The sequence below is a fragment of the Onychostoma macrolepis genome, chromosome 15 (assembly GCF_012432095.1).
Source record: "Onychostoma macrolepis isolate SWU-2019 chromosome 15, ASM1243209v1, whole genome shotgun sequence".
NCBI lineage: Eukaryota > Metazoa > Chordata > Actinopteri > Cypriniformes > Cyprinidae > Onychostoma > Onychostoma macrolepis.
The window spans coordinates 1,151,861-1,296,039 of NC_081169.1; the positions used below are offsets into that span (position 1 = coordinate 1,151,861).

Consider the following 144,179-nt stretch of genomic DNA (forward strand, 5'->3'; position numbering starts at 1 on the left):
TGTTTGCATCATGGCAAATTGTTGGATTGTTATTGGGAAGTGCATGGCCCAGATCAGTCCTGTGATTGATTGATTTTATTAATTTATTTTTTGAAGGACACCTATACATATACTTTCAATTTCATGTCCTTAGTTGAAAATATGACTTTGAAATACATTTACCTTCTGAAGTAAAACATGGAGGTTCACTTAATTTTTCCACTGTGAATGATTACTCAATCTTCTTCTTGATGGTGTAAACCAGGGTTCCTCAAACCTTTCCCTGGAGGACCAATCTGCTGCAGAGTTTAGCTCCAACCCTGATCAAACTCACCTACCTGTGATTTTCTAATGATCTTAAAGACTCTGGTTAGCATGCTCAGGTGTGTTTGATTAAGTTTAGAGCTAAACTCTGCAGGAGTGCCAGATTTGAGGATGCCTGGTGTAAACTATGTCACCTGATCACTCTTGTTTATGGTTTCTTTTATAACATTTTTTTTCTTTTATTAACAAAAGTTTTCATAAACACTGTTATAAAGACCACAAACTTAACATAAGATCCAAGAGTCAAAATGCCCAATTAAACACTAATCACCACAATGGTAACCAACTATTTTCAATAAAGCAACATCTAAACCTGTTAATTCTCAGAACTGTAGACTAATGAGAGAAATAAAGTCAGTCTGGTTTGTAATAAGAGAGATTTCAAGTCTTTTCAGTTGATTTCATCTAAGGCTGTGGCTGGAAGTCACAAAAACTTCTACCACAAAAGACTGCTTTATAAATAATCTTCCTGACTTATCTCAGTTCCTCAGCATATCCAATAGCTCAGAACAACTTGATGATGTAACAGGAACTATGGACTCTCTCTTTTCTAGCACTTTAGATATGGTTGCTCCTTTACGCTTAAGGAAGATTAAGGATAAGAGTCCAACACCGTGGTATAATGAGCACACTCACGCCCTAAAGAGAGCAGCCCGGAAAATGGAGCGCAGCTGGAGGAAAACTAAATTAGAGGTATTTTGTATAGCTTGGCGGGAAAGTACCCTATCCTACAGAAAAGCATTAAAAACTGCTAGATCTGATTACTTTTAGTTTCTTTTAGAAGAAAACAAACATAACCCCAGGTATTTATTCAATACAGTAACTAAATTAACGAAAAATAAAGTATCAACAGGTGTTGGCATTTCCCAAGAGCATAGCAGTAATGACTTTATGAACTACTTCACTTCCAAGATCGATACTATCAGAGATAAAATTGTATCCTTGCAGCCGTCAGCTACAGTATCGCATCAGATAGCGCACTATAGATCCCCTGAGGAACAATTCCATTCATTCTCTACTGTAGGAGAGGAAGAATTGTATAAACTTGTTAAATCATCTAAACCAACATCATGTATGTTAGACCCGATTCCATCTAAACTACTAAAAGAGTAGCTTTAGATGGAAAGCTTCCAGAAGTCATAGATCCTCTTTTGGCTATTATTAATTCATCATTGTCTTTAGGATATGTCCCCAAAACCTTCAAATTGGCTGTTATTAAGCCTCTCATTAAAAAACACAACTTGACCCCAAAGATCTAGTTAATTACAGACCGATCTCAAATCTCCTTTTCTGTCAAAGATACTAGAAAGGTAGTATCCTCACAATTATATTCCTTCTTAGAGAAAAATGATATCTGTGAGGAATTCCAGTGAGGATTTAGATCGTATCATAGTACTGAGACTGCTCTCATTAGAGTTACAAATGACCTGCTTCTATCATCTGATTGTGGTTGTATCTCTTTATTAGTTCTACTGGATCTTAGCGCTGCGTTCGACACTATCGACCACAACATTCTTTTGAATAGACTAGAAAACTTTGTTGGCATTAGTGGAAGTGCCTTAGCATGGTTCAAATCATACTTATCTGACCGCCATCAGTTCGTAGCAGTGAATGAAGAGGTATCATATCGATCACAAGTGCAGTATGGAGTACCTCAAGGCTCAGTACTAGGGCCGTTACTTTTCACGCTTTACATGTTACCCTTGGGAGATATTATCAGGAGACATGGTGTTAGCTTTCACTGTTATGCTGATGATACTCAGCTCTATATTTCTTCGCGGCCCGGTGAAACACACCAAATTGAGAAACTAACGGAATGCATAGTCGATATAAAAAACTGGATGATGAGTAATTTTTTACTGCTAAATTCTGAAAAAACAGAGGTGTTAATTATCGGACCTAAAAACCCCACATGTAATAACCTAGAACATTATCTAACACTTGATGACTGCTCTGTCGATTCTTTGTCATGAGTTAGGAAACTAGGTGTGCTATTTGATAGCAATCTTTCCTTTGACAGCCACGTTTCTAGCATTTGTAAAACTGCAGTTTTCCATCTTAAAAATATATCTAAATTGAGGCCTATGCTCTCAAAGTCAAATGCAGAAATCTTAATTTCAAAGTTAGATTATTGTAATGCTTTACTGGACAGAGAAACACTCTGTCAGTTTAAATCTAGATTAAAGACACATCTCTTTAACCTGGCTTACACATAATACACTAATACACTTCTAATATTCAAATCCGTTAAAGGATTGTTAGGCTGCATTAATTAGGTCAACCAGAACCGGGAACACTTCCCATAACACCGATGTACTTGTTACATCATAAGAAGAATGGCATCTACGCTAATATTAGTCTGTTTCTTTCTTATTCCAAGATCACTGTTGCCGCCGGATCCAGTCCGTATCCAGAACAAATGGTGGATCAGCAACTAGAGACGACCTCTACAGCCCTGAACATCAGCGCAGTTCAGGACACCGAGATGAACCCCAGAGACAGATCCCCAGTGAAGACCTCGTCACCTAGACGGCCATCGGGACAAGACCTCGGGAACCAGATGAGTCCTCTGCACAATCTGACTTTGCTGCAGTTGGAATTGAACTGCGGGTTTCGTCTGGTCAGAGGAGAACTGACCCCCGACTGAGTCTGGTTTCTCCCAAGGTTTTTTCCTCCATTCTGTCACAGAGGAGTTTTGGTTCCTTGCTGCTGTCGCCTCTGGCTTGCTCAGTTGGGGACACTTAATTTCCAGCGATATCGTCGATTTGATTGCACAGATACTATTTAAACTGAACTGAGCTGGACGATGACATCATTCAATTCAGTAATGAAATGCCTTTAACTGAAAATTGAGTGTTTAATCTTGTCATTTTACATTATTGACACACTATTTTCCCATTTTGATATTGGAAAGTTGCTTTGACACAATCTGTATTGTTAAAAGCGCTTGACTTCTTGTGTTTCTCTTTCATTCAGTGATTCTGCTTGTTATCATCAGGTGCCTTCAATAGTCAAGCAATCATCACTTAAATGTGACCCTGGATGACAAAACCAGTCTTAAGTGTCAATTTTTCGACTGAATATTGTGACATTTATGGTAGGAGCAGTTTGTAGACTGAATATGATCCTGCTGTAAAGAAAATTACTGTAAATAAGGGAATGTTGCTCATCATTCATATGTGTCCCTGGACCACAAAGCCAGTCATAAGGGTCATTTTTTAAAATTGAGATTTATCCATCATCTGAAAGCTGAATAAATAGCTTTCCATTGATGTATGGTTTGGACAATTTTTGTCTGAGATACAACTATTTGAAAATCTGGAATCTGAGGGTGCAAAAAAATCTAAATAATGAGAAAATCACCTTTAAAGTTGTTCAAATGAAGTTCTTAGCAATGCATATTACTAATCAAAAATTAAGTTTTGATATATTTACGGTAGGAAATTTACAAAATATCTTCATGGAACTTGATCTTTACTTAATATCCTAATGATTTTTGGCATAAAAGAAAAATGGATCATTTTGACCCATACAATGTATTTTTAGCTATTGCTACAAATATACCCCAGCGACTTAAGACTGGTTTTGTGCTCCAGGGTCACAAATAACCACTTAAGTACCTAATTAACTCTAACACTGTTTCTGTGTTACTTTTAACACCCTGCTGGTGGTTCTCATATGTACACCGAGTGGTGTTGATTTAACACCGGGACGTTTACTGTGGGTAATTCTGAAGGATTCACAAACTTTTGCTACGAAATGGCACTGTTTGGATGGAGCTAGTGTTCTCTATAACATCTGCGTTACATTCATGAATGCAGGACACTGGTCATTCCATGTTCTTTGATGTTTGAATTGGAAAACTGAATATACAATCACAGGAGGAAACAATGTAGAAGAAGTATAGAAGTTATATGTTTAAATGGCATTTGATGATGTGGTTCTATCATATTAACATTTTTAGGTATCATTTGATTTAGTAATAATAAATTACACATAATAAGAATTTTGGGTCTCGTAGATTTAAGATTAGGAACGTTTGTCCAAAATCACTTAGGTAACACTTTACAATAAAGTTCAATTTGTTAACATTCCAACATTTACCAGTACATTATTCAATTCACAAGTTGTATTGATAAATGTAGTTAATGGACTTGAGCTAAAATGAACTAACAATGAACAGCTGTATTAACTAACGTTAACTAAGATGAATAAATATTGTAACAAATGCATTGCTCAGTGTTAATGTTAATGTTAATGTTGTTAATGCATTAAACATAGTTAACTAACGGAACCTTATTGTAAAGTGTTACCATCACTTTCAAAAAACGCTAGGCCTATCCATTAGATTTGTTTTCTTTCCGTGTGAGTCTCTCTGTATCTCAAACACGTGGACAGAGGCCGTTACTGATAGTGAGTTTTGTGTGTTTGAAAGCGGGGTGATTGACCGCAGGGACAGATAGCTGTGTGTCAGATGTGCTCACGCTAACATTACCTCTCATCACTTCACAGCTCATCGCCAACCCTCGCTAACTACCAGCCTCGACAGAAACTAGAAGAACCGTCTTTCTCTCGTCCACACTGAAGTCAGCGAGTAGAAGTAAGTGGAACAGCAGAACTCAGGTCAAAAGTTGTGACATTTATGGTAGGAGCAGTTTGTAGACTGAATATGATCCTGCTGTAAAGAAAATTACTGTAAATAAGGGAATGTTGCTCATCATTCATATGTGACCCTGGATCACAAAGCCAGTCATAAGGGTAAAATTGTTTAAATTGAGATTTATCCATCATCTGAAAGCTGAATAAATAATCTTTCCATTGATGTATGGTTTGGACAATATTTGTCTGAGATACAACTATTTGTAAATCTGGAATCTGAGGGTGCAAAAAAATCTAAATATTGAGAAAATCACCTTTAAAGTTGTCCAAATGAAGTTCTTAGCAATGCATATTACTAATCAAAAATTTAGTTTTGATATATTTACGGTAGGAAATTTACAAAATATCTTCATGGAACATGATCTTTACTTAATATCCTAATGATTTTTGGCATAAAAGAAAAATGGATCATTTTGACCCAAACAATGTATTGTTGGCTATTGCTACAAATATAGCTGTGCTGCTTATGACTGCTTTTGTGCTGCAGGGACTCATATATTACATAACTGATTCATGATTCATGACTGGCTCATGATTTCAATGCAAGACACGTCTCTTTCACAGGTTAAGTGAGAATCTAAATCAGGTCATCATGTGTACGGGTAAATGTGCTAAATGCACCGCAGACCTTCTCTTCCCGCTCGGTCTCTTAGCCGTGGTTGGAAACATCCTGCTGTTTTTTCCCAACGGTGAGGTGTGGAGGACCGAGGAGGTCACTGAGAAGATCTGGTTCTTCCCCGGGGTGATCGGAGCAGGACTGCTGGTGAGTCTGAGAGTGTGTGAAGGACGGACGAGCGAGCGAGCGAGTGACTGTGTTTGTGTGATTTCTGCAGGCGTTTCTGCCAGCGTCGATCATGAGGGCCGCGGGGCTGGAGGGCAGCTGCTGTGCAAACAGATGCGGGGTGAGAAGCTGACTTCATCTCTCAACAGATAACGCATGCACTTTATATCTGTGTCTGCAGGAATTTATTCTGCATCCTCTTTCTTCAAAAATGTATAGCTTCTTCTATAGTGCTCTTTTCAAACTTCACTTGCAATAAATGAGTGTCAGAAAGTTATAAGACCAAACCTGTCACACATGCAGTCAGTCATATAACATAATAACTAACAGAAATCATTAACAAATGAATGAGTGAAGTATTGATTGGAGTTGGACAGCAGAGGAACACAAGCACAGAGATGCAGGAAAGATACGTTTGCTGGGTAAGAATTCATTTATACAGCACTAGACAAGAGTTCATTATTTGGATTGACCTGTCAGAATCAAGTATTTTGTGTAATAAAATGTAAAAAGCTTTGTTAACAGAAATAATTAGTGACATTTTGGGCTGAAATAAGTGAACGTAATAGGATAATATAGGGGAAGATGCCCCTCTTAAGAACACTGTGCATTTACTGTAATATTTTTAGATATACGTTTAAATAAGATAAAAGTGCATCTGCAGGATGATGATGATGATGATGATGATGATGATGATGATGCATCAGCCAGTGTGTTATTATAGTAAATAGAAATGTTAATTTTGTTATTATAGCAAAAAATGTAAAATCAAAGAGAACATCACTACTGTGGTAAACATATAAATGACTTTTAATGTAATTCTAAAAATGTCATTAATGTAAAATACTACAGCTATTCTATTTAAAATGTAATTAGTTCATTTATTTAGTTGAATAACCAGTGACAGAGAAAGCAGAATCCCAGTAAAAGGGGTTCATATAAAATATACATCTATTCTATGACTTATAGAATATATATATATATATATATATATATATATATATATATATATATATATAGAAGCTTTTAACTTCAAAATAAAAACTATAAGTTTTACTCCACAGATCTAAAAACACAGATGTGTCCACAAATACAATTCATTAACAAATAGACATAAAAAGCGTTGATATTCAGCATAATACAGTGTCATAGATGACTATTTTCCAGAGACACAAAATGAGATCAATTAACCTCAAATCTATTTCTTAATCTAAATATAAATTAAAAATAGCATAGCCATCCATCAGAAGTGTTGAGAAAATCCTCTTTTCTGAATCAGACTTTATTTCTTATTTTAATTTATCTCAACAAGTTCTGGAAGTATCTTCAGATGCAGAAGGGCTGCCATTTATTACATTTGTGAACAGTAACTTCATCTGAATCAGCAACAAAATCACACACACACACACACGTGCAAACATAACAACACACACACACACACACTTTTCAAGTAGGCTGCACTTGACCCTGGCAAAGAAGCAACCCAGTTGACTGAAGTGTGTGTGTGTGTGTGTGTGTGTGTGTGTGTGTGTGTGTGTGTGTGTGTGTGCGTGCGTGTGTGTGTGTGTGTGCGTGCGTGCTGCAGATGATGCTGTCCATGCTGATGTCTGTGTTGGGTGTTGCTGGAGCTCTGTACTGTATGATCATCTCCGCCGTCGGCCTGCAGGACGGCCCTCTGTGTGACACAGGAGACGGGATCTTCATCTACCCCTTCCTAAACAGCACTACAGAGTAACAGCACACACATTCACCTCTTTGTTTGTACACTACACAGTTTATATAACGTACATCTGTGTGATGCAGGGGAAACAAGATCTCATTCTCAGAAATGCACAAGACTCTCTGGCAGAACTTGATTGTGAAAACCCTAAACTGTGCGGATTGCTTATAACATGGAACATACTCTGTTTTCACTTCATTTTCACATTGACACTTTCACATCTTTGCTTTCCTCCATTCAGAGAGAGTTACCTGTTCAACCAGACGTCATGGGCGGTGTGTGTGCGGCCGCAGAATGTGGCGATGTGGAACGTGGTCCTGTTTTCCATTCTCTTGATCATCGGGACTCTGGAGGCTGTGCTTCTGCTGGCGCAGGTAGTCAACGGACTGATCGGATGTCTCTGTGGGACCTGCATGAACAAGAACCAGGTATGCTTGCTCTCCATGTTTATTTTAATTGCTTAAACTATTGCTTTCAAAAGTGTGTAATACCAGCCTCACAAAAGATGTGTTATTGCTTTTGCTTCAGCACACACAGATGGAATGAAAACCCAAGAACACACTCCAGTATGTGGGACCTGTGCAGATATTACATCCACACGGAGCTACAGAAACACACATATGATGAATATCATGTCTAGTTTTTGTGAATTATGTCCTTGTCTTCTATAAATGAAGCCTTTGACAGGTAATGAATCTATAGAAGGTCAGAGCAGCTCATGGCAATTCATAGATGATTTTAAATTTCAGTGAATTGGTGGCTAATTCATGAATTCATCCGATCCTATTGACGGTTATGTCTGGGGGTGGGTTTTCATGTTTACCTTTTAACTAAAAAAAATAATACATTGAATTCATTCAATATCGCCTCCTCATAAAATCACTAAGTTTTCTCATGAGATCAGGTTGCAATATTTCAGACACGTGATGTTTATGCTATAACCCTGTCATATTCAACTATCAAATACAATAAACATATTTTCCAAGTTTTGTAAAGCTGCTTACATTTATCCATTTTGTTAAAGTATGTAAAGATGAGTTAAACATCCATTAGTGTAAAACCTAATAAATCTCCTTACTAACTCTTGTTAGTTGACTTAAAGTGGAACAGTTTGTGCATTAGTTGCACAGAAAGATGCATGTTAAGATAAATTAATTAATCAGTTCCGATATCAGCCTGTGATACCAAATACCAATAAGATACCAAACTGTGACAATGCCTTGCAAATGCACCTTGATTATTCTTGTGTAGACACACATTACACGTCACAAACAGAAGAGGAGACAATAATATGCAGATACTGGAGTTTGAAATACAGGGAATGTGCAGGTAAGTAGAAGCAGTCAGTATTAATCTCATTCACTACTTAGTTTGGCTGTAGAAATCTGTATAGAAATCTGTTTCAAGTGAACAGTGAGAGAAGTGCAAGGGATGATGAAGACTGAAGAAGGTAAGTATCCAAAATCCAGGTAAGCAGTCTGTGAGCAGTAAAAGATGACACCAGATAATGAGGTGGTGAACTGAGTGAGCTTTTGCACCGAAGCGAACCTTTCATAGTTCCTAGAATTATTGGTGGAAGTTCCCACTTTCTGGCGTGTTCGCACCGCAGGAACTAGGAACAGTTTAGAAACTCCGTTTGGGGGAATTAAATTAGCTCCTACTTCAGAGTAGCATCTAAAACAGTTCTAAAGGAACCATCAGCGACATAAGTGTACACTGATTGGTCAAATGCATACAAAACACCGGCTACCCAGCTGTGGTGAGGGGGACGTGAGCGAGGTCTGCAGCGGGAGAGAGAGACAGGAGACGAGCGGTGCGTAACTGGGTCAAGTGCAAATGACAAACACCTGTGTCTTGTTTCAGTAATTGGCATGGAGAGACCGGATAAATGCCACTGGAAAAGGAGGCCGGCGAGAGAGAGAGACTGACTGGGAACTCGTACCAAGCTGGGAGACTGACTGCTGGAGCGGAAGTTTATATTCAGAACGTATGCTGAATGTTTAAAGCACATTGAGCGCTAGTGTTTTGTTTTGTGTTGTTTTGGAAAAGTCAAATACAATACGAGTCCCAGTCACGCCGACCCTGTCTTCTTCCTTCCACTCCCTGAACCTTGTTACACCAGCATTTTTAAAAAGCCATGTAAAAATATTTACTCCACGCCGCAAACGGACCACTCTCTTCTGATGGTTGTGCTAGTGGCAGTCTGCTTGCAGGCAGCAGACGATCTCCTGGATCTTGAGCTCATTTGACTGAGGATGATAACTGGAGGATATCATCACCCCTAGAAGTAGAAAAGAAAGACTTCCAGACTCTGGAGACAAAATTGAGGACCCCAGTCTGAGATGTTGTCCTCAGGTAGATCGTAGTTCTGCTACGAGGATGCAGGTATAGGTATCCAATGGAGGGAGGTCAGTGACAAGTCTATTCTGAGATGGGACCAGGGTCTCTGAGGTATGGGCAGAAGCAGAAGCAGAAGCTTTGCCTCAGGGAGTTGTCATAGCATCTTGGAGATGGCACAGGTGGAACAGCCCTTGACATAGTGTTTAACATCCTGGATCATACTGGGCCAGGAACGAGAGGGTTTGTTGGCTTCCTGGATGCCCAAATCCTAGAGAGATGTGACCTAAGTCCACGAGGGCTGGTATGTATGTGAGCCCCTCAGGACCTCCTGACGGAGCTGGTTCAGTACAGGTAGCTTCTGCAATTTGGTTGTCTATGAGGATCATTGAATGGACTAACGATGGCTGGAGAGAGTATAGGTATAAACTTTACTCCTGGGCAAGGTGGCTCCAGGCAGTAGGTCGATTGCGCAGTCCCATGGCCGGTGAAGGTAGTAATTTGGTTGCCAACTGCATGCTGAACACATCCTGGAATGCCTGACACTCACAGGGGCTCTCAATGGTGGTAGACTTCATGGATATCCATCTTCCGCCGCACCCGTATATGTCGCTGTTTGGGCCAGGGGCTGTTGTAGACATCATAGTCACTGACAGAGACTGCATTCCAGTCCATTTTTTATGCCCTTCACTCGCTAACTTCTCTCTGTCTCGTTTACTCGGATGTATGTCATTGATTACATTGCATGAGTGTCCACTACCGGCGGAACCCTTGGAACGTCCTGAGCGCTTGATCACTTAGAATCCGTTATGGAGTTGGTTTATTGTTTATATATTTCCCCTTACAAATTTGTTTGGTGCAGTATTCTATGTGTATATAGGTATGCTTGGGCTGTTATAAATGTAAAAAAAAAATTACAAAAATACAATGATATGCAGATCCTGGAGTTTGAAATACAGCGAATGTGCAGGTAAGCAGAAGCAGTCAATATAAATCTCAGTCACCACTTAGCTTGGCTATAGAAGTCTGCAGGTGAAGAGTGAGAGAAGTGCAAGGAATGATGAAGGCAAGTATCCAAAATCCAGGTAAGCAGACAAGTCCCAACACTGAGCAGTGAAAGACGAGACGATGAGGTGGTGAACTGGGTGAGCGTTTAACTGATTCCTTAATGAGTGTGAGCGGGTGCAGCTGGTTAGAATATGAGTGGGCCAAGCTGTACGATCTGGCACTGATGTTGTGGCTGATTCTGGGAACAACACAGCACTGCAACGTTAAAAATCTAAGATCATAAGCCTTTGAAAATGATAAAATAGACTGCTATACTGACAACTATCACACATATGGACCGTTTTGTTGTGTTTTCTCCCTCATGTGCCTGTGACCTAGTTTTCCTCGTGTCTGATTGTGTCATTCTGTTCACCTGGGGTGTATTCCCGAACAAACTCAACAAACTCTGAGTGAAAACTTGAACTCTGGGTTAACAAACCCCAAAATAGGAAACTCTGAGTTACGGTTTCAGAACAGCTGAACAGAGTTAGTTCAATCCACTCGGAGTATGTTGACTCTGTTAGCACGCGTGCACAACGACTTTGAAAAGCCATGATCAATGGAGCTCCAAAATTACGATTCACCATGGCAACAGCACCCGACAAATAGACTTCTGAATACTACCAAATACATAACTTTAAGTCTTAATCACTGTAATAATATCAGAGATGAAAACTGGCAGAACGGTAAGTTATTGAAGTAATTTTAATTTTTATGGTAGCCCACAGGCAAAAAAAAAAAAAAGTGGCAGCAGAAAAAATTAAACACAAAAACATAATTAAATCAGGTAATGCTTCAAGTGTAAAAGGTTCATGGTGTAGGCTACATGACTTTACAAACATTTGACATATTCAATAAATATCAGTGTCTATTTCAATGTGCAGCGGTCTTTTCCACATAGTCTAATGATCTTTTCACATAATGAAATGTTTTCTAATCCAACATACATTGGACTCGTAAAGCGGGAGGAGAACCTGCACCAGCACCACTGACAGATGAAGAGGAGATGGCCACGATACCAATATTACAATCCAACTGGGAAAAGAATAAGTGTTGCTTTTGCATTTGTAGGAAATAAAGATGACCACATTAATTGTGAATAATATGTGTTTATTTAACAGCTGTGGTGGTGGTTACGGCATATATCTCGCACTACCCTTTCATCTGGCATCCTTCCATTCCATACTGTTTCATGTTCAGAAGGTGCGATGATAGGAACATGCGTGTCATCAATGCATCCAACACACTGGAAATCCTGAAGGAAATTCTAATTATTAGGTTGCTTCCAGAGGTCGCAGCAAGATGTTATCAAGTGAACTTCATTTAAAAGTGGTACCGCTCAAATAAATATGCATGTGGATATGGCAAAATAAAATAGAATCCTCTCCTGATGTAAATGTAACTCCCCACGAATTAATGCAGCCTCCTCATCCACAGGAAAATATATAAATATCATATTTTATTTTATTTTATATAGAAACTGCATCTTGATTTAAGAATTTTTAGATTTTTGTCCTTGAAATAAGGCAAAAATCTCAGCAATAAAAGCATTTTTGCAGCATTAATGAATGAATGAGGTATTTAAACATCGCTTACGCTTTAAAAAGGGAGACCCAAAGAAACTCTGGTTTTACAGAAGAAAACCTGCTCCCGACCAGGTTGGGTTCACAGAGTAAGTTACTATGGTAGAGGTTTAGTCTTTTATTGGAACCGAAAACCCTGAGTTTCCCTTTTCTGGGGTTAACAAACTCTGAGTTTCCAACAAAACCCGCTTTCTGGAATACACCCCTGTGTTGTGTTAATGACCTTCATTTGCCTCCCTATTTAAGTTCTAGTTTGTTCAGTCTGTCTTTGTCCGGTATTGTAGATGTCATGTGTGAATGTTCCCGATGTGTGTCTCCTGCCTGAATTCTGTGAATTACCCTCTTGTGGATTAATAAATGACTATTTACCTTCCTCTTCTTCGTGCGAGTTTATCTTAGACACCCGTCCGTGACAACAACAGAAAATTAAATTGCCAAATAAATCAAGAAAATACTAATCAATGTCCTGCATAAATAAATACTAGTAAAATTTATAGTGAAATAAAACCAAAAGAGAAATCATCATTTTTATTATTAAACCTGCAATCCTGAAACATTGTAACATTTGTAACATTTTGAGAACAAACAACAGAGTACACTTGTATTAAGGATACATGATTTGTCAACATAAACAAATCATAATATTGTAAACAGGGCTTCTTATCAAGTAAACTGATGATGATATTTTAGCTGGATGTTAAATCAGAGAGGCGCGTGCCGCTGTGTTTATGATGGTCATGTGTGTTTATTCAGGGAATAGGAATGTGATCCAAATAAGGATGAGTTTTGCATGTATTAAATATACACCTATTGTGTAGAAGGAATCAGACCGTAAACCAATTCTTTCATTATTAAAGATTCTTCATTAAGATATTTTTGCTCCAGATTTTCCATGCTTTTTTACACTGATTCATGATGTCTGTGTGTGTCTGAATGTTAATGCGATACTAAAGATTTTGTGCATAAGAGGTTTTTAACATTTTTCAGTAGCAGTTTGTCATCTCATCAGGGTCATATAGCTATTGCTAACACAAAACTAACAATAAAAAATAAATAAAGCTACACCATGTCTTTAAAGACCAGCATCTGAATGAGATCAGTGAATCAGGCCACTAGATAATGATTCTATCATTATCAATAGTCAATCAAAACCACTCAGTCACAAATTTTCTTGGCTTTTCTTGCTATAACAAATACACTTTACAAACACAGTTACAACAGCCAGAAAAAAGCTCAAATTAAAACAATGGTGAGGTCAAACGAAACGTTTTCAATAAAACAACCAAACTTCTGTTAATTCTCAAATTATTTTTATAGACATATGACAGAAATAAAGTCAAATTGTAATGTGTGAAGCTGGTAATGCTGTTTGTGGAGTTGTTTAATCAGATCTTGAGAGATTTAATGATGTCTTGTATTTCAGTTGAGTTCATCTAAGGCTGTGGCTGAAGTCAGTTGTAGTTCTTGTTTCTCTTTCATTCAGTGATTCTGCTTGTTAACAGCAGGTGTTATCTATAAGGAGAGTAAATATTTAACTGAACTGTATTATTTTGCACAAGAGAGATCTGTTAGTTTAATTTAGTTTTGTGGGTCACCATTGCGGTGGAGAGTAGAGCCTGTGCTTCAGTCAATGATGAGCCACAAACACTGATGTTCTGCTGCTTTATTTAAAGACAGTAACTGTAGAGTTGCTGATACAGTGATGATCTGTTTGTTAAGGGCTTTATCACATGCATGTGTGCTATAGCTGATGATAAACTGCAACGATTCGAGTTAAAGTCATGTTTTTAGTAACTTTACTATTACAAATGAAGTGTTTGCAGTTCTATACACAGAAATATTCCTTCTCAGTGGACTCAAATGAAATAAGTTTACCAAATGTTTATACACCATCACAACAATTTTACAGCATGCAAGAGGTTGTTGTATTTTTACAGTACAATTGTAATTATTGATTTACACAACTTTTGTAAATTTACAGTCTTGCTGGCAACCAAAATTGCCAGTAAGTTTCTGTAGATTTTACAGCAGTTTTTTACAGTGTGGATAAACTGACAGCTAGAATGCCAAGGATCTGCAAAGCTGTCATTGCTGCACGCGGAGGATTTTTTGATGAGAACCCTTTGAAGTAGTTCTTTTTTTTTTTTTATTGTAATAGTAATGTTTCACATTATTAATTTCCTGACAATACATTGTGATAAGTTGAATGCCACTTTGGTGAATAAAAGTACCAATTTCTTTCCATAAGAGCAAAATCTGTAAATTATCCCAATCTTTTGTCCGCCAGTGTATATATTTATATATAGATACAGTATATACAGTGTAAAAAATGTCCATGATTTTAACGGTAAAAAACTGTGGAAAAGCTACGGTAAAAACCTGTTAAATGGTTAATGGTAAGTTCCCCTAATATGTACGGTGAAAAACTGTAATAGACATTTCAGACAATTTTACGGTGAAATACCGCTTTTGGAAGTGAAAAAGAATGTAAAACGTACAGGGAAAACACGGATATTGACGTTCCCAGAATTCTCTGCATTGCATTTCAAATTTTGTTTGAATTGGATGTTTTTTCTTTGAAATAACTAGGTTTCTTCTTAGTTTTTTCTTATCAGTTGTGTTTATTAGGGTTGTATGTTACATCTGATGTTGTTAAATGAATGTTTATTGCATATTTCAGTTTAATGAGTCTCACCATGATGGTGTTTAGTGTTTGTGTGAGTGACACTGTGCACCTTCTCTATATGCTATTATTTAAAAGCTGCTTGTGATGGGCTTTGCTTCATCATGTGACTCTCATCACCTGCTTTTGGTGGATATCAGTGTATTTCAAAGGTACAAAACAGATTTCAGTACTTCAATAGGTTGGTATAGTAACATTATATCAGTTAATGAAATTATGGTATTTAACTGTACATTTAAGGTAAAACCGTAAAACCTAAAACGTTGCTACCGTATATTTTTTTACGGAATGTTTTTTACAGTGTATACATCGGGAGTTCCACTCTCCCACAGGATCGTTGTCCTGTGTTGGATAACAAATTTATTAATTGATAAATCTAGGTTCCAATGTAATAGTATATAAACTGAAAAAGTTATGTACATTTTGTGTTTTACATTTTGAGGTAAAAGATGATGACAATCTAAGAAGATCAAGTCAGGCGGCCCAGGTGTCTGAGACAAGAGCCTTTTGTCTTTATGCAATTCCTGACCATCGGGCATGGTCCTAAGTTAAAGGTGAATGCTCTCATCAATGATATTGTGAAGGTATGGGCGATACTGTCAGGCTGATTGGATTAGCATTTGAAAGACACTGAAATTCCTGTAACGGGCTGATTCCTGTACTGCATTTGCATGCTTTTTTTAGATTGTCTCCACCTCTATGTATCCCTCCCACTTGAAAGGTATGAACTCTACTGTGCTGAGCTATAGTCAGACTTGGATGACTGCAGCAACACACAGCGAGTTCTCAATAAAGAGTAACTTCTGCTTGAAAGATATCCCAACGTCTCCTGGTCTCTGCTTCGACGAGGAAAAAAGTTTCCAACACCTGCCTACAAGGCATTTCATTTCCTGGTTTTTGAGGTAATTTTGTTAAATTGCACTCTTTCACATTTCCATTGGTTAGCTGTAATCACGTTTGGTACAAAGCTTTTTTTACATACAGAAAATAAACACATTAATATAAAAGAGTCCTTAATTGCTAAACAGTTGTTTGAAATGTCTTTTATGTTGTTGTAGCTTATTAGAGTTGAATAATGATCTGTAAGTTGTACATGAACTCGTAAGGTTTCACAAGCAGATGCTTTTAGTTCTCTGTTAGCTACATACAGTATTGAAGCTGATTTTGTTGATTATTGCACACACTGACTGCCAGTCACCTGTTGAACCAACTGTTAATATGAAACATTTGTCTCCTGAACTGAATATACAACAGTTCTTTTCTCTTATCTCTCCAGTAAGTATTTATTTGATATCCTTGATTATTGTAATGAGGAATCAAAGGCGAGCGGATCCATTTGCAGTTTTTATTAGTTCAAGGTCACCAAAACAATCAATCACCAGCGTCAGGGATAACACAGCTAATCCAGAGACATAGACGTATTCCAGGCAGAGGTCAAGGCAGGCAGCAATCAGCATAAACAAGAGCAAAGGTCAAAGGGGCAGGCGGCAGGGAATCACAAGGAGTACAAACAGTCCAAGATAATACACGGCAGGAACAAACACAAGGAAACCGCTCATGAATGTCAGACTGTGCTAAACAAGACTTTGCACCGAACTGAAGGTGTGAGTGGCTTATATGCAAGTCTGTAAATGAGGTGCAGGTGTGATTGCTGATGGGAAGCAGCTGTGACTGTGAGATCAGGTGATCGTGTAATGCAGTGACTGATGGGAAGTGTAGTCCGTGTGATGCAACAGTCTGTGTAGTGCTCGTGTCCAAATAATGAAAGGGTGATGGGTGAATGATCCTGATCATGACAATTATAGAGCTAGTGATATTTTATACTGTATGTGAAAGCAGCATAATGGACTGTTTCTTTATATTTTCTCTTTACTTTTACATCTTTACACCTTTAAGATACCATCACAGATGAACTAAAATTGCAAAATTGCTTCTATACCTGATGCTTAGTTGGTTGGGTTTGTCAATTATAATGGTGCCCGTATTTAAAAATGTAAATTGCCAGAAGATGATCTGATGTTATAACAAATTATATGCTCTCCTCTGAACCAATCACAGGCCAGAATTCCCAAGCACTAATTCATATAGACAAATATCTATTATGTAGAGTGCTAGTCCTGCCACAGAATGACAAAAAAGTACCAAGATTGAGAAGATTTGAATGAAAACAACCTTTTGGTGTTCTGCATACCTGTAAATATTACATTGTTTCTCTCTTTAAAAATTCAGATCTTCCCAGCTCCCATTTAAAAACATGGGGAATGGGACTTCATGCTCAAATACCCACGTGGCCAACGCAACCGGGAAGCATCTTCGGATTTTCTATGGAGTGGATACAATGAGGCTGGAAGAAATGGTGGTAAATGCGGGGGGAGAGATAGGAGGTACAGCATCAAAAACTGAAACATCAGCATCAGGGAAGATTTCCACCGACGTGAAGACGGTTTTTAAACCAGACTCCCGGATCCGTTACCTTCGCCTGCCGAAGTACGAGACATGTAACTTTGCCGGGGAAGGCGCCATCTATGCCTCTGTCCTTGTGGAAGATGAAAACAACAACAAAAACTGCACTGATGTCATCTGCCTCAATTACCATGTCCCCAGCGACCGGTCTTTCATCATGACTGCCAATCATAACATCAAATTGCAGAAGTATGGTGAAAGCATTTGGGTTGACGAAGACGGCAATCACCATCATCCTTAACTTTCCTCTTCATCCTCCTCCATTATCATGTTGAGTTCTAATTTTGATAAGCAGATAAGATGACCATTTTGGCGAGGTTAATTGGAATATTAATAGTTTAGATCAGTGGTTCTCAGCCTTTTTGACTCCAAGGCCCCCCCACTGTCCAAGACGATATCTGAAAGCCTCCTCGCCCGAAACTAGACGTGTCTGATTAAAAGAATTAATCATGGATAATTTTTGATTCTAGAAATTCAGAAAGATATACATCTTAAAGTATTTATTAGCATTTTAATTAAGTAGAATTATTTTAATATTTCTTATTTTAAATTAATTTTATGTCATCTTGAGGCCACCTTGGAAGTGTGCTGAGGTCCCCTGGTGGGTTCTAGCGCCCTGTTTGAGAACCACTGGTTTAGATGACAAAATCTTTGTTTGACAACAATGTATGTAAAAAAAAAAAAAAAAATTTTTTTTTTAATAATGTTAAAATATTTCATTTTATATATGTGCTCTGAAATATAAAAAGCAATGGGGACCTTTAAAATGTTAGCTGTAAACACTTTATTTCATCATTGTTAGAAACATATCGTGAATATTTCTTCTAATGGAAACATCTTGTTCGCAAAACTCTGGAAATTAAATCTATGAAACATAAACTTAAAGCTACCACATTTCTGATGCATTTCTGGGACGCATCATTATTAAGAAATAAACTAATTTTTGCAAGGATTTATATTTCAATAAAAGCAATACAAAATTCAAAGCTCCTAACAATCAGGTTATTGGTTAATGGAGTGATGAGCTGTAAAATGACAGAGCGTAATCGTATGGAAACAAAGAAACCTCACCACAATGTGTATCATCAATAAAAACATTAATTTCATTACAGTGCTTTACAAATTTGCATTGTGATAAATGCAGAAGAGAATATTTATTGAGCTTATACCGTTAATGAAATAATCATGACATAAACAAGATGCATCAAACCTGATATTTTTTTATATTATACAGTGGCACTGCGAATAAAAAGATATGAAAAAAGTATAGTAAAAAGACAAATATCTTCAACATTTAAAACAAACTACCAACCAAATATTAAAAGAACTCAGAAGCTGTTCCTTAATGAATACCCAGCGTGCTGCTCCAAGTCCCCTCCCACTAATAACCAGAAAACTGTCTCCTCTTAGACTGTGTGAACAGACAGACAATCTCCAAACCAGCACCCAGTCTGCATGCTAAATCATTTCAAACCAATATCTGACCTTCCCTTTCTATACAAAATACTTCAACAGCTAACTGCTTTCCTAGAAGGCAACGGGTGGATCTAAAAATGTTTTCATGGGGTGGCATGCAGTCTATGAGAGATGGCAACACCCCAAAGCAAGTGCCCATGCACAGTTCTTATGGATCAAGATACCAAGCTTCATGGCAAAAAGTACTAGTTCATTAACTGGAGTCGGTATCAAATTATAAATATCCATGAATTTGCAATACAACTGCATTTCCACAGGAACCACACATAGTAACCATTTTGCTACTGATTTGCCAACATAAAAAATAAATAAAATTAAAAATCTCCAGAGGACCAAGACATTGTCTGTTAAACACATCAACAAATGTTCCATAGCTTGACATAAAACTAGCAATCTGAAATAAACTTCACATTTTGAAAGCCAATTTTTTATATTGTTATGTGTACCCATTGATGGAGAGTGCATGCATACCCAATGATATTCTGCTAATAAATTCCTGTATGCCTATCAACTTTGTAACAGCTGAAATAAATAAAAAGTCTAGTAAAACTACTTTGGGTGACGGTGCTGCAAAACTCATGAATATTATTTTATGCACAATAAAATATTCTTTTAAATCTCCTTTTTTGATAAAGGGTCATTTTAAAAAGACTGATTAAGGGACTCAAATATTTCGCATAATATGGTAATTCAATCTCTATATCTGCCACTATCAGTCTTCACAGTCATGCTCTACATACACACAAACAATACGTCCGAGAAGGCTGTCACATTGGGGGACATATTTTGCTCTTCTATTTCCTGGAAAAGAGCGTTAGCTGCAGAATAAACTGCGGACACTAAACAACACTGATAACAACCACAATGAACAGTTATCATAAAATTCAGAATAACACATTCCAGCGCTGCGTCGCCAATCAACACATACACAGATCAGTGGAAGTAGAAACTCCAACTCAAGAACTGGAGATGTTTCATCCAGTGTTGCTGCAAAAGTTTTTCAAATCAAATTTAAGACTTAAGACTTTTTTCAAGACCGGTGGCCTGTACCATGAAGCTGGTTTTGGTGGCTAGCCAGGTAAGTTATAGTTTAGTTTGCCTCAACCCCAGGTTTTAGGCACCATGAAAGTTGGTTGGCTTTTAGCGGTGTTCATCGACGTGGCAATTTACGATACATGGCTAACCTGCTCCATAGCAGGTTTTGTTCTGGATTACAGATCGCTACCAGATGCTGAACCAATCAGCTGTGAGTAAACTGACATCTCTGCTATCAAGTCAGTCCCCGTGTCTCTTAAAGCAAACTTTAAAAATAAAGCTTTTCCTCAAAGCTCTTCAGCAAATGTCTGCTCTCGTCTTGAATCCACTCTTCCATTCGTTTGCGTCCCATTCTGAAATCCCTGAGTGTGGTGAGAGTGAAGCGCCTCAGCTGACGCCAGCGATCTCCATTACTGATGGCCAAACCTGCAAACATGAAATGTAAGCTAAACTACATTAAACTGACTATCTGTAAACAGAAGTAAACAGAAACATTACCGCATACCTTTCTGCCTTGCTAGAAAAACTAAAAAGAAAAACTTAAATCAAAAAATCGTAACCTATAAATGTAAAAAATGTCAGTCTTATGGCTTGTTGTTACAGGGGTGTGGACCTAACGAGTGATAAACGTGTCCAGTTTGAGTGCTCTCTCTTTTAAAAAAAGAAGGAAAATTACAGCTGTGTATCTATGGATATTTAAAAATATAAATATTAAAATTTGGAGATTTTTTTCCTGATCAGATCTAGTATCCCATTTATATAGTAACCTGTTTCTGTATAAAAATAGTATAAACCGTTTTAAAAGCATAATTGTGACTCTATATCTGACAATCATGACTTTATTTATCATGATTGTTTATAGCACACTCTTCTGGCTTTATATCATGCCATGTAACAGTCACAATCTGCACAGAGCAAGGAGACGAGGAGCACAATCAAAACTTCTTTTAATGAAGACTCCAAGGAGTACACATGTGGCACATGAGAGACAAACAATACCGGACATCAGACACGGGGAAAACCAAGGCTTAAGAATACAGGAGAACTGAAACAGGTGAGGAGAAATCAAACACAGACAGAGACTAATGAACTAATAATAAAGACAGGAACAGGAAGGACCAAATATGGGCATGGGGAACAAGACACGTGACAGTAACTTTAAATCTGTACATTTCTGCGTTAAAATTAGCTGCTCAAAATTGATTGCCCTCATTTGCAAAGACAGGCCTGAGTTCTAACATGCTTATATACAGAAAATTCAGACACATAGTCCTCTTACCTGCATAAAGCTTTTAAAGGGTGCACGCTTGTCCATTATTAATAAGTTTCCAATCAGTGGCAGTGCCAGTGGCCCTTGGGTCTGCTCTGTGTAGGGTTTTATAAAACTGCATTATAAAAAAAAAAGTCTGTACAACTACACTGAACAAAATTATAAACGCAACACTTTTGTTTTTGCCCCCATTTTTCATGAGCTGAACTCAAAGATCTAACACTTTTTCTATGTACACAAAAGGCCTATTTCTCTCAAGTATTGTTCACAAATCTGTCTAAATCTGTTTTAGTGAGCACTTCTCCTTTGCCGAGATGCTCCATCCACTTCACAGGTGTGGCATATTAAGATGCTGGAAGCTTCCAGGAATTGTGTACAGACCCTTGCAACATGGGGCCATGCATTATCATGCTGCAACATGAGGTGATGGTCGTGGATGAATGGCACAACAATGGGCCTCAGGATCTCGTCACGGTATCTCTGTGCATTCAGAATGCCATCAATAAAATGCACCTGTGTTCGTTGTCCATAACATACGCCTGCACGTACCATAACCCCACCGCCACCATGGGCCACTCGATCCACAACGCTGACATCAGCAAACCGCTCACCCACACAACGTCATATACACTGTCTGCCATCTGCCCTGTACAGTGAAAACCGGGATTCATCCGTGAAGAGAACACCTCTCCAAAGTGCCAGATGCCATCAAATGTGAGCATTTGCCCACTCACGGCTTATGGTAGAGAAATGAACATTCAATTCACGAGCAACAGCTCTGGTGGACATTCCTGCAGTCAGCATGCCAATTGCACACTCCCTCAAAACTTGCGACATCTGTGGCATTGTGCTGTGTGATAAAACTGCACATTTTAGAGCGGCCTTTTATTGTGGTCAGCCTAAGGCACACCTGTGCAATAATCATGCTGTCTAATCAGCATCTTGATATGCCACACCTGTGAGGTGGATGGAGTATCTCGGCAAAGGAGAAGTGCTCACTAACACAGATTTAGACAGATTTGTGAATAATATTTGAGAGAAATAGGCCTTTTGTGTACATAGATCAAAGTCTTAGATCTTTGAGTTCAGCTCATGAAAAATGGGAGCAAAAACAAAAGTGTTGCGTTTATAATTTTGTTCAGTGTATATTTAATACACTTTAGTTCTGTGAACAGCACTTTGCAAGTTCATCCATTAAAACTTTGCAATATAAATTTGAGTTAAGTCAATCTCATGTATGCAAATATTTCAAGTAACAGAGAAACTGCACTCCCATATAAGAGAAAATCAAACTCATGTAGTTTCAAAAATGTAATCTTTTGTTTAAAGGAAAGGACGTGACGTGTGGCCAAGTATATGCTGTCCCATACTCAGAATTTGTGCTCTGCATTTCACACAGACACAGACACACACCTACCAACATGATCTCACAGAATTCCGTGTAATGTTCACGGACTTAATTAACCCCGAATCTGTGGTGGCATCACGGAATCACCGAAAATTCCGTGCTGTTCTCACAGAAGGCATCAGCCGTGGTCCATGCACGGATTCACTGGTTCAACACCAGCGCTGCATCGGACCACGTAAAAAGAGTGACTCCGATGCAGTTATACTTTCACTGGAGTACCTGACCCCACCCCTACCCTAAACCCACCCAGTCCTGAACAATAATGATGACGATACATTTCCCAGTAGCCTCCTCATCCACAGGATCCCATGTAAAAAGACGTGCTATATTTGACACATTTACAGTGTCTGCATGATGAAAATGAAAGTGGTGCAGTGAGAAAAATAATCTTGTTTCCATTTGCATTGAAGATTATTTTTCTAACCCACTGGCAGATCATTTTACTTGTTTGCCCCAGGAAAATATATAAATATCATATTTTATTTTATTTTATTTTTATATAGAAACTGCATCTTGATTTAAGAATTTTTAGATTTTTGTCCTTGAAATAAGGCAAAAATCTCAGCAATAATAGCCAAAAATACATTGTATGGTTCAAAATTATAGATTTTTCTTTTATGCCAAAAATCATTAGTATATTAAGTAAAGATCATATTCCATAAAGATATTTTGTAAATTTACTACTGTAAATATATCAAAATGTCGTTTTTGATTAGTAATATGCATTGCTAAGAACTTCATTTGAACAACTTTAAAGGAGATTTTCTCAATATTTAGATTTTTTTGCACCCTCAGATTCCAGATTTTCAAATAGTTGTATCTCAGACAAATATCGTCCGATCCTAACAAACTTATTTATTAGCTTTCAGATGATGTATAAATCTCAATTTCGAAAAATTGGTTTTGTGGTCCAGGGTCACATATATGACATATGACAAAGGTGAATTACCTATACAAAATGCCAGCAGGGGTCAGTCATACTTCAGTAATTAATAAGCAGTTCATTTTGATGTTATACAAAATATATGGAACTGTTTGACAATTCATTAATAATTTAAATGCAGAAAGTTTCCTGTGAGGGGTAGGTTTAGGTGTAGGGTTGGTGTAGGGTGATAGAAAATAGAAAAACAATTATGCCAATGGAATGTCCCCATAAAACATGGAAACAACGTGTGCGCATGCGTGTGTGTGTGTGTGTGTGTGTGTGTGTGTGTGTGTGTGTGTGTGCTTCACCAGCTGCTAAACCGGTCTGACCAGTATCATAGTTCAGTCCTGAAAGTGAATACGTCTTGTTGAATGAGTAGATCGGACAGACAGGAAAAAGAGCAAAAGGGAGCAAATACTGAAAGGGAAAGAGAAAACAACAGCAGAGAAGATAAACTGAGATGAAGATAAAGAGCAGCATAAGGAAGCATGCGGATTGGATAGCAGAGCAGGACAGGGTGAAAGTCTAGAGTTATGACTGAGCTATAAACACTATCACATGTTACTTGCATATAGATATATGGAGGAATCAGTCTAATGAGGCCTGCATGGATTCGTTTGTCTCAGAACACACAGATACTCTACCTTCTCTTCTGTCTCTGCCATTACAGTGAGTATGTGTGTGTGTGTGTGTGTGTGTTTATAAGTTTACAAAGATATGCTTTGGGACAAGACAAAAGTATGTTTTAGGGGTTAGGATTTGGGTTAGTCTGTAATCATTATAAATAGAAAACAACAGACGTTAATGTTATGTCTAGCTAGATAAACATTTGTGCACAGGTGTTATGATTAAAGAAAAAGTAATCACATGAATGCATATTAAGAACGATAATATTGTGATTGCAATGCTTGTGTTTGAACTGTTCAGGTATTTGTTTATGCATCCTTTCAAACTAAACTTTCTAACATTAAACACAGAATATCTCTATAATTACTATAATAAGGTTATAATCCTGTGTGAAGTTGGTGCTGCAGTATTTGGCATTTTAATGTAATATCACACTGTATAACAGTGGCATAATACTGTTTTAATGCTTTCTTAATCCCTGAACATAATATCACTTCAACATGTTAGCATTTATAAATCTGCCACGTATGTGACTTACAGCTGAAGTAAATACTGAAGGATTCTGGCGCGGAGACTGAATGAGTCAGGCCAGCCAAACCTGTTTCTGCCTCACTTTTCACTTTCCTGTCACTTGGTATTCTTTGCTAAGTTATTTGTATTAAAAACACTGTTTCAGAGCAGAGCTTTATTTGGAAAGGAGCAGGAGCAGGAATGGGGAGTGTCGAAGCGATATTTGCTAAGCTGGGATTGGTCAGCGGTGTTTTAAGGCAGGGCTTAGCCATCATCAGTAATAAGAAAAACATTCCTGCAATGCTTTTGTTTATTTTATCATTGGTATTTAACTCCACCAACTTGTTCCTGGGTTAAAGAGGGGTAATCATTTACTTACTGAGAGAGGACAGACACTGAGTGGACATCTGCTGGATGTTCTTACTCTAAAGAATCTTATCGAGAGTTCACTCCATCTAGTGTGAGGGACAAATCTACACACCTTGATCATGTGGGGGCAAATGATGCAGAAACATGTTTGATGGGAATTTGTTTTGTAACACATCAAAACAGTGCAAAAGAAATGGAGAAAGATTGTTGTGGTTCTTGATTGATGATGGCAGTTTCAGTTTAGGTTGGAAGCTTAAGGGTGTGGAAAGTGAATTTGTGCCTCGTTGTGGAGGAAAATCCACACGTTGCCTGTTCAATGACTGTAGCTGGAGGGAGGGAGCATACGAGTGTAGTAGTGCATTGAGGAGTAGTTCCGGCGGCAGTGCTAAAAGCCATCATCAAAACCTTAAATTTGATTCTCGGAGCCAGTGGAGTGAGATCAGGAGGAGTGAGACGTGGGTTCACTTTGGCTGATTAAAGACCAGATGTACTGCTACATTCTGGATCATCTGCAGAGGTTTAGTTACATTGACTGGAAGGCCTGCTGTAGAGCGTTACAGCAGTCCGGACTTGAGATAACAAGGGCTTGGACAAGGAGCTGTGATGTGTCTTCTGACAGGAAGGGTCTGATTTTCCTGATGCTGTAAAGCACAAACCTTCATGACCGGGCCGTTGTTGAAATGTGAGTGGAAAAGCTCAGCTAGTCTTCAAACAAAACCCCCACATTCCTTGCTGTCCTGTTTGGTGTTAGTGTTGTAGACACTAGTTGAGCAGTGATGTAAGTGGTAAGAGAAGCCATGTGCATCTATGATCGTGTAAATGGAGAAAAAAAGAGGAGTGAGAACTGAACCTTGAGGAACACCAGTGATTAGCTGTTGTTACAGACACCCCTCCTCTCCGTGACACCTTAAAAAATCTGCTTGTGAGGCAGGACTGAAGCCACAAAAGTACTGTAACAATGATGCCCAAGTCAGAAAGTCAGCATCTCGACAGAAGATGGTGTGAACAGCGTCTGAATGCGCTCGCTTGCTTGACTGAGACTTTGTGATGACGAAATGTAGGAGGTTGTCGCTCTGTGTCATGCAACTGAGAGATCAGTTTGTGAACGCCCTGATTATTTCTTTCAGTCTCTAACTCAAATTAGAGGGGGCATTTGTGGCGTAATGGTTTGAGAGGGGGGCTTGTAACCTGAAGCTTGTGGGTGTGATTCTCAGTACCGGCAGGAACTGTAGGTGGAGGAGTGAATGAACAGCACTCACGTCACCTACATTCTTCCCTGCATTATTCAGCCTCACAGCACTGCTCCTGGAGGGCACAGAGATTAGCTTCAGACTTAATTAAACCCGTCACAGCACTTAGCTCTTTTAAAAAATGTGTGATTATAAAACGGTTGTGCTCATAATGGTTGTTGGCCCTCCATACAACTGATGATTCTGTGAGCACATTATAGTAATATGTTGGTGTTACCATTTCCAATTCCAAATATTAACAAGTTTCCCAAAAACCTGTCTAGCATCAGCAAAACATCTTCTGTCCCAAAATTCTCATCATACAAACAGAGCAATGTTTTGAAAGCATTAGAGTCACAGTGTTGATAGCTACTCTTTCTAACTTTGTTTGAGGTCAGCCAACAATGGTTAAGAATACTCCATAAATGCTGCTTTTGCATATAATCAGATGAAGTATTTTAACATCCACTAAATCTCTCCTCTGTCTGCTCTCTCTAAAGCTCAGGCCATTACCATTCTGGTGCCGAGGAGCACTATCACGGCACCGGTTCAGGGAAGCGCTCTTTTCTCCGTGGACATCACATGCACCGGGACTCCAGCAATCAGATGGATGTTCAGTTCTGTAAGCAGACAGCAAAGCATCGCAGCCTGGATGCTCGGTGGCTCTGCAAACATCACGCAAATGTACGAAGGAAGAGCGCAAACTCATCCCAACGGCTCTCTAACCATAACCGACCTACGTCTACAAGACTCTGGCTATTACACCATCACTGTGACCGAACCGTCTGGAAACAGCAAGGACATGTGCATGGTGTTGAGTGTAACTGGTGAGCATGTAGATTTTGATATAGAGACACAAATACCCACTGAACATAACGCTTTATTCCATCTATCCTGTGTTTGAACTGTATGTTTCAGAGGTGCTGTATGAGGACATTCAGTACTTTATCGTGTTCATCATTGTGTTGGGGACGCTGGCTGCATTACTGATGCTGTGTATGTGGCTCTTGAATAAACTACACAACTTCATAAAGGCCTGGAGACAACAGAGATGCTTACCAGGTATCAAACTACACTGACTGTCATTTACAGTTGTTGCAATGCACAGACGTTGCCGCACAGCTGTGTACACTCTTAAAAATAAAGGTGCTGAAAAGGTTCTTCACAACGATGCCACAGAAGAACCATTCAGTCAAAGGTTTTTTACAGAACCATCTTTTTCTTACCTTTTTATAATCTGAAGAACCTTCTTTTGCCACAAAGAAACAGAAAGGTTCTTCAGATGTTAAAGGTTCTTTATGGAACCATTTAGACAAAAAAGGTTCTTCTATGGCATTGTGAAGCACCTTTATTTTTAAGAGTGTACGTTAGATGTCCTGAACTTGCATGCTAAGTGTCTAAATGAGACAAGAGCTTATAATTAATGCTCATTAATGCAGATCACACACTCACTGAGAAGAGGAAATGCTCTGGGCTGCGTTTCCCAAAAGCATCGTAAGCCTAAGCTGATCGTAGCTCCATTGGTGACAAAGGGTCTACGACGTATTTAGGCTTATGATGCTTTTGGGAAACACAGCCCAGGCCATTTGATCCATCAGAGAGTGTTTGGCAGAATATGAATGTATGAGATAAGATGTAATATTACTTTTCATTTGCAATTGAACCTCTATTTGTATTCTGCACAGAGCACAATGAGACTGAACTACAGCCACTGTGACAGAAACAAACAGCTTATAGACAGCAAACGGCCTCTCTGTTTCTGATTAGTGATTGACCAGATGAGTGATGAACGCCACACCTGCCACGAGCGCTTCCCTGTACATCCTCAGACGAGTGAAGATCAACATGTTCAATCAGACAGACATCACCACCAACTCTCTGAACGCTGTTCCTCGACATACTGCAGTGAAGAAGAGCGGACCGGCAACAGGATCATCACATACTTACATGTTATTATACATTTACATTTAGCAGACGCTTTTGTCCAAAGCGACTTACAAATGAGGACAATAGAAGCAATCAAAACCAACAAAAGAGCAATGATATGCAAGTGCTATGACAAGTCTCGGTTAGTCTAACGCAGTACACGTAGCAAGTTTGTTTTTATTAATGTATATACACACATACACATCCATATATATATACATAATTATAAATGGTCAAATGACATCCTCTCAGGTACCAGATGGTGGAAAATTTATGAATGTTCTTTGTGTGTTATTTTTAATGGATGAATGCTTTTAAAAATCATTGGATATTGCAGGGGCAAATTTCCATTTGTGGTTCAGATACCAATCCTATCAAAATTCCTCAGCTATATTATTTAGTGTACAAATGTCTGTCTCTTATAAGACAAAAAGATTTGAATGTGGCTCAGTGTCATGATTGATAAATAGTAATAACTAACAAACAGCATATTTAGACAAACATACATATTTAATAGGTTTTTTTTTCCAGATTTTTGGGTAAGACAGGTTTGACCTTTTTGATTGTAAAGGTTCAAAATAAATCTTTGCATAATGATGATTACCTGCACTGGTTGTTCTCATTAAATGTAGTTTGTCTTTAGATTTTCCAGTGTATAGAAGGATTGCTTTTTTTCTGTTTCTACAAATGTGTCCCTGCAGCACAAAAGCAGTCATAAGCAGCACAGGTATATTTGTAGCAATAGCCAACAATACATTGTCAAAATTATCAATTTTTCTTTTATGCCAAAAATCATTTGCCTATTAAAGGGGTCATATGACGTTCCTAAAAAGAACATTACTTTGTGTATTTGGTGTAATGCAATGTGTTTATTCGGTTTAAGGTTCAAAAATCACATTATTTTCCACATACTGTACATTATTGTTGCTCCTCTATGCCCCACCTTTCTGAAACACTCCGATTTTTACAAAGCTCATCGTTCTGAGAAGTGAGGTGTGCTCTGATTGGCCAGCTATCCAGACGGAAAAATGTTACGACTGTGTGAGACAGAAATGTTACGGCCCTTAGCGTATTGTGATACCATGTCCCGGCGCGATGAAACAAAAACAATAAGACCCATTATAAAAGAGGCATTTGTTGCATCCAGTGGGGACATAATTACTGATTATAATGACTTATACTGTCTTTTTACATGTCGCACCACGTAAACATTACCATGTCTGCATTTGTGATCGGAGAAACGACAAACAACAAGCACTACTCTACACAGCTCAAAACTTGCGTTTGAGTAGTCAGTGGCCAATTCTTTAAATATGAAAACATACTTACAGGCTGAGAGTCAGAAGTGCCAGACTGTCCTTGCCAAGTTTGAATCGCCCCACTTTATAGAAACAGGCTTTGAGCAGCTGGCAGCTACTCTCAGGTTCAGGAAATAGTCCTCTGTAAAATGCGCTGCACACACTCCAATATTTGGGTTGAACTGTTCTGGAACAGTGTTGTAAATACAACTTAACCACTGATTTCTAGTTGTGTCCTCTTTTGGAAGCCCAAACAAAGTAGTTTTGCTTTCACAATGAAACACAGCGTCTCCAGGACATGGCACCGGCGGCAGCAACAGTACTACAGCGAGAATCATAGTTACACCTTCTTTCATTGCGTATACATTTGGGGCGGTGTTTTGCAAATCTTCCCACACAGTGAGGTAGACATGTGGGGGCGTGTTTGAATGAGCCGTTTTAGGGGGCGTGGTCGAGTCTTAACTTTGATAAAGAATATCTCTTTGGGTTTGAGACTTCAGGGATCTTATCTATGCACAAACAGCTTGTAACACTCCAAAGAGAAAGGAAAACTTGAAATTGCATCATATGACCCATAAAGATATTTTGTAAATTTCCTAGCGTAAATATATCAAAACTTAATTTTTGATTAGTAATATGCATTGCTAAGAGCTTCATTTGGACAACTTTAAAGGCCATTTTCTCAATATTTTGATTTTTTTTACACCCTCAGATTCAGATTTTCAAATAGTTGCATATCAGCCAAATATTGTCCGATCCTAACAAACCATACATCAATGGAAAGCATTTATGCATATGATGCATAAATCTCAATTTCAATAAACTGACCCTTATGACTAGTTTTGAGGTCCAGGGACACGTGCTTTCACAACAAAGGAAGAATGCAGAGCTGGACGTACAAATGTTTTATTTCCAACAAGTGTTTTGGCCATCGCTGGCCTTTTCTTAGAAAAATGACAGAGCACGAGCAAACGATAAAGAGATGCATCAAATTAATGTGAGACCCCGGCGGCTCTAGGGACACAGGGTCAGGGCCGCCATCAGCAGCTCCATTTTGTAAACAAAGTTTCTTCCTTCCATTCGGCCCCAGTGCACCTCCTTGTAAGGACCCCTCAGGTGCGTCCATTTGCCCTCCTGCACCATGTCGCTCTTGGGCAGCTCTTTGGCTTGACTGCGCGGGAACTGAACCAGCACCTTGCAGCCGCTCTCTGGACCGTTGCGCACTGCAGACAGACACACACACACCAGCTCTATGTACTGTCCTTTAGGCTCATCGTGCATTATTGTTTATGGATCTCCATGACCTGCCGTGAGGTCAGATCACCGCTGTGATAAAGCATGTTTAGCGCTGGCTCAGACTCACCTGAGATGGCGTATTCTCCGTTAGAAGACGCGACCGTGATGGCGGAGGCATTCCCAATGCTCTCGATTGGGCCGAGGCCCACGTGATTACCGAAACTCAACACGTGCCAGCCCATGACTTTAGCCAGCTGCTGCACAGCGTGAACCTGATGCTGCGACATCTGCACACACACACACCATCATGACATTATGACAGCCAGAGTTCAGACAAAAATAAAAATTAGCTTGAAACGTGCTCATCAGAGATCAGGATGAGTGTGTTTCTTCATCAGATTTGTAGACATGTGTCACTGCATCAGTGTCTCAGCAATGGATGCTCTGCAGTCAAGAGTATTAATTATTATATTGATTTAAACAATTATCATCAATAAATTATTACATAAATTAGGGGTGTGCGATATTGACAAAAAAAATTATATCTTGATATTTTCTGGGATTTTATCGATAACGATAATTAGATGACATTTTGCTGAGTGTGTTATTGTGCTGGTATCTTAAAGATTACCGTGGACAGCTGACTCCTGAATTTTTTTTATTTTTTATATTCTTCATATTCTGTGTGGTCAGTTCACAGCAGTGCTAGAAATTAATCTTTTCCAATAAGTTTTATAGGCATTTGTACCTTTAAGCCATTTTTTTCTAAAAGTGTGCATCATCTTTTGAGTCAAATTCTTGCATTTGGGCTGTTACCAAGGAAACTAAATCAGTATTAACAGAATTCATCTTTGCAATGAGGAGGAAACACAGAAGCTGCATCTGAATGGCATTTAGATGTATTTACACACTGTTTAATGCAACTCAGAGAGACACAGAATGCTTTAACCTGCAGTTTCAAATGCATAAATAATGTTTTGATATTTGAAACATAAAACGTTGAAAACTGATGTTTGAAATTATTTTTTAAAAATTAAGACACCTTAAATGTGAAATTAAAACCGCCAGCAGGTGGCATCAATTCACTGTTAACAAGCGATTCATTGCGATTGAACCAAATCATTTAAACAGTTGATCAATTCATCTTTAATATTCATCTTTGTTGTCCGGATAGGCCCCTAGTTCAGGATTTTCTATCGGTGTTGGACGTGTTTAACCTTACTCAGTCAGTAGTCGGTTCTACTCACGTACAAGGCCATACACCAGAACTTGGTTTTATCTTGGGGTATTCCAGTGTGTGAGCTGGCAGTAGAAAACGTTGGGATCTCAGATCATTACTTTAAATATGTTTTTTTCTATGATAACTCGAGGCAGTGAGTCAGCAGGTCGTAGTGTAAGGCCCATTAATGCTTTGACAGCCTCCGAGTTTTCAGAGGCTTTTAAATCCCAACCGCATTTGCGTGACACAGTCTTGTCCCCATTACGCTCTGAATTAGATATTCTGGTTGATAGTTTTAATTCAGAGTGTAGTGGTATTCTGGACTCCATAGCCCCTTTTAAAAAGGTGAAATCAAAAATGGCTTCACAGCCCTGGCTCAATGCAGAGAGCCGCTTAGGCAGAAATGGAGACAGGCAGAGAGGAGATGGAAAAGAGACAAGCTTCAAGTCTCCTATGAGATACTCAGGGACTGTTTGCATACCTACCAACAGTTTGTTAAATCTGCCAAGGCACATTATTTTTCTGCTCTAATCTCACAGAATCATCATTGTCCGAGAGTGCCATTTCGCACAATAAATACAGCTCTGAATACTGTAGGTTCAGTTGCTTTTGACAGCTCTGAAAAAGCCTGTGAAAGTTTTGCACACTTTTTTTGTGGATAAGATCAGTACTATTAGAGCCAATATTTCAATCTCTGCTTCAAATCCTGATGGACTCATATCTCGGCCTGACTCCTGTATTTCTGCTCATTTTTCTATGTTTGAGCCCGTTTCGTATCTTATTGTTCATTAGACGTTATTCCACCTCGTTTATTAACTCAGATTTGGGATGTGGTGGGTTTTATGATCCTGTCCATAATAAATCAGAGTCTTTCAAGGGGTGTTGTTCCATCATATTTTAAACATGCTTTGGTGCAGCCTCTTTTGAAAAAACCCACTTCAGATTCCTCAGTGCTAAATAATTACAGACCGATTTCAAAACTGCCTTTTCTGGCTAAGTTATTGGAGAAGGTGGTTCTTAAATCAACTTTCTACTTTTCTAAATGGAAACAAAATTTTTGAATTACCGACCCGAGTCCGTCTTTTTCCCCCCTTCTCCCAAAACAGCTTATACTACTGTTTCAGCTATTAAAATAGTTCAGTTTTGTGTTTAGTTTTTTTATTAAGTGAATTTAGAAAAATGTTTGGAGCATTTTTTGTTCGTTATAGGCCTAAGTTTTTGTTTTTTAAAGTAACAATCAAGCAGCCAGCGGCATACAGTTGATCATAGTCTATGTTTGATCAATTTAGCCTTCTCAAATCATCACAACTTGCCTAAAATAAAATCTATAGATATAAACAGTTCAAGCATATAACAATGTTTAAACGTTAAACCTAGATAAATGTGCGCTGCATCCAATAGTTTGTGTGGAGAGTGGAAGCTAAAGCACGCTTTACAGGACATGGAGACGCAAGCACAATCACTTGCATTTTTTTCAGTCGATACACTGTCATTTTGCTCATAAAAGGTAAGAGTAATACATTATTCGGAACTGTAAGGGTCTACTTTAATTTGTGTGCAACAAAGGTTGTGCTTTTATATAATAAAGAAAACAAACATGATGCGCTTTCTGCCGTCTCGGTCTTGAACAGGAGCGCTTCACAAAAATTAACCGTAACTCAGCGAATACATGCCTCACAGACATAATAAATATACCTATAGAAAGCTTTAAATTACGACTTAAAATAAAAAAGGGTTCATACACCTTTTCTAAAGTAAAATTCAAGCACTTTTCAAGCACTTTCATGGTGCATTTTCAAGGTTTTCCAGCACTTCAAACTGTGGTAAATTACATTTTTACATACATAGAGTTCTCCACTTTAAATCAGATGTTATTGTGCTATTAAAAACCACCTGTCTGGATTGCATATAACATTGGCTAATATTACATAGCCAACATACAGTATATAAATTATGAAATGGAAAAAAATTAAAGAATTTACAGGGTTATTATCTGCTTTTAAACCCTGCACAAATAAAATGAATACTGTATGAGCGGGATAGGGCAATGTCTATGGTAACATATTAATGACTGGTACCATAAAAAGACTGTTAAAAAAACATGAAGCAGTTCAAAAACAGGTTTTTCACAAATAAATAATGTTTTATATAGTGATAAAAATAGTTTAAAGGCTGAAATGTGAGGTTTAAGTAGCTATAAGTTATTAATCACCCACACACAAAAGTATAAATTCTTTATGTTAAAGTGCCCCTATTATGTATTTCTGAAGATGATCTTTCATGCAGTGTGTAATACAGCTCTAAGTGAATGAAAACATCCTACAAAGTTTTAAATCTGAAAGTGCACCGTGTATAAAGTTAGTCTTTCAAAAGAAAGAGTCGACTCTGAATCACTGAAACGAGTCGTTTTTAAAACGAATCCCAAGCAGGTTCGTGTTGATGTCAGCATGAAACATTAGCATATTGCCGCCCACTTGTTGGTCTTTTCATGTTGGTCTGAATGAAAATGCAAATTCATTCTTTGCCACTAGATGCCGCTTTTAGAGCAGTAAAAATAGCGGTTTCCCCGGTAACGCTGTACACAAAGCAGCACTGCCTCACAAACACTGCTTTAAATGATATCGACCAATCACTGCAGATTAACGTCACGCAGAGGAGGGGTTTGGAAAAATGAATCGTTGAGCGAATCGTTTGGGAGTCGATGAGCAAGTAAGGTAAAAATAAATGCATATTATAAGACGATGAAAGTGTTGTTTGACCTTGCATGCATGTCAACCATAGACTGTATAAAAACAGTGTCAGCCTGTTGTTGGACTCCCAAAACCAAAATATGAACCTTTCATTACCCATAATAGGAGCACTTCAAAAATCCAAACAATTAACAAAGATGTGTGTGTGTTTTAAAGGCACATTAGCAAGTCCGCATTTTTCTGAACAAAAACAGCAAATTGCCAGAAGGTGGCGCATTTGTAACAGTACAAAACGGTTTCCCGGTAACGCCTGTACATACTGTAAAGCAGCACTGCTACGTTATAAGACATTATAGCCTACGTATGCATGATGAAATGATAATGCCATCAAAACTTTTCTGATGGCAGACGGTTTCCTTCAGAGACATTTTCATATCAAAACATCCTCGTTTTGACATCGTTTGAAGCGGCAACCTCTCGGCATGTTTTTATCTCCCGCTCTGCTCCATCAGAGACAGACAGATCACACTACAGACTCGAGCGCAGCTGTTAGGATTATTTTAAGTTAAGAAATGATGAACTATTCAGTAAGAAAGCTAATTATTATGAAACCAATGCAACTGCATTTTCAAGCACTTTTCAAACCTTGAAAACGGTACATTAAAAGTCAAGCATTTTCAAGGAGTTCAAGCACCCGTACGAACCCTGATAAAATTAATCAAAAACAAAAACTCTTTCATTATAATCATTTTCCATAAAGATGCATATCTCTCTAAAGGCACGTCTAATGAGGAGACGGCGAGTCAGGATCAGTATCTTCATCCTTGCGAAACGGACTCAGAAAACACTAGTTTACTAGTGAATTATTCAAATATCTCCTTACTATTCCCCGATGTCTTCTCCAGATGTTAACTGATGGACTGGAGTGCTGTGGATTATTGTGATGTTTTATCAGCTGTTTGGACTCTCATTCTGACGGCACCCATTCACTGCAGAGCATCCATTGCTGAGACACTGATGCAGAGACACATTTCTACAAACCTGATGAAGACACACACTCATCCTGATCTCAGATGATCTGAGGGTGAGCACGTTTCCATCAGATTGCTGTGTGCGTGTGAATATCTGGTGAAGCGCTGTCTCTGTGCACCTGTGACAGCAGGAAGTCCTGCAGCTCCTGCTCCTGGTGTGAGAGCGTGATGACGCGTCCGTCTCGATGCACAACCCTGATCTGCTCCACACCGATGTTCAGCTGCAGCTGGATCGACCTGAGCAGGAGAATCACTGTTAACGGTGAGTTGAATCGAAACAATAGATCGCTATGGGGCTATTCACACCAGGTGCGAAAAAGCAAGGATTGATTTATTTTTTCATGTTGTGTGTCGATTTTTCCCCCCGTCGCTCCTCGATGAAACGGGCCGTCCAATCAGATTTGAGCTAAGATCACGTTCGTGGAGCAGCTGCTGTTGCACAAAAGGGTGAGAATAGTGGCGCCGTTTCCAAAACCAGTGTAAACAAACACAGAAGAAGAGTGTTCCGAGAGAGAAGAGGATGCGTTCTTGTTATCATTGGTATCTGAGTACAGATTTATTATTATTATCGGAGTCAGAGCGAGTTCACTCTAGCTCTGTCAATCATGAATAATATCTCCTGCCTTTATGCATGAAAAAATTTGAAACATTTTTCTGTGCATGAAATATGAAAGTAAATAGAAATTATGACGATATATTTTCTGTATGTGTATGCAGCTCATGATATTTTTATAACAATAAAGGATGTTTATGACAAATGATAAGCCGTGTCGCGTTCAACCCATTATAAACCAAAGAGTGCTTGTCTGCCTATTATAGAAAAAAAAATCCACTTTAGATCTCAATCGGACGTTATTACAAGCGCTGTTTAAAGTGGGTTTTAAGCAAAAACATTAATAATCACATACATTTTCAAATGTAGCTTGATGCTAATTGTACCTCTATTTATATTTTAAGATGTATTCTACACATTATATATAGTTTGTGTTTCATGCAGAACTGTGTGATGGCCGTTTCACGAGTGTGTGTTTCTGTTCTCAGGTCATACTTGCAGATCTGCTCGTATCCCTGCGAGGTGATGAGCACTTTGACGCTGGACTCATACACATCGTTGATGTTGGACCAGTGAGCCTGGATCTGAGGGTCCTCGACACGACTGGCCAGACTGTCAATGGTTCGCGCCGTCCTGAAAGAAAGAGACTTTATTCATCTTTGGTCAGTATATACTGCAATATACACACCTGACGGAAACTACTGATCTACTGAAATTATAAACACACACACACATTACTATACATTATTACTGTTTTGTCTGCACTACATCTTTAAGTGTCACTTTTTTGTTTTTCAGACTGCAGTGCATAGACGGATACACTGATTTCATCTGACTTTGTGTCTTATTATTCTAATTGAATTTTCTGATTAAATGTAAGAATTGGAAAGAAAAGATGATGCATACATCTAATAAGGAAAAACACCCTTATAAGAGTTAAAAAGCCCCTGAAAATCATCACTCATTTCTTTACCCAGCTGCAGCCTTCCATAACTACACTGTGTTCATATACGATTACTAGATAATCTTCACTAGTGGAGAGATCTCGAGCAGACACACACAGATGCGTGAGATGCTCACCTGCTCCTCAGGAAGATGTGTTTGGCCTGTTTGATGATCTTCTCCAGGAGTCCCTCGTTCTGCTGCAGGGAGCTGATCTCTGCTTTGTCGTAGGCCATGGGTCCCGCCAGCCGCAAGCGCTTGTGTCCGAACGGAGCGCTGGCAGGATGGGGCATCACCACCGAGCTCAGCGTCTGCTTGTGGAACTACACACACACACACACACACACACACACAGATGAGGAGGAGGAGGAGGAGGAGGAGGAGGAGCAGCAGAGCGCTCTGGGGACGAGCCTGTACCTCTCGTATCAGCTGGTGGAGGTTGTGTTCTAACACATACAGATGGTCGTCTGGCTTGCTCTTCTCTGGAGACGCTCTCTGGCTTTTCTTCTCTCCAGTGGAGTGGCAGAGAGAGATGGACAGCTGCAGACCTGAACACACACAGAATACATTAATACTTGACTTTAATGAACAGAATCGCAGTGTTCATATGACAAGTGTGTGCATTGCTAGCGGCTTTGTATAAAAGCGTCTGCTGAATGAACGAATGAGTGCAAGTACCAGGAAAGGGTTGCGAGATGATCTGGTTCTTGACGACGATGTGAGGAATCTGTGATTTGATCTGAACAGCTTCACGTGAGAGCTGAGCAAAGATCTCCTTACACAGCAGCACATTCTGAGCCGCCTCCAGCTTTAAATGCCACATCTGAGAAGCTGAGAGACGAACACAGAAAACAGACACTTACCGCTCGTGCAACAGACCACAAAACACTTCAGACACCAAACGTCCATGAATATTTGAGCAGAAAAGCTGAACAACTTTGATCCGCACTTATAAATCTCATACAGCTGTGTCTTTCTTTTATAAATATGATAAAACTTAAGACTCTCTGGAGATATGAAGGATGCAGTACTCTATAGGTACTCGAGATTAACATGAGATCGGCAGAAACTGTGTCATGTCCCCTTTAATAGTTATTTAAAAGGAGCATTAAAGTCTTTCCGATACTCATAGTCATACATATCTATTTTAAAGTGAAAATACAGGGATTCTACTAATATTACAGCCATAAGTCTTAGATCTACGAAGGTAAGTATTGTTTGAAAGCAGCATTTCTCATCAGGCTTTACCGGGTTTGGCTTTAAGCTGTCTTCTGAAGAGATTGACTGTGCCGAGGTCTCCGATATCAGGAGACTGCTTCTGAATGGACACCTGGAGAAACACACACACACACACACACACACACGGTTCATCTGGTGAACAACAACACGTGATGCGTGTGCTGACAGGAGAGCTCGTCTATAACCGAGTGTTACCTTAATATACGCCGATCCCTCCAGGTCGCTGGGGATCTGCACGCTGAGCGGACAGTAATCATCTGGGACCTTCTTATCCAGGTCGAGGTCTGTGTTCTTGATGACCTCGAACGTGCCGTGATGGGGGAACAGAGACCCTGCAGAGCACCAAACACACATGAACACCGCAGTACTGTAGCGCCAGAGACGTCAGCGCGAGAGAGTCGCTGCATTACCGGCGCTGCGGTAGCTCAGGTCGCCCAGGATCTTGTCCCCGAGCTTGCGCAGCTTCCACTGCGAGCGCAGACGCAGCAGCTCCGAGTTGAAGTCCCGCTGTCTGCGCTGCTCCTGGTTCTCAGCCAGAGACTTGGTGAGTTTCTCTGCTCCTTTCAGCAGCAGCTGCGCCGCCGTGGCCAGAGACTTCTTCTTACTGATCAGCTGGAACACCTGCGGGGTCTGAACACCAGCGCTGCGTTATACATATGACCAATACTCCAATACGCTTTTGTATACATTTAATATATTGAAGTATTCACACAAACATAATCTGTGATATCTTCAGTGAACGTTTGGGGAAAAGCATCGGATGCGTAACATTACATCAGATCCGTGCAGTACAGTAGGTCTTAATATACAGGCCGTCTGTCGCATTCCTGTTAATCTAACAATAAAAGAAAAGAGCGACTCACTCGCTGCTTGATTGAACTGCTTTTGTAGTTCTAATAATCTAAACACACTGAAGTGATTTTTACATTTTATTATTTGTTTTTCTTACTTGAATGCTTAGGTTTAGATGTAAAATTAAAAAATGTAAAAAAAGTAGGTAATACACTTGTGTCTTATATTTGTTTATGTTTTTGCATCGGTTCTTATTTATAACAACAAAGATAAAATAAAAAATAGCAATATTGATGATTAAGAATAGAAGCGAGGGAAGATGTAATGTTGCTGGTGGTTTGGCACCGTCAGAAAACTTTAAATCAGTTTTTCTCTTAATGTACTTTACTGACTCCGTCATTTCTCATCTGATTCCAGCAGATCGTTCTGAAGGTCTTTTAACGGAGAATGTAAAAATGTAATGTAAAAAATCACATGTAGTCTAATTATTGTTATGGAAAACATCCCAGAAAATATCAAGATATCATTTTTTGTGAATAAGGCACAGCCCTAGTCAGGAGGAGACCCCGTCGCCGCACCTTGGTCACGCTGGGGTCCTGGGACACGGGGTCGAGCGCCATGTACTTCTTATCCTTGAGCACGCTGAGCACGTCGTGCAGCACACACATCTCGGTCAGAGAGCTGCGCAGGTTATTACGCACCGAGTCCCACGGCCACAGCGACGGCTGGAACTTCACCGCACCTGCGAGCAGAGAGCAGCGCTTGAGTCACGAGCGCACACACACACACACACACACACACACACACACACACACACACACACACACCCTCGTCCTCCTCCGGCTCCGGCTTGCTCCACGGCTCCCGGCTCTCCCGCTCCGGCCCGTCCTGCTCCGAGTCCGAGCTCTGGTCGAAGTCGATCCGCTGCGCCAGCTTGGCCAGGTTCTGAGACATGGAGAGCGGCGGGACGTACGTCTCCAGACCGTCCAGAGACACCTCCTGCACCTGACGCTCACACTGAGACTCGATGCTGACGCGCACCGCCGGACCCCCAGACATCATGCTGACCGCTGAAGCTCTGCACACACTGAGAGAGACAGAGATCACACACTGAGACAGACACACACACAGAGAGAGAGAGAGAGAGAGAGAGACCTCTCACACACACACACACACACACACACACAGAGAGAGAGAGAGAGAGAGATCGATCACACACTGAGACAGACACACACACACAGAGAGAGAGAGAGAGAGAGAGACCTCTCTCACACACACACACACACACACACAGAGAGAGAGAGATCACACACTGAGACAGAGACACACACACACACAGAGAGAGAGAGAGAGAGAGAGACCTCTCACACACACACACACACACACACAGAGAGAGAGAGAGAGAGATCACACACTGAGACAGACACACACACACACACAGAGAGAGAGAGAGCTCACACACACACACACACACACACAGAGAGAGAGAGAGAGAGAGAGAGAGAGAGAGCTCACACACACACACACACACACACACACACACACACACACACACACACAGAGAGAGAGAGAGAGAGAGAGAGAGAGATCACACACACACACACACACACACACACGCGCACGCACGCACGCACACAGAGAGAGAGAGAGAGAGAGAGAGAGATCACACACACACACACACTCATCTAGAATATGGAAATAACTTCTGATCTCACTGCAGTAAAGCAATGTTCTTAAATATTATTGTCAGTGCAAATGTGAATTTTCCAGAAAAAACTAGGCTTCATATTTTATTTTGCATGTCAACATCTTGATTTAAGGATGTTTAGATATCTATATTACAAGACAAACATGTCAGTGCATGCAACATTTAATACCATGACTTTATGAATTTAAGACCTTCTGCTTTGATTTAAGGCCTTAATTTGCGAAAGGGAGATTTAAGATGTTAAAAACCTTTGTAAGACCCGCAGAGATGTGATCTAAGGAGCAAAATAAATAGATAAATACTGTATAGAGTCAGAACTGATGGAGGAAACACACTAGGGTTCGAGACACAGCCATTGACACGCGCTTCGTACACACAGAACGATATGAGCTGACAGATTTACTCATGTCAGAGATTAAATATTCTGCCACATACTTACATCTATGAAGTGCCTCGGTTTTCTGCTTGTCTTTGTGTGTTTGCGTTGTAGTTCTCAAGCTGTGCGACGCTGCGCGAACGAGAGCTTCTGCTCAAATCTCGCGAGGCTTGGCAGGGGTCAAAGTTGAAACGAGCTTTACGGAATTATTATTATTTTTTAAATCTATTTTGTATGTACAAGTGTTCTATTCATATCTGATTATTTGAATATAAATGACAATAATTAATCACCGACATTTTTTGTTTTGTTTTGTTTTTCGTAATTTAAACATCACGACTGTTAAAAAAAAAGAATGCTTTCTGTTATTTTAATTTACATTTGTAAGAATAGTTGCACTTTATCTCCCTCGTACGTGAGAATTTTTGCTGTATGTTTCGCGAACAAATAAATAATTCAAGCCAACAACGCGCGCCGTTCCGCGGGTGTTTTAAATAGCGGAAGTGACGCAGCCGCCGCGCTGAAGGAGCCGTTGGAGTTTGTTGACATGGAGCCGCGTCTCGTCTCGTCGTCTGCTGTGCGCTCGCAGTGAAGCCCGTCGGTGAAGCATGATGCTAATCGACAGAAAGTCTGTGAAATGAGGGGTAAAGTGCTGAGGCTCAGCCCGAATGAGGAGGCGCAGCTGCTGAGAGAGGAGCAGGACCGGAGGAGGAGACTGCGCCTGCAGCAGGTCAGAGATGAGGCCTAACACTGCTGGAGCCACACTTGCCTTTGTTCTGCACGCTAGAGAGCTCGAGATTGTGTTATGACTTGAAGAACTTATTTCAAATAAACTCCTCAGCTCTCAGAATACGATTATAAGGCATACTAACGTTACTACTATTACTGTTTGTGAAGTATGATGTGTACACTAACGTTACCAGTCAAAAGCTTTTTACATTTTTATTTTTATTTTTATAAATGTCTTTATAACTTTTGATCAATTTAAAGCATCCTTACTAAATAAAAGTATTAATTTCTAAAATGCAGCTGAGCATCACAGAAATAAATTAGTTTAAAATGTATATTAAAAAAAAAAGTTGAGTAGTCAAAAAAAATCACTATTACTGTTTTGCTATACTGTATTTTGGATCAAATAAATGCAGGCTTGGTGAGCAGAAGAGACTCCTTTTAAAAAAATAAAATATTACAAATCTTACTGTTCAAAAACCTTTGAGTGGTAGAGTACTGTACACTGCTTGATCTACGCTCTGTAGAAGACTCGTGCTGTGTCTGTTGCAGGTGCGTGAGCAGGAGCGCTTCATCGCGCGGCAGCTGCGCAGACAGGTGCAGGAGCGCAGACAGCAGCAGCTGCAGACGCTCGCAGACTCCCTGCAGCTCGAGTGGCAGCAGCAGCAGACGCTCAAACTACAGGCCTTATCCACACACTACGAGCACAGCCTGAGGTCTGTGGGACACGGACAGCGCAGCGCTCAGGAGAATGTGAGTGAGATGCACCTGAAGAGTCTGTCTGTTTTAGTTCCTTTAGTTTACTCAAAATTTAAAAATTAGCTGAAAATGTGCTCATCCTCAGTTCATCTGAGATCAGGGTGAGTGTGTGTCTTCATCAGGTTTGTAGAAATGTGTCTCTGCATCAGTGTCTCAGCAATGGATGCTCTGCAGTGAATGGGTGCCGTCAGAATGAGAGTCCAAACAGCTGATAAAAACATCACAATAATCCACAGCACTCCAGTCCATCAGTTAACATCTGGAGAAGACAAAAGCTGAAACATCCCGCATTAAGACGTTTTTAACTCAAATCCATAACTCATCCTCCAGTGAAAAAGTGTTCTGGTGTGAAATCAGGAGAGAAATCTGCAGATCAAGCAGCGTTTACAAATATGTGGCTGGATTTTGATGAGAGACGACGGCAGATGCAGTTTTTCACTGGAGGAAGCGTTATTATGGATTATGGACTCGTATTTTAGTTAGAAACGTCTTAATGCTGGATTTGTTTCAGCTTTTGTCTTCTCCGGATGTTAACTGATGGACTGGAGTGCTGTGGGTTATTGTGATGTTTTTATCAGCTGTTTGGACTCTCGTTCTGACGGCACCCATTCACTGCAGATGACCGGTTTTGGGGTGCACTGTTCTTCAAGCGGTGTTTGTGTGTAGGAGCCGGATCTGGAGGCGCTGGCTCAGAGGAGTGTGGAGAGGCAGGAGCGAGCGGAGGAGAGGCATCGGGAGGCTCTGAGAGAGCTCGGCGTCCGCAGACACGAGGAGGAGCAGCAGCAGCGCCGGTCCGCACGCATTTCTATACATGCTCTGGGTTTGCACCTGTAGCTTGTGTAAAAATCAATGTCTGAAAGTGATCCAGTTAGAATTTCCTTAGTTGCATGCTATGTGATGATCTTGTGTAAGCTGTAATTGATCGTGGTAACAGGCACATTGAAGCGCGGAGGAAAGCTCTGCTGGAGGAGAAGAGGAGAGCCGAGAGAGTGTCCAGTCTGCCGCCGCCGCCTCCAGACCCGCTGGAGGTACAGCCTGCTCTCCGCTCGATCAGCTGCTACAGAGCTGTCAGCATGTGTCATGACTGTGGTGTGTCCTCTCTCAGAGCATCGGGGAGAAGACGCCTCGTCCGCTGAGGGCAGCAGCAGCAGAGCGCTTCTCTCTCACTCACCGTCACGTGACACAGACCGCTGTGGACCGAGAGAGCGACACCGAGCAGCAGGTACAGCATGAAAAACACACACGGATGGGAGGTTATGACATGAAAGAAAAATACGCTTGTGGTTTTGAGCTTTTATATTCAGTATATTTCTCAATTTAGTTAAGCATTACCTCTGATTGAGGGGAAGTACGTTTCAGAGTAATCATCTTTCTTTATCAAACAGCCATTAATGCAAGGATTAAACTGCAGTGAAATCTGGTTAAATCTAATCCGCACTCTTTGATGCCTAGTGAATGCAAGGAAGATATATTCATTTATGTGCCCCAAAAAATGCCTTTTTTTTTTTTTTTTGTTACAATAGGGAAATTAGTTTGGCTGTACTGTTCAGACAACTTGCAAAATAGTAAAACTAGCATGTTCGATTTGATTGAGTTTGATGTCACCATGTGTCTCATTCTCAATATTACAGCACCTGGCTACATTTTCATATTAATTTTATATAATTTGTCTTGTGCATTTTTTTTTTTTTATTACATAGGCAGGCTACTTTATAATTTACACATTAATAATAAATCAAAACAACTTCAGAATTGAACCAACTAAATATAGCTTTAAAACATACAAGCAAATATAAAGTAGTAAAGGGGGGGGAAACAATTACAAGTGTTAAAGTAATTTCAGTATCTGAAAGCTTACAGAGAATCATAGTTACGGGTTTCCTCAGCATTATTGCTGTTTGATTATTAGGCTACTGATGAGATCATAGACAGCGGCAGCTTTAATAGGCTTCATTCACACTAACGCACAGATCTACTTCCACATATCAGATGTTTTGTCCTGTTCTGAAAACCATTTACATCAATTCAGTATTATAAAATTATTCAGAGATGCAAGTGCATTTAACTGGTGTGTTTTGTGTGTCAGCGGAGCGCTCAGCAGGCCGCAGCGCTGGAGGTGCAGCGTGTGGAGGAGCTGCAGCAGGAGGAGGCTCGTGACCGGCAGCAGCGGCTGGAGAGAGCACGGCTGAGAGGAAGCCACGCGCTGCGGAGAGAGCAGCACACACAGGTAGAGCTCTGACTGATTCACGGTGCAGTCGTGAGCGCTCGGACTCTGATGCGTGTCTCGCTGCGTCTGCAGGACCGAGCGCGGCTGCTCTGTGAGCTGGAGCGTCTGCAGCAGGCCGATCTGATGCGCCGCAGACACACGGTGAGCAGCGTCCCGCCGCAGATCTTCCAGCCGCTCTGCAGACAGCAGGAGCTCCGAGACGAGCAGCAGCGGGAGCTCGAGATCGCCTTCCAGGACGTCTACACGGAGGAGCGCAGTATGTGCTCTCGCGCCACCTCACCAACACACCTGTGCCCCAGAACCACAGCGCTGGCCAGAATGATTAAACACTAGTATCTTCAGCAGCTAAAAATGGTTTCAAGTCAGTTATTTGTATCTTTTGCTGGGGTGTGTCAGTAGGAAATATCAGTTTACGTTTCCAAACATTCATTTTGCCATTAACAGACTAAATCCAGAAGAACTGCGTCTCAAGACGCTTCAAGAAACCTCCTGCGACGCTCCTGAGAAACTCTGCTCGAGTGCAGCGAGGACAAAAGCTGCTTTAAACACAAAGGATGCTCACAACAAATGTTGACTTAGTTTAGTTCATAGAAGTTAATTGATCTAAGTATTCATGACATTATTTTTGACAGCATTTTTACACAAGTGCCTAAAACTTCTAACAGTACTGTAGCTTCGCAGGAGGTTTCTTGAAGCGACTTGAGACGCAGTTCTTCTGGATTTAGTCTGTTAATGGCAAAATGAATGTTTGGAAACGTAAACTGATATTTCCTACTGACACACCCCAGCAAAAGATACAAATAACTGACTTGAAACCATTTTTAGCTGCTGATAATACTAGTTTTGGCCTAAAGATACTACTGATATGATTTGACCAGTAACACATTAAATGTTAGAGTGAGTTGTCCTGCAGCTTTTGTGTTCAAGACATTTGTTTTTTCAACTGTCTCGATTGTGATCTTCTCTAGAGGTCAAAGGTGACTTGGTGCTGCAGCTGGTACCTGAACCTCTTCCTCTGTCTGCTGCTAGTCATGATGAGGAGCTGGATGTGACCCTTGACCCTGAATGTGTACCTGAAGGGGAGGAGCCGGAGACCCCGGTCGCTGAAACTCCAGGTGGGCAGCCAATCAGACAGTGCCATGTCACCTGATGGGACGACAGTCAAAATCATAACTTCAGTGATATAGTCTCTGTTTCGGCAGCATCTCCTCCGGCTGAGCCGGGCAGACGGGCTCTGAGCAGACTGCTGGAGCGCATCAGGAGGCAGAGAGACCGGAGGACCAGTCAGCAGACCGCTGACACGCCAGGGACGTCACATGATGCAGACGCACAGGAGGAAGCCTTGAGTGTTGAGACGGGATCTTTAAGCAGCCAGGAAAAAGCATCAGGAGGCAGTTTAGAGGAGCAGACGCCCAGCTCAACACACACCGAGGACGGTAAACATTCAACTTTCACTGCTCCTTTACACACGTAGGGAGGAGCGATTACCGGTTTGACGATAAATCATGATAAAATTCCCCACGGTTAATATCACCGCTTCATATTTTAATTATCATTAAAACCGTATTTGATTACCGCGATTTGAACAACTCAGAATAAATAAATGCTATCCAGCGTAAAGCAGAGTCTCCAGTAACAGCGGAGCACAGAGTCGTGCAGTTTTGTGTGAAAACATGGCGGAAAGCTGCAAGGTTTTAAACGAGTGCAAAGGGAATTATGCTAATTAATATAAGAATGAATTAATTATATGAATGCACCTCTGAGGGTTGTCTTCAGAAAAGATTCGAAGGTATTCGCTCCGTGTAATACCTAATAAAGTAGTGTTCTTTACGAGAAACAGCTGTAGTTCTGCTGCTCCATCAGCGCCACCTGCTGTCAGAGACTGGATTTACAGAGACTCACATTCACATTCAGTCTGTGTGCGGTTTCTGTCTGGACTAAACACAGACCGGATCTGCCTGCCCTGCTGTAATTTATGACCGGTTGATGAAAAACAAGCTGATGTGGATTCTACACATTTAAACAATAATAAGCGATCTAGAATTATTTATGGAGCAGATAAAATACTGATAATCGTTATTAATCAAATATCATTTATACTTAACCCTTTTCTTTATTTAAAAGCTGAAATGTGAGGTTTACCATTTTATGAAACTTTTTCAAAGCTTTATTTGAACATTTCGTACGTTATTAGATAAACTGTTGTCAGTCATGTCGTCATTTAAAATCCGGACATCATTGGTTAATGTTAATGTAGTCCTATACAGATACTTTTATTTTTGGTACTCGCCAATACAGATACATGTATTTTCACAGCATTTGTAATTATTTTTAAATATTGGGTATAGAAACAATAATAATAATAATAATTATAATAATAATAATAATAATTAGCACATAAAATAAAAACATGAATCATGTTTCCTTGAGTTATTTTCACACGTAATTATACCTGTTAAAATGTATTGTACAAGCTTTTGTTACTTTCACTGTTCATTTCATCCTTAATTTAATGGCGCATTACAGCGGTTTCACTGCAGTGGCTCAATACTGTAATCACAAGACGTTTTCCTAAAGTAATGCAAGGACCACTCGTTATACATTACACGAGTACGCGCATACTATTTTGGAGACTAAATTTGTGTCACGCTCTGTGATGCGGATGCTTGTGTACGAGTAAAAACCAAAGTGAACTTTGGCCTTTAAGGCAAGCAAAACATGCACATCGCGCGCACACATTTGTATTGGTGCAGAATGAGAGCCTAGCGCGTTTCACACAGGCTGCTAGTTTCACTTTCGCTTTAAATAAAATTGTGTATGCTTGACTTAGCGAAATGTAGCGAACAGCAGTCATCATGCACCAGAAATGCTCTCTCTCGCTCTCCTTACTGTCAAATAACTTTAGTTACTTGAGAATTGTTTACTACTTTGCTTTTGACACATCCGAATGTGTGGTATCAGAGCATTCTTATGAGTACAGGAGCGCAGTATCGGTACCGGTGCATCCCTGTCTTTTATAATCCAACTGCCTTGCATAGTTGTGTAGGGACTCTTAAGATGATCTGTCTGGTCTGGTTCCTCAGCTCCTGATGTAAGAGATGAAGCCGTGGTGGCAGGAACGCTGCTGCCGCCGGAGGAGCGGCTCCATCTGATGGCAGAGAGCGAGAGGAGCGCGCGCACGGACCAGCCGACCCATGTGAGTCAGGACATCATACGGCCCTGTCCTCATGCAAACTCACTGAGCTGTGATGACTCTACTGTTCCTGAAGTGCTTGTGAAACACATGCGCTCTGTGAAGGCATCTACACTTGAACTGAGCTCAGACAGCACAGACTAGGGCTGAACGATTTTGGAAAATCTAATTGTGATTTTATTTATTTTTTAAAGCTCTTTAAGTCATTGTATTTTATGACCAACACAATATTTGCAGTTGAAAAATCGCTTTTTCATATCGCGATATTTTCGCAAATGCAATTAATCGTTCAGCCCTAGCACAGACCTCATGAGGACGCCAGCATGCTCTGAAGTCACACTTGTTATATAACTCTCTGGACTTCTCTGCAGGTGGAGGCTCTGTTGAGACGGCAGCAGGAGCAGCTGGCTCTGCTGGAGGAGCTGGAGGAGAAGCGCCGTGAGCTCGAGCAGCGCTGGAGAGACGCTCAACAGACCAGCAGGAGTCTTCCCGAGCCGTCTGCAGAGGTGCCTTCATTCAGACCAAACCAGTCCTGAACTAGGGGTGTCCCCGACTAAGGGTTTTCAGTCGAATCTAAATTTTCAAATCTTGCCGATAGTCGACTGACAGTCGAATCATATGTTTGGGGTCGGAGGGCAGAATACATTACCAAGAGTCAAGTAGTCAGACGGTGTAAATAAGAGATTCGTTGCTCAGTGTAGAGAGCTGCGTTGACTTTAATACAACTTGGTGAGATCGCGATGAGCTGAAGTGAGTGACAGCTTTTAAAGATTAAGGGAGTTTGCAAATGTGATATTAATACAACAGTTCAATAAATAGTAAGTTAATATTAAGTGACGTACATTATGACTTAGAGCAAAATCAGACAACATTGTTTGAAATTGTTTTCGTTGAAACAAAGTCACAGCTGAGCTGCTGCGCATCTGCAAGCAAACGAAGCGGTGTTTCGTTCCTGAATGAATCAGCGTTCAAACGAATCAACTGAATGAATGATTCAGTGACTTGCTGCCACCTGCTGGCAGTTTTTCTTTTTAAAGTGTCATTTCAGTTATTTAAATCATTTCAATCAAACCATAGTTCTATATTCAACATTTTATATTCAAAACATTAATCTCACAACATCATGAATTTAAAACATCCACGCCACCTCTGAGCCTCTGTAAATGCCACATGTGTGTTCTTCTGTGCCACCTTTGTAGTGGAAACTAATTTTGTTAATATTGATTATCCTTATTCTACCTGTTCTTGTTCTCTTTTTTTTTTAATTGGAAATTTTGGAAAAGCTTATAAATATAGATTTTTGAATTTGACATGACATGTATTTTTAAATAAAATTAGAAAAAATTCCATTACAAAAAATGTAAATCACTTTGAGTCAAATATTGCCTTGTAAATGTAAAGGCTAATTTTTGTTATTGATCAGAAGGTGCTCCTGAATTTAGATTAGGAGCACAAGCGCTCCTAAAAAGAAGAGCAAGCCACAAGCGTAGAGCCCTGCAAGTGGAGCGAAACGGGTCAAATCCATGAAATGAGATAATTATTTTTGTGCCTTTTGATGTCGGAATCGGAATGCAAATCATTTTTATAGAATACTTTCATCAAAGACGCCGTTTGAAGCTAAACGCAGACGTTTAAATGGACATACGAAGGATGAAAACTGCTATGATTACTCTAATTTTAAAGCATAAATCTGATTTAAACAATAGGTCTCCATAATATTCACACATGCAGTTCATAGAGGACGTATTGTGTTAGCCCTACAGTTACAGCATGAAATATTATTTAAACCTAGCATTAACATTTTACATAATTGTGATCTCACAATTGAGCTATCGGTAAGCCCCTCCCCTCGAACGCAGACTAGCCAATAGCAGTGGAGTATCAGTTGCACGGGAAGCGGAACTCGGACATCTTTAGGTTTCAGCGCCACAGAGAAACACTGGAAGATCCGAAGCGCATCGGTTTCACGGGGTTTATGCTTCAAATGTAAAAACGATGTGTCTGGGTTACTCGTAGCACTGACTCCAGGTATCCTGAGAGGATGGGCGATATCATTTATTTCATTACATTTCCTGAATCCAAACAAAACAGAGCGAAATGTCCCTAAGTATTCACCCCAACACAAATGAAGACATAAACGTTCATTTTCTGGTTGTCATACACTCATTAAGTTAGTTTTCATCTGCTCAAGCAGAAGGTTAATGTTATCTTGTGCTTCAGCAAGGTATCTCTGGCTAAAACTAGCTAACGTTGAAGTTAGTGAGTTAGTGAGACTGTTCTCGCGTCTTGTACAGTGTAGGTCAAAAACACATCAACGAAGGTCTACACTTCAGTGCCTCTCCATATTAAACTGGTTAAATGTGCATTAATTTAATCGTACCCTGCGATACATGAACAGTGTTGATCCGCGATCGTGATGACCGGCCGTAATATGAGACTTCCCCCGCTTACATCGTGATCTGTAAACCCTCCTTCGAGTTACCACCGTATTTATTTTTTAAATATTTTATAAATCCCTCCATGGAATATTTAATTCCCATTTGGTGGCCTTCTGTGTCCAAGATTGTGCAAAAACATCGTGGGACAAGGTCTTCACGCTGCAGCTGTCAGTGTAAGACAGTGAGCAACTCCCTTTGTTTGTCCGAGGGAGCAACAGTAACTAAGGGGGGCGGGGCTTACCGATAGCGCAATTCTGACCTTTTTTCTTTTTTTTTTCTCACAAATGCAAGTTTATATCTTTTAATTCGGACTTTATAACTTGATTTGTCTAAAAAATAGTTTGTCCGTTCTGAGGGAAAAAAGGCAGAAGTGTGGGATATAAACTCATATTGTGAGCCGAGGGGAAGAGAGAGAATGACGAGTTGTTTTCCCCATCAGAACCGTGAGAGAGCGCCAGATAGGCTCCGCCCACAAAGTCATCACTTTTTGCAAACACTGGATTGGTCTATAGATCAGTGATTTTTCTCAGTGTGCAGCAGTAAATTAACCTTTAAAAAACATTAAGTTGATTTTATTAATGCTCACCTTTCTGTAAAAAAGTGTGTTTTCCTGTAAATTTTGAAAATATTGTAAAATGTCCCGTTCTTTGAAAGGAGTAGTGAGTAAATGATGACAGGAATGATCGCTTTGGGTGTCTTTTTAGCTAAACGTGTGTGTGTGTGTGTGTGCGCAGGTTAGGCCGGATGTCACGCACACGCAGAGACTCCATCAGTACCAGCAGAGACTCCTGGAGCAGAACAGGTCCGTCTGAAGCGCACTGCAGCAGTAATGCACCTGGTGTATCGTGTGTGACGTCTGCTCATCTCCACAGGCTTCATAAGAGGTGTGTGGAGGAAGCTCGTCGACGGCTGGAGGAATACCAGCACACTCTGAAGTTACGACACGCCGTCGGCAGCACATCTGTTCCTCTCGCTCTCAGCCCCGATCCTCAGGCCCTTCATGCACCTGCTGGTCTGCTTGCATCTCGCCCCGCTCCGGCACAGGTTAGTGGAGCAAAAATCATAATCACCGTTATTTTGGGCAGTATTGTAATCACGATTAATTAACCCGATTATGAGTGGGCCATATGACCAAAACGTTATATGATTGATATTAAATATATATTTCCTGTAAATAAGGTTGCTATAACATCTACATTTTAGTGACCAGCGAAATTTCACAATTCTCAACACCACAGCAGAGTATTAGAGTAACTGATATTAGTAATAAACAAGTCCTCAGAATTATTGAAAATAATGAAAAACCAAAGGACAAATACAATAGAATAAAAAGATGCATATTAAACAAACTGTGGGGGTTTTAAGGGCTTTTTTTAAGTGAAAGTCTCTTCATTTCTGCAGGCCGTTATCTGGAAATTTTAATCAAATGTAAAGCAACAGCATAGTCTTCACTGTAAGAATGAAACTTTATTTGTTTCTTGAAGCTTCAAACGTCCTTCAGTCGAGAGCAGTGAGTGACTGTCTTTTGTTGTTTGATTAATATTAAGCACACAGTACTGTCATCCATACTTGCGTTGTTTTATCTCCGTATACTTCAGTGTTAATGATTAATTAGAAGCTGCTGCTTGATATTTTTCTTCACTGAACGATGTGGCCGTCGCGTGTGAGATCCGTGCAATCCGTGGCGGCGAGAGCGAACGCTAGGAAGTGTGGGCTCACGTTACAAAACTAAGCCACAGCAGTATATGCAGTAGTGTTATAGTGAACGAAGGAGGCAACACCAGTAATATAATGAAACATTTACTAACAAAACCCAGCATCTACCTCAAGCAGTGCGCTGTATTTACTGTCTCCGGCTCCGGCTCCAACCGCACCTCACGAGACATTCACATCAGTGTTAACTCAGCGGTAGAGTTACTCACCAGACCCTGCACTTATTCCCAATCACACAAGTACATTATTTGCATGTGCTTTAGTTTAAAGCCTTGCCGGTTAAACGTTTAATTTGCGTGCTGCTCTGACGTGCGCTTATTCAGAGCGTGTACACTAAAAGACCGGTCAAACAGCACATGATTACTTGGTGATCTTCGTTATCGTCTGATTGCGCTAATACTGTCAAAAACACACAAGGTTTACATATAAACACAGCTATGTCTAAAGTGAAAGTAAACAGTTGAGAGAGAAACGGATGCGTGCTCTTAAAGGGACAGAACTAAACATGCTGCCGATTGTCATTAAAGGGATAGTTCACCCAAAAATTAATATTCTGTCATTATTTACTCTGTCACGTTGTCCCAAACCTGTATTAATTTATTTCTTGTGCTGAACACAAGACATTTTGAAGAATGTGGGAAACCAAACAGTTGCTGGTCCTTTGATGGCAGAAAAAAAAATAATAGGGAAGTCAGTGTCGACCAGCAACTGTTTGGTTTCTCACATTCTTCAAAATAACTTTCGTTCAGCAGAAGAAAGAAACTCATTCAGGTTTTAAACAACTTGAGAGTGAGTAAATGATGACACGGTTTTCATTTATGGGCGAACTATTCCTTTAATGTTAATAAAATGAAGCACAAAGAGAGAAATAACTCCCTGCTCTTGACTGAAGAACTTCAATACAGTTGCTAAAGTTCAGCATTAATAAAATAGCTTGAAATTTTCAACAACTTTTTCACATCATACCTTTTTGCACCAAATAGTATCGATGAGCAGTTTCTGTATCCATATCGATAAAATGTAAATCACTAAGCGCCACATTGACATTTTTTGCGTGTACTCGACCGTCTAGGTGCACACTTGAGCTAAAAGTTGATATTACATGTCCGTGTTCTGTTTCTGAGCAAATATCTTCCTGAGGAGCAGCGCAAGCTCTTTCACAAACATGAATAAATCTAATCAGCTTTAATAAATCAAGCACGTCCCATTTTGCAAAAGTCACGTTCCATGATTTTTCTGATTTGCACATGAAAATGGGCTTTTATGGAGAAGGGGGAAGAATGGGGCGCAATAATCATTTTATCTTGATTACTGTATCTTCATAATCGTTGGAGGCCGGAATCTAAACCGTGTTTAGATGAATTGCACAGCCCTACAGGTAGTGCACCGTCCTCGTCACGTGCAAACCTCAGTGTTTGCTTTCCTCCGCAGCCTCTCGTCAGCCCACCAAACACCTCTGGGTCTGATTGGAGCCGCCCCTCAAGAGGCTCCCCGCAGGAAGACCGGGACCGGCTTCCTCTTCCTGCCCCCGCTGTGGTTCTGGAGCTCCTGCGCAGCCGCAAGGATCACGCGGAGACCGGCGGGTCAGTGCTTGGGAGTGAGACGGAGTCTGTGAGGAGACAGAGAGACGCCCTGCAGGCTCTGATCACTGCAGACAGACAGGTAAACCTCACCTGACTCACTCGTGCTTTCAGATGCTGGCTGTTTCTGCCGTGTTTTCCCCAAGCGCCACACAAACAGAGTTCACTAGTAAATGAGTTTGAAACAAAAACTATACAATAGTCTTTAACTTTTCTTAAAGAAATAATTTACACAATCACTTTATGGTCTTTTGACCTATTATTCAACCATTTTATGTTTTTAATGTCACACAAGTATTCACTGTGCATCATCGTGTCATTGACTCCTGCTGTAAAGAGCTGTTCTTCTGGCAGGGTCCAGCGTCGAGCTCTAGCGACGTTCAGACACAGCGGATGATTTTGAACACTTTGCTGAATGCCATTGAGGAAGCTAACGGCCACACCGAGCCCTCGACAGCACCCGGCCAACGGGACGGTGCCACGCTCACCACAACGGTCTCAGACGGTAAACTGAGTGCACACACCACAACAGTCCTCTCAGATGGCAAAGTCAGTGCTCAGAGTCACGCTCACTCACTCTCTCTCTCTCTCTCACACACACTCTCTCTCTCTCTCTCTCTCTCTCTCTCTCTCTCTCTCTCTCTCTCACTCACACACACACACACACACACACACACACACACACACACACACAGAGCTGGGTAATTACACACGACACAATCAATTTGATTCCGATTCATGAGTTCTTGTTTAATTTTGTTAGTGTCAAGTCACCTTTATTTATATAGTGCTTTTAACAATACAGATCGTGTCAAAGCACTTAACAGTATCAAATTGGAAGATGGTGTCAGTAATTTATGAGATTAAACACTCAATTTTTAGTTAAAGGCATTTCATTTTGAATTCAGAGTTCAACACATGTCAGTTTTTCTCTGTAAAACTGTGAACTATTCAGGGAACCTTATCAGTAGTATGTTAGTTTACTATTAAATTAGTTTACTATTTATGTATATAATAAAAACAATAGACCCTTTTATATAGCAAGGATGCTTTAAATTGATCAAGTGGTGATAGACATGCATAGTTACAAAAGATTTCTATTTCAGATAAATGCTGTTCTTAACTTTCTATTCATCAAAGAAACCTCAAATTCTACTCTGCTGTTTTCAACATAATAATGATGATAAATGTTTTTTGGCAGCAAATCGGAATATTAGACTGTTTTCTGAAGGATCATGTGACTGGAGTAATGAGAGAATTCAGAAATCACAGGAATAAATTACATTTTAAAATATGGTCAAATAGAAAAGTTATTTTAAACAGTAAAAATATTTCAAAATTGTACTGTTTTTGCTGTACTTTGTATCCAATAAATGCAGGCTTGATGTTCGGCGCGGATGATCTGGTAATGTGAGGCGTTCACAGATCGAATCCTGCACCTCCTGATCTGCTCAAACACGTATGCAACAAATGATGTCAGAAAAGCATCATAATCGGTTACGGTCTATTACTGAACCGATACGGAATCGTCCTCGTCTGCATCGCGATGCACCGTAGAAACTAGTCATTTCGACACCGCTATAATAAATGCTTTGTTCATGTTAGTTAATACATTACAATAAAGTGTCATTTGTTAACATTAAAGTTTCCGAAATAAAGTTTAGTGACGTTTTGTTTAGGCATCAACAAAAATCAGTACAGACTAAGATTTTGAATTAAGAATTGATATTGGTTAATGAAAATGAAGATGGACTAAAATTGATTTAAAAAAAACACTAGCCAACACTCACACTAATGGTGCTGGATGTGTCTCGTAGACTGCGTACATGATCCAGCCCCAGTGCATCGTGGGAGAGTAAAGCCACCCGTGTCTCGTCCTCCCGCCCGTTTGGCCTTCTTACAGCAGATGGAGCAGCATGAACTCAGTGCTATACAGGAAGTGGACACTCCGGTCAACATCAGTCTGGACACAGGTACACCAGCTCCGCTCATGTCCTCATTCAGTGTGCCTGACCTCATGTGACCAGTCTGTGCTCTGTGATTGGCTCCTGCAGAGCTGCAGTCTGCTGACGTGAGCGAGTCCAGCAGCGCGTCCCTGCCCGCCGTCTCCTCTGAAGACGGTCACAGCGCGAGTCAAAGGTCACAGGTCACGGGCAGAATCAGCCGCATGTCCTGGAGAGAGATGCTCCTGCGTGACTCCACAGCCTCAGCGAGTAAGAAACCGCACGTTCACTGCTCCTCTGGGTCAGAGCCCATGCATTCATCTGCTGCTGCTGGTTTGTGCTGAATGGAGCTACAGGCTCAGTGAGGCTCTCAGAACTAAACGGTGTTTGTTAGAGAAGTGTGTATCCTCTGTAGCGTGGCCTGCTTTCCTTAGTTACCATAGCTAAGGCTGTCAGATGTTACTACTACTTGCTTCTAATAGTTTTGCTGTTAGGACAGACTCGGTAATTTCAGGAATGACTAAAGATCTGGTTTTACAGTGTATTTGTATTAGTTATCCAGCACTGATTCTCAGTGGCACGCGGGCTCCCTCTAGTGGTACACAGAGGAATCACTGAATTAACTTAAATCTGTACTGTACTTGATCTTTTTTTTTTTTAACTTGGGTACAGTACATTTTAATTTAATCTTAAGTTTTTTATTTATCTGTATGTAAGCACAGTGCAGTGTTAATGTTCAAACTGTATTTACAATGTTTAAAGTGGCCAACAATAATGAATATTCTTATTGGGAATAAAAGGTTCTTGAACTGTGCAGAGCTGTATCTGAATAATTAGGCCTACTACGCTACTGTATTTTAATGTTGCTCATTATGGTGGTACTTGGAGAGCCATATATTTTTTGAGGTGGTACTTGGTATAAAAAGCTTGAGAACCACTGATCTACAGTCATCAAGGGCTCCTGGGTGCGTTCAGAAGAGATACAGGAGCTGTGTGATGGAGGAGTCGCATACACTGTTAAAACACATGCTGAACTTCTCTCTGAGTTCTCTCCCAGTTACACTGAAATACATTTTATGATGTCCACATGACTGTTCAGAAAACCTTTTAAATGTGCGATAGGCTGGTGGATCTCAACCACAGCGTCACTTAATGTAGACTTGATCGGTTATTTAAAATGCTTAAAGTACGAATCAAATTGTGAACTCAAAGCTTATCGTTAAACCCTCTCAAATAACTGTTTTATTGAAAAACATACAGAATCAGAATCTAGAATCCTTTTAGAATCATAAAAATAGATCATGTTTGATTATTTTAATACACATATTGATAGAGTTTGGAAACGAGCAGTGTTGTGATTACAGCAGAGATGTCTCGTACACCAGTGTGTTGGACAGGGAGGAGCCTCCTTTCACTCTGCACGTCTGAAGACGGTGGTTTTTACTAGTTTTGAATCCCTTTTCCTTTAAGCAATTGTATCTTGATCTATACTATAGTAAAGTCCAAGTGTGTTTGATGGATTCACCTGCCCGTTTCTCTGGTTGTTATTTCTGCTAAAACTCTTCTCGTCCTGCTCTCTTCTTAGGTCCGTCCAGCATAGGTCACCAGCGAGAGGTAAGACTGTGGTCAGTGTCTCACTGACAGTAATCTGATCATGTGACGCGCATGACCTCACTGACGGCTCATCTGAGGTCCGCAGGTGTGTGGATCAGTGATGAAAACTAGCCAAATCTGAGCATGCCGCCACACCAGTGATTATGCTAGAGAAGCTGTGTGTGTGTGTGTGTGTGTGTGAGAGAGAGAGAGTGTGTGTGTGTGTGTGTGTGTGAGCGTGAGAGAGAGAGTGTGTGAGAGAGAGTGTGTGTGTGTGTGAGAGAGAGTGTGTGTGTGAGAGTGTGTTGATGTCTGAGCAATGATGACAGTGTTTTGCACCTGAAGTACATGTGAGTAACGCGTGTACGGTAATGAAGGTCTCTACACTTGAACTGAGCTCAGCAAATGAGGTGTTTCAGTGTGTGTTTGTACAGTCACTGTGTAAAACCACTCTCCGCTCTCTCTGTTTGTTTACTAGCGCTTTGGTGCTGTTGACCCAGACTATCTCTCGTCCACTACGATCTCCACAGGAAGCTACTCCAGTAGTGACCATGAGCCCAGTTACGCTGTGTCAGGTGTGTTTGATCATTCAGAGTTTGTTCTGGAAGATGAATCCGGATCCGTCTGTTTCTGGAGCAGAGCTCATGTCTGCATCTCTTTCTCAGATGCGTCTCATCTCTGCTTCGAGCCTGACGTGTGCGGCCCGTCACCCGGACCCGGGACCGGTCACATGACCGCTGACCAGGCACAGGAAATGAGAGGGACTGTGCAGCAGATCATAGACAAATACAGCAAAGAGCTGAGCGCTTCCCTGAGACATGCAGGAGGGACTGCAGGTAAGTGCCTCGTTGGTTTATTTTAGGGCTGGACCATATGGCAAAATTTAAATTATTATTTTTTTTTTCAGAACATTTCACCGATTTTTTTTATTTATTTTTCTATTTCTATCTATTTTTAACTAGCCAACTTGAAAATATAACAACATGATTCAAGTAACTCATTCTTTATTAACCCTCTAATTAAAGAAAATTCTATTCCAAGTGTAGCACATGTTGTCAACATGTAAATGTTAAAGGTGCCATAGAATGGAAACTGTTTACCTTGGCGTAGCTGAATAATACAGAAGCAGTTCTGTACATGGAAATGACATACCGTGAGCCTCAAACACCATTGTTTCCTCGTGAATAAAAAAGACAACTGAAAAATAGGTGAATCAGAACATTACACCGACTGTGACGTAACAGTCGGGATCACTAATAGTTACGCCCCCAGCATTTGCATAAACCCGCCCATGTTCTAGGCCAGCCGAATCATCAGAAGTCCTGCAGGTTTTGTGAAGAAACAAGCGAGGACAACAGAAAATGGCAGATCATGGAAATAAATGTTATGTTCCAGGCTGTGCAGGGGATGTGAAGTGCAGGGATGGGTTGGTGTCTGTGTTCAGAAAGGCACAGAAAGCAAATAACGCGTTCTAATAAAATAACGCGAGCCACTAAAGGGACATGGTTAGCTCCTTGCTAGCGGTAGCCTGTTACATTACAGTACATAAGATTTCACTTACCACATAAACAGAGTAAGCAGAGATGACTGAGGATGATGGCGAATGATTAACACATCCCGAGCACCACTGACAAGCATCTGATCTACAGTTTGTGCGATCACGTATCCCGAAAGTAAAAAGCGGTCTTGCATTTGAAAGCAGTTTCAATGACCAGCATATTAACAGCGGCTCCCTGATGCGCACATTTTATATACAGTATAATTACCTGACGATATAACTGCGAGAGTATTGAAATATATATTTTCCCTGTTTCCTTCCTGTGAGCTACTGAAATGAGCCGCACTGTGAAACAGCCAATCAGAGCAGAGCTCAACATTATTATTCATGACCCTTCCAAATAACAGACCATTTCATTCTAGGGAGAAATCCTAGGGTTGTAAATGCACATGTAAAACAGTTTCTGGAGATGTTTTGCCCTCACCTAAGCCACATACCTAGAAAATCTATGCATCAACTACAACTACATCTTGTACCAACTTGTCTTATACATATATTATGTTCAGAAATAATGAGGAAAATGCTTCAAAAATCTTAAGTCAAGGTAATTCAACTTCAAAATGACTGAAGGTATAACACCAGTAGACTATTATTAACTATAAATGTTCTGTAGAAACAATGAACAGCAGCTTTCAGTCTGTCAGCATGATGCAAACATGAAATATCAGACGTACAGTAGTAGTTACAGGTTTTATTAGGTTGCGCTGCTTTTCCATTGTTTTTTGTGTAAACATACGTTTGACTGTTGGACGTGTGCAGGAAGCGCAGACGCTCAGGTGTGCTGTGTGCAGGTGCGGTGAACACCAGCTCAGCGTCTCAGTCCTGGTGCAGTGTGCTTCAGGAGGAGACTTCACTGCATGATAGAGACTCCCAGAGTTCAGCTGCAGCTCTGTCCAGCACCGAGCACTCAGGTGACCACACTTCCTCTGACCTTTGACCTCCAGTTACATCAGCTAGCCATACAGACATGTTGGTTTTAAATAGTCATTTTGTAGGTGCAAGCAGGCAAAATGAGCTGCTAAACAGAGATGCCAGGGAGTGTCAGACCAACTGAAAAAATGAAAGATTTGTTGATGATTTTAAGCAAAATTGTTAAATCAATGTGGTGTGGTCAGTGTTGGGTGACGGTGTCACAAAGTTTGGTGTCAATATGCTAAAGCACTGTACAGATGCAGTTTGGCATCATAATTTGTTGATGTGGGAAGCAATAACAAATTAGTCTATCAACATGAAATCCATAAGTTTTTGCAGGCATGGTTTGAAGAGGATCTGATGTTAGATTTGCTGCAGCTTACTGATTCAAGGAAGGCCAGTCTTGTGATTTTGGGTCAAAAGGTTCAGAAGTCTGATGGGTAATTAACCATATCTCCAGTAGGTGGTGCTGTGCTGGAGCTGATCAAGTACCCTCAGGTTATGGTTGTCATAACGCACAGTTTGATCTGAATATACCAAAGCATTGCAGAGAGATGGCCTTATGTCCATTTTGCTGTTTGCAAATTTGCAACTTTGAACAGATGGAGTTATAAACTTAATATTTGCTGTGCTTGATGTTCAGACTTCACTACAAGCGGTTCTATGGGCTTCTGTAGACTCAAGCAGAAGATGACTAATAGTGCTTAGCCCCTAATAAAGCAAACTTGTCACGCTATAATTTTCACACCAAAAATTAAAGTGAATGAAAGAGGTGAATACTGCATTATATTTGGTGGAAAAATTGCATTTATATTCTGTAATTGAAGTGCTTTACTGCTCCAGTGAAATATAAAGGAAGCACTCTTTCTGGATATCACTTATTCAGATTGTGAATGCATTATATTTTATGCTGCTTTATTATAAATGCAGCAGTGAATCTGCTAAATTACAGAACATATACAAGCGTCTTATTCTTTCTGCAGGTGTTTTCCAGCCGCTACAGCCTCATCCAGACATAGACTCTTCCTCTTCCTCTTCATCATCTAGAAATGCAGTGCGAGATGATCAGAGCACTAGAGCACAGGTACTGTGTGTATTTAATCTTCCTGACTCTGTTGCTCATGTGTTTCCATGCTAATCTCTGCTGGATCCTGTCAGGGCTGGAGCGAGACTGTAAACCGGATCCTCGAGCGGCTCTCTGATCAGTTATCCATCAGACAGAGCGAGCAGGGTCACGGCACCACGCCTGCTGATCCGTCTCATCACGATCCAGACAGACCCCTGAACGAGTCGCCGAGGCAGAACCGGGCCGGCCCCGTCTCAAACACACACTCGAGTGCTGAAGATCAGTCAGAAACGGATCAGTTTGATGGCTGCGAGTCTGCGTTCAGCCGGTTGATTGGTAAAGCGTCAGATATGGGTTCGTCTCAGGTGTTTGATCAGAGCAGCGTTCTCGCCGATGGGCCGGAGGAAGTGACTCGGAGCACAGGTGAAGATGGAGGCGTGCGTGTGTGTGTGTGTGTGTGTGTGTGTGTCATTGCTCTGACTGATCTTGTGTGTGTTCAGCTGCAGGAACAGCGCTGTGCTTCAGTCCGGTCAGATCATCGCTCCAGCCGTCAGCGTCGCAGATGAGAACAGATGATGCTCTGACTGACGCCCCACACGGTAAATGACAGAAAAACATGCAGTCCTCGTGAGGCAGAGTGCTGAAGATGTTCCTCAGATACTCCTGCATTACATATTACTATATAAAATATTAGGGGTGTAACGGTACACGTATTCGTACCAAAAATCTTCAGTACGTGTCTCTCGGTTCAAAATACAATCAAATACAGCATTGTTTTAACCACTGCACGAGTGAAACATCACTGGAAACGTCCAGTTTTATATAGTTACTTTTGACAAGAAACAAAGTCTCATCTTTCAATTTTGTTTTTTTTCAGGGAATTCAATCAATAAACGCTCTGTTGTATACTAACGCCTCAGTTCAAACAATCATCCCTTCCTCTTTACTACTAGTTCTAACACCAAATAAAGATGAACGAACATCTCATGCATCATGTAATCACTCCATCAGTGTTTCAACTGCAGAAAGACGTCAATAAAACAGCTTGTAAACAGTCACGCAGCATTTCAGTTACCTCCGGCACGTCATCAGTGTCCACAGCTCTATAGTTCACTAGAGAAATCCAGTCTAGAGAAGAGCGTTTCACCAAATATTAGACTGTATGCTCATATTTTACTTTACCTGTCAGTGATGATGTCTTAATGTATTTTTCAATTAATCTGTTATGAAACAAGTTATGACAGCCACTGTGTAAACAAAAAAATTTAATTTTATAATTTAGAAGTTAATTTAAAAACTGCATTGTGCAATGCATACAACTATTATTATTTTTTATTTTTACTTGGTTTTGATATTTTATTTGAGCCTATTATTATTATTATTATTATTTCCTCATTGTTATTTATATATAAATAGTCATACTAAAGCCTGGTTTTCACTTGGGCCTGTTTGTATTACTAAAAAATATCACATTACTCAATTGTCAAAATAATCAAAATAAAAATAATCTTGATTATTTGATTACCAAAATAATCATTAGTTACAGCCCTAGATTAGTTGAAAAATTTCAAAATACAACTGCATTGTTTTACTTTTTGTAATTAAAAGACAAATATTTTGTCATTGTAAGTTTTATTAAAAATAGTATTAAAATATTATCTCGTTCTAGTGAACAAAGTATCTGTATTTTCTCATCTTCAAGATGCTGTTTTCTGTTGTTGCATGAACAAAACTTCAGTGCACATTTGTTGTGCCTCCCATCCAATAATCACTATAAATTGTTTTGTTTCTTCTGATATCAAACGAAGTCTCAGCTTTCAAATTCTGTTAATTTTATCACAAGCAATAACTGCTGTTTTGCTGCTCTTTATTGTATGGTGACAGATGGCTGTAGTGAAGCAATCATCTCTTCCTCTTTACTACTAGTTACAGCACCAAATAATGAACATCAGAAGAAACAGAACAACTTACTGAAATCAATCGTGAATCCATAATGTAATCTTTCAGTTTCAAATGCAGAAAGACATGAGTAAAACAAAATGGCTTGTATACAATAACATCACATTTACCTTAGGAAAGACATTCAGTGACTGCAAGCTCGACAGTCAGCTAGAAAAAATAACTCTAAAGAGGCGCATTTTGCTAAACACATGCATTATATTACATTCATTATATTTTCTCTTAACCTGTTAGTGATGTCTAATTTAATTAAATTATTCCTGTCATGTAAACAAGTGGTGATAACTATCATTTTTAGTGCAACAATGAATTGAAAAGTTTAACTTTTTTATTTTTTATAAATATCCACCTCAGTTTTTGAGTGTTGATTTATTAAGTAAATTAACTGATTATTAAATAAACTTTGGTTATGTTGTTTGGCTGAATGAGGACTTTAATTTTGGTTTCAATAAATACATTTCCACGCATAACTAGTAATGACTGTATTGTTTTATTTGTATTCCATATATATATATATTTTTTTTTTTTGTTGTTGTAACTTGTAGTAACAATAACTCTTTATCCACAGCTTGCTTTATTCTGCAAAAATCTTATTATATTTAAAAACTTTAATTTAAGAAAAAAAAAAAAACAACCTTGCTATGTGTAGTGTGTTAAGCTAACTGAGACTTGTCATAGCACTTGTATATCGTTGCTCTTTTATTGGTTTTGATTGCTTCCATTGCCCTCCTTTATAAGTTGCTTTGGATAAAAGCATCTGTTAAATGACTAAATGTAAAAACTGATGACAGATTCACAGTTAGTTCTAGTGTTCGTGGAGCTGATGTATGTTTTGTTTTCTTTGATGTAGACGATGCATCAGACTTGTTTCTTCCTCTGCCCTCTGACGTCACCACCAATGAGACCGCAGACTGTTCGACGGCTCTCTGTGTCCCGCTGGAAGCAGAACCGTGCGGCACACGTGATTGGCTGGAGTCCACAGATCAGTCCCTTCCGTCCCTGCAGCATCTGAGAGCCGACACACTGCTTCAGTCGCAGTCAGAGCTGCAGATATCCATGGATGCGCTGTCTCTTACCCACGAGTCCCTCTGTGACACCGACGCTGTGGCTCCTCTCACTGCCGCCGATGTGAGCCTCATGCCACGCTCCCCGTTAAAGACCGCTCCTGACCTCACGCCCCAGCTGCCCTCACAGGAAGTGACCTCACACCTGTCAGCTGGAAACGCACTGACTGAGCTCTTAGAACGAGCACAGGTAGAGTCACCTTATCAAGCACCTCACCATGCCAACACAGTGCTTCTGTAATGATCCTGCATATCACACATGTAACTATTCAACATATCACAGTCGGTGTGCAGGTTTAAGACCTGTTTCTGTAGTTTAATTGGAGGAAATATGGACACACACCTAGATAAACTGTACTGATACGAAGGCTGTTGATGGATATTATTTTTTTTCTTATATCCATACAATGGCAGTTAATGGGACCAGTGTTGTTTGGATGCTGGTGTTTTTCTTGCATGAAGATATAGGTATGCATACAGGTTTGGAATGACACGAGGATGGTTTCCATTGTTGTCTGACCGGTCCAAAACACTCCAGTCAGAGACATGAGTCTGGTCATCCTGGGTTTATTTGATGAGGTTCCCGTGAGTCTGGGCCGGTCACTCACTGTGGTTGTGTCTCCGGTCAGGCGGCGGGTGACCTGAAGGGCATTCTGGAGGAGTCCACCATCTCCTTCATCAGTCTGCCAGAGTCGACGCTACAGGATCCTGAGCTCAGCCTCGCACAGACACCAGACACAGGAAGTGCTGCACAGGAAGAGGAATCTGAGGGCCGTGAGGTGAGTCTCTGTGTGTGCAGCTGCTGCATGTGTGTCATTCAGAGCTAACGAGTGCTGTCTCCCGTAGGGCCAATCACAGAGCCGTGCGGTGGAGGATGACAGCCAATCAGAGCAGCCGGATGCTCCGTTCCCTCGTGCTGGTGTGTGAAGCCGCTGCTGGACTCATGCAAGTGTGTTAGTGTAGTGTGAGCGTCATGTGACTCTGTGTGTGTTGCAGTGATGCTGCTGGAGTTTCAGAGCTCCTCTGCTCAGCAGTGTCAGCGCCGGCGGGATCGTCTCGCACAGAGATCAGCGCTCCGAGCCGCACAGATCAGAGCCAGACACGCTGAGTCTGGACAAACCACACCGGTCCAGAGAGAGTCCAGGGCCACGGGACGCGCAGATCCCAAACCACACGCAGGTAACCAGTTGATGGGAGTCAGATTGCCAAAGCAAATTTTTTTTTTATTGCACATTCCAAGTAATATCAATGTGTATGAAGAGTTTATTTGCAAAAACAGAACTTATAATTTATTTTTTTTAACCTAGTCAAAAAAAACAACTGCAGTTTGATTTAATTGGAATGCACAATGAAAAAACATGATTTGAGAATTGTTAAAATGATCTGTTTTTGCAAATGAACTCTTCATATATAATTAGCTTTTAGACAATATTTTGTGCTGATTTAGATTTTTATTCTGCTAACCTTATTAGATGGTATGCATTTTATGTTAATCTTTCATTTAATCAGTAAATTCAATTACAGACACTACAGGGCTGTTAATCAAATGAAATCACTGCAAACGAAATCCGTCTTTGCACTGCAGAAGTGGCACTAAACTGTGTAAATGCATCTAAATGCCACTTCAGATGCAGCTTTAATGCAGATTAGCGGTGGCATGAATGCATTTACCCTGTATGAACAATGTTTTGAGTTTAAATTGTAATATTTAATTATTAAATTAATACACAAAAAAAACCTACACCTGCTAGTAGCAGTAAGTGGTGGTAAACCACTCCTAATTAATGAGTCATTGAGTAATGATTCATTAAACCTATTCCTTCAAAACGTGGATTCATTTAGTAAATGTAACGTATTGTAGATGATGCATGTGTCACACTGCTAAGCTGAATACAGGCGTCTGCTTACAGCGGACGGACTGAAGAGCGTGGCTGAGGTGCGGATCTGCTCGGAGGAGCACAGACGCTGTGAGGAGGCAGAGATGTACCGCCGCACACACAGGTACCTGCGCTCAACATTATAGTGTAGATGCTACTGTTCCCTGCGTTTGACCAGTCAGACATCCCATCATTCCATCTGCTCTGTAGCTATAGGACATCTCATCAAACAGATTGCTGCCACTTTTCTGTGTAGTTCTGGCTTTGGATTGAAAGGTTTATGGCTGAACTTCCTTTTAGATTGTACAGTCAGTTAGAGGAAGTCCAACAGAAGAAGGAGTTGCGGAGCCGTCAGGAATCATACGCCAAGAACCGGGAGAAGGCCAGAGACTTCCAGAGGGTGAGATACGCGAGCAGGACATCGAAGAAACACAGACACCCATAACACATGATGCTCAAGATCTGGTGACTCGATGAGTCTCATGAATACTGAAAACAGCACATTTCACTCCAGAATTAACTTCATGCAAAACATCTCTCTAATGGTTTGGTTACATTGACCCTTACACAGGAAGATTTCTCAGGTGAAGTAGTCCAGATGTCTGCTCGGTTCCCTTCAAAGTGACTGATTTCCCTCAGGTGAACTGTCACATGTATTGGCTGCCAAACCAAGCAAATTACTGCAGATCAAGGCTGAGATTGATCTGATTTAGGTTTCACACACACCTCACATGTGCCTCATCAGGATCTTTATTTCTTTGCTTGTGGGCTGAATTATAACGGAGCACGATCCTCGTGTTTTAAACAGATATGGACCTCATGAGATGTGTTATGTGCCTCTTTATCTTTTGCAGAAGACGCTGGAGAAACTGAGGGTCAAACTGAACCGCTGACGTGTTTGGAGCTTCATTGCTGCTGTTTATTAATCTCAATCAGATTTTAAAGCCTCAAGCACTTTTATTTCTATGTTTGTATGTTGTGTATTTTAAGTAAAATGTTATTTTAATTTAATAGACTCGTCAGTGTGATTGTGATTTATAATGAGAGATGCTGAAAGACGACCTAAAAACTACTGAGAAAAACAATAACCTCGTGGTTCTAAACATTATATGGACAGAAGTGTTGGGACTCCTGACCGTTACACCAGCAGGGACATTGCTTTCTAAATACACTGCCATTTAATATGGAGTCAGTGCCCATTTTGCAGCCAAAACGGCTTCCACTCTTCTGCGAAGGCTTTTCATGAGATTTTGGAGTGTTTTTGTGGAATTTTTGCTCATTCATCCAGCAGAGTATTTGAGAGATCAGGCTCTGATGTTGGACAAGAAGGCCTGGCTCACCATCTCCATTCCAGTTCAGCCCAAAGGTGTTAGATTGGGTTGAGGTCTGGGTTGGATGAGTTTGGTGTGGAAGAACACAGAGCCATGTCTTTATGGAGCTTGCTTTGTGCCCTCGGGCTCAGACATGCTGGAATAGAAAAGGGTCTTCCTCAAACTGATCCACATACCTGGCAGCACAGCATTGTCCAAAATGTCTCCACCAAACCTTACAGTCGGCACAGTACAGTCAGGCAGGTAACGTGCTCCAAACCCAGACCCGCCCATCAGACTGAAGTGTGATTGGTCACTTCACAGAGCAGGTTTCCACTGCTCCAGAGTCCAGTATCTTTGTGCTTTACTCACTCCATCCCACTCTTGGCATTATACTTGATTATGTGAGGCTTCTTGCAGATGCTGGGCTATGGAAACCCAGTCCGTGAAGCTCTGCCACACAGTTTTTGTGCTGATATTAATGCCAGTGGAAGTTTGGAGCTCTGAAGTCCGCAGAGCTTTGGAGACTTTTACTCTCCGTGCACCTCATTTGCGTGGTCTTCAGCTTCATGGCTGAGTGTCTGCTGTTCCTAAACCCTTCCAGTTTAATAAACTGACTTATTGTAAAGTTTGCATCCTATCACAGTACCTCACTTGAATTCACGGAGCTCTTCAGAACGACATGTTTTGTCACATACAGTATGTTTATAAATGATGACTGCATGGCTCGTTTGATTTTACACACCTGTGGTAATGGGTCTGCTTAACACCTGAATTCAATAATTAATAATTAACAGGTATGTTCCAATACTTCTGTCCAGATAGTGTCGTTATCTGGGTGTAACAGTACATCTGTAGGTGTTTCTATGGCTGGTGATACGCACGGTCTGAGCCCAAATAAGATGATATCAGAGGGACTGTGATATTTACACATGACTGTGAAATTAATGGGGAACCCTAAAACAAATCATCAGCATGGAAAATATCCCATCATGCTTAATCAAATAAGATTTATTCAAACGGGCATTAATGATGCCAATATTAGGTTTAGAAAAAAACTATTCATTCATAATATAGTGCATATTTTAAAAATAAATGAATGATTTTAGCTGTTTTTGTTTTAGCTGTTACCAGATAAAAAAAGCCATCGCGGCGTGTGAATGACACGCTGTGTGCACTGAGTGGGAAAACACAAACAAAAAGCATTTTACAATTAACACGGAATAAAGTTTTCTCCGTGCTATTTGATGTTTGAATGAGAGGCGCAGTATCTCTGTTTTGAAATGATATTAAGGACAGATAAATCATAGAGCCATGTGTGAAGCCATGCTTGCTAATGCGTAAGAGTGCAGATAAAAGGGAACTCTAGAGCAGTGGTTCTCAAACCTGTCCTGCACATTTCTCCTTCATCTAACACCCCTGATTCAACTCATCAGCTCATTAGTGGAGAACGCAGAGGACTCTTGTTCTCGTGGAGACCAGTCTTGCAAGGCTTCCTCGGAAGGACACGCGAACACATCCTTGTGAGAATTGAGATGTACTGCGTTCTTGCTTAACTGACCGCATAGTCTCGGCATAAACAGTGGCCAATGAACAATAAATATAACATATTACAAACAAACGTCATAACTTATTAAAACATTTCATTCTATTGATATTATTTTCTTTTCTTTTTTACAGCGTTATATGTTTAACTATGACTATGTTAAGATTCATTTTAATATGCCAATAAAAATAATGCAGACTTTCTCCGGGTCTTACCACTTTATTAAAATTAAGCAAAACAAAAAGATAAATGTTTACTTTAAACTTGCTCTCGCAAATACTTGACGGCTCTTTAAAGCTTACAGGCTTCCATACACCAGCCGCCCGCGGTGTCTTCTGGGATTTCTAACCTAGTCTGCACTCGACGCATCCTCGATATCAAGAACACAACCGGGAACTTTCTTGCAGTTCTTGAGAATTGGAACTGAACTTCGACGGTTGATGATGACGTAAAATGAGAACACGAGGACGCAAGATCGCTGAAGAACGCATATTGAGAAACGGCCCTGATTTGGGTGTCTAATAAGGGAGACATACAAAATGTGCAGGACAGGGGTCCCTCCAGGACCGGTTTGAAAACCACTGCTCTAGAGGACCGCATTGTGGTTGGTGAGAAATGTCCACCAAAAGAACGGGAAGAGAGGACACAAATGGATCCAGACAAGCGGAGTGCATTTACAGCGTTAAAAGGAGAAGTATGTTGTTAATGTCTCAATATTAATGATTAAAAGCTGCAACAATGTTTTGACATTTTACGGTAAAAAAATACGTTACGTATGCGCATATCAGTATGCTTCGCGAGATTTCATCAGATTTCTGTTGCTCATAGCAAAGTGTTTGCTAAACGTGGACGGAGATTTTTTTTAAAAACGAAAGAAGGAATAACTCCGGTTATAAAATACCGTGTACGTGTGGACATGGCCTTACCTCTATTCCTTGACAGTTTTTCCAGCATCCCTCCGCCACCCCTTCTCCGCACTTACAACTATTCCTGTCCTGACCTGTGGGAGGGTGAGTCTGGGTTTGGGACATAATTCCGAGCTCGGAGCCTCCCCTCGGACAGCACGCCAAATACACATAACCTTTACTCTGTTTATTATATGTAAGTGTGGACTCGTGAATAGTGAGTTGTTAGACATAATTACTCGCACTGTAGACAAGCTGGGATTAGAATGGGACAGCAAGCCGACACAAAATCAGGCCCAGTCAAACTGGATGACCGATTTTTGACTAAACGTGCCCCAACCCAGCCCCATAAGCCTCTCCCATTCTTCAAAGACCTCCAGCAAGAGGTTTTGAGATCTTGGAAGCAGCTGTTTTGGGTGAGTGTTACTAATGCCGCTGACTTCTCGTGGAAAGACTCTCGAAGCTCATCTCGCACCAAATTCAGCTCCAGCTTGGAAGTCACACCCCCTGCTGCCGTTCAAACCATGAAGGATTACCACCGCTTACTGCTTTTGTGAAAAATTTCAGGCAGTGAAGCAGCATTCTGCTGTTTTTCACCGGCTCATCCCATGCACGTCTAGAGAGTTCACAAAAAATCCCTAGGGTCATACACACATGGCCCATTTATGACGGTGTTCAAAGCCCCCACTGCCAATGTGGTGGACCGGCCTGATCCGGCAACTGGACAGTTTCCTGTTTAGATGTTCCTGCCACTCATGTGCTTCGGGCCCTATGCAGGGAGATCAGTCTATAACAAAGAGTGCGGTCACTCCACATGCACTTCTGTTTTCACAGACACCAGCAGCTCTCGGTGATCAGGGGATGCATCGGCTCCTGCAGTTCATCAGGTTCCAAAAATAGAACGGTTAAGGCCCCTGGCAGACTATTGAGCCACGTGGGAACGCCTGCCTGAGATCTCGCAGTGGGTAGTATATAACATTTGACATGGTTACACCATCCAGTTCCGGAAAGGGCCGCCTTCTTTCAGCAGGATTCTTCCCACGACGGTGTGTCCTTGGGAGGCATCCGCCTAGTCAGAAGATTTTGTCACTCCTAGCGAAAGGGGCTTTAGAAGAAACAGCCCCACGCAGATGGAGTTATTCTGCACAAGACGGATGGTGGTTTACGTCCGATTTTGGACTTAGGTTGCCTAAATGTTGTCCTCAGAGTAAGCAAAGTCAAGATGCTGATGTTAAAGTGCCGCTATTATGTATTTCTGAAGATGATCTTTCATGCAGTGTGTAACACAGTAGTGTATGAAAACATCCTGCAAAGTTTTACATCTGAAAGTGCACCGTGTATAAAGTTAGTCTTTCAAAAGAAAGAGTCGACTCTGATTCATTGAAACAAGTCATTTTTAAAATTATTCCCAAGCAGTTTCGTGTTGACGTCAACATGAAACATTAGCATATTGCCGCCCACTTGTTGGTCTTTTTCATGTTGGTCTGAATGAAAATGCAAATTCATTCTTTGCCACTAGGTGCCGCTTTTGGAGCATTAAAAATAGCTGTTTCTCCGGTAACGCTGTACACAAAGCAGCACTGCCTCACAAACACTGCTTTATCGGGCGTTACATTCAAGATGAAAGGAAAATGATACCAATCACTGCAGATTAACGTCACGCAGAGGAGGGGTTTGGAAAAATGAATCGTTGAGCGAATCGTTTGGGAGTCGGTGAGCAAGTAAGGTAAAAATAAATGCATATTATAAGACGATGAAAGCGTTTTTTTACCTTGCATGCATGTCAGCCTGTGGTTGGGGATCCCAAAACACCATTGCGGTTCCAGGGCTTCCAGATTTTGAACTACCTGGATGATAGGCTGATACTAGCTCACAGGATCTGGTGATAGCACATCGACGGTGCTCGATCATTTGAAGAGCATAGGATTATGCATAAACCTGCAAAAGAGTGTCCTGCTGCCATGTCAGCAAACAACCTTCTTGGGTGTGGACTTGAATGCTCGCATAATGCGGGTACTTCTGCACGTGTTCAGTGAGTTCTGGGGCCCGTTTCAATGAGGAGGTTCAACAAACTCAGAGTTTAAACTTGAACTCTGGGTTGACTTACCGTGAGATGGGAAACTCAGAGTTCTTAATAAATGTCAATAACTTAAATAACTGTTATAATATCAGAGGTGAAAACTGTAAATTACTGAACTAATATTCATTTTAATGGAAAAAAAGGAAAAAGACAAAAAAGAAACAAGAACGTGGCAGCAGCTAAAAATGTATTTATGAAGTATAAAAACAATTCAATCACGGTAGAGCTTTAAGCATGAAAGGTTCATGGGTGCAGGCTAAATGACTTTACAAACATTTGACATTATATATCAGTGTCTGTTTCAATGCGCTACAGCTTGTTACATATAGTCTAACACTCTTTTCACATAATTAAATAATCTCTAATCCAACCTGTTACATTTCTTAATTAGAGTAATAAAATGAATACTGACTTGTCGACAGCAAGAAGGCAGCGAGAGAACCTGCAGCAGCACCACTGACAGAAGAAGAGGAGATGGTCAAGTATTGGAAGATTTCTAAAATCCAAAAGTGTAAAGAATAACTTTTGCTTTTGTATTTGTAGGAAATAAAGATGACCAAAAAAAATTGTGAATAATTTGTGTTGATTTAACAGCTGTGGTTACAGCGTCTGGTAGCTACTCCTCCATCTGGCATCCTTCCATTCCACACAGTAATCAGTTTCATGTTCAGAAGGTGCGATGGTGGAGATATGCTTGCCATCAATGCATCCAACACACTGGAAATCCTGAAGGAAATTCTGATTATTGGGTTGCTTCCAGAGGTCACAGAAAGATGTTATCAAGCGAACGTCATTTATCAGATTAGCCTCATTTACACTGATTTTTACACCCCTGACCTACAGTCCTGTGAAACTCCTCTTTGACGGATTTGTGTCCAGGAAAAAATGATCAGAATGAGTGTGAGAGGGATGCACACTTTCCTTAACATCTGCATGCAGCGGACTTATACACTGTTTGCGACCACTTACCTTATTTTTTTCAATTTATTTTAGCTACATTTAATTAAAAAAGTTGAAAGTCGGTCAACTCAATTTGTTTATTTATATGTAGCTAAAATTGCAACCACTTACCTTAAAATATTTTAGCAAATTCAATTAATCATTTTTTTCAGTGTAATGTGCTCTGCATCTCCAATGTTTTAAAGTGCATTTTTCTTATTTTGCAAATTATCTGTCAATGGGGCAATAAATACAAATATTCTTGTTTCAGTTTGCATTAAGATTTTTCTTACCCAGTGGCGGACAATTTTATACTTGTTTTACGTAAAATGCACTTAAAAGGAAAATCTCCCAGAAACCAAGACTAAATATCTTAGACAATTTTCATCTATAAAATGCATATTAAGAATTTTTAGATATTTGTACTTGAAATGAGACAAAAATACTCTGTAAGAAAAGCATTTTTGCAGCGTGAATGAACGAATAAGGCATTTAAACTTCGCTAACACTATAAAAAGGGGAGGAGACCGAAAGAAACTCTGGGTTTAGCGAAGAAAACCTGCTCCTGACCAGGTTATGTTCACAGAGTAAGTTACCACGGCTTGACTTACCCTGCTTTCCAGGGTTTGACAAACCTCCCATTTTGAAACAGAAAACCCAGAGTTTCCCTCATTTCAGGGTTAACATACTCACTTAACCTCCTTTCTGAAACGGCCGTCTAGCCCACGTAGGTTTATGTTGCAGATTGTTGGCAGCAGTGTCCCCTGTGGCTCAGTTGGGCCTGCTCCACATGAGGCCATTCCAGTGATGGATCAAGAGCCAAAACATTCTTAGCCTATCTAAGGAGTTGCCACATTTTAGTCAAGACAGACAACACGAGTGTGGTCTCGTACCTGAATCACCAAGGAGGACTATGCTGCTGGTTGGCGAGACGTGTCCTCCTTTGGGCGCAGACCAAGTTTCTGTGAGTCAGAGCAGTCCATGTCCCAGGTCATCTGAACTTTGCAACGGACCTACTCTTGAGGCAGGGCTTAAAGGCTGGGCAATAGTGGTTCCACCCTCAGGTGGTGAGCATTGCCCATTCTCCTTGTCTCCTCTGGGAGTGGACGCTCTGTGTATTCCTACCTTCCTACCGATCCGATTGCTCTCAGCGGTTCTGTTCAGAGTACGGGCCCTGTTCTGGCCCACTCAGATGTGCTTCTCAGACCTGGTCAGTCTGCTAGCTGGCCCTTCTTGTGAGGTTCTCCTCAGACAACAAAAAACAGCATATGCTGGTAAGGTATGTTTTGAAGCTGGGATGCTGGTTTGAGCTGGTCGGACCATCACATGACCATCACATGACCAGCACATGACCAGCTTAAACCAGCATCCCGTGTTTCAAAACATACCTTACCAGCATATGCTGTTTTTTCAACAGGGAACAGTTTTGCTGCTTAATATTTTTTGAAACCTGTGACATTTTGTTCAGGATTCTTTTATGAATAGAAAACTAAAGAAGAACAGCATTGATAATCAATCAGGCTGATAAAAATTCTGATTTGCATCACTGAAATAAATTACATTAAAAAACATTAAAAGTATTTTGAACGGCTGTGTGTGTGTGTGTGTGTGTGTATATATGTATGTATATATGTGTGTGTGTATATATATATATATATGTGTGTGTATGTATATGTGTGTGTATATATATACATATATATAAAAATATATGTGTGTGTATGTATGGATGTATATAAAAATGTATCTAAATATCTATATATCTAAATAAAAATAGACTATATTCAGTATATGATCCAAAGTAACTAGTAACTAACTACTTGAGTAGTTTTTTATCCGATACATTTTACTCTTACTCAAGTAACTATTCAGACTGTTACTTTTACTTGAGTGCAGTTTTGGGTACTCTGCACACCTCTGCATGTCTCATTGGTAGGGTTGTGACGGTGAGGAAATTTCCCCACCGGTTAACTGACACGTGACAACGGTAATACCGGTATCACCGGGGCGGGGGTAGTTCTCTAGAGTTTTCCCTCTTTTCCTCTCTTTTAAATAGCTTGTAAAAGCATGTGCGCATTTTACTTTTACTTTTGAATTAGCGGCAATTCGGCATCAATTGATTGAATGGACAACAAAACAGTATGACAAACTCACTTATATTAAAACATAGAATGTTTAATTTATTAACAAAACGAATAAAATACAACATGTTATAGGCCTAATATAAAATAACAAATAACTTAGTTTAAATACAAAAAAAAAAAAAAAAATGAAAATCCGCAAACACGGTGGAACCAAATAAATAAGAAAGGAATGTTTAAAAAAAAAAAAAAAACCCCAAATCACCTTAGATAAACGGCAAAAGTCATCAGGCTTTTCAAAATCCAAGATATTTCTAAAACAGGTGCTTCTGGATTTTGTTTCAAAACTAAATCTTTCACCATATCTCGTGTTATGGTATATCGTTCCCATAGCGATGGCTTCGCAGCGTTGAAGTGAACCTATGAAAGGGAACGTCTCGGTTACATGTGACGGTTACGAGACTCTGCGAAGCCGTCGCTATGGGAACAGCGTCGGTGTGACATGTCTGAAGCCCTTATACCATCAAGCCAGAAGCGCTTACCACCGCCCCAAGAATACGTCACGTATGCTCCTGCTAGCGTGCTACACGCGCTTTCATCAGGTTTCCAAGTATGAAGGAAGCACTTGTTGAATGTAATAATATAAAAAAAAGATTAAAAAGAAAAAAAAAAGATAAAAAGTAATAATTGTGAGATATAAACTGATATAAACTTAGATGTTAACTTGTAATTATTGGAAGAAACATTTGAATTGTGAGATATCTGAACGGCAAGATATGAATTCTGAATTCAAATAAACAAGTATAAACTTGCAAACTATCTCGGTTGTAAGTCATTTTAGTGGTATGTAAAATAGCCCCCCCCCCAATGAAAACCAGTGCTGGTTGAAACAACAATATTGCACAAGATCCTTTTACATAACCGGTCATGTTGGGTGAGCTGAGTGAGGTCTGTGTCTGATTAATGAGTGTGTCCCAGCAGCAGATACAGCATGATTGATCTGAGGCTGCACGCTTCATTCTGCTGCTGGATGCCTCCTTCATTATACCTTAATACAAATATATCTGATGTGATTCCGCCCACTCCTGCTGGAAACTGATTAGAAATTAGACAAGAAAAAAAGACAAGGTTGAGAAGTAGTTTCCATTTAGTATTAAGCCTTAATTCAGTATTTTTAAATTCATTAATCTTTTATGGTTAGTTAAAAGTCCTTAGTCATCTTCAAGAATCGGCATACAAAACATCTCTTCCATCTTTAGCTGACCGTCGAACTCTAGAACTCTATTCTAATTCTATTCTCCTTTAAAAAACAACAACTTGCCCCTTTTAGACACGCTATTCATTTACTAACTGCTTGTTTTCTTTAAAAAAATAAACAAAATAACACCAGCTTCTTTTTTTAAATTTATTAATATTATACAATAGCAAAATTACAGAAAAATAATTTTTATTTGTAAAAAAAAATTATATATATATAAAGTTTAAAAATGTCTCTAACACAAGCTTGCTCTACTATTTTTCTATTCTATCTGTTTTCTTTTTATTTATTATATAATAATAATAAAAAAAAAAAACCTTGCTATGTGTACTGTGTTAAGCTAACCGAGACTCGTCACAGCTCTTGCATATCCTTGCTCTTTGTTGGTTTTGATTGCTTCCATTGCCCTCATTTGTAAGTCGCTTTGGATAAAAGCATCTGTTAAATGACTAAATGTAAAAAAAATATATATATATATATATGTATATATATTTTGATACTGATATAAATGTTGATATTATGGCATCTCCCCTGAAGCAGGGCTTCACTGATGCCGGTCTGACGGTGTGATTATTATTTTGTAAGATGCATGTTTTAATTATATACTGAACGCGTTCAATAAAGACAATAAAAAGTACACTCGTGTGACTCGTGTTTCCTGTTTGATCACAGCCACGGGAAGCTCCTGGCCAATCAGAGCGGTCGGCGAGTGAGCGGCTGTGCTGTGATTGGCTGGCTCAGAGACGCGATGAATGGCAGATTCCTGCGGAGTCTCCTCACAGACGCCTGGAAGCGCTTCTCCTGCTCCTGCATTCAGGTAACAGCTCGGAAACCGCCCGGTGTCTTCTGCATTTACTGGTTCGGAAAGTGAGCGAGTATTATCTGAACTGTGCACGAGTGTGTCACAATCTTCTTGTGAGTAGTGTAACCCTGTGTAGATGTGTGCGCGTGTTTTGTTGCATCACCCCGCCTGAGGCTGATGCAATAACCCCGTTTGTTCAGATGAATGAATGCGTTTAATCATGCATCGCTGCGGCTCTTAGACTCTGCTGTAGATGAGCGCTTTCGGTCCTCGCTCTCTCGCTGCTGTGTCGCGTTCTTTCTCACGCTGCCTGTTTCCTGTCGCGCAGTGATCACCATGACGACCGCGGCGCAGACGCAGGAGCTGTACCGGCGCGCGGACGCCGTGTGCTTTGACGTCGACAGCACCGTGATCCGCGAGGAGGGCATCGACGAGCTCGCCAAGTTCTGCGGCGTCGGTGACGCGGTCACGGAGATGTCAGTAAAGCTGCTCACAACATCAAACACTTGTGTGATCGAGCAGCCTAACTAGTGTACACACACACACACACACACACGCACACGCACACGCACACACGCACACACACAGTATGCAGTCTGAGAGCACTTCAGTGTGCAGTGTTGGGGAAAGTTACTTTTAAAAGTAATGCATTACAATATTGCCTTGCTCCCTAAAAAAGTAACTAATTACGTTACTTGGTTACTTTTTATGTTAAGTAATGCCTTACTTTACTTTTGAGTTTTACTTTTTAAAGGGGTAGTTCACCCAAAAAGGAAAATTCTGTCATTAATTAGTCGCCCTCGTGTCGTCCCAAACCCGTGAGACCTTCGCTCATCTTCAGAACACAGATTAAGATATTTCTGATGGAATCGGAGCGCTCTGGTCCTGCATAGACAGCAATGATATCACCACGATCAACACAGAAACACATCAGTAAAATCGTTCGTGACATCAGGGGTTCAACCGTAATTTTACGAAGCTACGAGAATACTTTTTGTGCGCAAAGAGAACAATAACATAATTTATTCAACAATTCTTCTCCCCGAGTTACCGTCCATCAGCGTTGTTCAGCATGTGCACGCTGTCTACTGAACATAAACAACGCGGATTACGTTGATTATGTTCTGGGGTACTCTCCAAAATGGCTGAAGACGGTAACTCGGGAGAACTGTTGAATAAATTGTTATTATTGTTTACCTGTCTGTGTTTTCTGGCCCGCAGGACCCGGAGGGCTATGGGCGGCTCCGTCTCATTCCAGACAGCTCTGAGTGAGCGTCTGTCCATCATCAAGTGCTCAAGGGAGCAAGTCAACAAACTGATCACTGACCACCCGCCTCAGCTGACGCCAGGTATTAAGTAAGTTGGTAAACATCCTTCCTTCAGGAAATAATTTTCAGTTGTTGATTGTTATCTTGTTTGTTTTACAGTGGCAGTACTGCCAAACTAACAATACACGTACAGAAATTAAAAACACTGATTATAGAGTGCCATTAATGATTACAGCAATACTAACTAGATAAAAAAGTTTGTCTCGACAAACTTTAAGTTGGCTTGAGAAAGCCGGACCAGAAAGTTAGAAAAGTTTTTAAAAAGTTTAAGAAGTTTGAAAAATGTTAAATGTTTTAAGTTTGATGATTTCAGTCTGAAATAGTTTGAAGTTTAAAGTAGTTTTAAAAGCTTAAAGTTTGATAGATAGATAGATAGTGGTTGCTATGATGGTTGCTAGGGTACTTGGGGTGGTCGCTAGGGTGTTGCTATGTGGTTGCTAAGGTACTGAGTGTGGTTGCTATGCGGTTGCTAAGGTTCCCGGGGCGGTTGCTAGGGTGTTGCTAGGGTGTTGCTATGCAGTTGCTAGGGTACTTGGGGTGGTTGCTAGGGTGTTGCTATGCGGTTGCTAAGGTACCCAAAGTGGTTGCTAGGGTGTTGCTAGGGTACCCGGGGTGGTCGCTAAGGTGTTGCTATGCGGTTGCTAGGGTACCCTGGGGCGGTTGCTAGGGTGTTGCTAAGGTACCCGGGCTGGTTGCTAGGGTGATGCTACGCGGTTGCTAGGCTACCCGGGGTGGTTGCTAGGGTGTTGCTATGTGGTTGCTAGGGTACTTAGGGTGGTTGCTATGCGGTTGCTAAGGTACCCTGGGTGGTTGCTAAGGTGATGCTATGTGGTTGCTAGGGTACTTGGGGTGGTTGCTAAGGTGTTGCTATGCGGTTGTTAAGGTACCCGGGTGGTTGCTAGGGTGTTGCTAGAATGTTGTTAGCATGATTAGCAAGTGACTAGCATGTTGCTAACATGATTAACAAGTTACTAGCATGTTGCTAGCATGATTGACATGCTACTAGCATGTTTCTAGCATGATTAGCATGTTACTAGCATGATTAGCATACTAATAGCATGTTGCTAGCATGATTAGCAAGTTACTAGAATGTTGCTAGCATGTTTCTAGCATGATTAGCATGCTACTAGCAGGTCGATTAGCATGATTAGCAAGTGACTAGCATGTTATTAGCATTTCGCTAGGATAGATAGAGAGATAGATGAGTTTGATTGGGTTAGAAATAGTACATAGAAGGGAAGTCTGATTGAGTCTAATGGGCTTCAGTGTGTTTAGATTTAAATTTTGACAGTTGGAGCTGGCAAGGTCTTGGCTCATCTGAACATTCCGTCACTGTACGTCTATGGGATTTCCCCCAGTTTTATTCGTGATTTTTAGGAAAACCGTAAGTCGGATCAGTTAGAAAAGATATAGCAACTCGAGTCAGACCAGTCTGAAGATCCGGGCTGAGTTTGGAGTCTGTAGAGTTAAAGCTCTAGGAGGAGTTAGAGTTGTGAATTTAGTCTCAGAAGAATAATAAGAAGTTTAAATAGCATTTCAGTAAGTTGGCTTTCTCAAGCCAACTTAATAAGATATACACATCATACACTGTACATGTATACATGTGTATGATATACACTATACTCTACTTTATGCCATGGTCTGTCTGAATACTGGATTCTGATTGGCCGACAGGTATGCATTAAAACTGTTTTGAAGTTTCGTCTTCCGCCACATTCCGCTTCAGTCTTTGCATACTCTGAGCTGCTGTTGATTTTCTCCAAGGTGATTTCTGTCTGCCAGTCTTCTTACTGACTTTGTCAGGAGCAATATCATCAATAACATTCATAACTTTTGAGTTAAAGGAATCCAGGAGAAGATCAACAGAGTCTGCAGAAATGCTTGGTGTTGAAGATATAGCCTCCATAAATAGCGCACTAGTGTTCTCGTTAATGCATCTCTTTCTGACAGAGACAGATCTAGATTCAGTGGTAACAGAGATCAATATATCACCGTAATATATACCGTAAGGGGCAGCAGGGCCTTCTCTGCTGGCCGTATAAAAATAAAATTGTGTGAAAAATGGGATTTCCAAGCTACGAAAGTGAAAGTCAATGAAAAGAAAATGACGCCTGCACCAGGACCCGTATTCATCAAGCTTCTCAAAGTGCCATTTTAGTCTTAAGTGCTGAGAATTCATGAAATTTACTCCTGCTTTCAAACTTAAGTATAAAAGCAAGTTATCAAATTTCTTAAAGCTAAGAATCACTCTTACTCTTCCAGTGTTATGCGATCTACACGGTATGATGAATAAATGTCTTACCCCTTGTTTACACTGCAGGAGCTGGTCAGCCGTGGCTAGTTTCTGAAGCGGCTCTCCGCGCTGCATCACTAAAGATAGGCACCTAGTCTATTTCCCATTCAACGTGAATTTATCTGAGAATATTCTTAATTAAGGAAATCTATTCCGTGATTGGTCCATGCGTATGTCATCATCCAAAATCCCGTTTGTGGCACAGCAAAGTGTCGTGAATCATCTCTAAGACCGACGCTTCAGATTTAGTCCTACACTTCGCTTAAATTACGACTGAGATGATTGCTAAATTTGATACTGTTAAGTGCTTTGACACGATCTGTATTGTTAAAAGCGTTGTATAAATAAAGGTGATAACTAACTTTTAAGTGCAGCTTTGAGCCAAGAATTTTTTGTCACTCAAGTCAGTTCTTAGCAGTGTTCTTGAGAGTAATTCTTAGAGGCTTGAGAAACACGGCACAGATCTTGTTGCCAGTCTACTAAAAACGTCTTTTGCAGACAAAAGCGAATAACTGAGAAAGGAAGACCTACACCCAAAATAACAAAGGTCGGCAAAGGTTTTATGCGCCATTTTAAAGATTGCAATTATGAGTGCTATTGTTGGCCGTGTTTACTTTTTAATACGAGTAAAGGGACGTGGAATGACAGACCCATGGACTTTATTTACAAATGACAGGTGAGTGTGTTATTATTTAATGAGAATTGTATCATGCACATTGTTATGGAGGTGTACGTGGTGATAATACTGTGGTGTGGTGTGTGGATGTCCAGCATTTGTACAGTTTTGCTGCTATTAGCTAAAGGCTATTCATGTGAGCACATTTAAACTAAAGGATGTATACTTTGTTAATTTGATCCACTACTACACACAGAAAAAAAACAGATATGCCAACTAGTTACTGACCTGATGCAGACAAACAGCTGAAGCGGATTGATATCGTCTTGGTGGAGCGAGGTTCACGTAAGGTAACATGAAAATAAGCGGGGCGGTCTCAAATCTGCCCCAATGGCTCTCAATTAGAGCGCGCTGCAGTTCCCCTTTTCACCACAGAGTTACGCTGCAAAATTGTGGGGCGCTGTTGAGCTCGGGAGGTCTCGGGCATGTCTGCCCCGCTTAGTATCGTGTATACATGCCTGCTAAAGCCATACACGGGACTTACTTTATGACTTAAAATGGTATCGAAAATCTGAAAAATATGTTTTGCAGAATGCTGAACACATTCACAATTTATTATTGTTTCAGTTTATTTAGAGGTCTATGTTGTGGATGAATATTTTGGTGGGGTTCTGCCCATATAGACGAGCCGCGCCTGATTTAGAAACACAAAATCCAGGTTATTTGTGGTTATTAAATCATTGATCAGAAATAGTTTATTTTTTAGTGAGCGATGTTTAAAAATGCTAACTTGATGGAATTACATTTTGTCTCTACAGCAATCTTCGTTTGATGCATTACAGGCCGCAGATTAGATGGATCAGCCGTACGGCTTGAGAAGGCCTTAGACTGTCTATCACGTGATTAAACAGAGATAGAGAAGGCTACAGGCACACTGGGCTCCCGCTTGTTCTGTGAACATTTGTGACAGTTGCTGCTAGTATAGCGGGGACCCGACACACATCACTGAGAGCTGTTATCAGTTGTTTTTGGTTCACCTACAGCCGATGGAGGAGGGTTTGGGCCTGGCGTTGTGGCAGCGGTCGGAGAGCTCTCACAGGAGGAGGAGGGAGAGCTGGGATGCAGTCTTTGGTGGTTGGGGAGCCTGCAGTTTTTTAGTTGATATCTGGGGGCTTGCAGTGAAAGAGTGGGAGAGTTTGGTCCCAGCATACACCAGCACTTTATAGAGTGTATCCACATGTTTCTGGAGATTATTATGATCGTTTGTCTGCTCAGGGAGCTGGTGGAGAAGCTTCATCAGCGTAGCGTGAAGGTGTTCCTCATCTCGGGCGGTTTCCGCTGCATCGTTGAACACGTGGCGTCCCAGCTCAACATTCCTCTCCATCACGTCTATGCAAACCGCCTCAAGTTCTTCTTCAACGGTAAGAGCTGCCACTGGCTCCCAGGCCGCTGGTGCTAGCTAGCGACTGACGCGTGTGTGCTGTGTCCATCAGGAGAGTATGCCGGCTTCGATGAGTCTCAGCCCACGGCGCAGTCTGGCGGGAAGGGCAGAGTCATCAGCATGCTGAAGGAGCAGTACGGCTTCCAGAACATAGTGATGATTGGAGACGGAGCCACGGACCTGGAGGCCTGTCCTCCTGCGGTGAGTACAATATTGTGTGTGTGTGTATGTATGTGTTTGTGTGTGTATGTGTATATATACATACTCTATATTGCCAAAAGTATTGGGACACCTCCTTCTAATGAACAGAGTTGACTAATATTAAGATTTGTACTCATGGAAATTACTAAAGTAAAGCATATAATGATATTGTCGGGAATTGTGTGCTTCTAATTTTAAAGCAACAGTTTGGACAGGACCCTTTTCTATTCTAACATGACAATGCCTCTGTGTATAAGGCAAGGTTCAAAAAGAAATAACTGATTTGAGTCAGTGTGGAAGAACTTGACTGGTCTGCAGAAAGCCAAGTCCTAATCCAAGCTGAACACCTCTGCTGTGACTGTAAATGCAGATCCTGAGCCAAAAACTCTTTACCAAACACCGATGACTTGTACCATTTTAAAATACATTCCATCTTTGTTGCCACAGTTTTGGAAGTGTCTAAAATGACTATACCCATAAGTACAAGTCATTGGTGTTTGGTGAAGAGTTTTTGGCTCAGGATCTGCATTTACAGTCACACCAGAGGTGTTAAATTCCTTGAAGTAGATTTAAATATTCTTCAGTTAAAAGTTAAGAAAAGAAAAAAAAGAAAGGCTTATTTTTTCTTAACTTTTGTTATTTACATTTAGCAGATGCTTTTATCCAAAGCAACTTACAATTGAGGAATACAATAAGCGATTCATTATAAAGAGGCAAATAGACACAGGAAGTGCTTGCAATACAAAGTTTCAGGCATTGTTCAGAGTAAATACTGGCTAGAAAGGGAGAGGTTAATTAAAAAAACAAAAACTAAAAAAATAACCTTTGCTTTCTTTAAGATGAAGTCAAGTGATGACAGAAGAGATGAGTTTTCAGGTGTCGGTTGAAAATTGTCAGGGATCCAGCATTCCGGATAGGGGTGGGAAGTTCATTCCAGCAGCCAGGAATGGTGAATGAAAACATTCTGGAAAGTGATTTAGAGCCTCTCTGTGATGGTACCATTAGGTGCCGCACACTCGCAGATCTCAGACTTCTGGAGGAGATGTAGATTCGTAATAGTGAGTGCAGGTAAGCGGGTGCTGAGCCTGTGGTTGTTCTATATGCGAGCATCAGTGTCTTGAACTTGATGCGAGCCGTGATTGGTAGCCAGTGCAGGAGATAAAGAGAGGTGTAACATGGGCCCTTTTGGGTTCGCTGAAGACCAGTCGTGCCGCTGCATTCTGAATCATTTGTAGAGGTTTGACTGTGTTTGATGGAAGTCCAGCCAGAAGAGCATTGCAGTAGTCCAGCCTAGAAATGACAAGGGCCTGGACAAGAAGTTGTGCAGCATGCTCCGTCAGAAAGGGCCTGATCTTAATGATGTTTGTATAGTGCAAACCGGGTGTGTCTCACTCGTCCTTAAAAGTGAAGCTGCGGGCTCTTTGATCGCCCCCTGGTGGCTGGCTGCAGTACAGGTCATAAACCCCGCCCTCTCCATGTAAACGAATGGGACTTCAGTCAAAATAAAAAAAATAATTACACTTCCAATACAATTTTCCGAAATATGGTTTTGTAAGGTAGTTATCATCACGCTGATATATGTTCAATTGTTCATTTTTGTGATATGTTTGATTTTAGCTAGTAATTTGATGCTATAAAAACGGGGCGTGTCGTTATGGTTGATTGGGTCTGTGGGAGTTTGGGCGGGAGTTTGATTCCGCGGCTCCACCTCACGACTCTACTGCGCAGACTCGGGCTCCAAATGACGTCATTTACTCAAGATGGCAGCGGCCATACTGAGATGTATTCGCTTCACTTTTCTATAGTGGAAGGAAGCGGAGACGTGTCGTCCATCTTTTTTACAGTCTATGGTGCAAACCTGCAAGATCGAGCAGTCTTTTCAATGTGCTCTTTGAAGGTCAGCTGGTCATCAAAGATTACACCAAGATTTCTGACTGAAGTTGATGGGGTAATTGAAGAAGAACCTAGCTGGATGGTGAAATCATGCTGTAGAGTTGGAGCGGCAGGGAAGACTAGAAGCTCAGTCTTTGCCAGGTTGAGCTGCAGGTGATGTTCTTTCATCCATGCCGAGATGTCCGCCAGGCAACCTGAGATCCTTGCAGCTACTGTTGGATCATCTGGTTGAAAGGAGAGGTAGAGCTGTGTGTCATCAGCATAGCAGTGGTAGGAGAATCCATGTGCCTGTATGATGGGACCCAGTGATGTAGTGTAGTGGAGAAGAGGAGGGGTCCAAGAACCGATCCCTGAGGAACCCCAGTGACCAGTTTTAGCAGTAGATGTGGTTGGTTTGAGTTCCTGTGTATGTGGAGCTGAGAACTATTATACTGCAGATCGAAATAAAATATTAAACTGCAGATCGAAATAAAATAATTCTTGATATCTTTAAAATAAGAGAAATCACTGACATAAATTTAGGCTATTTTACTTTTCTCGACTGCAGAAAAAACAAAGTCTAAACCCATTTAAATTGCTAGATTAATTAATTTAGTATTAGATTATGATCCGCACTCTCGAAAACAGTTTTCTTTTACGTTTTATTTTACATTCATCGCTGATGGGAAAAGACAGTCTTAAATAAAATAAAAAGATCAAATGACAGAAGAGCGTGGTGCAAACAGCGTTGCAAAATTAATTTATGAAATAAAGTAGAGACAAGAAATAAGTCACAAGATGTGTAATCAGGAAAAATATTTGACACAATTACAAAATGAAGCTGAATGACCTTTGACCGCATATGCAAATATAATCTTTATAAACCACACACTGTGCAAATATTTTTTTATTTTTTTCCTGCCGACTGCAAACAGTGACTGAGCCCAACTGGAACAGACCAGGGGCATGTTTCATTAAACAAGTTTACCAAATAAGACCGGTTTATTTCAGTTAGTCGGGCTTATTGTCACTTGCTGTTCAAAATAAGTCATACTAACTGAAATAAGCCTGGCTTATTTGGTAAACTTGTTTTATGAAGGACACGATCCATCGTCAAGACCAAATTACATTCATAATCGGCCTGACAGTTGTGTAGTGAGTTCTCAGCTGAAGAGATAAAGTACAGTACCAGGCTATGACTCCATTTACAGTCTGTCACTAGTCTGACTTCTGCTACTGCACTTCACCTGCTAGAAGACCACTTTTAGTGGTGTTTAGTTTGACTGGCTATTAAAACTCTGAGAACTGCTGTCGTGTCCCTTTCAGAGCGCTTTCATCGGGTTCGGTGGGAACGTGGTGCGGCAGCAGGTGAAGGAGAAGTCCTCGTGGTACGTCACGAGCTTTGGGGAGCTGCTCAAGGAGCTGGAGAAGATCTAGTGACGACTGGAGCAGTCCTGGAGTTCAGCATACTGTGGTCATGCACTAGCTTTGTGCCTTTCCTAGTTTCACCTAATGCACAGTTCGTAACATTTGTGTGTTTTTAGAGTTTATTATTGAAATGAAATTGTTTATATAGAAGACGATCTGTTTTCTGTACGGTTAGCCTTTTAACTAATGAATCTTGACTCGTGTTTGGAGGTCAAACTTTGAGAGAACACTATATTACCCCTTGATAGTGATTATTTTTAAGCTAACAACTGTCCACTTCAGTATGCAATAAATATTTGAAAAATAGCATTTTTAATATTGGTTAAGAAGTAATAAAAAAGTAACAGCTGTTGTGTGTCTTTTATCCGTGTAAACATGACACAATGTCGTAGAATGATCATTTAGGATTTATTACAGTATTGAATTGATTTGAAACATCTTGTGCTGTTAAATCCCCATCAGATCAGTGTTCGGGAGACTGAGCATGCTGCGATCACACACAAAACTAAATCAGTCTGTCAGTGAGCAGCTTCAACCAGAAACTGCAGACATTTCACAACAAAAAAAAGGCATTTAAAAAGCACGTCTATGTGGAAACAGAATAAAAATACAGCAACTAAATAAAAACAATTTCTAAACAAAACAAAATAATTTTGCACACAGCCTGTCCCCAGTGAGGCTCGTCCAGATCTGATTCACAGAATATGTAGGATGGATTCTGTGGTTACAAAAACATAAAATCCTCTCCATGTGGGGTTTATATTTACAGCTTATAAATATGCAATAAATACATGAATAGATTGCAGCACTCGAGCACAGTTACAGTGCTTTCTCAGCAGGGAGAACAGTAAATTATCATACACGTCTGCATTAACTAAGGCATTCTTATATGCTGTTTGTTTTGAAACATGATGAATCAAAGATGTATCGCCCGCCAAACTAAAAAGGGTTCATAGTCTAAACGTGTGGTAATGCAATGCACTTTCTTTGATATCCTTTACAAATTCCAATGAAACTTTATTTAACAGATCCAAGGCTGTTTTTCCAAGCCTAGCAATATACAGATTCACATAACCAGCAGATTTCAGATATGTCTCCTTAAAACTTACAGTCACTGCCTTCATTCCTACAAATTCAATTTGGTTTGCTGGTGCAACTTTTAGACAATTTCTATGGTCAGAACGAGTGTGTTGTATGTGACGTCGGTTGACATCACGAGTTAATCACGGCAGTGAACGTATCCGATGTCGCGGTCTGGTCTGGAGCTCATGGGGACGAGACGTGATGATTGCGATGGATGCGTTACTGGAGCGGAGACGCTTTGAGCGGGATCATTATCCTGGAGTCCATGTGCTGGATGAGCGGCACTGAAAACAACAAATAACACCACGACCGGCGTGAACTTAGGAGCAACCGTGTGTCAAAATATAACAGTATCACTAGACATCCATGGAAATAATTCTGACACTGAATCTGACAAAAGTAATGTTAAACTGCTCTTGTCTATACATATACATTTATATAATGAATACAGGCTTAAAGTGCAGACTGAGCTTTAATTTGAAATTTGAAATATTCAGTTTTTCTCATCAAAATTGGAGGAAAGGTTAAGGAATTACAGCTCTTTAATATGTACCGCCCCCTTTTTATTATGAAAATTGTGTCAGTGTCCAAATATATATGGACCTAACTGTAAATGCATGCAGATCACTGACTTATGAACAAAGATGACCAGAGAAAGAGATCAGAAGCGGTCAGAAGTGAACAGAATGTGATTATAACTGCAGCGGCGTGGCTGTGACGTGTGTTTACCGGTGTAATAGACGACTTCATCCCAGCCCTCGTGCTGCCAGGCGGCGTTCCTCGTGTGCTCTCTGGACTGCAGGTCCTTATACGCTGAAACAGATGGACAAAACCATACATATCAGAGGTGCCAACTACCGTTTGATAATATGTGTAAAATATGCTCTGCTCATCCACCAAAGACCCCTCTGCCTCAAAAAACTGACTGAAGACTCCTGATATGTACCAGATACACCACCGTCTGTGCTGAGCTTCCCAACATCTAATGATAAACATGCTGCAGACACACGAGAGATGCCGCTGATTCTGTGGGATGAGAACTAAACTGATCTACTGTCTTCAGCAGGGCTGAATCTGGATTGGTCTCTTATCTGATTATCGATTTTGCTGCTTATTAATGCAAAGCTGCTTTGAAACAGTCTGTAAACGTGACTTGATGAAATGTTTCTGTCCGGTGGCACGTGTTCATTCTCACCCCAGAGATGATGCACCATGTAGAGGTTTCCTATCTGAGAGAAGAAGCCGCCGACCGCCTCGCGGTTGTGCTGCCGGTAGCTGATCGCTCTCGCCCTGAGGAACAGTACATCACACACTTCTGAATGATGAAGAATCACACAGCGCTTTATAAAGGCCCGTGTACACCAAGAGTGAGACAAATCACTGAGGAAAGGCCTATTTCAACCAGGAATCAAATGATCGAGAAATTAACATATATGCACTTGGCTTTAATCTAAAGTGACTTGCATTCAAGCTTTCTGTTTCGTTCGCTGGGCACTGAAGCGCTTTCCGTCGCTAGCACTGAGCTACAGAGTGAAGCTCTAATGAAAGGTGTATTCACACCAAACCGAGACGGGAAAGCGCTCCAGTCCGCTGCTGGACGGATGTGACGAGTGTGAACAGGTCTTGGATCCATTCACACAAACATTAGCTCTTGATCATAAGAGTAACACTTTATTTCGATAGTCCACTTCTACTACATTCTACTAACAGTGAGGAACTACATGTCAGCTAGCAGTCATTAGAGTATCAGTAGACTGTCTGCTTAATATCTGCTAACACTTTACTTTGATGGGTCCACAACATACGGACTATGAGAAACTAAACCTACCCTACTGAGAGTTAGTAGAATGTCTAAAGTGGACTATCAAAATAAAGTGTAACCATAACATCAAATCTTGCCAAAAAAAAATAAATACTCATTTAGATGATTTACCAAGAGAAAAAACTACATTTCCCATAATTCTCAGCAGCAGCATGACAAAACATGATGACATCATAATGACTTTTGAAATCAGAAACACTCAGGAATATAAGGATGGCAACGGTTCTATATTAGTGAGACCTGCGGATCTCGCAGCAGCTTTATAGCGAACTCTGGCACAACACACGTTTTGTAGCATTCAATGAGCTCAAAAACATTAAATACAGTACATTACAGCAGTGCATGCATGTAAAACACTTCATTTCAATTATTTAAACTGTGCTTTGAGCTGTAAACATACATTTAATTCAAAGTTCAAGTTTAATCAGCTGTGTTGTGTATTGTTTGCGCTCTTACCAATAGTTGCCCCATTCAATCATGGTCCCGGGCTGCAAGAAACAAGACAAACAACAACAACTGAACATCTGAACTCATTTCAAAAAGCTTCAGCAAGCCTGTAGGACCGGTGACGTTTAACACTTATGGTCTATTCAATTTGATCGTGCTGGCAATATAAGGAAGTGTTTCCATCACCACTCAAAACACATGATACACATGATCTGCTGCTGCTCCTCACAGGCCGGACTGCTGGTTTAGACTCACTCTCAGCTGGTAGGAGCGCAGCTCGTAGATGTTGGGTCCGTCTCGGGGCACCGGCTCGTTCCAGAAGCTGAACTCCAGCAGCAGCTGGTTCCTGCGAGACAGCAGCATCTTGCCCCTCTCGTTCCGGTACTCCAGGAACTCCTGCGAGACACCAGACAGCAGCGCTTTAACAGGCTCGTGGAACCCCAGGCTACTTTTCCTGGGATTTTAGCAGAGGTGTTTGTGTTGCACAAGACAATGTTAGCATCCGTTAATGTTAAAGTGCCCTATTATGGTTTTCTGAAGATGATCTTTCATGCAGTGTGTAACAGCTCTAAGTGAATGAAAACATCCTGCAAAGCTTTAAATCTGAAAGTGCACCGTCCATAAAGTTATTGTCTCTCAAAAGAAAGAGTCGACTCTGAATCATTCAAACGAGTCGTTTTTAAAACGAATCCCAAGCCGCTTCATTTTGACGTCAGCATGAAACATTAGCATATTGCCGCTGACTTGTTGGTCTTTTCATGTTGGTCTGAATGAAAATGCAAATTCATTCTTTGCCACTAGGTGCCGCTGTTGGAGCAGTTTCCCTGGTAACGCTGCTTTATCAGGTGTTACAGGTGAGATGTGATGAAAATCAGACCAATCACCGCAGATTAGCGTCACGCAGAGGAGGGGTTTGGAAAAATGAATCGTTGAGTGAATCGTTTGGGAGTCATTGAACAAGCAAGGTCAAAATAAATGCATATTATAAGAAAATAAAAGTGTTTTTTGACCTTGCATGCATCCAAAACCAAAATATGAACCTTTCATTACCCATAAACGGGGCACTTTAATTGTTTGAGAAAACTGGTTAATTTAGACCTTTTTGCGCGGTTTTCGTCTTCCAGGTTTAAAATCTACATTGTGTTGACATCACAGTCACCGTGATTTTGTCAAGACAGACATGTTCCTGGATCAACATTATTGTCCAAATATATAGACCTAATTCTACCCATAATTTATCCCTAAAATCAGAGGGAAATGATGGTTGAATAACAAGGGTGCAGAAGCACCCAACTCTGGTTGTAAGGCTAAAATTTACATTTCCCGTTAACTTATCCCTTAACTCTGATTGGCTGATTGGAATGTTGATCCAGGAACATGTTGCACTTGGTGAAATCACCTTCACCATTTTACTTTATGTGTAATCATTTTCTATTCTGTGTGAACAGCGCCACCTGCAGATGTGACCTGATACGACTGCATCCATCAACAGTGCTGGGAGTAACTCCTTACATGTTACAGAGTTACAGAATTTAATTACTAAATAAATGTAACTGTAATCTGTTAATTAAATGTAATTAAATTACAGTTACTTTTGAAAATGTTAACAATTACAAAAGGGGGTTGCATCTGAATATTTTCACACACACATACAAATTTAATTGATTTCTTTCATAAATTGCTCTAAAATATGAAACACCAATGTTTATTGGTGCTTGCTTATTCAATAACTTATTATTTCCTATTTGGTTTTATGTATATACTTAATTTTTTTAAGATTAACATTTTTTCCAAGGCATTGTTAGATATCAGTGTTTCCTGACATAGCTATGAAAAGATTTGATTTCAGAAACGGTCTCATAGCTATTAAACTATAGTTTATGATTTTAAATCTGTATTTAACCTCAGAATGATCTTAAGGTAAAAAGAGGTGCTGAAGTCTGATTTTGTGGCGGCTGTGTTCTAAAATTAAAATGTAACCCGTTACATTTCCAAACTATCCTTCCCAGCGCTGACCATTATTTACTCCAAACCCTCTGACTGTAGGCTGATCTTCTTTATTAATCACACTGTTAATGCTGCTTAATCAACGAACACAACTATTTTCTACATGTATTTTCATGCCAAAATGTTATGAGATGTTACACTCGCATGCAGACTACAGTAAATATGAGTGTACTGAAATTATTGGTGTATATTCATAACATAAACCCACAATGTGCTGTGTAATACTGATACCTTGTTATTCTTCAGTTTGTTCATGACTTCAGTCAGCGCTGGATATCCTCCTCTGTACCGCCACAAGTGCACTACACAGTGAACCAGTGTGTCAGTGCTCACATAAACACATCTCATTCTCATATCAAACACAAACAAACATCTCATTAATATGCAGTGCTGGCCAAAAAACACCTGACAGATCTGAAAATATAAATATGATATATTTCTTAATTTCAGATGATACGATATAATTCTGATATCGATATGAACAATATTTTAAAAAGCCTCAGAAAAACTACCAAGAAATCATTCTAATATTCTGATTTGCTGCTCAAAAAGATTTATTATTATAATAATAAATAATAACAGTCGGTTCCCTTCAGAGATACATTCATATTAAACACCGGCGCCGTGTTTTGATTTTGAAACGTGCAGTGCTCATGTTCATCCAACGAAGTCAAATGCCACAAATAATCAATGTACGGAAAACACTGGTAATGCATGTCGAAATATCAGAAACGTGTTTAAAAATCATATAATTTTTTCCAATAACGGTGATATCGCGATATATACTGATATTGAATTATTGTCCAGCCCTAGCATGGTTGTACCTCAAGACATATTAAAGATATCTCAATATCCTTTTATATCTCAGCTCCTATGAAAGTGCTGGTGTGGTTTGCGAGGCGGTCCTACCAGCTTGGTCCTGCTCTCCGTACCAGGTGTTCCAGGTGCCCACCAGCTCACACGGGTAGCTCCGGTCGCTGTGGATGGACGGCAGCACCTCATCACTGCGGACACAAGCACACAAGCTGGACTTCACACATGCACTGAACTCAAACCGAGACTGTGATTAATCAGGGCTCTACTGCTGCTGCCAATCACTGACAGGAATAGAAAGCAGGACATTTGCTCTGAACCTCAGTAGTCACATCAGATCGCTCTCGAGAGACTCTGAAGACGTTACAAGCAGCTGGTTTTGTGTAGTTAACACCAAACGGCCGGTTCTTTCATGCAGCGCTCGAGTCTGGCTTACCAGAGCTTGTTGTAGGCCTCCAGACACTCGGGCTTCACGTTGTGAACTGCAACACAAGCAATGAAACAGAGTTAATGAACACGTCGCACGAGCGCCGAGACGTCTCACAGCAGAGGGCAGGACCTACACTGGATTTTATATAAGTTGTTGTCCTCTTTCTTGGCTAGCAGATGGGAGTGAGCGTCTTTCCTCGGGTCCACCTTCCGCACAAACAGTGATTTGAACCAGCTGTCCTCTCGATTCCGGTTATTAGACGCCGACAGACCCCTGAAACAGCACCAGCTCTGCATTTTTATACTGATATAGTACACATATCTGACCCTGCAGCACAGAAGCAGTCATAAGCAGCACAGCTATATTTGCAGCAATAGCCAACAATACATTGTATGGGTCACAATTATACATTTTTCTTTTATGCCAAAAATCATTAGGATATTAAGATCATGTGCCGTGAAGATATTTTTTAAAACTCCTACCTTAAATATCAAAACTTAAGCTTTGATTAGTAATATGCATTGCTGAGAACTTCATTTGGACAACTTTAAAGGTGATTTTTTTTCCAATATTTAGATGGTATCTATTTAGTCGTATCTCAGCCAAATATTGTCTGATCCTAACAAACCATACATTAATGGAATGATTATTTATTCAGCTTTCAGACAATATAAACCCTCATGACTGGTTTTGTGATCCAGGGTCACATATATGCAACATTGCATGATAAGACCATACACACCCTTACTTCCTCAGAAACACAGTACAGTAATCACTGAGGTTGTATATGTCAGATGATCACGTGTTTCTGATATTCTGAATGCATCATTCATCAATCACATCGATAACTATTACAGCCTTTTATTAATCAGTGCACGGAAGCTAAAACACTCCATACTGTCTCTACCATAACCTGAGTTATGAGTTATGAGTTATGACCTTGAGCAGCGCGTGCGGACGCGTTTGATTCCGCAGCAAGCATTAACCGCGGAGCTAATGACGCAGACTCTTTACCATCAACACATTAATAAAGTGTCTGTATTTATCTGCTAGCAGTAATACTCGTAGTCTGCTCTTTATCTAATGCGCCACTCCGTGTAGAAACTCTCGTGCAGCTCGTGTTTCGCTAAAGCACAAAGCTCGCACATTTATAACGCGTGATCGAGATCAAAGCGGCCGATCAAACCTGATAACAGCGGTGAGGTGTCCGTGTTTGGCCTGATGAAGGCCTGAGCAGGAGCTCTGAAGGACTCTGGTCGCCATCTTCCACCGATAGGACACAAACAGCGGGCGAGGAACGAGTTAAACGGCTGCAGTTCTCCGGCGCTGCCGCTGGAGGCGCTACAAACCACTGCTGCGGCTTTTTATATATTTTTTTATGACTACAATAATACACATGAAAACATAAAACACAAACAAAAAAATAATACACATACAGCCAGGGGATGGGCTAAACATTATGTAAATATATAAAATGACTCACAAATGGAGATAGTCTTAATTGCTTTATTATTATGTAAATAAAAAAATCGTCTTGACAAATTTGAATTTCTTTTTCAAGAACCAAATAATTTTGGTTTTACTGTACTTACACTTATGAATAGGAAATTTAGCAAAAATGTAAATTTAATTTATAATGTAGTAGCCTACTCTTTCCTTTTATTTGAAGGGATATTAGTAAAACCAAATAAAACATGTTCTAAGCACTAATAAAAAGTGGGGTCAATGTTATCAATTATAAATCTAGTAAAATCTTTAACAAATAACAAAAATTGAGCATAAGAGCAAGGCAAAAATAAATTAAACAAAGTTGTGTGTGTGTGTGTGTGTGTGTGTGTGTGTGTGTGTGTGTGTGTGTGTGTGTGTGTGTGTGTGTGTACCTGTTTTTCTGTTCAGGTGGGGACTTAAACCTGAATACACACAGATTCATGGGGACTCCTGTCACGGGTAAACAAGCTAATAAATCACACAGAATGAAGTTTTTAAAAATCTAAAATGCCTGAAGTCTCCTGTAAGGGGTAGGTTTAGGTGTAGGACAATAGAATATACGGTCTGTACAGTAGAAGAAGCATTACGCCTATGGAGAGTCCCCACAAGGATAACAAACCAGATGTACGTGTGTGTGTGTGAGTGTGTGTGTGTGTGAGAGAGTGAGTGAGTGCGTGCGTGCGTGTGTGTGTGTGTGAGAGAGTGAGTGAGTGCGTGCGTGCGTGTGTGTGTGTGTGTGTGTGAGTGTGAGTGAGTGAGTGAGTGAGTGAGTGAATGAGTGCATGCGTGTGTGCATGTGTGAGTGAGTGCATGCGTGCATGTGTGTGTGTGTGTGTGTGTGTGTGTGTGTGTGTGTGTGTGTGTGTGTGTGTGTGTGTGTGAGTGAGTGAGTGAGTGCGTGCGTGCGTGCGTGCGTGTGTGTGTGTGTGTGTGTGAGTGTGAGTGAGTGAGTGAGTGAATGAGTGCATGCGTGTGTGCATGTGTGAGTGAGTGCATGCGTGCATGTGTGTGTGTGTGTGTGTGTGTGTGAGAGTGAGTGAGTGCGTGCGTGTGTGTGTGTGTTTGTGTGTGTGTGTGTGAGTGAGTGAGTGAGTGAGTGAATGAGTGCATGCGTGTGTGCATGTGTGTGTGTGTGTGTGTGAGTGAGTGCATGTGTGTGTGTGTGTGTGTGTGTGTGAGAGTGAGTGCGTGTGCGTGTGTGTGTGTGTGTGAGTGAGTGAGTGAATGAGTGCATGCGTGTGTGCATGCATGCGTGTGTGTGCGTGTGTGTGAGTCAGTGAGTGAGTGAGTGAGAGTGAATGAGTGCATGCGTGTGTGTGAGTGTGTGTGTGTGTGTGTGTGTTTTAATTCATAGATTTCAATTATATTTTCACCACTGACGAAATCTGGTCATTTTATTATAATATAATTAGCAGAAAAGAAGTCACAGATACCCAACTGATTACAACCCGAATACCGGAAATGTTGGGACTTTTTTTTTTATTTTAATAAAATGAAAACTAAAAGAATTTCAAATCACATGAGCCAATATTTTATTCACAATAGAACATAGATAACATAACAAATGTTTAAACTGAGAAATTGTACAATTTTATGCACAAAATGAGCTCATTTCAAATGTGATGCCTGCTACAGGTCTCAATATAGTTGGGACGGGGGCATGTTTACCATGGTGTAGCATCTCCTCTTCTTTACAAAACAGTTTGAAGACGTCTGGGCATCAAGGTTATGAGTTTCTGGAGTTTTGGTGTCCCATTCTTGCCTGATATAGATTTCCAGCTGCTGAAGAGTTTGTGGTCATCTTTGACGTATTTTTCGTGTAATGATGCACCAAATGTTGTCTATAGGTGAAAGATCTGGACTGCAGGCCAATCCAGCAGCCGGACTCTTCTACTACGAAGCCATGCTGTTGTAATAGCTGCAGTATGTGGTTTGCATTGTCCTGCTGAAATACACGTCATCTGGAGGGGAGCATATGTTGCTCTAAAACCTTTATATACCTTTCAGCATTCATAGTGCCTTCCAAAACATGCAAGCTGCCCATACCGTATGCACTTATGCACCCCCATACCATCAGAGATGCTGGCTTTTGAACTGAACGCTGAGAACACGCTGAAAGGTCTCCCTCCTCTTTAGCCCGGAGGACACGGCGTCCGTGAAGAATGTCAAATTTGGACTCGTCTGACCATAGAACACTTTTCCAATTTGAATCAGTCCAGTTTAAATGAGTCTTGGCCCACAGGACACGACGGCGCTTCTGGACCATGTTCACATATGGCTTCCTTTTTGCATGACAGAGCTTTAGTTGGCATCTGCAGATGGCACGCCGGATTGTGTTCACCGACAGTGGTTTCTGGAAGTATTCCTGGGCCCATTTAGTAATATCAATGACAGAATCATGCCGATGAGGGATGCAGTGTCGTCTGAGGCCCGAAGACCACGGGCATCCAGCAAAGGTCTTCGGCCTTGTCCCTTTTGCACAGAGATTTCTCCAGTTTCTCTGAATCTTTTGATGATGTTATGCACTGTAGATGATGAGATTTGCAAAGCCTTCACAATTTGACGTTGAGGAACGTCGTTTTTAAAGTATTCCACAATCTTTTTACGCACTCTTTCACAGATTGGAGAGCCTCTGCCCATCTTTACTTCTGAGAGACTCTGCCTCTCTAAGACATCCCTTTTATAGCTAATCATGTTACAGACCTGATGTCAATTAACTTAATTAGTTGCTAGATGTTCTCCCAGCTGAATCTTTTCAAAATGTCTTGCTTTTTCAGCCCTTTGTTGCCCCCGTGCCAACTTTTTTGAGACCTGAAGCAGGCATCAAATTTGAAAGAAGCACACTTAGTGGATAAAAGTGTAAAATTTCACAGTTTAAACATGTGTTATGTTCTCTATGTTCTATTGTGAATAAAATAATGACTCGTGTGATTTGAAAGTCTTTTAGTTTTAATTTTATTCAAATTTAAAAAATGTCCCAATATTTCCGGAATTCAGGTTGTATTTAATATACGTTTCCCTTACAGTATTTACCATTATTTCATATGTTTACATATGCTACACCATGTTTACACTTGACCTCTTCAACCTCAATATTTTGATGCAATAAAGGGGAAAAAACTACAGATATTTGAAGTGTAGGAGTATCTCTGATACATGGTGACATGATATTTTCTAATAAGTCATTTTTCACTAAGCTTCAACATACATAACACCATAACAAAACATGTTTCAAAAGAGAAACATCACTGCTTATTAATATTATTTACATTAAAATATGTTGATTATAAAGCACCTCAAAAGAGTTTAATTGCATGAAGTGCTTGAGGGTTGATTTTAGGGTTAGTGGTGATGATTGGTTAGATTGGTGCTTTAATAAATAAGGTGTGCACTTATTCAGGATTTCATAGATTTCCACTGTGGATCGTAAGATAACTCAGCTGAATCATGTGGAAGCACAGTTGTCATCCAAACAGGGTTTGATGAGGAGATGTTGACTCACGCTTCAAAAGGGCCGTTCTTCTCTGTGGAGTCGACTCTGGGACTCAGCTGCCTTTGTACTTGAAGAGATGTGAGTTTCTGCTTCATACTCAGCTGTTGTGCTGTGGTTTTTCTTTGCCTGTGAGATGTGTCCCTTGTTCCTAATCAGTCTGGTCTGCACCAGTGTCTCAGCAGTCGCTCATCGCTGTACCCACCGGGAAAACAAATCTACCGTCACGAGAACACAGCGATAACCACGACTAATAAGCACACGACTGAGAGAGCTAAATATGTTTCCAGATGTCCCACAGGCTGTCTGCATGTACTAAAGGATCTACAGTGAACAGATCCAGGATTTATCTTCAGGCCGGGAGGAGTCGGCCTCTCTCTTTAACTGCTATACGTTTGGCCGCTGTCCGTTTAGTTCAACACATACAGAGCTTCATTGTGTTTGTATGCAACAACTTTAGTTAAAACAATGTGAAAACTTCTGAAAGAGAAATGACTTCCATCAAATCACCACTGACAGGCCTACTGGACTACGATAAAGTGAAGGGAGAAGATGTTGGTTGTTAAATGGTTAACAGTAAGTTCCCCTACTATATACGGTGAAAAACTGTATTGGACATTACATGTAATTTTATAGTAGTACACCGTTTTGGAAGTGAAAAAGAACTTACAGCGAATAACTGTCAATTGACATTCCCAGAACATTACATTTCAAATTTGATGTGTTTTTTGTTGTTGTTGAAATAACTATGTTTCTTAGTTTTGCTGATGGTGGATGGATTATCTTGGCAAAGGAGAAGTGCTCACTAACACAGATTTAGACAGATTTGTGAACAATATTTGAGTGAAATAGGCCTTTTGTGTACATAGAAAAAGTCTTAGATCTTTGAGTTCAGCTCATGAAAAATGGGGGCAAAAACAAAAGTGTTGCGTTTATAATTTTGATTCAGTATATATATGTTAGTATTAAAAAAAAGCTTGTTATGGGCTTTGGTTCATCATGTGACTCATCAACACCTGCTTTTGGTGGTTATCAGTGTAAAACCGTAAAACCTAAAATACCGTATTCTACCGTATTTTTTACGGTAAAATTCTGGCAACCACGGCTGCCGTTTTTTTACCATCAATTTTACAGATTTTTTCTTACAGTGAAGGATTAGAGTGTGAAGGACTTCACCTGTGGCTGAGACGATCACCTGAAAAGCATTTGATTGAACAGCATGCCTAAACATTCATTACATCTGAGTCTGTGTAAATGTTTTAGTTCAGTGTGAACTAATGTTTCTCACACGGAATAGTGTGTGGAAGCAATGCTTTGGATTCAGTTAATCTATTCTGCTCCTGGTTGTGTTTGTTTCTGTGTGGAAAGACAATAACATTGGTCGTTCCTGACGGGCCATTCTGTGAAATGAACAGTCTTGAGGTAGTGTTGAGGCTGAAGATAACTTCTGGAACCAGAAGGGTTCATCCAAAAGCTTGGCAGTTACACAATTATGAAACAGCATCTGTCCAAACTGAAATATGCAGTGGAGTACGTGATGTGTATGTGACTGGTTATTGAAGTATTAGATATAATGACTTAATGGAATTATTTATTTATATCAAAGAAAAGCAAAAAAAAAAAAAAAAAAAGCTGTGCAATACCAATCAAGAGTGATATTGGCATATATGTTATTTATTATATATTTACACACATGTACATTCTTAATTAATTCTTAATTTCTGGTTGCCGAATTGATTGCACAGATAATATTTGAACTAAGCTGAGCTGGACGATGACATCACTGCATCAACAATGAACAGACCTGAACTCAAATATCGACTGTTTGCTATTGTACTCTTTTTTTTAGAGCTGCTTTACAGCAGAGCTGAATTTTGTTTGCATTATTGATGCACTATTTTCCTGTTTAACACTGTATAGCTGACTTGACACAATCTGGACTGTATAAAGCGCATACAAATAAAGGTGACTTGACTTGACATTCTCCAGATGGATGAGATTAAAGTCAAATTAACACATGAATATGTTTATGTTAATAAAATCTATATGATGATTTTTCTATGATATTATATGTAGCAACCGTACATGTCAAAAAATATATATTTAATTTATATATGCAACTTAATTAAAGCTACGTATATACAAAAAAACCCTGTATGTTTATGTATGCTTTTGTAATCATTTTTAAATGTCTGTCTTTTGTATTTACTTATATAATATCAACATGATGGGTTTTAGGACGGATATACATGCACATGACATAATATATTACTTGTACATAAACATACATGTTTGTTGGTGCTAGATGTATGAATATGTATGAAATTGTTCCCATTTCTAATTGGTTTCATGTATGTTTTTACTTCATATGACAATATATTTCATAAATGGAAATGTAATGTATAAATTACATTACTACACTTCTGGCCTTTATTAAATCAAATGCAAAACAAAATGAAAGACTGAAGTGAGATAAAGGAGAGTAATTAGTGTATGAGAGCTCCAGGAATGTGTTATTTCTCCCTCATGTAACGGATCCTGCGTTCAGAAGACGGAGATCTGCTCAAGATCAGTCACTGACTCCGCTGACCTGAGAAACAACACGACTATTACAAAATGAACCAGAGGTTACAAATACAAACACATGTTTACCGCACCAATGAGCTCATATTAATTATGACATGCTTCAACAATTTGGATCATATGTGAAAACATTTCTAATGATCTGATTTAAGTTGGAATCACATCTATTGATCGCAGTTTCTTTCAAAACATCCAAACACGTCTGTCATTATCAGCGCTTTGGTGCCAGAACACAGTGTTAAACATTTTGTAACCGATTAACAAATGAATAATTGTTTACATTACATTTCAGACATTTCCCAGTTCTGTCTCTGTAAACGCTCATGTGTCGGTCAGAAGAGAGCGAAGCCGCTGTGAATGAGGATGGGAGTCTGCAGCACCGGTTGCTAGGGCATTGCTAGGTGGTTGCTAGGTGGTCAAGAGTCCATTCCCAAGTCTCTATGATATTCTTGATCTTTATATGTCCTCTTTCCTCCTCCTAGCATGGGGAAAACTGTAAAAAAAGACAAAAATAATCAGCCAAAAATGTGTGAATGTGTTTCTGTAATTAATTAGCAACACCAAAGTCAAGATTAAACGAATAACTTGAATGCAGTGTCAGAGCAAACGAATGAATGCAGTCCAGGTCGCGTTGTGTTGTAGAGCATCGGCCTCTAGGTGGCGCTTTTGTCAGGCTCTTCAGAATGGTTTCCTCAGACACACACACAGCTGCATTACAGCCACATGTGATCATACACCGCAGATGTGTAGACGAAAACAGCAGTATCAAAATAGTGCAAAGACTGCGAAATGAAATTTTAAAATACAACTGTGGAGGCATGAAACAGGTGTGAACAGAGTTCAGTCACACTTCTCTATGCCTGTACTTACATGAAATAATAAAATATCAAAGCAAGTGTCTGTATATGCTGGAATGAGTCGCTTTCTTCACTAGCATCAATTCTCTTCACAGTGTCTTTGAATCAGCTGGTGTTTTAGTGATTTTTAGTCGGGATCCAGGCCTGTTACACAACGCCAGTCGAACAAACTCTGAGTTTCAGAGTCGACAAAACCAAACAAATCCAGCCCGGCTTAGATCAGATTCACAGGTTCACACAACACTCACTGTAGACGTCCTCCGTCAGCTCAGGGTTTGATCCAGAGCTTGTAATTTACCTGAAAGTGTCTGCAGCCAACAGCCAATCACTTTGGAACAACTCATTTCTGTGCAGAAGATTAAAAACAGCTACAACAAACAACTTGAATGGGATTTAATGCATTTACAAGGCAGGAAACAACACCGCTGCTGCCACGCATGTTTGAGAAGGCAGCTGAAAAAAGTTGAATATTGTCAAAATATAATTGCATTGCATTCTAATTCATATACAATTGATATAATTAGCAGCATCCCTAAAATGCTTTCACTGGGAACTGCTTTAATTTGGTGCAAGAGTGACACAGGAATCAGATGTGTCACAGCTGATTGCTGATCTGATTTGAGTTTGTTTGCTCAGGAACACAGTAGTTGAACCATCTGATCCGTAAAAGTCATGTGACTATTTATACCGGTTCCACACAGCAGGTGTACTTCTGGCCTCTGCCAGCAGCGGCGCTAACCGCTCAAACTGCTTTTGTGTTGTACTGAAAATATCTGCTTTGGCAAAATGGACGTGCAGTGAACTGATTTGGCTCAAAGGGGTTTTGAAGGAATCTGCATCGAACTTCTCAACCACCTTCCTCCTCGTGACAGAAATGCCAGATAAAGGCGCATTCCTGCATTTTTCTGCACAAACGGAGTGTTAAATCTCTCGCATGATGTGTTCGGAAGTGAGCCTCCGTCAAACCTTTGTTCACGTTACCTTAGATTATAAGAAACAGCTTTGAAGCTTTTCCTTCTGCTTTCTTTTGAACGATCCTCTCGGCCTTTTATGGTCACTTAGAGAGGAATGGAGCGATCCGAGCTGTTCCAGCGCAGGCATTCCAGCAGTTGTGATTCTTGGCACACGGATCCACGGGCTTCAATCAAGAGCTTGGCACGGCCGGACGCAGCACACAGCTGGGCACACAGGTCCACCAGAGGCTCTGAAAACATGCTGGCGCGGGCCTGGGAGTGATTTGGCCTGTCCCGAGTGACTCACGAGAACAGCAAGCTTATGTTTCCCACTTTACCGCTTGGGCTGAACATTGTTTCATGTGCAGCGTCTGCAAAGTTCACGCAGTCCACGCAACACTCGCCCCAGGGATAATTTATACAAGAATGGGATGCAATCACCTCTAGCTATGCAGCTGTGATTTCACACATTATTGCATTCAGAAATGTGTTGATGCAATTCATAACAAGCATGTGTTGCATTCTCAGCATTACCACAGGGGGCGCTATAGTGGCCGTTAGTCTTGGTTTTCTCCTTCAGGCCGACGCTTGTCATGGTGGAATAAAGTCTGAAAAGTTAGTTAACTGTTCTAACTACACTATAGAAATGATTATTGGAGCATCATTTCTTCATAACATCCCCTACTTTTTATTGTTAGTGTTTATTTGCCATTTATTTTCACTCAGTAATGACCAGGTGACGTCACTTGCAAACCCTCTATAGACTGAACATGTAATACTCAAGTGCATGATATCACCGTTTCACAAATTCACTTTTTTTGTAGTTTACACAGAGAAGATAGCAGTATTGTTTTCAAACATTTGCACTTTGAAATCGGTTTTAAAAAGTTTGCCTTTTCAGGCCCCAAAACGCTGTTGTGTGAATGAATGGCCAAAATGCATATAAACTTTTCTGTTGTTTAATCGCCTCCTGAGAAGATCCCGGCGGTTTGAGGAACACTACTGTAGCGGTCTGTGGTCAGTCACTGACTGTGTGGCGGCGCAGGGTTTATATACTGTATGCAGTGTTCGGCTGTGCATGTGAATGGTTACAGGTGCAAGTGAGAATAAGCAGAGCCTGGTGGAGGCATGACAAATGTACATATACATTAATTTATCACACTATTAAATTAACAAATCACATTGTAATCACTTACAGGTCATGCCATTCATCACACAATCAGTCAAGAGTCATTTGTTTCCCATATGCTAATCATTTTACTGCATCTCCAGAGCTCTTTCGTCCACCGCAGGGGGATTCTGGAGTTTTGCAAAACAGGAACTGCTGGAATTAATCCATAGTACATTTGATTAGCATGTGAGATAATAAGCCAAAAGGTTTATGGCATGAGACAAACTCGAGAAGATTGCTTCCGCCTGCCGCCGTATGGCTAACATTGAAATCTGTCACGTGTGCTCTGTAACCCACTCAACGGGCCTGTTTCTATAATCATACAAATAAGACATCAGTAGAACAAATGCTATTGTCATGTTGTGGTGCAGGAGTGAATGCACGGAGAAGAAGAATAACGATAAACATTCTTTAACCTGTTAACCTGCATTTGGGACTCACAGCTGAAAATGACCTACCTAAATTAAAATGTGGTAACACTTTATTTTGATGGTCCCTTTTGAACATTCTGTTGACACTAAGTAATGTTGCAACTACATGTCAACAAACTCTCATAAGAGTATTAGTAGACTGGCTGCTTCATATCCGCTAACTCCTTATTGTGTTGGTCTCCCAACAGATATTCTACTGACTATAAGTAACTTTGCAAGAACGTGTCAACTTAATCTAACCCTAACCCTACCAGTCAACTAATACACTACTAACACTCTAATGAGAGTCAGGAGAAATGTAGGTGCAATGTTATTTATAGTCAATAGAATGTTTGAATTGTCTGTTAAATTCAGAGTTGATTTTAAGATTTTAGTTTTTGTATTTAAAGCACTTCATGGTGCTTATTGCCAATGCTTAGATTGTCCTTTTATTTTGTTATTGACTCCCAAAATCTTGTTTAAAATCTAAAGGGAACAGGGCTTTTTCAGTTCTTGGTCCTACGCTCTGGAACTCTTTACCTTTATCCATCAGATCATCCACTACGTTATCTTCTTTTAAATCATCCCTTAAAACATATCTTTTTTCTTAGGCTTTTGCTTAACTTGAAAACACCTTTTTGTTTTGTTTCTGTTATGGTTTTGTTTGGTGATGTTTGTATTACTTATTGTAGTACTTAATGATTTAAAATTTTATAATATCTTAATGCTTTTTGTTGGTTGATATTTCTGATGTTTTGCCCGTGCAGCACCTTGGTCAGCACTTTGTTGCTTTTAAGGTGCTATATATATAAACTTGACCTTGACTTGACCTATCGGTAAGCCCCGCCCCCTCAGTTACTGTCGCTCACTCGCACAAACAAACGGAGTTGCTAACTGTCTCACAATGACAGCTGCCAGTGTGAAAACCTTGTCCCAAGATGTTTTTGCACCTTATTACGGTCATTAGATTAACCAGTTTAATATGGAGAGGCACTGAAATGTGTTTTTGACCTACACTGTACATGACGTGAGAACAGTTCGCTATTTAGGTTTGTACGTTAGCATGGACTCACTAACTTTAACGTTAGCTAGTTTTAACCAGAGATACCTTGCTGAAGCACAAGATAACATTAACCTTCTGCTTGAGCAGATGAAAATAGTAACTTAATGAGAGTATGGCAACCAGAAAATGAACGTTTTTGTCTTCATTGGGATTGGAGTTGAATGCTTAGGGACATTTTGCTCTGTTTTGTTCGGGTTCAGGAAATGTAATAAAATAAATTCTATTGCCTATCCGCACGGGATACCTGGAATCAGTGCTACAAGTACCCCAGGCACATCGTTTTTCCATTTTTGCAGCATAAACACCATCAAACTGATGAGAGCTTCAGATCTTCCTTTGTCCACTGAAACCTAAAGATGTCAGAGTTCCCGGTTCACGTGCTACTGATACTCGACTGCTATTGGCTCATCTGCGTTTGAGGGGAGGGGCTTACCGATAGGTCAGTTCTCTGGGTGGGTTATGATTATCTTCTATCACTCTGCATGGCGTAGCTATCAGAGAAAATCAAAGCATAACGTGCAAATACACTGGTGAGGAGACAAGAGAAATCATGAAATGATGTCCTGGGATATCATTTTGTACACACTATATTTGTCTTATTTTGAATGGATTTCAACAGAGGAGAGGTGTGAATATGGTGAGTTTGGAGCATTTTGCGACAGGAAGGATATAGTTTGTAGAATTCACAAAGAATGATTGAATGTCGTATAACTGATAGGGATTCCATGATTCAGAATAAGATTTTTAATTATTTAAAACTGTAACCTTGATAATCTGGTCTATTTTTGTATAGACCAATTGTCTAAATTAGTAGCCAAATTGCCTGGCAAGTGAGTAAAAAGTTCATTTCAAAGCCTGATTGGGACCAAATGTGCCCACAAGGATAATAAACACTAAAACCACACCGCCATTCCTGTCGGAAATGGCTTAATAAACATGCTAACTAAATGTTTTAAGACTTTTTTTGAGGGTGTTGCAAGAAGAACATTTAAGAGTGTGGAGGGGAGTGATAAAAGTAATAGCTGTTTAGAAAGAGATTTGCACGGATGCATGTCATAACCTTGAATGGAGGTTATTTTGCTAAAAATGCATTAAACTTGTCTGTTCTCACTTGTGTCACAGAAAAGGTAAGATCCTCTTGGTTTCATTTCCAAACCGAAAACAGAAAAACAAAAAACAAAAAAAACATTATTTTTAAGAATGTGGGAACCAAACAGCTGCTGGTCCACACTGACTTCCATAATATGAAGAAAGAAAAATAATTAAAAAATATTATGGAAGTCAACTGGGCCCAGAAACAGAAGAAAGAAACACTGCCCCTCTCTTCATGTGAACCTGGGGTTGTAGGTGCATTTTCTGTTGTCCATACTGTCTCCTGCTCTAAACCATTGTCCTGGCTCTTGAGGAGAGACATCTTCAGCAGCACTTCTGAGTTCTCTCTGCTCCATCAGCCTCCGCTTCTTCCACAGCTTCCCCAGGAACCTCTTCCTACAACTGAGCATTCAGAATTATTTTAGGGCCTATTTAACCTTTGCCACTTTTAAGAACAAGAAAAAGAAGAAGAAAAATGCTCACTACTAATCCTCAGCAGAAGAGGTTCCACCTTACAGACATGACCTCCATCCACCTCAGTCTCCCACCTGAACTGTTTTTTATCAAGCATCTGGAATCTGCTTCTTAAGGGGGATGTCTGTAGCCTCTTTGGCTGCATTTAAACTGGCGCACAAAAAAACAGATTTTTTGCTCACATCTGACACAGATCAGAATTTGTTGCACACGTGTAAACACAAAAATCTGCATGAGATCACATTTTTTTCGCATCCGATCTGGGACACTTCCGAATGTGGATACATATCTGATATCTGGACATACAACCTACTGTACGTCTAAACACACATATCCGGTTCCCCGCAGAACCCAGAGCCACCACAATGCGAGAGCAACACGTTTGCCCATAAAGCCAGTGTGCTGTATATGTGCTCGCATTTTATTGAGGCGGGAACTTTATATGCAAGAAACTGCTCAACATTCAGGAGATGGTTTTCAACCTCTGTCCCGTGAATTTTATATTTACACAATAACTTCGCTACTAAAAGCTATTATATTTCTCAGCAATGAGGTGATAACTAAACCAACAAGCTTTAGTATTAGGCTACTCACTCATGCATTCTCTCTCTCTCTCTCTCTCTCTCTCTCATTAATTCATAGATTTATAATATAATCTTACAGCACTACTTTATTTCACTTCAGAATTCTACATCTAATGAGCTGAAGATATAATAACATGATGACAGCTTGACGTGAATTATATAAATAATTTTAATAGCCTGGCCATTCAAAACCTGTGGGCCTACTACCATGTGCTTAGTAAAGCAATCACTGACAGGCGGGTATTAATGTAAACACAGATATCGGATACAAGTTATGTCAAAATAAATGTAGACAGGCGGGCCAAAAAATCAGATATGATCAAAAGATCGGATCTGTGCATTAAGATTTGCAGTGTAAATGCAGCCTTTGTAGTTTCATTGTTAATTGGTTCCCTTTAGATTGTCTCCACAGGTGTCTTTGCTACCTTGTGCATATAAGCTCTATTGTTTCGGTGTTCGGTATTCATGGCTGTTTTGTATGTGTGTGTTTAGTGCTTTCGAGTCTGTGTGAGAGATCCAACCAATGCACATCATCCCAGAGCTGTGAACAGTGAACAGATCAAACGTCAAAAATTGTCCAGTGCTGTGTCCTTTTGGTAATCCTAGATGTTGATGAGATTCCTCATATTCGCAGAAGCCATCGTTGGAGTGCCTCTATCAGGGAAGCAGATCTAGAGATGAGTTCATCATGTGCAGGAGAGCTTGTATTTTTGACTTGACAAGAATGCTCGCCACCCCTGGAATTCAGCAGGATCCTTTGGAGGGATTTGCTTTAATCCTGAGATATAAATCACATCAAAGAGGGATTCTTGGCCAAAAGATTCTTTTATGCTTCGAAATATGGAAATGTTTAGACCAACAGGAGAGCTTTAGCCACATTACTAGCGTTCATAAGGAACTGACTCAAAGGAATAGATTGTCCAGACATGAAAACTCTGTCATCGTTCGCTCATCCTTCTGTTGTTCCAAACTCATATTTTCACGTTTAGCAGAATGTTTATACTGTTCTTTTCCATAAAACAAAAGTGACAGGGGCAGTGGAGCATGAAAAGATGATAGAAACAAAACAGGAAAGCATCAAACATCTAAATCCTCGGAGGTCAAACAATACCTTTGTGTGAAGAACAAACAGAAGTCATTACTCACTGAGAATCTTCCACCGTAGCTCTCAAACGTGCACTTTTAAAAGCAGAAGCAGGTAGACAATCCCAATTCTCGCAGCCCATTGTGAGGGATCGAGTGCAGATTACAATGTGAGATTTCTAGTGAATAATGGCTTAAATTTGATTCTGTTCCTCACACAAATCTCTTGTATACCTTTAAAGGACTTGAAATGTAGCTCTTCTGTTGTTTGAACTGCTTTTATGGTGCTTCTTGGTCATTTTTCATTGTGTGTTAATGTATGGAAAATCAGCGTGGACATTCTGCTTCATTTGTGTTCAGAAAGAACATGACCTGGATTGGAACGACACGAGAGTGAGTAAATGATGACTACCATCAATATTCATTTTTGGGTGAACTATCAAACAGAATGTGAATCATTACAATTTTGTGTGCACTGTGTGTTCTAACAGAGCAATAAATGCCTACATTTCACCGCCCACGTCTAGCAGATGTTAATCACATTCACCAAAATACACTTTGCAGTCGTAGCAGGTTTCATGAGCTTCAGTGGAATGCATAGGTTATTGAGAGAAAACGAGTTTTCACCCTGAAACTCGGGTCTGTCTGAGGAAAAGCACTGGACAATAACATATGCTGGCGTGAATATTATATTGATTGATTAAATGTGTTCAAACTTGGCTGTGCATCCCAACAGGCATGCTAAATCATAAAGGAAAGTGCAGCACAAAACACTCGCAGCCACTAGCTTTTCTCCAGTATTGGACTGTCTCCGCATCAGCCATTAGCGCTGGCGTCCAGGGGGAGCGTGAAGAGAGGTATCGTGTACTGAATTGCACAGATACTTCAGGCCTGAGTAGAGCACGCTTGGCCAGATTCTCTTGGGAAAGCTGAGCTGGACCGAGCCTAATCCCATCTGATACCATTCCTCAAAAGTGAAATATGGAATTCCAAATGTCTGGACTATGCTTATGCCAACAGACCAAAGTTTCTGAGCTCAAGATATTCGTGCAAAAGCAAAGCTGCCTGTTTTGCTATTAACACGCACACGCAGCCTGAACACCATGTAAGGGCTCTGCTGCTCTTGCAGACGTAGCGTCATCTTGTTGTGTCAGATGAGGATAATAGAAATGTTTGTAAACCCATCCTGCATCTCTCTCCAGCTGACTTCCACCTGGAAATGATTTGTCTTTTTCCTGTTTAATGATATCTGTACTTGTGATGATGCATCTGTCTGTCTGCCTGTTACCTGTTTACTTGGGTTGGATGATTTTATGGGAGTGTTGGGCAGCACGAGTCTTATTGTTATAATTACTCATCCATAAATGGAGGGGACAGAAAGAATAATGTCATGTTATGGCCATGCCAGACGTTTAGTTTTTTAAACAGATTTTTATGGAACATGCAACAAAGTCAACTGCAACACAAACAGCAGGCCAAATTACGCTTCTGCTAGAGAAATAAAGAGTGTGTGTAGAAACATGAGCTTCTCCATGCGGTTTAAAGCAGGATTCTTTATAGAAATTAAATTACTGGACACTGATTTAATCAGTGTTAACTAGATTCTTGAAATGTCAATGTTTTTCTTCCATGCACAGACCTCACCACCACTGCGCTGGAGTTCTGCACAGTGGAAACATTTACACATTTACATTTGGCAGATGCTTTTGTCCAAAGTGACTTACATGGCAATCAAGTTATAGTTTATCAGTTCATGCATTCCCTGGGAAACAAATCCATGATCTTGGCATTGCTAGCACCATGTGTTTGCTAGGGTGGTCTATGTGGCCATCCAAGAGTCTCAATGATGTTCTGGTCTATATCTACAGCACAGACCCCTCCTTCGATATAATGCTGCATTTGGATGGTATTATTTTTATATGGAGAGGTGTGGCCAATCTTTTAATCTAACTCCCACGCATTTAGAGTGAGACACACACTTTTGGACTCTGTCTCACTTTCCCACACTACCCAATTAAATCTCACACCAAATAACAGGACAAAGCAAAATTAATACGATTATAGGACTTTTCAACCACTGTACTTGATTTTTCCAAAACAGATTTTCTTGAACTGATAAATCAGAAAGATTCTGCACCAGAAACAGACAGAGCAAATGAAGAAACAGCCGTGAGACAGGTGTTTCACAAATTTAATATACAAATTATGACAAAAGCTAATAAAAGTTCTATTTGACAGACCACTACGGCAGGGGATAATTTCTCTTTCAATTAGTTATAAGCGCAGTCAGTAACTGTATTGAAATGGGCGTGATAATTTAGACTAAAATATGCCTTTTCGACATGCATCATAATATCCACCCAAAAAATATTTATGTAATTATTTGTTTATTTTTTTTATAAGAAGAATGACTGAAATTGGATCTGAGTAAAGACTAGAGCTGTTTTCCAGGAAAAATGTATTTAATTTTGGAGTGAATATGTAGGTCACAAAACGGTGAACACGCACAAAGATGAAGATGATAAACAGTCTTTAATCCACACGAGATAGGCTGGTGACACAGGCATACATTGACATTAACGATACCTGACAAACTAACACTGAACAGACAGGAACTTAAAGGGTTAGTTCACCCCAAAATGAAAATTCTGTCATTAATTACTCACCCTCATGTCGTTCCAAACCCGTAAGACCTTTGTTCATCTTCTGAACACAAATTAAGATGTTTTTGATGAAATCGGAGAGCTATCTGATCCTCCATAGATAGCAACACAACTGAAATGTTCCCAGGTCCAGAAATCGGACATAATTTACTCAACCATTCTTCTCCCCCGAGTTACGTCTTCCGCCATTTTGGAGAGTACCTCAGAACGTATTTCACGTAATCAACGTTGTTTACGTTCGGTGGGAAAGCGCGAGCATGAACGTAATCTGCGTATTAAGCGATGTTGATGCTTAGGGGAAAGTGTGTGTATGCATTCTGATACTCTCTAAAATGGCGGACGACGTAACTTGGGGGAGAAGAATGGTTGAGTAAATTTAGTTATTTTTGTTTTCTTTGCTCAAAAAAAAAGTATTCTCATAGCAAAACTGAAGTTGAGCCACTGATGTCACATGGACTGTTTTACCGATGTATTTACTACGTTTCTGGACCTGGGAACATTTCAGTTGTGTTGCTATCTATAGAGGGTCAGATAGCTCTCCGATTTCATCAAAAACATCTTAATTTGTGTTCCGAAGATGGACGAAGGTCTTACGGGTTTGGAACGACATGAGGGTGAGTAATTAATGACAGAATTTTCATTTTGGGGTGAACTAACCCTTTAAATATACAGGCCAAACAAGGATAATTAAGAAGACACATCTGAACATAATGAAGAACTCAAATCAATAACTATGACAATTAACTAGATGGGGCAAAACAGAGCAAAATGAAAACCTGAAAACATAACACCTCGCTTACATGATTTTATGGTGACATTTGTTATTTTTCATGTTAATCCGGTCAATATTGATCAAGAACAATACACTGTGGCTTTAATTCATCATAAGCAGAGCAGCAAAAATAGACTCGGCGCCTAAATGATCGCGGCACTGCTGCTCACGCGACGCTCCTGCTCCCGGTGTGAATGCACTCATTTGTTTACATGCACGCCAAAAAAAATATGCGCTGCTCATGCTTGCAGTGTGAAACGGGTGTGAGGATGAGCTGAGGGGCTGGCAGGATATAGTGGCATCAGAAGAGGAGGTGGGAAGACACAGAAGAGGAGGTGGGAGAGGGAGGCTGGGTAGGAGTACATGACAGTCAGGGGTTTCAGGGATGGTGTATGCAGCTCACACACACCAAATTGCAACTCCCAGCACAGGGAGCACGGTGGACAGGGGAATGACCTCCGTGGTTGTGACAGGGCTGACAGACAGTTCAGGGTGGACAGACAGTTCAACACAGACCTCCATGGTCGTTACGGGACAAACAGGTAATTCATAAACGGCCTCCTTGGTCACAACAGGACAGGCAAACAGTTCAGACGATGATGGAAGAAGACTGAGGAATTAATAGACCTTTATTCGGATATACCCAGAGTCCTGCCTAAGCTCACCCTCAGCAGTGGAACAGTAGGCGGGGTTTTCCTCTGCGCCCTCGCACTCCACCGTATCATTCTCCGTGACAGGTTTCGTTGCCGTCTCAAACACCTGGTCAGATGTTGTATGAGGCTCTGGCTCCGGGGTGATCCTCAGCTCTGGCGCTCCTCTTAGCGATGGCTCGTCGGTCGCGGTGGGCTTTGGCTCTCCATCTGCGGTGGGGTCTGGCAGGGTGATGCTTGGGTGGGCTCTGGGTCAGCCTGTGAGACGTCTGCGAGGTGTGGCTGGACGTTGATGTTGCAGTTGACATCCGCTTCCTGCACTGTGATTGTGGATCCATTCACCCACAGAACAAATCTGATGTAATCTTTCAGGATCCAGTAAGGATCTCCTCTCGGCATGATGAAACGAATGTCGTCGTCCAGACCACACCAAAATCCCTCCATCAAGCAGACGTCATTGCAGCTTGCATGGTGGCAATTGTCGAGGAACTCCTCCACAGTCCTCCAGATTACGGCCATTTTGAAAAAAATAAAAACAGTCTCTCCACTTAATAGAGTGTTGCCCCTCCTTGGGGCAACGTTAATAGATGCAATATCCATGATCTTCGTATTTGTCAGGTATTCTGTCACAAAACGGTGTAGATGAAGATGAAGATGATGATAAACAGTCTTTAATTTAATCCACACAAGGTATATCCACACAAAAAAGGCTGGTGACACATGTATACATTGACGTTAATGAGACCTGACAAACTAACACTGAACAAACAGGACCATACACAGGCCAAATGAGAATGATTAACAAGACACACCTGAACATAATGAAGAACTCAAATATCCATGACAACTAACTAGACGGGGCAAAACAGAGCAAACTGAAAACAAAGTCCAAACAGTGACATGGGGTGACTATATATATACACAGGTATATATATTTACATTTACATTTAGTCATTTAGCAGACGCTTTTAACCAAAGCGACTTACAAATGAGGACAATAGAAGCAATCAAAACCAACAAAAGTGCAACAACATGCAAGTGCTATGACAAGTCTTGGTTAGCCTAACGCAGTACACATAGCAAGTTTTAAAAAAAAATTATATATAAGCAATATCACACTCATAGACGTGAGATATGGCTGAATATCGGCACGGCTGTGATTCGGCCATAGGCACGAGGCCGCAGGTAATCACAGCGTGCTGATATACTGCCATATCTCACGTCTACGAGTGTGATATTGCGTTTATACAAGTTCGATGGCACGAGTGTTTAAATACATAAACAAAATAACAACGGAGGGTCTTTAAAAGCTCTCTTTTGTGCAAACTACTGTGGATTCAAACCAAAGTTTGACAGTTAAACAGCTGAGCCCAAGCCTCTGTTACTAATTCCAAAATGTCACTTTAGAACTAGTAACAAAGGAACGTTGAGTTGCTTCATTGAAAGCTTACTGTATTACTGTTTTAAAGGTTGTGTATTATGTATAGTAGATATTGTGAGAGAGAGATGGACTGAGCGAGTGTGATTACCTGCATCTGATACAGCATTCATTCTTCAGATCAATCTCATTTCACAATAAACACTAGTTTGAATATCTGCTGAGGAAAGCATTATCTTTGTCATAACGTTAATATCCTTTCATCTGTTATGGGTGATTTTGCTGCTCAGTGCATTTGTTTGCTGCATCAAGCAGTTGTTGAAACTAAAAATAACTTCCGTTTATAGTGTTTTTCAAAGTAAAAGTCTTTACTGCTGGCTCACTCATAAAAACAGTCTCTTGTCGCCATCTAATGGTGGAACAATGTAACTAAAATCACCATCACGAACACGCACCGTTTCTCAATACTAAACACTATTATTAAATACTATTATTTATATAAAATATTATTTATTGAATAATAATATTTAATAAACAACAACAACAACAGCCATCAAAAAAGTTGCTAGGCAATTCAGTCAAAAGTACAAGGCAGCGCTCTGAAATACAGCATTGAATTTACATAAACATGAGATTTTGCCAAATTTTTCTTCTCTGGAACAAATAATAGATTAATGAGACCAAAGACTGCCCGTTAGATTTACCCAAAACAAATTACATCTCATGTTTAACCACTACAGAGATATCAGAGCCAGCGGTAAATTCCAGAAGGTCTGGCCGAGATGAGGCACTCTTCGTGGGTTTATGAGTGCAGAATGACCGCTGACACTCAGCAGTTCACAGATCCGAAAACGCTGAAGCAAATTTTCAAATAGACGTTATCTTATATTAACAAATGGCATATTTGAACTATAAACAAATACATTCTCGCCTGAAAACCTCTTAAAACTACATTCCGTGACACAAAAACAGTAATACAGGTGCATCTCAATAAATTAGAATGTTGTGAAAAAGTTAATTTTTTCTTGTAAGTTATTTCAAAATGTGAAACTTTCATATATTTTAGATTCATTACATGTAAAGTAAAATATTTCAAAAGTTTTTTTGTTTTAATTTTGATGATTAGAGCTTACAGCTCATGAAAGTCAAAAATCTCAAAATATTAGAATATTTACATTTGAGTTTCATTAAATGACCATCTCTACAGTATAAATTTTGGGTATCTCTTGTTCTTTGAAACCACAATAATGGAGAAGACTGCTGACTTGGCAATGATCCAGAAGACTAACATTGACGCCCTCCACAAAGAGGGTAAGTCACAGAGGGTCATTACTGAAAGGTGTGGCTGTTTACAGAGTGCTGTATCAAAGCATATTAAATGCAAAGTTGACTAGAAGGATGAATTTCGGTAGGAAAAGGTGCACAAGCAACAGGGATGACCGCAAGCTTGAGAATACTGTCAAGCAAAGCTGATTCAAACACTTGTGAGAGCTTCACAAGGAGTGAACTGAAATTTTAGAGCACTTCATGCTTCCTTCTGCTGACAAGCTTTATGGAGATGCTGATTTCATTTTCCAGCAGGACTTGGCACCTGCCCACACTGCCAAAGATACCAAAAGCTGGTTCAATGACCATAGTGTTACTTTGCTTGATTGGCCAGCAAACTCGCCTGACCTGAACCCCATAGAGAATCTATGGGGTATTGTCAAGAGGAAGATGAGAGACACCAGACCCAACAATGCAGATGAGCTGAAGGCAGCTATCAAAGCAACCTGGGCTTCCAGACCACCTCAGCAGTGCCACAAACTGATCACCTCCATGCCACGCCGAATTGAGGCAGTAATTAAAGCAAAAGGAGCCCCTACCAAGTATTGAGTACATATCCAGTAAATGAACATACTTTCCAGAAGGCCAACAATTCACTAAAAATGTTTTTTTTTTTTATTGGTCTTATGAAGTATTCTAATTTGTTGAGATAGTGAATTGGTGGGTTTTTGTTAAATGTGAGCCAAAATCATCACAATTAAATTCTGTGTGCATTGAATTCATTTAATACACGAGTTTCACAATTTGAGTTGAAAAATCGGACTCTTATCAACCAATCTGATTCGAGGACCAGAAAGAACTGATAGATAGATAGATAGATGGAAAGATATATATATATATATATATATATATATTTTTTTTTTTTTTTCTTACATGAATTTAAAAAAATAAATAAATTAGCCAGTGAAAAAAAAATGACCATATAAGTAATATTAGGTAGTTGTCTAATCAGCATAAATGGTAAGGAAAAAGCTACCTAGCATTATCAAAATCTACCACATTAAGCATTAGGGTAATTTACAGCATTAAGGTTAAATTCAATATAAATTACTGGAGACAAATAGGGGCATGTGATTAATCATAAAACTCTCACTCCAGTCAGGCAACCAATGCTGGCAACCCTAAAGTAATTTTAACAAACTTTGTGTTCCCATGCAAACCGTCTGTTTTAACTTTTATAAAATGTTGTAAAAAAATAAACACAAGGCTTAAGATCTTAAGATCCTTGCTTGTGAATCTTGTTCTCATCGGCTGTAGATCATTGAACTATGGTTGTACATCAAGCACTCCAAGTGTTTCAAATGGACAGTGACCAATGATAAGACACTAGAAAACGATCAGATTCCAATCTCTTGAGAAAGCATAAGTTATTTTCATGGTGGTGAATTAGTATGAATTTGTACTATTTTTAGAAGAAAAAAAAGATAAGCATGAAGGTTTTCCTTTAACCTCAACCCCTAAACATTACTGCGAGTAGTTTGTAAGCAGATTGTGTGAAAATATACAACAGGGCTTTTGTGTGGCCATCCATGCATGTTGCATGCAGGTGTTACAAACTTGCTTAATGCTGTTTACTTATTGATCTATATAAAATGCACTGCTCAAAACCGTTAAGGTAACACTTAAATCACACTTGGGATCTCGATGAACAAAATATTCAAGTTGAACATCTATACTTACTGTATCTATACTTACACCTTGTGTAATTTGTTGAAAACACAATGATGTGACAATGGTCAATGGAAACCAAAATCTTCAACCCACAGAGGACTGGATTCATAATCACACCAAAAATCAAAGTAAACAATTGAACGTGCATGAACTAAACGTGCATGCATTTCATCACCAACTCAATGTAAGTCAGTAGTGTGTATGGCCCCTATGTGCCTTTATGCACTCCTGACAATGTCTAAACGTGATCCTGATGAGTTTGTAGATGGTGTCCTGGAGGATCTCCTGCCAGATCTGGAGTAGGACATCAGTGAGCTCCTGGGCAGTCTGTGGTGCTACTTAGCAGCTTTGGATGCTCTGACACATATAATGCCCCAGAGGTTCTCAATTGGATTGAGGTCTGGGGAACATGAAGGCCAGTCAATGGCATCAATGCCTTCGTCATTCAGAAACTGCCTACACACTTAGGCCACATGAGGCCGGGCATTGTAATTTAGCCCACTGCACCAGCATAAGTTCTGACAGAGACTCTGAGGATTTCATCCCAGGACATAATAGCAGTAAGGAGACTATTGGCGACCCTCCAAGGATATTCATCCACAGACCATCACTGACCCATCTTCAAACTGTTCATGCTGGATGATTTTTCAGACAGCATGACATTCCCCACAGCATCTCCAGACTCTTTCACGTCTGCTCAGTGTGAATCTGCTCTCATGAAGAGAACCAGTGGCAGACTTGCCAATTTTGGCATTTTCTGCAAATGCCAATCTAGCTGCATGGAGCTGGACTGTGAGCACAGGTCCAGCTGCAGGACATCAGGCCCTCAAACCACCCTCATGAAGTCTGTTTCTAACCGTTTGGTCAGAAACATGCACACCAGTATCCTGCTGGAGGTCATTTTGTAGGGCTCTTGCAGTGCTCCTCCTGTCCCTCCTCACACAAAGGAGCAGATACTGGTCCTGCTGCTGGGCTGTTTCCCTTCTATGGCCCTGTCCAGCTCTCCTAGTGTAATGCCGCGTCTCCCAGTATTTCCTTATGCTCTTGAGACTGTGCTGGGAGACTCACCAAACCTCCTTGTGACAGCACGTATGGATGTGCCATCCTGGAGGTGTTGAATCAGCTGTGTAACCTGATTAGGATGCAGGTACTGCTATAAGGAGTGTGAAGAACCCTAACAAAACACATATCTAGAGACAAATCAGTCAGGAATGATAAGGAGAGAGCAATATCTGTGGCCACCACCTGCAAACCATTCCCTTTTTGGGTTTTGTCTTGCTGTTGTCTCTCCAGAAACTGATTCACAATCACGTCTGCTTCCTAACCGGACAGACTGATATCCCGGAAGTTTAATAGTTATACTGTGATGATTAAGTATTCCCTTAATTTTTTTCAGTGACCCAAGTAAAATAGATAAAGAAGGGATTGTGCTTTCTTCTGATTAATTCATGTGATGGGAAAAAGATAAAAGTAGTAAACGTGTAATTGTCTGATTGGGGCAGAGAGAAGAGTTTTTCAGACAGTTTTCTGCCCTGTGTTTCTGAACATCACAGAAGTAGCCTTTCCTCTTCAAGCCGCATTATTTGAGAAATCATTCATGGAGTTATGTTCCTGTGTTCACACAAACTTTAAGTATGAGCAATAGTTGTAGTGCCACTACTTATTAGAACTCTACAGTTAACTATTCTTAAACGGCTGTATTGTTTAACCTGTGATAAGATTAATCATTGGATAGGATGCTTCTCTCAATGCTTTCAAATCGAACTTTGCAAATGAAAGGATGTGTCAGTTTTCTTTGACCAATAAGTTGCTAGAAACAAATATGGGAAAAGAAATGTAGAGATTCAAATAACTGAAGCACACTTGTCATTCTTGGCCACTAAGATCTTCCATGTCGCTTTATAGAAGTCCCAAATTTTGTCAACAAGATAATTAGGAGTTGCAAAGCATCGCAGAAATTCTGGCTCATTTGCCAACATCAAAACCAGTCCATGAACCATTGGAAACAAGGGGAGAGCGTTTCACAAGAAGCTGAGGGTGATGTGTGAGGCTCATTCCTCATGTGCTGTAGAAGTGAGGCAGCGGTCCAGACTCTACCTCTGACAGCGGCAGCTGTGCAAACATCTGCTCTAATACGTCTTCTGAAGAGCCCAGGAAAAAGCAGGATGGCCATCCATTAAGGAGCGTGAGCCGAGGGTCATTTTTAAAAAGGCGTCTTTTACCTCCTCAAGCATTTTGGGTGGATCTTCGACACGTCCCACACCCCTCCAGAGTCATTTGGCTGTCAGTCGGCATATTCTGTTTCCCCTTTGCTTTGCTTGGCTGGGACCGGCTAATGCGGACTGTTATCAGCTCTTAAAGCAACAGTGTCAGCCATGTGGGAAAATACTCCAAATTCATGAGCTCGACGAGGCCTTCGCGGGTCTCATCGGCGAGACTGTACACCCCATACCTGCAGTCACCTGCTTACTGCTCCGTCTACTGAATCGAGGGATTTTAGCACCTTCCTTGCTCACGATAGCTTCACGACATATCAGCAGAAGCGATCCGTTTATATGATGGAGAACGAGGTGTATTAGAAATACTTTTCCACTCCTTACGATGTCAAGTGTCGGAATTAATTGGCCTAGGCTTTGGGGGCTTCACCATTTTATAAAGATTAATTACAATTTTATGGTCGTTAATGTAACGGAGTGTGAATTATGTGTGTGAATTATGCATGGTATTTGAGAAGGATCTGTGATGATGAGGTTTGTGCACAAATTCATGCAGAGCTTGTGGACTTTTTTCAGTAACAGCTGATGAGAATAAGTAAAGAAATGGAAATATGAATATGAGTGGTCTTTAAACAACATATTAGATGTTTACCCACATTAAATCCTGTATGTAACTCTGAGTTAAAAGCTAAACATGTCTTGACTTTTGTTTTAAAAACACATTACATGCTGGCATTCGATCACAAAAACCAGGAAAGATGTTATGGTGAAACGCAGTAATTGCTCATAAGGTTTATTAACATGTCTAGCCCAACTGCCTTTCATGAGGATTTGAAGGCCTGGAGAAGACTGGAAAATACAGACTGACTGAATGCCATGTAATGTACAGCAAAAAGTGGGTGTATTTTAAAATGTATAAAGATTAGTCCAAAATATATGAGGAAAGTATATTGCTAATATTTATCATAAAATATATGGTATAAAATTGTATTTTTAAAAATCAACAAAGAATAGAAAATAGTTTTCAAAGTGATTTACAGTGCCTTCTCTTTTCCCAAAACCCACCACATTTCATTTCATGCATTTTAAATAAAACAAACAAACCATTTTATTTTATTGACACAAACAAACTGGAAAAGGCCTCTGTTACATTCCTGTTTCGATATTACAACCATCCCTTGTCTCCCCTAGATTAAATACAACATGGGTTTTGATAGTGGAAATAATGTTTTTACCTTTTTTTTTTTTGACCTGAAAGTAAATTTTAAAAAAATATTTTGCAATTTAAAGGTTTAAAGAAAATATGTTTCCAATTTGGAAAACAGTATTTCTTTCGACCGTATTGTTACAACATACATGCACAGTATGTTTCAAAAATGCATTTTTGCTAGAAGGGTCTTGATGTTTGGAAAACGCTGGCTTTGAATAAACACTCCAGCTCCAGTCTCTTATAATAAATGATCTGCAGTCCATTTTACTTTTAATTTCAATAACAATTGGAAGATTGTAATCATAATCGCAATGATTATGTCTCCCATTTGCATGGTTTCTAGCTGGTGGGAACGGTTCAAAAACATGTGAGCGGTCAAGAGCTAGATTAACCCAGTTCAGGGAACAACACTTTGAGCTTTTAAATACCGTGTCTCTGGAAACAATTTGTGGCCATTGACAGCCTGTGGACAGATGGGGAATGCTGTGATTTCTGAACAAACATACTTGGCTAACTTGCATCTACAGTCTGTGGAAAAGCAATCCTCTGCCAAGTCATGGCAATGTGCTGACACCAATTAAACGCTTACAACATGAAAGACACAATGTGATAAAACCCATGTCATTATTAAGCTAGCTCATTTCAGCAAAATGAAGAGAGCAGGATACAGTGCCTGATGTAAATGAATGTACAGCAACTCGTCTAGATGAAGTAGTTACTCTTGATTATTACGTATAAATGAAAACTACATTAACAACAATACTGTTGTTAAACTACTCATAAACTAACACTCTTCAATAAACAGTAAATAAATCCCTTATGCCTGTTCCCTTTCTCTTGTTTACGATGTCTCAGCTGGTCAATGGAATTTCAAGAGCTGTGAGATTTGCATAACACGATAAACAAATATTAAAACTGATAAACTGATATGAAAGAGTCAGAATAGCATACTAGCACACAAAGTGGGCATACGCCCGACACTCAGGAGGATGAGTCCCTGCACAAGTTAACCCGATAATCGTGTCAAAGGTGATTGGAGCTTTCAATGCTGCTGTATATTCCAACTTTTCTGAATTCATAAATGCACTCTGACCCTTGACTGAAACTCCGAAATCTCATTTGCATTTCTTGTAAAAACTGTCTCCTCAAAGCAGCTCCACAACGCCAAATGCCATTAATTCTTGAATTTTTGAATATGCAAAAGTGCATGTGTGCAGGCATGATGGGATAAAAGCTAAGATGACCACATCTGTTTTTCAGCAATAGAGCAATGTTCAAAATTATGTCAAGTGTGTTTACGCGTCCAGTCGAAGTGTTTACGCATCATAAGTGCATAATTCGCCGGTTCCTGAAGCTTTGGAAGTGCTCTGTCGACACTCCTGTGTAACGTTACGGATGTCAAACTGAATGCGGTGATCTCAGGCAAGGGTGAGCTCATGACGCTCGGACCATGCCTGCCCTGCGTCTCTGTTTATTTGGAAACAAGGATCCATGCGGGAAATGTGTAAATGTGTGCTGTAATATGGAAGACGGATTCTTGAGTCATGTGCCGAATACGCCGTGTGTTGGAGCCTGTGATGGTCATGATGTCATAGCTGCGATCAGCGCACGCCGTGATACGAGAATGCTAATTAGGCAACAGACAGCAGTACCGATGACAGATGAGGCATTTGCGTTCTCTCTCTCTGAAGTGATTCCTTGCAGCTGCCGCGATGACATAGTGCATCAGGGTTTTGATTGTTTAGAAAATAAAGCACTCTGGAGTTTAATCACACAACCAAACAACTACATTAAAACCTGGATCACACAACACAATAATTACACTATTTACACAACATAACAATTGGCTGGATATGCTGTTTGTCACAAAACGGTTGCAAATTAGGGTGAGATGATGAATCTAGGTGTAGCAATGCAGTCCCATTTACACAAACTGGATCAGAAAAGAATAACTGGGTTACACGCAACGAGAACTGACAATGAACAGAAGAAAGCACAGGACTTAAATACACTGAAACAAACCAATGAAACAGGTGCAGACACTAATCAAATCAATGAGTAAAGATAACAAACCAGTGGTGGGAAAACAAAGGAAAGTAGGTCAAACAAGAAAAACTAGAATAAAGTCAAGCAGAACAGAATAGGCCTACACATAACAAAAGTTGTCTACATAAACTATATTTATCATCTTATTAGGATAAATTATATATACTTTTTTAAGAGGTGCAAAACCAGTTTTACATTACATACCGAATGACTCTATTCATATACACAGTGCAGTAAAACGAGAAAATGTAAGTAACAGCATCATGTCAGTGTTCTTCACAAAGTACAGTACCCATGCATTGATATGGTTAGTTAGATCCAACACTGTAAAAAAAGCAACAACATTTTTTTTCCAGTTTGTGAAACATTTTGAGTCTCAAATACTAAGAAATTTTCTCAAAACTACATGAAAGCCAGGTCAGACCAACATAATTGCCCCATATGATGTTTCAGCTATTCAAACAGTTTTCTGAACACATCATTTTATAGAGCTAAATTGAGGGTTTGTGAATTGTGAATGTGTTGTGATGTAAAGAGCTCTTTTTTTAACATGCTGATTGTCACTGTTCTTGAGGTTTGTGTGTCAAGTGTTGAGGCTAACAGTATGTTCAACCATTTAAAACTATATCCCGTATGTTTTTGTTTTGTAGGATAATTGTTCAGAACAATAAATTATTTTACTGTTACTAAATTAAATCGATTCTTCGATTTTGACAAATTATTTGGTTGAATGAGGCATTTTGTGTTAATGAACAAATTCAAATTGACAAAACAAAGTAGTGTTACTTTGGACAATTATTAAACCAACAGTTGAGAGAACTTAAAGCACTTAAAATGAAAATCACATTAAGTTGTCTTACATATTTTAAATTTTTAAGACAACAATTTATTTCTTACAGTCACGACAGCTTTAAACTGCTTCGTAATGAACTGGAATAATTATGGTTGGGAGTCAGACATAGAAAATTTAGGTTGGTGTTTTTCTGGAAATTTCAAGGTTGTCTTGGTTAAAAGACCACGTGGTCCTCGTTTGCACAAATTACACAAGGGGGCAAACACCAGGAGGCAAAGGAGCCAAACACCATAATTTCATATCACGCAAACTTAACAGCAAAATATTTAATGTTGTATTTAACATAAAAATTTAGAATAAAAATTATTATATTTCATTACAGTATGTAAATATAAATGTCATGCCAACTTTCTGTGTGGAGTTTGGTCATAGTTTATTATTATTATTATAAATTATTATTAATTATTTAACTCACTGCCAGAATGCACTGCTTTTTGTCATTTGCGACCTGAAAATTCAGTGATTTGCTCTTGCATAGAGACATTGGAGTGGGATCTTGAGCTACTAGTCAACCACCTAGCAACACTACTTGTTGACTCAGAACACCATAGTAACCACTGAGTTTTTCACAGGCAGGAACTACTCACATATTGTAGAAAAAAAAGAATGTTTTACTAATGTTTTACAAAGAATGCTCAAGTGCACTTGTGCCCCAAGGTAGCATGCACAAAGTATGCGTTCTTGTGTGAATAATTTAACATGCACTAAACAGACGTCTTTGACTGTCACAGCACGAGTGATGCATCTGTACGAAACTGTATCAAATCAAAAGCAGTTCAATTTTAAACTTTGAAGCATCTGAAGACCCCCATTCCATTGCGCTACATCTATATGTTTTTAATGCAAAAACATGTCTTGTGTGAACAGCTCTGTTTGCTGATTTCACTTGTTCAAGAGTTTGCTGTATCTGTAGGTTTATGATTTCCAAAGTTCAGAGGAACTGACTACTAAATGCAGCTCAGCTCCGTATCTAAGCCTTCATTAGCTCAACAAAGCACCTCTAAGGAGCACTCGTATGTTTCTCATTGTTTTCCAGCCTTTTTTTTTTTTCCTTCAAACAATGGAACGTGCTTGGAATGGAGTCAGAGTTTCTGAAGGTGACAGGTACTTCCAGAATTTCCTGTTTAAAACTGAATTACCCTTCAGAACAAAGAGCTCGAGACGGATTTGCCTGTTGGGTTCATTTGACTTTCATAAAGTGAAAATGTTGTGCTTTTAAAGCCAGTGGACTGGCAATATGGGGTTTACAATGTCTCAAGTAACCAAGTTTCCAGACAATGTCAGCAGGCTTTGGCCAAAAGAGCTTATCTGCTTTGGCTTACATTGAATATCCATCAGAGGATTATGACACAGAACTGCAGAGCAGAGACAAGCATGGCACACGCGCGTATGCATCAGAATCAGAGACATCCATCTTCTTCTTCATCCATGGCCAGAGGTCTAAAGATGAACCAAATCTGTTGTCTGAAAACACCAAAGAACACAAACATACATCAACCCGCTGGATACGTATGACACTGGCGCCCCAGAAGAACAAGGTGCCGCTTAGTCATACAGCAAGTGTCGAATGGAAAAGTGGAGCATGCAATAAATCATAAAAGGTTTGGTCATGACACGGTGTGGCTGTACAGCTCATGTTCTGTCATAGTCAACCAAGCCAAAAACAATAACTAGCTTTCAATTGAGGGCACTGTAAGATTTCATTTGTTTGTCTAAGACCTCACGGTAAGGTGAACGGTGATGTAAAACCAATGACTTTTAATAAACCAGAGGACATCGTCTCTGTCAACAAATGCCATGCCAAGGCATAAAACTTTTAAAAGGAAGGCTACATTTTAAGATACACAATAATTTTGTGATAAAATTTCACTGCAGTGGACTTTAACAGGTCACATGCAGTTTGAATGTTCTTTTTCGAGGCATAATTCCCCCACAGTGAATACTGTCTCAACATTTACATACCCTCAAGTTGCTCCTGCTTTGAAACACAGAAGATGTTTAGAAGAATGTTCACACTGCAAGCACCATATCAACACGTGACGTGCTCTGCAACACAGACAGACACACAGCAGTGAACACACCCCCAGAGCAGTGGGCAGCCATTTATGCAATCCAATGGGACTCGGGCAGAAATTATGTTCATGGATGAGCTAATGTATTAAAGATTTATTAACGTCATAGTATGAAGCAGGGAGAGGCTGAAAGCCGTTGAAGCGAAACAAGGCCGCTGAACGAGCGTGACACACGGCTCGAAAGCAGCGGAGCTTTTATTATGCCACAGTCGACCGCTTCCGCTCCTTCCGGTCGTGCTTATGTGAGGAAAAGCAGCGCTATTTTATCATACTAGATACATTTGAAAGTTTTGTTATAATGCTACTCTGTGCGGTCTTTGGTGTTTCCATGTTTTCCACAAAACAAAACCGGAAATCGAGGGTGTATGAAGTCATTGGCAGGCGACACAATGACACTATGGACACAGTCCGTGTCACTAGTTAAAATTGCTTATTTCTCTGGATTTAAACATTCTTCGAAACATTTGAGATAATGTAAGTACACAAGTCAGCAAAATATATAACACTGTTCTAGTGGTTTTTGGATATTTTAATAAAAAAATCTTACATATTGTGCCTTTAAGTCTCATTTGTACATTCAAACATGGTGAGTCAAGATGATGAAATACAACTCTTTACGGATTGCCATGCATCACATTTGACTATGCAGAAACATGAATGAGAATTGACAGAAATTATGGCGTGACTTCAGAAGTCATATGGACTACTTTCACTGTGCTACTTTCACCCCATTCGTATATTTGCATGGAACGGCGCCATTATTCCATCCAAACTGTCTCGCTTCTTATAACCATTAAGAGCTCTTCAGGATTAATGGACAAAACAAAGCCACAAGTAATAGTACAAAAGGCTTGACTTGTGAAAGAATGAAGCAGGTCTTCAAGATTCCATGTGTAGTACCGGAGCTGATGGCGGTGATTTCATGAGTAAACCACGTCTCGTGGCAGATAGACAGGCATTCGGCGATTGAGCCGCTGCGTTCTCTAGGCCAAACATCACAGACCACACGCTGATGTGTCAGGGTTAAGATCGGGTTTCCCTGCAGAATGGCAGACACTTTCACTGAACTCTTTGTGATTGATGCGGGACATGCTTTGCTTAACGACGCCTTTCTCTCCTTTTGATGGCAAAGCAGCTGCTTCCCTTACACATCTGAATGGTAGATGCTGTTTAGCCCTTTCTGAGAAGAACGAGCGAACAAGGCGCAGTGATTGATGGTGCGCGATCGAGACCGTATATTTATAATCCTGATAAATGCGGATGATCATTTTTCTTTTTTACATTTGCAGACTGCGGCAAACAGCCTGTCAGGCCTAAGACTTAAACAAAAAGGTGTTTGAAATGCTTGCATCTATGAGAGATGTATCGCCCAGGAAAGCTTGTCAGATTTTCATACACACATTTGTGTGGCCGACACTATCCATATGCTCCAAAAACATGTGCGGTCTGCCTTAAAAACGTCCACGGCCAAGCGAATAATGACTGAGTGGAATACGATGAGAACACGTGCAATGTCATCCTGGCTCGGGCTCAAAGCTGAAAACAACCCTAATGTCTTGGTAGACAACCAAGTCGTGACTGGACGGACGCTTTATAAGGATCATTTCTCAATGTACCGTGTTTTGGGGCGGATGACTCTGACAGACAGGAGATGACGACAGTTGGTAACGTTCTCCATGCTTGACCTGATTTTCCCATGTTTTTGGGGTAACCTCACCCCCAGGTCTCCTCTCTGAGCTGCAGTAATCCGCCTCGTACAAAAGAGGTCAGAGTCTTGGAATGGCGAGGAAATGTTTTTCTCATGCTTGGCAGGAGAACGGTACAGTGATGCATACGAACACGCTCTTTTGGCCTCGTATCCAGAGACGGGCCTGTGTCCTCTCGTCCTTACTGTTTGTTTGAACTGAGAAGCTGGAGCATATGAACTATATGTTTGGACCTGGGGCCTTTTTGATGAAACCATGTGTAAACCACAAATTATTCTGAAGTAACACTTGTTCATGTCAATTTGTGAAACAAAAGACAAGCAAACATTACTACACATTCACAATGAATGGTGTAGTTATTTTTTTAAAAGTCAATGTAAAAAATGTTTTTTTTTTTTTAAATTGACGTGGTTTTAATAAAAAAATGTGATCATATAAATGATGATATAAATATTATAGGATTGGTAGCTGATAGTGTAAGGTAAATGGTGTTCCATATGCATTTAACCCATAAACCATGCGAGCGAACGCAGAGATGGGATTTTGGCTCTTTGTTTCAGAAGTCCACTGTGCGCTTGTGGTTTATTGTTTACAGAACATAATACAACTTCTAACTTGGGTAACGGCTCCATGTAGTACAAATGATGTATGTCCTTGTTGTGTACACCAATGCCCTGCTTCATTTGCTTGCATCTCAGTTTTTGTCTTTCATCACCACAGTATTTCAGTCATTTGCTACTGCTGGCTCCTTTCCTACTGCTTGAAGCAAAGCAAACAAACCCAGTGAACTGTGTCTTAAGGATGAATAAATATTGGTCAGGTTTCCAGAGTTCTGAAACAAAACTTTATCAAGCCAACAAAAAGTTCACAAACTTTCGCAGTACTTTTTGTCCTTTCCAAGGCCTGTCAGCTTTAGATATTTCAGAGGAAGGAGGTAAGACAAGTTATATGCAAAATTGCTTTATTATTTCCTTTGCCTAATCGCATAACTGCAGACCTGCAGAACTGTGAGTCTGTCTACAGACATAATGGGACTGCAGTTCTTCATTTCCATATACTGTTTTTATTTATGTTTCACAGACGTCATCGCGGCTCTGCAGAGAGTCGAAGCCAAGACATGTTTTGGTCAGGTATGCCGTGAGGCGGAGAGACGGATGATGTTTCTGAGTCCAGGAATGTGTCCTTGACATTGTATATTTTTTGGCCCATTCTAGAAGAGGAATTATCGGCCAGTTGGACATGAATCCTCAGGAGGGCCTGAAATTGTTCCATTAGATATAAAATGACAGTTTCATAGGGCCATGCTTTCCTTTAAGACCATCTTAGACATGCATGAATGTTCGTGCTACTCTAGGCTGCTTTATGCTTTTTTTTCTAATTAGCATGGGTGGACCTGCATGGCCATTGAGTTCACCAGGCAAACATCTCTGATGAATTGGGTCAACCAGTATGTTCAGGTGTGCTCACATGTCAGAGAAACCCAGTGCAGGATTGATAATTCAGACACTTTAAAAACCCTGATCTTCACTCTTAGGGATAGGCGCACTAAAGTTTTAAAATTCAATATGATAACAGTACGTTTTGTTACAATTTTAACAATACCTATACTGATTATTTCTTAAATGGAATTTTTTTTTAAATAATATAATTCATGAAAAACAAAAAAAAAGATATAATAAAAAAACAAACAAACAAAAGAGATCATTATACTCAAAGGATAATTTTATCCATAATAGATACTGGCCATTAATAACATATTATTACAAAAGCAAATTCGAGCACAATTAAATAAAAATGTTTATACCAATAAGTGTAAAAGTATTTTATGTAATAAAATAATTCATTATAAAGCAAACTAAAATACCATCAGCATAAGAAAGATAAAGATTTCTTTCTATTTTTTTCAATGTATCTGCACATTTCAGCGTATACATCTGTGCTTGCTGTGTGATTCCACTGAAAAGCCATTATATGTGCTGTGAATCATCGCTTCTCACCGTCATGTGACAGGCCAGAAGGAATAATAAGAGGTGCTTTGGCACAAACATTAAACAAAGGCATTGGAAGTGATGTGGAAACACATGTATTAATATTATTTAAAGAAAAAAACAACAACATAATTTAACCATAAAAAATACAGTGGCAACTTTTGAAGTTTTACATATTGATTTTAAATTTACAGTAAATATTTCATTTTTGTTTAATTTTATTAACTGAAATTCAAAATTCTGTCATGAACTCTGGGTGGCGCAGACTAATACAGCAGGTCCTTAACTCAATCTGCTAATAATCACACCATTATCTACAAGGCACAGCTGGTTGGTTTCTGTCACATCAACAGCCAATCAGCTTGCTGCTCAACATTCAAAGACTTGGCAGCGTATGATAGTTGGTATCGCAGACCCTTCCCCCGCGACGTGAATGAAACCCTGCAGCGCGCTTTTAGAAAGCATCTGAAAGCAACACCTAAGATAAGTCAACGCTCTTTTACTCCTTTTCACTGTGCATATTGCTTGGTTGGCCTTATTATTTAGTAAATGAGCAATCATAAACAAGTTTTAAACTAAGCATCACACTTATGTATTCGATGCAGCAGTGAATTGTATGCAGTAATGTTTACACACCTGTGTTTACAGCTGCAGCTTATATGAGAACAGGTTAAACTGAAATAATCATTCATGCTGTATACACTTTCAAGCGGGCTTCACCATTTTTAGCTGCGTAACCTCAACGATACGTTCATTCATTTCCAAGGGCTGTGTTTTCATTAGCCATGATAAATGTGGGCAGCTGATTTCAACTGCATGCAAGAGTCACAGTCCTTACATTTATTTATCGCTCTTAGTATGATATCTTGCTTCAGGTGTTTGCTGTTTTTTCCCCCTGCCTTATTTCTAGAAGTGTGTATATGTGGCACATGCGATCACTAGTACTCTCAGAGAGTAATGGCAAGAGCAATTAAAGATTTGCACCAGGGAAGGGGCTACCAATACAGATAACCCTCGCCGAAAGGTAAACTTAGGCTACTCCTCTAGAAATACCTGACTATGCCACCCCAGAGGCCAAATTACTGGGGAATCGCCTATTAACACAGAAGAAAGGTTCACAGGTTCGGTTTCGGCTGATTCAGGACACGAGACAAATCAAATATACACAACTTTATTGGAAACCATTAGTTAATATATCCAGGATGCACCAAACAGATAATACCAATAGGACATACACACAAGTCCACTTCTACTCCAGGGCTGGGGCCTAAAAAAAAAACAAAAAAAGGGACAGACAAAGCAAACTTACATGCACTTATAGACCACAGCACCCCAAGTGTTAAACACTACACTCCGAACAAACTACCACCATGCAAGGAAAGGGGGAATTGCCCCACACATAATCACTGGTACCCCCAACTCCTGGAGAGAAAACAAAAAATCACAATGAAACTACATTACGCCCTTCACACCCACCCACCCACACACACACACACACAAAATACTTCTTACAAAATCAATAACAATCAAATAAGAAAACGAACCCAAAAAACCATAAGAATACAAATAACCAAATTTCACATGAAAACCTCAAACGCAGATTTCAACAAAACCAAAAAAAAGAAACTAAATCAACAAAAAGGAAAAAAATAAAATAAAAAATACAAGTTCAAGAATGAACCATTTCACAACAAGGAGATTCGGCAAAAACAAACAAACAAACAAACAAAACAATGCTCACAATAAAATGTAAACCCAGATAATTATTACATCCGGAGACTTTTAAAAAAAAAACTACAAAGGCTCTGTAATGACTGTCGGTTGGGCGTCCCGGACCGCCGAATAAAATAACACACAGCAATAGAGATAAACAGCAGCACGCCAAACCTCAGTTCGGCCGATATTCTGTATAGCCCACGCTGGAACGAACACACTGATAGTCTAGGCACCATGCCGTAGAACGAGGTGGTCAGCACTCCACGGCTGCCCAGGAAATAGCAACACCAGTGTCTATACACGAGAGTGCAGCCGACAGCGTCCCAACGAGAAACCCACTGCTACGTCTCTCAAAGCTTGGTCCTGGCCTTAAGTTTGCAACTGAAAACAAATGAACATCATACTCATGAGGACACATCTAGTCACTAGATAACATAACGTCACCATAATTTAAAGCCATCTTACCGGTCTATTCAACTGGTAGTACATAGGAAGCTCCGTCGTGATCCTATGCAGCACACTCTGTAACAGTGTGTCGCAGGTTTCCTCAATCCACACTAATAAGAAAAAAACCCATAAAACCGCAGTACATACACGTTCTAAAATCCTACCACAACAAACAATTCCTTACTCCTTACACGCTTCCGCGCCACACCAGAAATCCGATGACATCACACATGATGATTAGACGGATCCTCCAAAACCACCCACCACCTACCTTTATAGGCCCGACAGGCTATGTTAACCAGCGACACGCCCCCCTCATTCCACCAATTCGGGAGAAACTACTATATATATATATACAGTGGGGCAAAAAAGTATTTAGTCAGCCACCAATTGTGCAAGTTCTCCCACTTAAAAAGATGAGAGAGGCCTGTAATTTTCATCATAGGTATACCTCAACTATGAGAGACAAAATGAGAAAAAAAATCACATTGTAGGATTTTTAAAGAATTAATTGGTAAATTCCTCGGTAAAATAAGTATTTGGTCACCTACAAACAAGCAAGATTTCTGGCTCTCACAGACCTGTAACTTCTTCTTTAAGAGGCTCCTCTGTCCTCCACTCGTTACCTGTATTAATGGCATCTGTTTGAACTCGTTATCAGTATAAAAGACACCTGTCCACAACCTCAAACAGTCCAACTCCAAACTCCACCATGGCCAAGACCAAAGAGCTGTCAAAGGACACCAGAAACAAAATTGTAGACCTGCACCAGGCTGGGAAGACTGAATCTGCAATAGGTAAGCAGCTCGGTGTGAAGAAATCAACTGTGGGAGCAATTATTAGAAAATGGAAGACATACAAGACCACTGATAATCTCCCTCGATCTGGGGCTCCACGCAAGATCTCACCCCATGGGGTCAAAATGATCACAAGAACTGTGAGCAAAATCCCAGAACCACACGGGGACCTAGTGAATGACCTGCAGAGAGCTGGGACCAAAGTAACAAAGGCTACCATCAGTAACACACTGCGCTGCCAGGGACTCAAATCCTGCAGATGAAACGTGGCTGGGTCTTTCAGCATGACAATGATCCCAAACACACTGCCCAGGCAACGAAGGAGTGGCTTCGTAAGAAGCATTTCAAGGTCCTGGAGTGGCCTAGCCAGTCTCCAGATCTCAACCCCATCGAAAATTTTAAAAGGTAAAGATCCTGAAAGCATTGAAGGAGATCCCATAGTAATTGAATATAGTAGTAACAACAAATTATATTTTATTTTATGATATGATTATTATCATATATATTTTTTTTAAATATGATGGTTTCATTCTAAACATGGTAATTATCTCTAATATGGACACCCAACATAATATATGATATTTACCATCTGAATCTAACCATGTCATGTCAACAAATGGAAAAGTCAGCCATCTATTGATTATCATATTAATTACTATGCCTTTAGCCCCAACAGCAGGGGCGCTTTTTACCCAAAATACCATACTTTTACATATTCTTTCATTATTTAAAGATTGTTGCTTTAATGATCTTAAACAAAACTGAAAATCGTTAAGAAGACCTTTCTCTCAAATATATGCATTCATTTTAGCAATTCTCATTTCCTGCTTAAATCTACATTTAAAAAAACATCAAATATTAGATCAAGTAAGCACAGAATCAACTTTGCACAGCTGTGCACGATCGTGTCAAGGATCAGACAAATATACACGTGGATCTTGAAAAGCGGATGTTTTGGAAAGGTTTAGATGAAAATAATATCAAAGTTGCCTTTTACCCCAGGGCGCCTTTAGCCCTGTTGTACCATATATATACATATACATATACATATACATATATACTGTATATATATACACAGTTTTTCTCATTTGCTAAGACACACTGGGATCCACTTGATCTTCATCATTACATTCTTAGCACAGCAGAAGTCTTTTCTTTCAAATGCCAAACACTTTTTCATTTGTTTCACACATTTTTCCACACGCTTTGTCAAAACAGTCACCACAGATCTCATTGAAAGACTCCAAACTCTATTGGACTGTTCTATTCACTGTGTTGAACAAAAGGAAAACATCTATTCACAGCTGATAGAAAGTACTTCCATAATTATGAATCTCCAATGCACCTGTGTGAAGCTTGTTTGCACAACTCTTCAATCAGCAATCAATCCTCATCCCTCTACAAAAGATTCCACCTCTGTCCTGCTATGTATGGATCAAAGAGGCCAAAGGCATGGAAGAAGAGTAAAATGGCCCCATGGCAGGGGCCAGAGAAAGAGAAGTTTGCATACATGGTGGAGGAGTTACATTACTGTAAAAGGAGAAAATACAGCTCAAGTTTTAAGTGAAATTCAGGAAACAATTACTGACCATGCCATCAATCATAGTTTGTCCTTTAGAGAGGCTGGACAAAGGGTCCAACCCATTCTGAGTCGGAGCACTGTGGCATCTATTGTCAGGCATTTTTCAAAATGACAACAGGTAAGTCACAATGTTGCTGTATACCACTGCGTATTTCAGCTTTACTGTATTGCCCTGTTGGCAGAACAAACTGTCTACACAGTAATGCAGATGTTTCATCCATCAATCTCATTTATGTCTGTCATAATGTCAATTCTGATATGCTTTATTATTGTTATTGCAATGCATTGCTATACCATACAGTTACATGCAACTGGAATAATTTGCTGTTTTTTTAAGAGAATAATTTACTTGAAGCTGAAGGCAGCACATCACAAAGTAATTTATGTGGAAAGTGAGGAGATGTTGGAGGAACATTTATTAGGCAGAGGGTCACTGTTGCAGTGCCAGGTCAGAGGGGTGCCGATATCACCATGTCTGCTGCCATCTCCATTGATGGTGTCCTTTGCCACATACAAACTATCAGCTCAATACAGAATGCCTCATCACATTTTTTTTGATGCACTAAATCAGGGGTGTCAAACTCAGTTCCTGGAGGGCCGCAGCCCTGCAGAGTTTAGTTCCAACTCGCATATCATGTAGCTTTCAATTGAGCCTGAAGGACTTGATTAGCTGGATCAGGTGTGTTTAATTAGGGTTGGAGCTAAACTCTGCAGGGCTGTGGCCCTCCAGGAATTGAGTTTGACACCCCTGCACTACATGAGAGACTGGTTTCACCTAAAGAGAGAGGGCTGTTGATGGATTTGCCAAGCAAGGAGGTAGTTCCATTGGTGCATAGTAACACTGCAAGGGGAAACATCCAATGTGAAGTTCTGAGTATTTTGATTCTTTTTTTTTTTTTTATATTCCCACCCATAAGTCTCCTTTTGTTTTTGTTAAAAAAAAAAAGAAAAAAACTATTTTCAACAGTTTTATTTTCAGCGTAATTTCATATTGATAGCCGTGTTTTGTATATTGTTGTCCATTGTGTAATGATTGAAAGAATAAATTAATTTGACCAAGTTGTGGTGTTTGGAAGTATTTGCTTATGTTGAGTGTTTTTAATGTTTTGTGAGTGGAGCATTTTGCAAACAAAATGAGTAATTTTGGCCAAAGTGAACAGCTGTTAATATTGTGAATTGAAATACAAATGTCCTCTGTATTTTATCCTATTGTTAATGAGAAACAGTTGATTGAAGTTATGCAAATTTATAAATTACAGCTGATTCCCATCTTCTTTCAATCGCATGACCATATGATATACAGTAAAATAGGACCTCTTTGGGCTGATCTTGTGTGGAAAAGTGCACTCCTGCATAAATGTGATCCTTTATAAGATCTGCACCAAAGACTGGTGCCAGAGAAAGGGAACAGGTGGGAAACCACTTGCCAATCTATGTGATCGCATGGGACAATGTGGCATTCCACCATTCCCAGTGCAGTCGGAGCCTGGTTTGTCACCCATTTTGAGAATTGTCTCTCTTTCTTACACCTTACTCCCCTTTCCTCAACCCCATTGAGGAGTGTTTCTGAGCCTGGAGATGGAAGGTTTCTGACCATCGTCCACAGGGCCAAATGTTCCTCCAGGATGCAATGGATGCTGGATGCAGACATCACAGCTGAACAATACCGGGGTGGATAAGGCATACCAAAAGATATTTCCTAAGATGACTTGCCAGAGAAGATATCAGGTGTGATATGGATGAGAACATGTGGCCAAACGCAGAAGACCAGGCAGATTGGATGACTTTATTTATTTTTTTAAATTCTTTTTTGTTTGTATATTTTGTATTTTCACATACATAACAGCTATATTGCATATTTTTGTTTTCTTTCTTGTTGCATTCTATTTTTCTTGCAAATAAAGCCTTTACTGTAACAATTCGGTCTCTGTCCTTCCCCCTTTTCTGCAGCAAAATAAACAAAATACATTTACTAAAAACAACAAAACACAAATGTAGAGAGTCTTCAAAAGAAACTGTAGTGTAAAATACAATCTATGATCAATACATTGTACTGTCTATTAAGGTCATGTCATGGTTTGCAGGTCTGTGGATTCCTTCTCTGTTTGTGTATGTCTGTGTGTGTGATGTTGCTGTTACCTGCGTTGCTGGGCAACTCTCGCTGTTTTGCAATCAGGGTCAGCCCGTTTGCTGTTCTCAGCTCCAACCGTTGTGGATGCTACCCTGTGGAGTTACTGCCGGTCTACTGTGGAACCATCTGTTACTGAGGAACTTTTGCTATTCTCTGTGGAATACGTGTTCCTATGTTCGCTGTCCGGGATCTCAGTCAGCTGCCCATTGTAGTCCCTGCGCTGCTGAGGAGTTTATCTGCACCCACTATTTTCCTGTCATCTTTATGCTGTTGCCGTTTTGGTCTACAGAAAATAAACTTTTGTGCACTTGCAACTGAATCTCAAGTCTTTTCCTGAAATACCCTGATATAACGATCCGACCAAGATGTTTTCAGCAAGTGGATTTGAATGGGGAGAATTCCTTACCAGTAACAAGGCTCGTTTTGATCAACAGGAGGAACAGGTCATGGCAACTGGTTGTGCGGTGCAAGCCTTGGTGGTGCAGGTGTCCGAGGTTGCTGCCCAGCACCGGCAGCTCAAGACGGATACAGCTGGAGCACCCACTGTGCCAGCCCCACCGCCTGTTCCCCATCCATCGGAGTGAGTGGATCATCATGGCGAGCCTCGTCTACTCCCACCCACCTCCTATGTCGAGCTTTTGTGATTAAATGCTCATTGTTTTTCACACTTCAACCCATGTCGTTTCCTACGGAGAGCGATCTAAGGTGGTGTTAATGATTACGCTGTTATCTGGACGTGCTGCTCTGTGGGGAACAGCGCTATGGGAAAAATCGACATCCTTGCTGCTCCTCACTCCAGTCATTTACTGAAGAATTAAAGAGTGTGTTTGATAGAGCGGTCTCAGGTCGAGAGGCAGTCTGGGAGTTGGAGGATTTACAACAAGGCAACCGTTCGGTTACGGACTATTCTATCGATTTCCGCACTCTGGTGATGGAGAGCAAATGGAACGAGGCGGCACAGTGTGACCAGTTTCTGCATGGGTTGGCTGACTGTATCCAAAAGGAGATTTTCGCTTTGGATTTGCCCACTAGTCTGGATGGTTTGATTGAACTGGCGATTCATGTGGATAATTGTCTGCAACGCCGTGATCAACGCACGCGTCAGTTTTCATTTCCTTTGGCAGACTCTTCTAATGTTACGGTCAGTCCCATACTCGATCCGGAACCCATGCAGGTGGGCAGAACCCGTCTGACCAGGGAGGAGAAGGATCGCCAGATAAGCAATGGATTGTGTCTTTATTGTGGAGCGGCTGGTCATTTTGTTACCAATTGCCCGGTAAAAGCCCAAGCCCGTCAATAGACCAGAGATTATTTATGGGTGGTGTGTCTCTAGAAAAATCCTCTTCTGCTACTTTCCTTCCGGTCAGACTACAATTAGCCAATAAATTCCACAACTGCCAGGCCTTGTTGGACTCGGAAGTGGAGGGTAATTTCATCGACGCCTCGCAGCTTGACATTCCTGTGGTTAAGCTTCCACATTCCATATCTGTTCAAGTGCTAAAGTTATGCCATCAGTTACACGGAGTACTGGTGTCATCAAGATCATCACCTCTGGTAATCACACTGAGGAGATCTCGCTCCTGTTAATTGACTCTCCTCTAGTTCCCATGGTCCTTAGACATCCTTGGCTTTCCCGTCATAATCCTCATATTAATTGGGAACAGAACACTGTTTGCTCTTGGAGTGATTTTTGTCATGCATTTTGATTTTGATTTTGTCTTTGGCTCGTGATGTCCGTAGTTTTGTTTTGGACTGTTCTGTTTGCGCTGTTGGTAATATTGCATTCACTAGATTTTGCTACAACCCTCCCACCCTCCTAGTGCAACATGGTGGTTTTGACCGTGGTGGACCGTGGTGGACCTCAAAGGCGGCCAATTTTATTTCCCTGCCCAAACTTCCTTCTGCCAGGGAGACTGTTACTGTCATTGACCATGTCTTTCGCATTCATGGCCTCCCGATGGACGTGGTCTCTGACAGAGGACCCCAGTTTGTTTCCAAGTTCTGGAAGGAGTTTTGTTGTTTGCTGGGTTCCATCCCCAGAACATTGGTCAGACTGAGAGGGCCAAACATGATTTGGAACGGGTGATGCGATGTTTGGTGTCTCAGAATCTGTCTTCCTGGAGCCAGAAGCTCTCATGGGTGGAGTATGCACATAACTCGCTACCAGTGGCTTCTGTTACTATAACAAATTCCTTGTATGTGTAAACATACCTGGCCAATAAAGCTCATTCTCAGTATCGTCCACGGGCCTCTCTCCGTTTGAAGGTAGTCTAGGTTACCAGCGACCAATTTTTCAGAACCTGGAATCTGAAGTCGAAGTCCCCTCCGCTCACGCCTTTGTCCAGAAGTGCCGCCACACTTGGAGAAAGGCCAGGTCAGCTCTTCTCCGGGTGCAGGCACGCACTAAGGCCCAGGCCAATCGCCACCAGTCTAAGCCTCCCGAATACGTTGTTGGTCAAAAAGTGTGGCTTTCTACTCGGAACATTCCTCTCCGCACCGTTTGTAATAAGCTTGCTCGCTGTCCAGCATCTCAGTCTGCTGCCCATTGTAGTCCCTGCGCTGCTGAGGAGTTTATCTGCACCCACTATTTTCCTGTCATCTTTATGCTGTTGCCGTTTTGGTCTTCAGAAAATAAACTTGTGCACTTGCAACTGAATCTCACGTCTTTTCCTGAAATACCCTGACAGGTCAGACCTAATGCCTAAAATAATGCAGTTTCTGTAATTCCATTTGATGTTAGTGTTTTTATGATTGACTAAATGTTCCTGTTGGAAAAGAACATGCGTTAGTGATTTGGTATAATAATTTGATTTTGAGACATGTTTGCAGTGTTTTGGTAGATGTTGGTAGTGTATTGTGTTAGTGTATTATTGTAATTTGACAATTAGTGCTGGAGTTTAGTTTGCAATGTGTGCTTTTGAGCATGAAATTAACTGTTTTGTCAATTGTGTGTTGTAGGTGTGTTGGTGAGTTAAGAGTTTGGGAAAATTGTTAGAAGTATTGAAAAAATTGTTATAGCGATTGTATAAAACAAAGCAAAACAAAAAAAAAAAAACTATTACAGTTTTTCTGAATTGCTAAAACCCATTTCTTGAAACTATCACTTATTTTCTCAAAACCTTAAACACAAATCCAGATGTTCAATCTAAATTTGCAGAACCCCTGACTCTTCTGGCAAAATCAGACAATCGCTACAAAACCATTTCACCTGTAGTCAAAATCAAACAAAGCTTTCAAATCATATACATTAGTCAATAATACACACACTACAGATCATTAATTAGACACTACATCAGAAAATAAAGATCGCAGTGCATGTGGTTACGATTTATTTTTTATTGTATACAGTAAATATTTAGCAAACACACACACACACACACACACACGAACATGGTCTGTGACAGTATAGCTCTGATTTCATCTGAAATAACTGTTCTTGGTCTTACTATTCCTCATCCTCTTCCACCACCTCGTATTCACACTCTTCCTCTACCTTTCAGATTAATGGATGCATTCATGCCATCTGTGTATTTTGTATATTCACATATTTAGAAACAAGTGTGAAAAATTTTGAATTGTGTGTAAATGATGACAGCAGTTGTGCTTAACTTTTGCTTTCTTGTGTTTAGGGTTTTGCATCACAAGTTCATCACAGTACAAATTGTGTCTTAGTGAGTTAGAATGTGTTTAGAGTTTTGCAAAAAGTGTGCATGAGATCTGCAAACAGTGTCTAAACTGCCTGAACTTGTTTAAGGTTTTGCAGAAAGAGTGATTTATTTGACAACTTGGTTTAGGCTATTGAGAATTTGGTTCAGAGAATGGGGTTTAGTGTCTTAGCAAATGTGAAAAACTGTAACAACACAGACACACACCATTACATACAGTGATGTCAGTGGTCAATATGAACATTACACAAGAACAAACAATTAACAGACAGTGATAAATATATGGCTAATACCTCTGTGGCCAGTTAAAGCAAAGAGCAGACTAAATCAACTATGAATAGGGATCTCCCTTGAGATGGAGTGAACTTGTGTTCATGTTATTAGATCCAAAAAAAGGAGAAAGAAAATAGAAAACTGGACTAATTTACGCAACTAGTTAATGCTTAGATATGAGACAAAAACAATAATCTAAAACAATCTGCTAAAAAAGTGAATACTTCCACAGGCTCCTGAGATGCTTTTCAAACTGTATTTATGTGTTCAAGGAATTCTGATGTCAGGGATTAGGTTTGAAATATGAAAAGTATTTTAAATGGCTAGATGGTTTTAATTAGCATGAAGAAATGCACTGACAACTTATTAACTACAGTCACTGTACAAATATACACGAGTGACATTATTTTGGATGTAACTCATTTCAGATGATGCTTTGACACATAGGGAATCCCAAATCCATTGTCAGCCATTTCAGGAGACAATATCTTTTCTTACATTGCCAGTTTTTAAGCTCAGCCTTAATGTTTGCCTTAGCCTGACATAGTTTGGCAAAAACAGGGCTCATGTGTGAGCAGCTGTGCACCATTTCTCGAATTAGGTTTACAATTTCTTCAAATCTGCTAAAATGATTGTACTGGTTACTGCCTTAGATTTTAACATGTCATAACAGCTTTGCTAGAAAATGTGTTTGATAGTAGAGAAAAACATTAAGCTGGACAAGATTGTAATCACTGCATTGTGTGTTTGTTACTTTCTGACCTGGAACCATGCTTACCATCCCTGCTGAAAAAAACAATAGAACCCTGCCCAAAACACAATAGAAAATGCAATGGTTTTAATGGTTATAATGGGAATTGTATTGGTTTTAATGGAAACAATAATGGTGTCTACTGGTATGTGATGGATTCTATTGGTGGGATGTTAAATCCTATTGGAAAAATGCCCAAAATACACTACAAAAAGGAATTTTGTAATGGTTTTACTGGAAAAAGCTAATGGTTTATGATGGTATTTTAATGGAAACCATTAGAATTTAAATGAAAAGAATAAAAAGAATTTAAAACATTTAAGAATATAAAATGATTATACATAGTGCAATCAGTTCGGACGTAGCACAGTGCTCATTTAACAAATGCACAGCTAAACAGATGAGTTTTGAGTCTGGATTTAAATGTGGCTAATGTTTTAGCACATCTGATCTCTTCTGGAAGCTGGTTCCAACTGACTCGATCCTAATGATCTGAGTGGTCTGTTAGGTTTATATTCAGTGAGCATATCTGCAATGTATTTAGGTCCTAGGCCACTGAGTGATTTATAAACGAGTAAAAGTACTTTAAAATCAATCCTAAATGTAACTGGAAGCCAGTGTAAGGACCTGAGGACTGGTGTGATATGCTCATTTTCTGGTTCTTGTCAGAATCCTGGCAGCAGCGTTCTGGATGAGCTGCAGCTGTCTAATGGTCTTCTTTGGAAGGCCGGTGAGGAGACCATTACAATAATCCACCCTGCTGGTGATGAAGGCATGAACAAGTTTCTCCAAGTCTTGACTAGAAACAAAACATCTAATTCTTGCAATGTTTTTGAGATGATAGTATGCTGATTTAGTTACTGCTTTGACATGACTACTAAAACTAAGGTTTGTCTCCAGAAACACCCCAAGATTTTTGACTTGTTTTTTTAGTTGATTGACCACTAGAGTCAAGGTATGCATTCACCTTGAGAACTGAATGAAAGTTCTGGCACATCCAACAGTTTATTTCATCAATGCATTGGCAGAGGGAGTCGATGGGGCTATAGTCATTTGGAGATAAGGCTAGGTAAATCTGGGTATCATCAGCATAGCTGTGATAGGCATTATTTGACTTAGTGGGAGCATGTACAGGCTAAACAAGAATGGTGCAAGAATTGAGCCTTGTGGGACTCCGCATGTCATGGACGTCCACTTAGACTTATGCTCTCCTATACTCCCATAATAACCTCTCCCTTCTAAGTATGACCTGAACCATTTGAGTACCATCCCAGAAAGCCTGACCCAGTTTTCCGGTCTCTCTAGAAGTATGTTATGATCGACAGTATCAAATGCAGCACTAAGATCAGCTGTTCAGCTGATTTAAAAACTACCTTTTCAATAATCTTACCTATGAAAGGAAGATTTGATATTGGTCTATAGTTGTTCAACATTGTGTTATCAAGATTGCGCTTTTTCAGAAGGGGCTTGACACAAACACACACTATAGGCTGTGGTTAAAGGATGATGAATGACTCAAATCTATAATATCCTCCAGTGAATGGAGTACTTCAGGTCCACAACAAGCGTTTTGTCTGTCCGAGTAAGCAGTAGCTGTTATGTGTTTGCTATGTTTGTTGATCTGGATTAGCAGCTGTTGTTAGTAAGGAGTCTGAACTGCACTTCTAAGACTACATGGGTGAGATCTGTTGCTAGTTTTAGAGCTGTACAGTTGAAATTTCAGTCAACGACTTATAGCATAGAATGTCAAAGTAGGTGAACTTGGCTAGTAGTACTTAATTAGGAAGCATTATTAAAGTGGCAAGCCTCATGTAAAGCCATAGACCTGTGAGTCTACCTGTGTGAGTCCACTGAGCAAAGACACAACAAGGCACAGCATGCTGCACTTACTTGCTACCCTTTTTTCTGTTACTCTCTTACCATATGCCATCAGTTCATCTCTGTTATCCACGGAAGAAGCAAGTATGAGACAGATGCACACTCAGGCCACCTATGTCGTCATCTCAGCCAGTAACTCTCTCTGAAGGACTGTGGAACAGTCACTTGGCTATCAACAAATCTGACTTCATTCCTGCCTTTGCCAGTCAGTCAAAACTGAATGTTTTGGCTTTGACTGAAACATGTATCTCAGCAGACAACACAGCCACTCCCTAAGCCCTCTCCAGCAACTTAATTTTCTCCCACACCCCTCATCCAACTAGGCAGGGGGAGGGACAGGTCTACTCATTTCCCCAACTTTTACATTCACAACAACTACTTCTGAGTGCTGTTACTGCTCATGCCAAAATTCATCTTGTTGTCATCTACCATCCACCAGGTCAACTGGGAAACATCCTGGAAGAGCTATACGTGTTGCTGTCCTCTTTTGGCACACTGATGGTATTCCTTGGTCACAAACCTTAAGCAGCTGATTTTCTTGCTACTCTGTCCTCGTTTAACCTAATAAGACTGCGCGGACACAAAGCAGTTATCAGGATTAGAAGATCTGGAATCTTTTAAATCATCTCAGTAATAATTGTAATAATTGACGTATGAAGAACGGGCCCCAGGACTGACAATTTATTCTCTACCCCAGTTTATCACTACAAGTACTGTATATGCTCCCTCTCCACAGCTACAGTCACTGAATGAGTGACATCTTGTTGTTCCTTCATAATAAAGCACAAAGTCACTTTCCAAAACCTTCACTCTCTCTGCTTCTCTGTGGTAGAATGAGACACTGCACACAAGGAGAGGAGGTCAGCGAAACAAACGTTAAGCTAAAATTGTTTAGCATACCTATCTCCATTTCCCCCCCACGTGGATTACCTTGAACATGACTTTGGGCAATAGCCATATTGTCTCATTTGGGCAGTTGTTGGAGTTGGTACAACAATGGATTTTGCCTGTGACCAAAGACAGTTCACCTAGTCCTCTTCAGTGTCATTCACCATCTTTTCATTATGAATCATTGTGATCTTTGTTTACCGTGTTGTGTAGCAAAGATGGCTGCCATTTATAAGGATCAGGAAATCTGGACGACACTAATAAAAGCTAGATTGATAGTAAATCATCTTGCATGTTTTTTTAACTGGATTTTTGATCTGACTTGATCTGTTACTTTATTTTTTTTGGACTCTCCTAGTGGTGGCAGTTATGCATCCATGTTTACAAGCAATTTTTGTTCTCTGACCTTAAAAACTAAGCAGTGTGCTCCAATACTGAGAAAAGCTCAGAAAACTGATGACATAGACGCGTACTCTCCAACAACAGCAGCCAGTCACCACTGCATATTAGTTGGTTCAACTTTGACTTTTGAACCAGAAGACTAAAATTGCTCAAGAAAAATGAAAAAATAACAACTTTCACCTTAATAAATAGACATACTGCGTGCCATTGTTATTTTCACTGATGTGCAGCCTGTTCATATGTTAACATCTCAAAAAATGTGTTTTGGGGTTTCATGACACTTTAAAGATTGTTTTCTATTTACTCTATTGTGGAGTGCTTTCCTACAGCCACTGTGCTGTGACAGAAGACAAGAACTAACTGAAGTTAATAGCAGTGTTTTTCTCTCTTTTGTTTTATTTTTCCTCCATATTAACCTGCCTGTTGCACATCTCCTCCTGCTCAAGCAGGAGAATTGCTCCCTCAAGGACCACACAAGGAATCATTTAGATGTAGCGTACTGATGTATTACCCGGACAGCTGTCTATGTAGGTTTTATTACGTTTGACTAAACATCTCAACAAAGGGTACGCTGTTTGGAGAAAGTCCTCGATAGAGCTTTGCCGTGTTTATGGAGTGGGTGCTGATGAACCCCACGGAGGTCGCCACCAGTTCCACTCCCGATACAAAGCCCAGCCAGCCATCACCCCACTGCATGGAGCATTTGCTAGAGCCCATAGAATGTGACTGAGCAAGCCATATCCCTAGAGCTTGAGCCTCATGACATGTCTTACCAAGTGTGTGAGCCCGCAGCATTGCCCATACTCGAGGAGGTCTTTGTGGAGTAAACGTGCATGGAAAGAAGCCCGGCCCACACTCCCACCACTGAGGGTGAGCTGAGGCTAGGTTTTGAAAGGGGATTATTCCTTGTTTTTCCCATCTTCGCTGATTCTGCCCAGCTCCTGTTGTTCTGTGTTCCAAACTAGCCTCCCTCTTCCACCTCATCTCATTATGCCAGCCAATATCTCAGCCCTGTCTCCACTGTCTCCCTTCAGCCCCTCGGCTCCTCCTCTGTCTTCACTCTTCGGCATGGATCTGCCTCGGGTCTTCCGGTCTTCAGCTCCGT

General features: G+C 40.3%; 6 protein-coding genes and 1 long non-coding RNA gene across 14 annotated transcripts; 4 read left to right on the forward strand and 3 right to left on the reverse strand.

Annotated features, from left to right (window-relative positions):
- The first annotated feature begins 4,767 nt into the window (after nt 1-4,767).
- On the forward strand, nt 4,768-8,462 carry LOC131520621 (transmembrane 4 L6 family member 1). The gene is made up of 6 exons (XM_058744996.1): nt 4,768-4,903; nt 5,527-5,725; nt 5,796-5,864; nt 7,329-7,474; nt 7,705-7,891; nt 7,992-8,462. Exons 2-6 carry the CDS (start codon nt 5,555-5,557, stop codon nt 8,007-8,009), a joined length of 591 nt encoding a protein of 196 aa, XP_058600979.1. The 5' UTR covers nt 4,768-4,903; nt 5,527-5,554; the 3' UTR covers nt 8,010-8,462.
- Nucleotides 8,463-24,022: 15,560 nt separating this feature from the next.
- On the forward strand, nt 24,023-30,392 carry LOC131554290 (V-set and transmembrane domain-containing protein 5). Of its 2 annotated transcripts, none has more exons than XM_058799522.1 (4): nt 24,023-24,359; nt 26,926-27,252; nt 27,344-27,487; nt 28,193-30,392. In XM_058799522.1, exons 1-4 carry the CDS (start codon nt 24,287-24,289, stop codon nt 28,501-28,503), a joined length of 855 nt encoding a protein of 284 aa, XP_058655505.1. In that variant the 5' UTR covers nt 24,023-24,286; the 3' UTR covers nt 28,504-30,392. The 2 variants fall into 2 exon arrangements, with proteins under 2 accessions (XP_058655505.1, XP_058655506.1); XM_058799523.1 differs by having other exon boundaries at nt 28,111-28,335.
- A 147-nt stretch (nt 30,393-30,539) lies between these two features.
- med17 (mediator complex subunit 17) lies at nt 30,540-41,639 on the reverse strand. Its single transcript, XM_058799519.1, has 13 exons — nt 41,499-41,639; nt 40,179-40,438; nt 39,930-40,093; nt 38,970-39,189; nt 38,755-38,891; nt 38,569-38,650; nt 37,999-38,151; nt 37,738-37,868; nt 37,459-37,643; nt 36,874-37,011; nt 35,945-36,062; nt 31,013-31,172; nt 30,540-30,872 (listed from the first exon to the last, which is right to left on the reverse strand). The coding sequence occupies exons 2-13, from the start codon at nt 40,411-40,413 to the stop codon at nt 30,664-30,666; spliced, it is 1,932 nt and encodes a 643-aa protein (XP_058655502.1). The 5' UTR covers nt 40,414-40,438; nt 41,499-41,639; the 3' UTR covers nt 30,540-30,663.
- Nucleotides 41,640-41,934: 295 nt separating this feature from the next.
- On the forward strand, nt 41,935-67,061 carry cep295 (centrosomal protein 295). 5 transcript variants are annotated; one of them, XM_058799515.1, is made up of 31 exons: nt 41,937-42,165; nt 42,717-42,917; nt 43,590-43,714; nt 43,858-43,951; nt 44,029-44,145; nt 45,010-45,150; nt 45,223-45,406; nt 46,119-46,265; nt 46,338-46,586; nt 48,234-48,346; nt 48,715-48,849; nt 51,516-51,583; nt 51,654-51,825; nt 53,926-54,156; nt 54,429-54,579; nt 55,892-56,047; nt 56,129-56,287; nt 57,603-57,631; nt 58,089-58,185; nt 58,276-58,446; nt 59,960-60,079; nt 61,064-61,164; nt 61,239-61,569; nt 61,647-61,745; nt 63,956-64,359; nt 64,799-64,948; nt 65,016-65,088; nt 65,166-65,348; nt 66,080-66,170; nt 66,347-66,446; nt 66,901-67,061. In XM_058799515.1, exons 1-31 carry the CDS (start codon nt 42,073-42,075, stop codon nt 66,937-66,939), a joined length of 4,524 nt encoding a protein of 1,507 aa, XP_058655498.1. In that variant the 5' UTR covers nt 41,937-42,072; the 3' UTR covers nt 66,940-67,061. The 5 variants fall into 5 exon arrangements, 4 of the variants coding, with proteins under 4 accessions (XP_058655501.1, XP_058655500.1, XP_058655498.1 ...); XM_058799516.1 differs by having other exon boundaries at nt 46,353-46,586; XR_009274361.1 differs by lacking the exon at nt 66,901-67,061 and having other exon boundaries at nt 41,936-42,165; nt 66,066-66,170.
- A 9,783-nt stretch (nt 67,062-76,844) lies between these two features.
- psph (phosphoserine phosphatase) lies at nt 76,845-86,492 on the forward strand. 3 transcript variants are annotated; one of them, XM_058744610.1, is made up of 6 exons: nt 76,845-76,979; nt 77,293-77,440; nt 78,186-78,320; nt 82,477-82,622; nt 82,695-82,843; nt 86,042-86,492. In XM_058744610.1, exons 2-6 carry the CDS (start codon nt 77,301-77,303, stop codon nt 86,150-86,152), a joined length of 681 nt encoding a protein of 226 aa, XP_058600593.1. In that variant the 5' UTR covers nt 76,845-76,979; nt 77,293-77,300; the 3' UTR covers nt 86,153-86,492. The 3 variants fall into 3 exon arrangements, with proteins under 3 accessions (XP_058600593.1, XP_058600595.1, XP_058600594.1); XM_058744611.1 differs by having other exon boundaries at nt 76,974-77,077; XM_058744612.1 differs by lacking the exon at nt 77,293-77,440 and having other exon boundaries at nt 76,852-76,979.
- Nucleotides 86,493-86,537: 45 nt separating this feature from the next.
- nipsnap2 (nipsnap homolog 2) lies at nt 86,538-94,091 on the reverse strand. The gene is made up of 10 exons (XM_058744609.1): nt 93,932-94,091; nt 92,879-93,018; nt 92,752-92,797; nt 92,412-92,506; nt 91,734-91,804; nt 89,751-89,891; nt 89,505-89,536; nt 88,422-88,516; nt 87,956-88,039; nt 86,538-87,510 (listed from the first exon to the last, which is right to left on the reverse strand). The coding sequence occupies exons 1-10, from the start codon at nt 94,006-94,008 to the stop codon at nt 87,446-87,448; spliced, it is 846 nt and encodes a 281-aa protein (XP_058600592.1). The 5' UTR covers nt 94,009-94,091; the 3' UTR covers nt 86,538-87,445.
- A 35,511-nt stretch (nt 94,092-129,602) lies between these two features.
- On the reverse strand, nt 129,603-130,989 carry LOC131520874 (uncharacterized). The gene is made up of 3 exons (XR_009266152.1): nt 130,892-130,989; nt 130,726-130,817; nt 129,603-130,641 (listed from the first exon to the last, which is right to left on the reverse strand). It is a non-coding gene; the product is annotated as an uncharacterized LOC131520874 (long non-coding RNA).
- Between the last annotated feature and the right edge of the window lie 13,190 nt (nt 130,990-144,179).

Bases quoted from the DNA above. Each gene is read 5' to 3' on its own strand.
- LOC131520621 (XM_058744996.1), top strand. From the start codon at position 5,555: ATGTGTACGGGTAAATGTGCTAAATGCACCGCAGACCTTCTCTTCCCG. The intron at 5,726-5,795 runs GTGAGTCTGAGA...TGATTTCTGCAG, and splicing joins TGATCGGAGCAGGACTGCTG to GCGTTTCTGCCAGCGTCGAT. The intron at 5,865-7,328 runs GTGAGAAGCTGA...TGCGTGCTGCAG, and splicing joins GCTGTGCAAACAGATGCGGG to ATGATGCTGTCCATGCTGAT.
- LOC131554290 (XM_058799522.1), top strand. From the start codon at position 24,287: ATGAGGCCTGCATGGATTCGTTTGTCTCAGAACACACAGATACTCTAC. The intron at 27,253-27,343 runs GTGAGCATGTAG...TGTATGTTTCAG, and splicing joins CATGGTGTTGAGTGTAACTG to AGGTGCTGTATGAGGACATT. The intron at 27,488-28,192 runs GTATCAAACTAC...GTTTCTGATTAG, and splicing joins ACAACAGAGATGCTTACCAG to TGATTGACCAGATGAGTGAT.
- med17 (XM_058799519.1), bottom strand. From the start codon at position 40,413: ATGATGTCTGGGGGTCCGGCGGTGCGCGTCAGCATCGAGTCTCAGTGT. The intron at 38,152-38,568 runs GTAAAGCCTGAT...TTCGTCTCTCAG, and splicing joins ACAGCTTAAAGCCAAACCCG to CTTCTCAGATGTGGCATTTA. The intron at 30,873-31,012 runs GTGAGTCTGAGC...GTCTGTCTGCAG, and splicing joins CGGAGAATACGCCATCTCAG to TGCGCAACGGTCCAGAGAGC.
- cep295 (XM_058799515.1), top strand. From the start codon at position 42,073: ATGAGGGGTAAAGTGCTGAGGCTCAGCCCGAATGAGGAGGCGCAGCTG. The intron at 51,826-53,925 runs GTTAGTGGAGCA...TTTCCTCCGCAG, and splicing joins CTCGCCCCGCTCCGGCACAG to CCTCTCGTCAGCCCACCAAA. The intron at 65,349-66,079 runs GTAACCAGTTGA...GTCTGCTTACAG, and splicing joins AGATCCCAAACCACACGCAG to CGGACGGACTGAAGAGCGTG.
- psph (XM_058744610.1), top strand. From the start codon at position 77,301: ATGACGACCGCGGCGCAGACGCAGGAGCTGTACCGGCGCGCGGACGCC. The intron at 78,321-82,476 runs GTAAGTTGGTAA...TTGTCTGCTCAG, and splicing joins CAGCTGACGCCAGGTATTAA to GGAGCTGGTGGAGAAGCTTC. The intron at 82,844-86,041 runs GTGAGTACAATA...TGTCCCTTTCAG, and splicing joins TGGAGGCCTGTCCTCCTGCG to AGCGCTTTCATCGGGTTCGG.
- nipsnap2 (XM_058744609.1), bottom strand. From the start codon at position 94,008: ATGGCGACCAGAGTCCTTCAGAGCTCCTGCTCAGGCCTTCATCAGGCC. The intron at 91,805-92,411 runs GTAGGACCGCCT...TTCACTGTGTAG, and splicing joins CGGAGAGCAGGACCAAGCTG to TGCACTTGTGGCGGTACAGA. The intron at 88,040-88,421 runs GTGAGAATGAAC...CATCTGTTTCAG, and splicing joins CATGGTGCATCATCTCTGGG to CGTATAAGGACCTGCAGTCC.